We start from the raw sequence: 144,179 nt of genomic DNA, 5'->3' as shown, positions 1-144,179 counted from the left end.
GTTGGTGAGAGCTTTTTAGACTCTGATCCGGACTACAGTCCTGAGCAAAGCACCTCATCAGGTCAGAGGGGACAGGCCCGAGGACGAGCGAGAGGGGCAGTAAATAGAGTCAGGGGAAGTAGAGGCAGGAGACGGGGACTCGGAGGAGTGAACGCCGGGGAAATGTACGCGCAGGAGGAGGGCAGAACGGCTGGACGGGATTTGATTGGTTTAAAATTTGGGGAGCCAAAAAACGGTGATTGGTTAGTGTTTTCCCAGGTTCTGGCTGTAGATAGCAGTTTTTTTTCACTCTTTTTTAGGAACACATCATGTATTGATCGCCATCAGGACATAAAGATAATTTTAACCAGTATAACAAAAAGTGTATCTAAATCTGACTACCAACCCCAGCTTTAAGTGCGCACTGACTTTATTTCTTAAAAATATTTGCCCATAATTAAGAACTTCACAAATAGTCCACTTTATGTTTGTACATAAAGCCTCCTTTGCCACCTAATATTATGAACAGCACAACCACTCTCAGAAAGTGAAGCCAAAACATGTAGAGCTCCCCTTGGTGACTAGCTGCAGTCATGAACGTGTTCAACGTGCTAATGATAACTATTCATTGGCACAAAATCTCTGTTCATAATGCCTTGATGAAGAATGACAAGACCAAGCACTCATCTCTGTTTTGGCAACCAGTAACATCACTGTTTTCTATTTGAACCAATCATTTATCTGCAACAAGTGTGACGGACATTAGAATTTTTACGGCCTCCATGCTTTTTTTTTATTGTCATTGGATGATTTTGCCAGCTACTGTTGGGAGATTTGATATTACCAGGAGGTTTGGTGTCAGACCTGTATAAGGCCATGAGCTGAAACATTCAGGTATTGTGCAACTGTTATCATCGTGTAACTGTCTGAGAGTTAAATATGGTAGGACTTCCCAGGAGTTCAACTGTAGTACTGGGTCACTTCGACCTGGAACTTGACATGTGTTGGGAGTAGATAGGTAGCCAGGTAGCAGCTGGCATCTTGGAAAATTAGTAGCTTATTACAACCGTAGCCTGTATGGCAGGAAGTACGAAAAGCGATGACCTGTGCACAAATTTTTGTTGTTTTTATACCGAACACAAAAATAAGTGTTTCAATCCTGAGGCTTTGCATTTTGAACCATATGGAGGAGTGGCTTAAAGACCTATACCACAGCCTGTCACCAGGGGGGGGGCTCTAAAACTTTTGGCTGGACTTGAGGCTGATTTATACTTCTGTGTCTAATCGATGGCACAGCCTACGTCGGTGGTCCACATAGCTCCTGTACCTGCGCAGAGGCCTATGCACGTAGTTGACGTGCACTTCCTCCAAAATGTAACTACGCGCTGAATCAATGTGGACCGCATGCCCTGTGATAGGTCCCCTCGGCGGCTCATATTTCCCTGCATTTACAGCACTTCCGGGATCCCCGCTCATCCACCGCACATCTGCCGTGTATTTCATCTCCTCTGTATTCTTCCCTGGAATCATGTCTGAACAATACACAGTAACATGTATCAGCTGTAGATTAACATAACAAGCTCTGGATCGCTGTGAAAAAGTAAAGAGAGTTCGTAGCGGGGCCGGGAGCAGGCAATCGGCTATCAGAGAGACCACACTGCCCTCAAGCGTTTCGGCTGAGAATTGCTGCGTGTCACGGACACATCGATGCACAAGTATGTGGTGTTCATGTCCACGTTAGACCCTGCTGCGTAGGGGAGACGCAGAAGTATAAATCAGCCTTTAGGGGGAGCTGTTGTGGGGTCCATGTTCTTGTACAGGAAGAATGTAGTATTCGTTTTAAGCCTTAAGGGTTTTTTTTTAGTTCTCTAGCTAACATTATGATTTACAGCTCTGGTAGAAAAGGTAATGAACTTCCTTTAACTTTAATTGTATGCTTCAAATCTGCGCAAATATCTCCTTTTTTGGACTACACCAACCTGAGGGATCTTCACCATTTTATTGGTAAGCCATTTTTTTTTTTGGTTAGAAGAAACAGACTAAGGTCAAACCTGTGGCTCCACCAGCCAGATGGTTTCTGCACTTACACTGGATCCATTAAACGCCATTAGCGCAACATGTCTGCAACCACCAATGTGGTATTTTGGCTCCATTTTTTTTTTTTACAATGGGAGTAGATGGAGGCACATTGTCCATATACTGACAGTGGTATTTATAGTACTTTCTAAGCAGTGTTATGCAAGTTCATAAACCGTTTTAGCGCCTCAGTTAAGTGTTAAGAAAACTACTTTACCATTGCCAAAAAAAGCCTCAATTGCATGGTACGTGTCCCTTGGTATATATATTTTAATACATTTTGTTCTATCTCGCGCTCCCACTTTATTTCTCCCTTTCTGTTGGCCTGTTAGCAGGACAGCTGAGGAGAGCGCCTGTGATAACTGCCATTAGCATGCCACTAGTCGGGTGTTAATATGCAGTTTCTCTGGGATGGCATTTTGCACCGTGTTATTACTGCTGTCCAGATGTCAGTGGAAGGGTTGGCCGAGCGTGCGTGCGCGCGTGCGTGTGTGTGTGTACATGACTGGTTTTACTGCCTCACTCTTCAGAGCCACTCTCTCTCCAGTCCACCTCTACCAATCTAGCGTAGCATTTATGTTCCTCATTCAGTGTGGCGAAAATTATTCTTTGAGATTTCCTATAATTTTAGCGAATTTCAGACAATTTCAGACAATTTTGCTGCGTCCGTTCATTTTGCCTCATCTCTACTGCCTATTGTGTGCTCAAACAAGCATTGATTGTGGCTTTCTTTACTTTTAAGGTATCTCTTTATATGCATATCAAAAGGCTTAGCTTTTGAAGTCTCTACCTGAGGGTGTTTATTTGAAATTTTGTGGCCTTATTCCCTTTTAATATACATCTAAAGTTCTTGTTCATGTTCCCTTACTATCATCATTATATGCAGCAGAGATGTTGGTCTATTAACACACACTGTATTGTTCTCTGTGGTCGGGCTAATCTGTTCCCTAATAGCCTGGACAGACAGGGAGAGGTCCAAGCTCCATTTGGCCAGTCCATTTCACACAGGCCCGTTTCCACGTCATTTAGCAGGTGGAGCACATTACACATCTGCTTAAATGAGAGGAGGCTGTGAGATCACACCGTGCCGATAACACTTGTAGCATTATGGCTTTGTCTTCAAAATGACCCTATCATTCACCTTCACAAGGTTGGGAAGCCATGTGACCGCTAGCTCAAAGTTTTGAAAGGGGGGTGGACTTTGTTCAGCAGCTGTTAAGCTTCTTCACAGCTTTCTAAATGCTTTACTAGAGATACATTTGAAGGGTAAAACCAACTATTAACAAGAGCATGGAAGTGACATCACTGTAGTGTTTTGTGCTAGAGGAAATGCTTTTTCTGGGACATACCATAGACCGTAAAAGACATGGACGTAGTTTTATTGATGTCAACCATATGTTTCTGAAGAGGCATTATAAAGCCTAAAGATAGTCGTCATATTGGAGATACTGATTCCAGCTCACTGTTGGTTTATCTAGGAACCAGTCATGAGGTGGAGTTTAGGCCAATGCCTTGCTGCCTCGCATACAGCTGCTAACCAAGCCACATGCAAGTCAAATCAGCCCATCAAATCAGATGTTATAAATTAATGTACCCACCATTCTGTTGTTACAAATAAGGTTTGCCATGTTGGAAATCCGTACTGCAACTAACGTTTGGCTAATGTAGGAACCAGTAAAGAGGTAAAGTTGAGGCCATAGCCTTGCCACCTGGCAACTGGGTAGAATGTGCTTGTTTGTTGAACACATCAGCCAATGATAACAGTTGAGTTCTGAAAAAATTATGCATCATAAAGGTGTTTGAAATAAAGAAAAAGATTCCCTGTGTCGGTAGTCCGACTACAACCTACTTCTGGTTAAGTAATGTAGGAACCAATTGGTGGAGTTGAAGCCATAATCTCCCAACCTGGCAAATGGGTAGAATTCTCCCACCTCTTTAGCCAAATCAGCCAATAAAAATAGATGAAATCTGACCATGTGGGAGTTGTTTACCCCAACGTACTATTGGTGAATGTAGAAATGGCAACAAGGCAGAGTCGAATCCATAGCTTAGCCACCTCAAAACAGATGAGTTATGGAAATGTTCGTCCATTGTACACTTGTTGAACAAACCGCTTTTAAAATCTGTAAACATGTTTATTACTGCTGTAATTCAATATGGGCTCTCATGGAGTTGTGTGTCTATGGAGTCAGCCTCAAGTGGACAATTGAGGAACAATTTTTTTGTGGGACCTCCTAGTTTGCTTTATTTTTTAACAATGTGAGTTGCCACTTGGGGTTTACCAGTAAGAGAGAGGGACTTACATGATCAAATGCAATGGGGGAAGTGTATCAGCCAGTTTTTTTTATCCTTTAACATTAACAACTTTTTTTTTAAAAAGACACTGGGACACAAATATTGACCTTTCTCTTTACCAAACCCACTAAAATAATCTCTTGCATAGTTTTCAAAGCTAAGTTGTTGGTTTTCGACCAATGGTAGTGCTAAGGAGCAATGTCTTGATGAGTTGGCCCATATTTTGATTGCTCTTGAATACAGAGGATTTACATGATGGAGAGAAAAAAACACCTGCTTTTCAAAATTAGTTTTGGAAAAAAGTACATTTAAACATGTTAGTTGGTATCAGATGATATTAATTATTAACAATATTTATGAACAGCAGCTTTGTTTACAAAATAACAAAACACAGCCCCTGTAGAATTCACTAAGTACATAGAATCATTGTTATTTGTTGTTCACTTTATTTATTTTAAAGGACAGTGCATCTTAATAAACATTTCAGCATAGCATCCATGTAAATATGCAAGAATTAGCCAAAAGGCTAATTTTCATTTGTAGTCTTTGGCAGGTAAAAGCAGAATTTAACACCAAAGATAAATTAAAATAACAACAGGTGGAAACAATACATCATGATAGCATGACAATGAAAACCTATATCTTGACACAAGGTTTGAGATTCTTTTTCCAGGGTTTTTGACGTTGCTCATGAAAAAAAAAATCTGAGTTCTGAATTTATTGTTCTTCCATTTGCTACATTTTTTTTTTTCCAGAAATCTGAACTGCATTGAAGTTTTTTGTGGCATGCTCATCTAAAGAGGTTTGTTGGGAAGGAGTATGTAAGAATGAGCAATAGGCCTGTCCTGCTCTCAGACATGGCCCTGGGGCATCAGGGCGTTCAATTCTCTCTCTCTCTCTCTCTCTCTCTCTCTCTCTCTCCCTCTCTTTGAGCATTGATGGAAAAGATGTTGGAGAAGCATGCAGCTGTTGAGTACAGATTCACCCTGAAACTTTTATTTGGCCCGGTACCTGTCTACGATAGCTGAGAGGACCCGGTCCAATAACACTTCCCTGGCACTCAATGCAACAACTGTACTTACTGTCCAAGGACTCATATTGGGGACAAAATGAGGTAGGAAAAGGGCAATGCGGAGGTGTGTGTTTGTGTTACTGCCAGTACGCCACTGATGCCATAAAAAATAACAAAACAAAAAAAAAATGGCACAATGAGATGCCAACTAATCTCACTACCAGGCACACACAGAGCACAAAAGCTCATCTCAACTTTGGTTGCCATCCAGGTCATCTCCCTCCATCTCTTACACTCTCGCAGCATGTCAGGCCTGATGTGAAAGGAAATATCGAGGAGGGCAGAGGCAGCCCAAACAATGAGAGACACACAACCTCCCCTAATTTAATCTTACAGCAGATGGCAAAATGTAACCTATGGCCCTGACAGATTGCTGTTTTGGTAAAGCCTTCCAGCTCGAGCTGCGGAAAAGTGAGAGAGGCAGGCGGAGGAGGCTGGGAAGAATTGAAAAGGCGGATGCAGGGAAACAAAGATTGGAGCGATGGATATCTGAAATGGAGAAACTGAGAAGTTGGGAATTACAGCTAGAGTTTAAAACAAGTAGACAGTTAAACCTGACGGATTTACAAAAGATCAACAATATGAACCCTCTGAGGTCAAACTGTAGCGTGTGAGAACTCAAGAGAGAGATGTCAACAACCATGAAAGGCCAATTAAGAGCAGAAATCAGAATGGCGATGAGAGGCGAAGAAGTGAGATGAGACGAAGAGCACGGAAAACAACTCAAAGCCGCATGATAATTACGAGCGAGATCCTCTGATCACTTGTCATCTGTGATGCAGATGATAGAACAAGTGAATGAGTTTTAATTAGGCATGCTATTTGGAAGGCTAACCTTCCTTAACCCGCATCTGTGCCTTGTTGGGACTTGATTCACTTTTCATTTCACTGCAGAGTAGAAAGAGAAGAAGACAAGAGATGAACAAAAACAAGAAGATAGGCATTCACCAGTGACTGTAGTGTAGATGCAGATTCTGAAATGTGACTTCTGAATGCTTTAATTGGTAACTGTGACCCATAAAAACATTAATACTTAATTAGCTTAGAAATATTCAACGTCTAATGGGCTAGTAAATGATTGTTTTTTAACACAACCAGCATTATAATTTATTTATTGTCATGTTTATTGAATTCTGTTGAATGCTAGCGAGATATTCTTCTAAATTGTAGCTAAATTTTGGTCTCCTCCAGTAGTGAGAGAAAACAAACCTTTAGTTTTATGCAGTAAATCTCTCATGAAAAAGCTAGAATAGTGCTAAATATTAGCTATACAGTGCTTAGAAAGTATAGTTCACATTATTTCCAATGTTTTTTTGCTAAAAGAAATACATGCTAATCAAAGGTAAGTAAATATCCCTAGCCTATTATAAAGAAAAACATCTACCATAAAAAAAGAATTCCATCTTTAGCAGGTGTCAGTTGCGCAGACTGTCAGCTATCTATTGCTGATAAAGCAGCGTCCACTTGGGTTCCAAAGTTATCTTTGCTAAAAATATCTGTCTGCTGTAACAGTGGTGTGGTAAATGAAAAATACAGTCTGTGCTGTAAAAATGAAACCACTGTGCTAATAATCATTTAAATGGTTTATAAGTCATGGAAAATGCAGAGTTAGGTGTTTTTATTTTATACATTTTTTTAACAACAGCAATATTTTTCTCATGACAGTTGGTCCAGTGATTTCTTTAAGTGCCTTTGGAAGCTTTAAGTAATTATTGCCAACCAGTAATAAAGATATAGAGTGTATAATAATAATAATAATAATAATAATAATAATAATAATAATAATAATAATACAATAACAATAATAATACAATAACAATAATAATAATAATAATAATAATAATAATAATAATAATGATATCAATAATAATAATGATAATACTACTACTACTACTACTACTACTAATAATAATAATAATAATAATATGGACTGTTGTTGTCAGTCTATAGCAGCTTTTATGCCACAGTAATAGCAAGCCTGTTTTCATTGGTTAGAACAAGTGCTAGTTTTTGTTTGCTATTTATATAGTGGTAATAAGTTATTGTTGAATTGGTAAGAGACAATAAAAAGTTTGTGTTGTAAAAACCAAAACAATGTTCTAAAAGTCACCACAATGGTTAGGGAAAGTTTGAGACAATAAGGAGTATTATTTAATGGATTTGTTAATATGGGAAACTTTTTATTATTACAGTCAGCCAACTAATTCATTTGAATTTACTTCAAATTATGGTTGTTGCTTGAAATCACATTTTTAATATGTATGTAAAATGTCTCACTTATAGTAAAGATTATAAGTTAATTTTTGTTATAATTTCTGCCCCTTCTTTGAATATCAAATCTAGACAATGCATGTGACGAAACATACACAAAAACATACCAGTGTGTTGCTCAGACAGGTGCAGATTACAGTTAGTGCATTCATCCATTTATTCGTGCATTATTCATCTAGCTTTGTTAGGCAGATCATTTGTATTCAGCATCAAAGGCGTCCCTTTTTCTCTGCCAACTGCTTTATAAAAATTCAACCTGAGGAGCTGCATAATGCTATAATCTACAGCTAGAAGCACTGTGCTTTAGGTCCCCACAAACTATAGACGTAATGGGAGGACTCATCTGAAACAGCCACTGTATGTGTAGTTATCTGAATGCATGCAAATGAAGCTGCACGTACTGAACAGGACTGCCGGTGCTAATGAAGTGGTGGGTTGCTGTGGGAGGACATTAGCACCCCTGGCACTGTTTTGTGTATTGAGAAGGGCTTTAATCTGCTTCTCCAGGGTACAAAAGACCCACCAGAGTGCGTTCAGCAGGTCGGCCCTCACCACCTGCCTCCGTTTTGTTGTGCTTGTTGATTCATGTTGTTATCGCAACATTATGGTATACCGAACAACTCTTGAGGGGTTTCAGAAGGCCTAGGCGGACAGGAAAGGGAGGAAAGCCATTCGGAATGATAACAAACCGGTAATTTCTGTAATAAACTAACACATGTTTGGCACTAATTGAGTTCTAAATAGCTGTAAGCAAGTTTGAAAAGGTTAAATTGGCGTTGCCAAACAGAGATGCGCAGTAACAGTGATACATTCAAGATGTGCTCCTGTGTTTATTCAATTTCAAATAGCTTTATCTTAGACTCACATTTATGTGTTCTCTATAAACCAAATTATCAGTGATGAATACTTCAGACTGCTCCTCATTTAAGATGTTTTAACCACATATTTCTATTTGACTTTGATGAACCAAATAGTGTATCAAAACCAGACATACAGAAATAAAGTAAAGCAATATATGTATATATATATATTCAAATGCAAGAGACAGCCCCAATTAAGGAGCCGTAGATGAAACCTTTCATTTCTAATCTGAGGGCACTGAGGGTTCAGCCGGCAGGGAATAATGTTTTATTTTGCTTTCTTTTTTTCTTTAAATTGCCATCTCTATTTAGATTTAATTGGTTTTTAAAGATCAAATTGACCGTGGATGTCAGCTCCTCTAATGTGACTATTGATATAGTCATCAAGAAAAAGGCTGGAACATCTACTTACACCTTAAAGGTCCCTTATAATGGTATTTTAAGCTGTTTACAACATTAGTTGTTGCCTCTAAAGAAAGGTTTTTAATACAGTTTCAAAATGCAGCCTTTGTGGAGGATGTGCAGCCTCTCAGTTTCTAACCTCATCATCCATGCAGTGGTGGAGGTGCAATGATGTTGTGGGATAAGGCTCTATGCTGACTGACTGGATGCATAATTGTTGTCTGAGAGGGGAGGGTGCAGACGGGTGCAGATGGATGCAGGGGCAAAAAAACACCAAATCTGGCGAGTGCTCCAGAAGAACCTGTGCCAGTGCAAAGCCAAATGTTTCCTGTAATAACCTTTACTATTATGAAAAAGTATCAACACTTACTAGCAGCAGTTTTGCTGTTAGTGGGCCACAAACTGTTGTTTAAAGATCCTCTTATAGGGGTCAGTGCTGAAGCAAACCGAGCTTTGTATGGACTCTCGTTGAAGGAGTCTGAGATGAAGTGATCAGCACAAACAAACAAATTACGTTTGGCACCAGATGTAGCAAGGACTTTGTTACACAGCCTCAGAAAAGTGCCTAGTGCTTCCAGCACATAAGGCCTCAAAATCACTAGCTCGACTCTTTTCTCTGTTGTCCCTAAATGGTGGAATGAATGATCTGCAGAGTCCCTCTCTACTTTCAAAAGACAGCTAAAGACCCAGCTCCTTAGGAAGCACTATGCATTTAGCTAGACTATTCTTCACTGTTGTCCCCACTAAATTACATTGTTATATTGTAACTTTGTATCATTATACATAAAAAGCAACCACTGTTTTCTTTGGTACTGTGGTGCCGGGATAGAATATTTGTGTTGGCTTTTGCAGCCAAATACAGAGCAGTAGGCAAGTCTGGCTTGGACCTTTGACCTCCTGACTCTGCAACACTAAAGCAAAACCACAATAGTGTAGGAGGAAGCGGAATAAGAGTTGGAGGGGTTTTGCATGCCAGTGTAAATCACTCCTATTGTTACATCACCACAGGAGAAAAGTCTAATCGCCTTATAGAAGTTATGTTTTCCCATTAGGTGGGCTTATTAGCTTCCACATTCTCAGGGTTCCCAGGCTGGAGGATCACTAAAGTATACATGTAAGGAAGAGTGTGTTTTTTATGATACAAGACCTTAAATCAAGGAATTGCATGTCTTTTTGATCAAGAAGCTATGCTAACCCCAAAAACTTGAGTTTGACGGTGCATTATTTCTTATGAAAGTCAGAATCTATTCAGAGCTTTGGGAATGACTAATTTATTCCCTCTTGTTAAAGTAAGAATACACAAGGTCCAGAGCAAACAGCACATAACATTGTTATCGCAGAAATCTGTCAGGTATTTCTGTCTGAGGCAAAAAAAAAAAAAAAAAAGATTAATTCAGAATAAGAAATATTAGAAATTCAGCAAACACAACTCTGACCTTACCCAGAAACATTCCCAGGAAATAGCTTTTTCTTTCTTGGAATATTGATCACCAGTCATGAGCAGGTGCAGGGGGGCTGACCATGTGTTAATACACTGGATCATTCAAGGGATGTGTATGAGTGATTGCTGTACTCCTGATCAATATGGCAGCCACACATTCCATTAGGCTAGCGATTAGCTGTACCACTGCTAAAGTAATGTATTATATTTTGAGGTTGGTTTAGAAAATTCAGCAACATAAATCACTTTTTGGAGGGGGGCTCAATTTCAATCTTGTACCGTGTACATTTGATCAATTCAGCAGCATTAAAAAACAAACCCAAGTGCACATAAACACACTGTAAAGCTTGGAGGAGTTAGCGTTAAGGGTTGTTGTCATGAGCTGAACATAATGGAACTGATGTGAAAAGGTCAGAAAACAGGCAGGTTGAGCAGAGAGAGGTAGAACATGGGTGAAAGAAGTGGTGAGGCACACTGAGACGTCCTCCATGTTTCATGAAGCCTTCAGCTGTTTCAAGTTCAGCCTCAAGGCTTGACCTCCACACATTGGCAGCAAGCTCAGAAGATCCGTGATAAAACTTTTAGTAGGAGCTTCGAAATTTTCACACACCCCTTGGCTTTTTGATATAACTCCCTCTCACCATTGTCCATCACCCAGACCAGGTGTGAGATGGCTGAGTACACCTGCCTGAGTCACAGTTCTTTCATCTAACTCTTCTGTTTTTATCCATGGGATGAGAAATGACTGAAGCTAGCTGGAGAATGTGATACTTTTTAAAGCAGGAACCACTCTGAGAAGGTTTGACACCATAAACCCAAGAAGAACAGCACCTGAGAGGTTCTGGTTCAAATGAGTCTATCTTAGGAGGTGGAGTGAAAGTTGAATATCAACCAGCTCTTCTTCTCTTTCCTCTAGCAACTAGTTTTGAGCGTAGCGTACTATTTTACGCAAATATGAATGCAACTTAACTGGAAGTATTTTCTTTGTATTTTCAAATTTTAAAACATTTTTTAAGTTAAGAAGAACCTTTGACAGGATTATGAAACATTGATGTCATGAGTCTAATCCACCCTCAAATTCGAAGGTGGAATGTTTTTCTAAATCATTTGAATCAACCACCTTTTCCAAAAGTTTGTAATGAAGAAAACTGAACATTTAAAATCTGTTCTTTCTTCTCCCAGGTGACTTCTTGTATGAAGAGCAGATAACACTTGTTAATCGGGGCACTGGTGGCCTAGCAGTCTAGGCACCCCACGTGCGGAGGCTGCAGTCCTCGTCACATGTGGGGCGCTGGTTCGATTCGGCTGGTCCACCATTTCCTGCATGTCTTCCCCGCTCTCTGCTACCCGCGTTTCCTGTCTCTCTTCAGCTGTCCTATCAAATAAAGGCAAACAGGCCAAATATATATATTTAGGCCCAGTCCTTTAAAGCTGCTGTGAGGAACTTCTGTTTTGTATCGGCTCTGGTGCCCCCTTGTGGACAAAGTGATACCTCTTATCTCTTGTCCTATACATACAAAAGTAGTGTTTTCAACAAAAACCTCATCCTGTTGTCTTTTAACAGTCAACTTTATCAGGTAATGTGTTTATTTTCCATGAAAACAGTCAAATAAAGACTGTTTCTGAAGCAAGATATCTATCATCTGGTCTCACACCTACCCCCTCAGGGCGGTTTCAGGCATTAAAAATGACAACAGAGAAGGTGTCAGTGTTGTCGCTGATGGTCTTGTTTGCTATTGAAGGTCATAAAGAGGCATCAGTATAATTTTCAGTCTGTTTCTCAGCCAGTTCAAAACTCCTCACAGGGCCTTTAAATCCACACTGTATGTGCCAGTGGTTGGAAATGTCACAAGAAACCAAAACAAAGTTTTATCGCCAAGCCGATGACACCCAACTATTCGTTACTCTATCCAAATGTGACTAAAGTCCCATGGATAATTCAATGCAGTTCTTAAAAAGACACAAGTTGGTCAAAAAATAAGAAACTCACACTTCCAGAAAAGTGTAACTTATTCTATTATCTTACAAATTTGCAAAATCATGACCCTCGCAGTCCAAAATGTAAATACTGACGCAAGGTTTTGAAACTTCAAGACCTGACTATTGCAGTGTTTACTTATTTATTTATTATTTAGTGAACCTTAAAAAACTTTTGTGGAAACTATTTTATTGACCAAAACCAGAAGACAGCAAATTTAACTCCTGGAGCCATTTGACTGTTGTAGCATCAGCGAAAGGGTGGTTTCACAAAGCTAGCAAAAATGAACATTTTCCCCCAAAAAAGTTGAGGCCCTTTTTAACTTGTTTTCCAGAATTCTACTTAAAAACTGATCATTGCAAGATTGTTAGGTTGTGAATGTGTGTGTGAGTTTATGTGCGTGCGTGTGTATGCAACATTGAATTTCATGGGCATGGTGTAGCATCACTGAAATTTTGGGCACTATTTAGATCCACTACAGCCACTTCTACTTTCAGCTGAGTTGATAGACACTCATTTAGTGACAGTCAGTCCTTAACCCTGCATCTAAATTATAATTATTTCATAAGGGCATTTCTTGAAGAGCTGTGAAATGTATGGTACCATGGTTGGCTTTTTATTTGTATGAGTGGCAGCAAGCATAGTTATCTAAGCCTGTTCTGAGATTAGGATCAAAATTGAAATATTCTCCTTTTGTAGAAAATGTTGGAATTCTGACTGCAATCCTAACATTATTCCATGTTAGCAAGCATCAGTGACAAAATCAGCTCAACTGCATTGTTTTCCATTATTTCCTAACTTCCTCTTAGCGATGGCACAATGTAACTTGATGCATCGCGCCATTTTGACATGGACAATGGGCAGTTAGTTCAGATGAGGAGTACCTGTAGGACACCTCCTCATTGCACCAAAGGAACCTTCATTATATAGCGGCTGACTGGAGGTATATCACCAGGGCAATGAGGGTATTCAATAAGACAACATTGATTGATTTTAGAGCTGTCAGCTTGATTAACACAGTTGAAATCATGGTGCATCAATAGTATCCATACCTGTGATTGAATTGTTGTGACTAAACTTGTGTTAACATTAGGGGCCTTTGTTCTGCCCAAAAATTGCAAACATAGGAAGTTAGAAAACACTTCCATACCAGACATCCATAGCTGAAAGCATTATGGTTTGTTTACATGACATAACAGAAGTGTACATGTCACGAATGCAGTGTGGTGCAACTTAATGCAACGCCATATCTGATGCTCCCAAGCTGTTAGACACGCTACTTCTATTCCATAGCTTTCAGACATGCTCAGAACTAGAAATGGTATAATCAGTCAAGTACTGTTGGTCCATTACCTTTAGAAGCAGAGAAATGAGCTTTGCACAGACAAAGTCAGTAGGAAAACAGATTGGATGTACACGGAATGTATTCAACAACCTCTTCAGTTCCCGGAGACTGACAGTGTATGAAAACTAATCTTCATGTAAGATTTAGCATTTAGCAAATTAATAACTCTCGGCTCATGACCTTAATACTGTATATTGAATCACGACCCAGCATTGTATACAGTGATGGAAAAACATCCCTTAGTTGCTCTGTAGTATTACCTGCTGCATCCAATATATCCCCGCTATTCACTCAGCTGGTGAAAATTCAATCTTCCTACCACAGTTTGCTTTATTTGCTTTATGTCATTGCTGCTGTTTTTCAAGGCAGAGGAATACCTCAGCCGGGGTTAAAGCCACATCGAAGCGCCTACACGGCTGCCACGACACGGCAGCCTTCCTGATGCCCCTCTTTTCTTCTTGCCTGCTAATATCCTGTGAAATCCAGCAAACTTAATTTGAGCGAAAGGAGCTGAACCTGAACTAAGCGGATTGAATTAATAAATGTATTTTCTATTTAACGGTTTGATTTCTCCAAAGCCTGTTTACAGCCGCCGAATGATCTGCCTTTAAGTAAGGCGCACGCCCAAATCTGCTTACAGTCGCCTAAATCTATTATCTGCGCTCCACCTTATGGCAAGTCACTGACTCTGTGACTAATGTGTGTGTGTGTGTGAGTGAAGGCGTACCGCCGTGTTTGCGTGGTACCATGATGCACCAGTTTTGATATGCACATCCGAGGTTAGCAGTACAAAATAAAAAGGATGTTCAGCCAAGATGTGCTTCTGCATACGAGACTGAGAGATAGAGGTTCTATGTAAACAAGCAGTGTTCAAACACAAAGGCCGCAAACAGACAACATAATGGGTCCTTTCATTCAGCAGATGAAGTGTAGCGGGGATAACCGTCAAGTCGTGTTGTTTTAACTTTAATAAAAACAAAGTTGTGTTCGAATATGTGCTTAGATGGGAATAAAACCCTCTGAACTTCAGTTTAGGTGTTTTTCTTTCTCAGCCTGTGAAAAAAAAATGTTAAAACCAAAAGGGCATATGTACATGGTAGTTGAATTTTAGTTATGTTTCCAAAAATGTCTTTTTGATGTAAAAGTAAGGGACCCCACACATGATGATACATGTTTTAACCATAGACTGTAAATAAAAATGGACAGTGTTGCTCCGCCTCTTCACATTGTACGGTTCTGAAGCCAAAAAATCCCTCTCCTGGGCGCAGCCATTGTGCAGCCAGAGCCTGTGAAGCCTTTGTAATAAGCTCCGCCCTACAGCGTCACGTCACAAGACGCTGTGTGCCCTCTGAAGTTTCGTTCTACGGCGGCTGTGAATCAAAGGAAACCCGGAAGTAAAACCCTGTTTTTTAAACTCTAATAACTAACGAAAAAGAAACTTTTCAGAAAAAAGAGGCCTTGGACACAAAACAGTCAAATACTAACTACATATAACCACAGCATACGGATGTGAGAAACATTCGTACGACGTGTATTTATTTTTTAAAGTTTTACTGCTCCCCCATTCAAATGAATGGGGGAGACGGATTTTTTTACCTATACTGCAGCCAGCCACCAGGGGGCAGTCACACTGCTGAAAGCCTCACCACTAGGGCCGTATCCGGCACGCTTGGTTTTAACAGCATGTAGAGTGTACAAGCGGCAACCTCCCGTCTAAAAAATATGAGTCCAATGCAGAAGTTCTAAAAACTGCAGTTCATCGAGGAACTGCTTGAGGCTGGCTCTGGAAGTACCGGAAACCACATACACATCAATTCAAAAAAGCTGATCTTTACAGCAGAAATAAACATGTTTACAGCCTGGTACAAAAGACGAGTGTAGTCTGGATAGCTCATTTCTTGATCGGCACACACTGTACAGGGGGGTGAATATTTTTCTAACGTGGCAATTTCGAAGATATTGAGATTACAAGTCTTCCAATGAGAGGCACAGCTGACTTGATTGACAGGCGGGAACACTGTAGCTGTTGGCTAGGAGGCTCAAAGCCCGCCTCTTTACGTCACAATCGCTCAACAACAGCAATATGGCTGCCGCCGTTGATTGTCCCAAAACAGCGCTTCAGAAACAGATGGGTGACGTCAAGGATCCTACGTCCATATTTTATACAGTCTATGGGAGTGTATCAAGATTGCCAACACAGCACACCACATACTAACAGATTATTTTCACCAACACCAGTGTCCTGAAACTGGAAATCTTGCGAAATCTCTTGTGGTCAAACATGACCTCAGAGCAAACAAACATGATTGGTTCTTCTGTTCATGTCCTCTCCGTGTCAGTTCACTTGTGGTACGTTGTACAGGACACAAATCAACAAGATGGTCCTCATATTCTAACTTCACACTTTGTGTATATTATTGCTGCCATGGATGCATTTGTTGAGCTAGCTTCCTCGGTGGCTAACATTTCTTACCACATGAAAATCCAAATAGTGCGTACCTGGCTGTCTTAATGGTTCCTCCAACAAAACAGGATGTGTAATCGTAAATACTGATATAACATCAGACAAGGGGAATGGAATCACTCATAACATACCTGAAAATCTGGAAAGATCATTTTTAGAATTATCACAAATTTGGGATTTGGCCAACTTTCGAGGCAAGAGGAGTGTCATGCCAGAAAGCCAATCCTCTCTTAGTGTGTTTAAGGGGTGTGCATGTTAAGTTGACAAAACGAAATCCAGTTGTCACTCGACAAAAAAAACAAAACAAACAGAAACAGTTTTGATGTTGCGCTAAGGATCTGGATATATGAAAGCAAGAAAAATCGCACTTGAAAAATGAATTCAATATTTATATTTAATTAATAACCCCTTGGAAACTACTAGAGGCATATTGTTGAAATTAAATAAACAAAGAATTATGTTATTAATCTTGTTTATTTATCCCACCAAATTAATTATATCCACGCAACCTTTATTACACTGAGCATTCTTAACGAATAAATTCAAGCAGTCATAGATAAAATGGTTCTTAAATTAATTTAGGGGGATAAACAGTGATTATTGTGTTGAGCTATGAGCTGTCTTCTCTTTTATTGATTTGATCGACACTGACAATAGTAAGTTAAGATTTTGAAGTCTGCTTGATGCTACCTATAGCCTCAGTTATCTTCCTCTTTATGATCCATGCCCCTATAGAACACCTCTGTCCCCCTTAAAGGGCCATACCCCCAGTTTTAGAACCACTATGATTTCTTTCTATGGTTCTGTGCTAATCTGTTTCTTATCATCTCTTTGAAGTTGTTTTATGTCTCTTTGTTGTTGTTCCTCTCTCTTTGTAGTTCTTTCTCTTCTCTTTGTAGTTACTTGTGTGTTTTTGTTTCCCTTGTTTGTGGAATCTTTAAGTCAGTTTGAGTCTTTTTGTAGTTTTTCCATCTCTTTGCTGTTGTTTGTGATTGTTTTGTGTTGTTTCATTGACTGCAAAGAAATGTTAACTGTCAATTGAAGCATTGGGTAAGGCTGACACCTTGACCATAGTATGCCCTTCCAGTAATCTTCCCATGACCGGAGCTATGCATATTATGTGCTTAGCTCAGAGTGGTTAAGAGGGAAGTAGTCTGGATGTCATTTCACATGGCTTATAAAGATTGACAAGCACTATATTTCACTGAGATGTCAACATGAACTCTAACCGCACATGAATATTTGATACATAATCATTTTTGGTTATTATTTGTCTTGACATTTCTTAACAAGCAATAAAATCTTACTCAGGGGGTTCTGGAAAAAAAAACTCTCCTCATACCAGTAGCCTTTATCATTTATGTTCCTAAAAACAAAGCAATAACTACTTAATACCCATGTTACAATTTGCATTTACTCAGTGTCAACTTTTTGAGGGATGCTTGTTTCTTCTGATGATATCCCATTTAAAACCTAAGCATAAATATATTGTCTATCTAATGATGATTCCTCCATATATTGACGGGGAAAACATCTATTATACCCTTTTTTTGGTTAAATTTTATTGTGTGGGGCGCTTGTGGCCTAGCGGTCTAAACGCCTCACATACAGAGGCTACAGTACTCGTAGCAGGGGTCGCCGGTTCGATTCCTCCATGTCTTCCCCCGCTCTCTACTCCCCACATTTCCTGTCTCTCTTCAGCTGTCCTATCAGATCAGAAGGCAAAAGGGCCAAAAATATAACTTTACTTTTTTTTTTAATGTGAACTTGTACTGCTGCATCCTATAAACCGTTGCAAACCATATACCAGTATTTTACTATGTTACAGTACTAAGAAGCTAGAGTGAAAAACAAGTAAGCAACCGCTTTGCTGCCACAATACACTGGATATATAGAGAGGAAGGCAAGTCTAGTCTAGTTGAATCTATTCTTTCCTTTATCATTAGCTTGTATTCACTGATTTGAATAAAATTGTGGTTCACTGTGAAGTAAATACATATTGTGGAGTGCTGGTTCAAATGGAAACACTTCTCAATTTGAGACAACAAATTTCCAGTGGAGGGGGATGGGGCTACTCCCAGGAAATTGGACTCAGGCACCGGGTACGACCCTTAGCTAATGCTAATAGCTGCTCATGCTAGTTAAAGCTTATGTACGTCTTCAGTCTGTCCTTGCATCAAAACTACAAATGCTACCTCTACTTAGCTCAACCACTGTATCGGGATGGTACTAGAAAGAACTTCATAGTTGCATAGAAACTGCAGGTTGTGGACTTTGCTAAAAGCAGTGGAAGTCTTCATGTAGGACAGTTTTAAGCTTTTTTTCTCTTTGGGACATCCCCAAAAATTGAATGCAGATTACATGGTGGTGCAACCTCTTTTTCAATTCAAATTAAATTAACACCTCTATGGCTCTCTCAAAATTAAATTAAAGGTATCAGAAAATGTATTATACGATTAAAATTTTGGTAAGTGTAAGACTAAGTCCAATTAAATTGTTGGTCATTTGTTCAGGGGTTGTACAAAATATGAGGAGAAAAAAAAGGAGGGTTTTTTTTCAATTAAACTTGATAAATGGCTTCCATAGTGACCCATTAAGATCAGATAATGACCTCTTCATGGGGGTTGAGAACCACTAATTAATATACATGCACTGGGTTAATTTAGTGCATATTGCCTGACAGCAACAATTGAAATGTAAATATCATGTGCCACATGTTAATGTTAAATCATAAGCTTCTTACAAAAGCAGCCCTAGCTCTATTCAGATTGCTTTTAAGATGCTAATCAAAATTCACTACAAATATAATCAAATTTTAAAGTGAAACATTAGAACCATTTGTATGTTGAGTGTAAGCCTTTGGAGATCTCCAGCTCTATTTGACTTTTGAAGCAGGCGGCTCTATGAGAGAAAATCAATTTGAGGCCTTTTCAGTGTTTTTGATTCTCTTAGGTAATTGAAACTGCATGGTCCAGAGCCTTTTTTAATATTAATCGAAGGTGCCCCGGATGCTTTAACTTTTTACAACAAAAAAAAAAAAACTAATTTGGCTCAGTGCTTCAATCCGACTTCATTAATTTCTCCTAGGTAAAAGGGGGACGAGATGGAGGCCGAGTACATCAAATCATACTCCTTGGTTGTATCTATTATGTCTCATCATGAGCGTAATTACCTTGGTGCCCCTCCCATTATTCAGTCAGAGGACGGGACACAAAGATTATGGTGTGCATGAGGAGGCAGATAGCTTGCCGGTAGATCTGACACCAGAGACAAAAAAATATATAGAGTATGGTGTTTTTTTCTATGAAATAGTCAAAAATAGGTGTGAACTGATGATGCTGGTGCTAGTATATCCACTGGTGCCCTCATGTCCGAAAGAAACTGCGCTAAGGTGACCTCTTGGTTTCTGCTGTAGTAGATAAAACATTGAAAACTGCCTTCTTTGGTGCCCTTTCAGTGGAAATGCATGAAAAAGGGCCCTATGTATGCCCCTCCAATGTATTTAATGTAAAAAAAAATTGCTCTCTGGATTCCCCTTCAATGTACAAAATGTAGAAAAGTGCCCTCTGGATGCACCTCTATTGAACTTAATGTGGAAAAAAACCCTCTGGGTGCCTACTGTCAATACATTGATAAAAAGTGAAATCAACTATTGAGAAAAATCTCAATACTTATGTGTTTTCCTCTTATAATTCAATTTCAACAACAATTTGTAACACAAATATTCTCCATGGTGCACCCATTGGCTGTGTAAGTTCTATTTTCCTGTCATCACTATTAGTCAATTTCTGTTTTGAGGCACCAATTAAAATGTGTAAAACTGACTCACATTTGAATGAAAGCCTCCGATTGGTGGATGTTTTAGAACACAGTCTGTGATTGGTCAATAGATTCAACACTCAGCATTAGGAAGTGGCTAAATAGACAGCTTACTGTTCAAAACGGACATCGCGTATTACATGTATTATCATGGATTCACTGTTAAGAGTCTCCATAAATATATCATAGTTTAAAGAATAGGAAGTTCCAGAGCTCTACGATGGGACAGCTATCAGCTTCATAGCCAGACCGTATTCAAGACACAGTGAACTATACTCTCTGATGGTAATGTAACATTAAAGGAGTAAGGGGTTAATGTTTCTATGTTATCTGAGACATTATATTGGTGGTGTTTGTGATGATGGGGCAGGAGAAACAAGATAATTGGTCACTTTTGCAGAAAAGTTACGAGAATTGTGGTTTTAGCACAAAGGTATTGGTTGAATTAAAAATCAATTGCGACACAGCAACTTTTGGAAGCCACTGATAAACGACTGAAAGTGAAAGTAAATAGGTGTTTGCGAGCTTCTAAGTTATACTGCAATAATTCTCAGGCAGCTCATCATAAGTCACACAAACTGCTACCCCAAAAAAAAATCTGCTTTTATGATGAAGCTGCGCAGCAGAATGAGCAACATTTAACCGCTGACAGTTCAATCCACCAGGAAGCTGTCAATGAAAAAAATGCAGCACAATCCATCCAGGGTTCAATTCTGACCTATACCTGACATTTTCACACACAGGCATTAAGGCTGTGTGTTTGTAGACGCTTACTTCATGTAGGTTATTTGCCAGGGGAAAAAAAAGGCTTGCTTTGAGCTCATAAGACGTGAAAAAATAATTAGTGATGTCTTTGATTTGTCTTGAACAAATGTTTTTGATCCCCTTTTGACCATTAAATGCCAACAATGAATTGTCTTACTGGGTTTGCATGTCAACCTGACAGGTACCTAGATATTTACAGTATGAGGATGCTCTATATATTTTTTTTTCTGCTGAAGATAATTTAATGTGGGGGTTTTTTCACACTGATAAGCAGCATATCACACATTAATGTCAAGGTGTGAAAAAGATATCTATATGAAAACACCAGATGTCTCATACAAAGATGCTTCCATAATGCCAGCACTGTTTCTCATAGTGAGCTTGAATGGCGCTGTCCATGGTGCTGAAACGCAGTTAAAAAGAACTGTCCATATAAACGACACACAAAAAAATATATTAAACTCACAATTCTTAATACTTTAAACAATGATGCAGATAGCCAAACTTTTATTTAAACACCTGGGCAGCTAAGGAGTGTGCTGTACATTTAAGTACAGTGTATAAAACAGATGTGGTCTGCACTACATATATTGGATAAATGACAAATCGGTTTTTAAATCTTCGTATTGGAAAAGAAAGTGAAAACATCAGAGCTGCTAAATAACACATTTCTTAATATGTTATTAATTTCAGAATTTAATTGCAATTGATCACATGATTGAAATGCCTCTATTTGAAAAAATAAATGTTTTTTTTTTATCCTGTCTGTCTTATGTCTTATGTATGTGTGCAGTTGTACTTAGGGTTAAAAAATCTAAATAAAAAATGGCTTTATTTGACATTTACAAACAGTTTTCCATATTAACAATGTAGAGTCACTTCAATTTTCATTTTTTTATTGTTTATTTCCAATTCATGTGCAAACTTCTTTCTTCATGATTCTTACAGGATGCATACTCTTGTTGGCTCTGTCCATGAGCCTGCTTCTCTTCAGCCCTACCCGGCATAATGTTTTGTCTGTTTTTGAAGTTGTTGAATCAAAACTGATTTTGGTTGTTACATTGTTTTTGTTCGTTACAACCATTTCTGCCTCTAAATGTGAAGCAGCTCTCATTTATATGTGTGTGAATGTGAGATGGATATTTTGATAACTTGTATTTCCCTTTTTAATCCTTTCCATGCAAAGTCATGTATCAACATCTTCAAATAGTTTTAAACTCTTTTAAACGATTGCGAAGGATGTCTTTCCTTTAATAGAAAACTGCCCATTGAGATCCCTACTAGGGATATGTCAAAAAACAACTAATATCCTCGTAGTTAAAATGGAAATAAAAATTCTGACAAGCTGGCTTGTCTAAAGTTAAGAAATCACAAGAAACTGTCAAAATATCATATAGGAAATGTCAAACTGGTTTAAGATAAGATAAGATAAGATAAGATACTCCTTTATTCGCCCCACAACGGGGAAATTCATGGAGTTACAGCAGCAAACAAGAAGGTGTACAGAATATATATATATATACATATATAAACATATATATCAGAGACGACAGCTTGACCATAATTCTCCTGTCAGCCACCACCTCCACAGGGTCAAGGACTGAGTTGGCCTTCTTCACCATTGTGTTCAGTCTTGCTCTCCTGTATCCTGTCCGCACACAGCAGGTTTAATCCTTCCAATGTGGTGTTCGTGTCTAGTGATGCTACTCTGCCAGTATTCCCTCTGGTGCTGGGTTAGCTCGTCCACCTTATCGTAGATATATCTTACAATCCCCATAACGGTGGGTGGAAGGACAGGTTGATGTCATCTTTTCTTATCTTGCACCTCATTACCAGCACATCATCCTTGCCTCCTTCTCCTCAGCTCACGGGGAACATCGGGCCTAGCATCGTTTAGCATCAACATGCTACGGCTATTCTCGTATGTAAACAATGTTATCATGGTTACACAGGATCCTCGGACACACAGGAACAAAAATAGTAAAAACACCACTGCAAACGTAGCCAGTTTGGTGTCCATTGCCAACCATGCGTGGCTACCATTAAAAGAGCTAGCACCACCAAACTTCAGTCCTCCTTACAGGTTAACAACCACATCCACAGTGGTACTACTTAATTTTCACTTCTAGGTCAAAATACATTTGAATACATTTCGGGTCTGCAGTTATGGAAACATTAATATTTTGTTAAACCGACACGTAGTTCTGGTGCCAACTAGTGAGGGTGACAACATTTATTCTACTAAGCGTGAACATCATGATCCTTACTAAACAGAACTCTAATCTTTCTATTGTTCATGTTAAGTTACAGTACTGTCTTGTTGTGTGAAATATGGCATCAGTTCAACCTTACATTATTGTGCTGCTAATGTTTATACTTCTATAACAGACAAAACTTCAGTCGTTCACCTGGAAAAACTGACAGTGATGGGAATGAACTAACCCTTCACTGAGCTTTTACAGGACCTGCTGTGCAATAAAGAGGTGCCGGTTAGACAGTTTGCCAATAAAGGATTAAGAGCTCTCTGTTTTAACAAAAAGGGGAATTAAGTGTAGAATTTATTTTGGGGGAAAAAGTTGAGGTGGTACAAAGTGTGGGGGATTTTTTTTATCTAAGAAGGGAAACAGAACTGTTCCACTGGTAAAACAGGGAAGGATATTAGAGTGGTGTTTTTGCCTAGTAACATGTGTGGGTCTTACATGTTCTATACGGTGACATGATAGCAGTCTGGCACTGTGTGGTAGATATTACTTTGATTCAGTTAACTGCATACACCCAATGTGGTGCATACATTTGTGTTAACTCACACTGATAATGGTGTTTGAATCTACCTCAGGGAGTCTGAAAATCTGGTCTTTTATCATCAAAGGAAAGCTCTAGGATTAAAAAGCAATGGCAACAAACAGAAGCAACACATCAAAAAAAAAAAAGTCAAAGGTTCTGTCTTCAAAAAGCTTCATAGTGTTCATTACGCATACATTTTAGCTAATGATAAGACTAAAGCCTTATGAAACAAAGAATGACTATGGCCAAGCTAATGCTACTTTAAAACAGTTTTTATTACAAGGTGCTATCAACTCTATTTGTCAAGGAATGGTTTTAAATCTTTGGAGCTCTGCTTATTCAATTTCTGGTGGTGAGTTTTGCATATCTGTCTAAGAAATAGAAAGCAGTGTACTGTCAGCTTGGCAAGCACAAGGAATTCACTCTGGAATGACCTGCCGGAGGAGATCAGGCAAGTCACATTTTGCTTCTCTTTTAAATCCCTTTAAAAAACACACTTTTTAAAATGCCTTTACTTCTTAACTCATCACTGACTTTTTTATTTCTTCATGGTTTTTATCATTGTTTTTACTTAACTCATTTTAACTCTCCTTACCTTTGTCATGTGCTTTTGTGATTTATCTCCCTGTCTTGCACTCTGTAAACATGTTTTTAAAAGGTGCTATATAGATAAAATGTAATATTATTATTATTATGAATACATTTGAGTAATAACAAAACCAAAATGATAAGATATTTTGGCAATCTCAGCCCGGTGAAACTAGCTAGATTATTATTATTATTATTATTATTATTATTATTATTATTATTATTATGATCTGTTAGCAGTTTCCAGCTAGCTAAAAACAGCCTAACTGCAACTCTAAACTAACTTATTAGCATGCTAAGGATAATCTTTTTAAACCTCACAAAGCTGAATTGATACCTGGACAGTAGTTGAATTCAAGTGAGGTTCAATGTAAATGTTCTGTTAGCAGTTTCCAAGTAGCTAGCAGTGACAGAAACCATATTGTTCTGGCCAAGAAATGTTTTGCCCATAGACTGTATAAAATATGGACATAGTATCTGTGACGTCACCCATCTGTTTCTGAGGCGCTGTTTTGGGACAATCGGCGGCGGCAGCCATATTGCTGTTGTTGAGCGATTGTGACGTAAAGAGGCGGGCTTTGAGCCTCCTAGCCAACGGCTACAGTGTTCCCGCCTGTCAATCAAGTCAGCTGTGCCTCTCATTGGAAGACTCGTAATCTCAATATCTTCGAAATTGCCGCGTTAGAATAAAATTCACCCCTGTACAGTGTGTGGCGATCAAGAAATGAGCTATCCAGACTACACTCCTCTTTTGTACCAGGCTGTAAACATGTTTATTTCTGCTGTAAAGATCGTCTTTTTTGAATTGGTGTGTATGTGGTTTCCGGTACTTCCAGAGCCAGCCTCAAGCGGATTCTCGATGAACTGCAGTTTTTAGCACTTCCACATTGGACTCATATTTTTAAACAGGAGGTTGCCGCTTGGTTTTGCACAATAACTCCCATTTGCATACTGTCCTACTTCAGCAGTTAGTGTAATATGTACATTTATGAACTTATGATATGTCAGTTTTTGTTCTTTTCAGGCAGCTGCTTTCGCCTTCAGTCTAGTCTTTATGTTATCTAAGCAAAGCTAACTGCCTGACTGTAACTTCATTTTTAATGGACAGATATATGAGCATTTTGTCTCATTTAAGTCTCCACTAAGTGGAAACAGTAGTTAGAAAACATATTCAGACTGACAGCGCTGCTAAAAAATATAACAAGGCCAGTCAGGGCCTTATTATTCAAAACACTGCAATAGAAATGTAGTTTAGGATTAAATCAACACTCAGAGGGCTTCCTGTTTCTCTCAACAGGACTGCGTATGGTCTAGAATACCCTGATGCTTCTTGGTGTCATGGTTGACAGTTCATTAATCACCCACACCTGTCATTCATTGTATATATCACTTCTTATTAGCACTGCTGAACCTCTACCAAGCCTTCACAAGAAACTGTAATTATATTGTATTTTTGCCAAACAACAAGCCGCTCCTTTTATTTTAATCTGCTGCACAGACTCGGTCACCTGACATGTTTTGATGGAAATGTCTTGACTTCTACATTATTAATGGGAGAGATAGTGTTCCTCTTGTCTTTTCAGCTTACAGAGTTACAAAAAAAGATGTTTACAACGATTATTTATTCCACGCTGAATATTGCATATTTCTGTAGAGATGTCCTTGTGAGTTTTCCATTAGTTCTTAAGTGTGTTTCTTTAAAAGCGGCACGCTTTTTATGTCACTAATTGAAATTCCACAAGGTCACCAGCCAGATTTGAAATGATTTGTTTACAAGAGCTCCTGGCGAAGAAAAAAAAAACGGACTAACTACACTTTGGCTCGAGCTTCGCTGGGAGAGACACTGAAATGGTTTAAATGGAAAATGAACAAAAGGGGACACGGCAGTTTAGCTGCTTAAAGTCAAAATTTATTGTAGTGCTCATTCATACCACACATCTCTTGTAGTCAGACTTTGAGGAATGTGTGTTGTGTGTGTGTGTGTGTGTGTGTGTGTGTGTGTGTGTGTGTGTGTGTGTGTGTGTGTGTGTGTGTGTGGGGCTTACCTCCTTTGTTCTTCATCTATAAATAGGTGAGACATGACATCAAACCATTCATCAAAAAATATTTATCTTACAATTTAACTAATTCATCATCCACACAGCCTATTCACTTTGATTCCGATGCGTTTAGCTGGAGGGTATTTGGTAATGCAGAGCACGAGATTAATTAATAAGATATCACACCCTTGCCATTTTAGACAATTTACAAAAAAGCTTCTATCTTGCTGTGAATCCAACATCAACATGTTCACATATTTAATGAGTCTGCTAATTAACAGAGATGATAGCGTACACCACATTGAGGCTGCACTGTGTTTTGCCCAGCAGTGCAAACTTATTTGTCTCGGCTCTTATTTATTTATTTAGCTGTGCACATATTTTCTCCCAGGAGGAGACATGTGAAACCTTCTCTGGATCACTATCTCAGCCTCTCCCACAGGATACGGCAGGCGTCTAATGTTTTGAAGTTTTATCTGATTAAGAAAATGAATTTCAGCCTGTGTTTCTTCACACTGTCGGAAATTGGCTGTCATGGCTTTTCGCTCTAATTGCAGGTAGGCAGTTATAAAAATGGATTAGTAATTAAAGGAAGTTTATTTTTTCTATTATTTGGTGCATTGATTTAGGAGCCTCTTATCCAGGCGACAACAACAAAAATCGAATCAAAGAAATAATAATGATGATGTGAAGAATACAGTTTTAGTGCTTTTGTAAAGAAACCCTGGGGAAGTCAAAACTCTGCAACTTAAGAAAAACATTAAAAGAGAAAATATTATAAAAAGTGTATTCATCAATTTGACAACACATGAGTAACACTTAGAAAACATCCTGCAACAACATGTTAAGGTAACAGACGTATTGTACCAACTGTGTCCTCATGGAGTTATTGTAGTAATCTCTGAATATCATCTGGTTATATCACATACAGGGGCAGCAAACGATTGCTAATGGAAAGGGGAAGGTACCTGCATATACTCAGGTTGTACAGATGTGTAGTTGCCACTTCTGAATTCTCTTTCTGGTAATGGAATTGAAGTGAAAGAAACTTGGCAAAAATTGGGCCAGCTACCACATTTTTTAAGGACATCAGATAGACTTGGGTAAGCTAGGACAGAGCACATTACATTCATACACTCATGGTACACTCTATTATGTATGTAAAGTGCCCATCAGTTTTAACCGAGCATCCAACCTGAGTCAGCCAAGAATTTAAGCTAATGCGAAAGTGCAAAAAACAGCAATACCTCAAGTGACCAATTGAGGCTGGTTTCAAAAGCCAAGGAATCCCCATCAATACCCATGTTAAAATGCCGGTTTTACATCAAAGTTGAACAGCCTGGTACAAAAAATATAAACAGAAGAGCTCTGCATAGGTCATTTTGTAAACACCTCGTGGGGTTTATTTTTTCATAACTCATCCCTTTTGAGGATATTAAAGCTGGGGTTGGTAATCAGATTTAGATACACTTTCTGTCATACTTGTTAAAATGATCTTTATGTCCTGATGGCAATCATTACATGATGTGTTCCTAAAAAAGAGTGAAAAAAACCTGCTATCTACAGCCGGAGAAAACCTGGGAAAACACTAACCAATCACCGTTTTTTGGCTCCCCAAATTTTAAACCAATCAAATCCCGTCCAGCCGTTCTGCCCTCCTCCTGCGCGTACATTTCCCAAGCGTGCACTCCTCCGAGTCCCCGTCTCCTGCCTCTACTTCCCCTGACTCTATTTACTGCCCCTCTCGCTCGTCCTCGGGCCTGTCCCCTCTGACCTGATGAGGTGCTTTGCTCAGGACTGTAGTCCGGCTCAGAGTCTAAAAAGCTCTCACCAACAAGCAGAATAATTAATGACGTTCAGTAAGTCCTACAGAAAATATATATTTATTGTAGCGTCCGTCCGGACGCTGTAGGGATGATGAGCCGATTCGTGAACACGTTGAGTTTTAATAACCGGTCACTGTCGGCCGTGATCACGACAACCAACAAAACAACAATCAATGTTTGAATGAATGAAAAACTTCTCCTCTCCTCTCTCCCACTCGCACACTCTACACCTCTCCTGATGCCTTCACTGACCGTCAACACTGTAGGAATTAAGAACATCTACACTGAACACGTTTAACAAACAGCAGAGTTGTTACAGTATTATATATGTGTTATAACTTTTCTCCTGATATCGTGTCACCGGTACAACTGGATAATGCTAGCATGACAGTTGTGAGTACTAACAGCAGCCATGTTTGTTTGTGTTTTTAACTTTCACTATGATAATGTTTTGGTGAGGACCGGTTTTGAATCAGTCACGATCATATGGTCGAGAATCAGCGGCGCTCGTGCATGTGAGCGGGGGGGGGGGGCGTCGTTTTGGAGGAGCTCCGAGGGAGGAGGGGAGGGGTTAGACGGAGTCATGAGGAAAAGCTACATTCAAATTCATGCCTGCAATTTTCAGTCCTGTATATATGTTCAACTTGTAATCTATAAGAAATAGGTGTTAAAAATGTTCAAATTATTCACTTAAACAGATGAGATATCCCCCTTAATATTTCGTATTAGTTGGTGTTACTATAGATGTAAATTTGAAATATACCTGCACTGAAAATGCGGGAAAAAAATGTTAAAATATTAACAAGCCTGAACGATATTGAGATTAATTTGACTCTTTATGCTTGGTTACTTTATGTTCCTCAAACAAACATAACAACTGTGTTTGATATCAAAGAAAGAAGATTTATCCACTTGCCCTGAACCCCAAATTAATTTTTCATTCTAGTTTCAAGTGGCTGCTTCAGCACACATCGCATTTTTATATTGTCACATTGACCTCCATCCAATTACTTACATTTCATAAGACACCACAGAGGTTGTAAATGTCATCAAATTTCCATACCTGAAATGTCACCCATAGTGTGTGTGTGTGTGTGTGTGTGTGTGTGTGTGTGTGTGTGTGTGTGTGTGTGTGTGTGTGTGTGTGTGTGTGTGTGTGGTGTGTGTGTGTGTGTGTCGGGTGGTCTCAGTATGGGTGCTTAGCATGAAAATAAAAATGTAGCCAGAGGGACTTTTACTAGGTGCCCAGGTTTTACAGTGCAGTGTTATACTGACATTTAATACAGCATCAAACAGCATCAGTAATGAAAGATGAGTAATGGCTTCATGTGCTCTGAGATCATACAAAGTGACATGTGGCTTTGGTTGTAAGGTTGAGTGTTTTCATCTTGAATGGACGGTTGTCACTCAGACGGATGGAGCTGGCCTTGTAAACACAGATATGGACTTGAAGAGAGTGGGGATAAAATGTCTTCTTATAAAATGTCTTTTTATTCCAAAAGAGGAACAGTGAGGAAAGGAGGCAGAGAAGAAGAAAAGGGTACTAGTGACAGGGATACAATGTCAAGAGTCAATCTTTATGGCAGAAGCTGCAGCTCTCCACAAGCAGACAGCAACCATTTAGGGTTGTTTACTTATGTCACTGCTTTCCGAATTAGAAATGATAGCACAATGAAATGATAAAAAAACACTTTGCAGCTAACGTAGCTTAGGAGAAAAACAATCGTTGGCATTGTTTCAGACCCACTTGCTAATGCTATCTGCTGTTGTTGATAACTTTGAAACAGTTTGTTGTTGTTCAACCTGAAAACTATTTCACTTAGAGACACCAAGTCAACCAAAGAGATATATTAGCCTTGCTAGCAAGATGACAGTGCCGCTTGAGTGGCTGCTTGTTGCAGCAGCTCTCTCTTCATTGTTCTTTTTTCGACTCTTTTTCATATCTGTTTTGTTGTCTTCGTATTTGGAGCCTGTCATGACTTTTAATGACTCATTTGTTGGCCATGGACACCAGACTGGCTACGTTTACAGTGGTGTTTTTACTATTTTTTTTCCTGTGTGTGTCCAGAGAGCCTACGTGTAACTATGGTCACATTGTTTACATACGAGATCAGCTGTTAGCAGCCCGTAGCATGTTGATGCTAAACGATGCTGGGCCCGGTGTTCCCTGCGAGCTGAGGAGAAGGAGGCAAGGACGACATGCTGGTATTGAGATGCAAGCTAAGAAAAGATGGCATCGACCTGTCCTTCCACCAACCCTTATGGGGAATGTAAGATATGGAGTGACGCCTGCAAGCTTGTTCAGGCAGACAACTTGAGCTGCAATGCTATACACGTCACATGTCTCACTCTCATAACCATCATCCAATCCTGCCCTCTGCCTCTCAAATTGGCGGTCTATTTAAACTGGGAAAATCTCCCATTTCTCCCTCTGCCTGTCAACGCCTCTGCTGCCTGCATGCCTATTGCTGAATTTTCTTTCATCCCCACCGCCACCCCAGCATCCACCTGCAGGCTCCGGGGGGGGGGGGGGGGGGGGGGGGGGTTCAGTATGTTTTACTCATCACTCCTCAATGTCTGCATGTAAACTTATCTGCAGGGAGTGATGAGGCCGGAGCCTGGGCGCCAAACTTGAATATGTATTGCTGCTACAATGAACAATTTAAACGTGAGTTGTCTGACTGATCTATCTACGATAAGGTGGACAAGCAAACCCAGCACCAGAGGGAATACTGGCAGAGTAGCAACATGCTAACAGAGCTAACACCAGACACGAACGCCACATTGGAAGGATTTCACCTGCTGTGGGCGGACAGGATACAGGAGAGCAAGACTGAACTAACTGGTGAAGAAGGCCAGCTCAGTCCTGGACCCTGTGGAGGTGGTGGCTGACAGGAGAATTATGGCCAAGCTGTTGTCTCTGATGGACTTTTTTTTATATATATATATTCTTGTTGAAATTCTTGTACTGTACACCTTCTTGTTTGCTGCTGTAACTCCATGAATTTCCCCATTGTGGGACAAATAAAGGAGTATCTTATCTTATCAAGTACTGAGCTTCTTTTTGCTGGATTTTGGAGCAAAAACACAAAAGCCATTACATTTACGTAAAGATGATTAAAAATCTGAAAATTGACTGATATAAATGATAAATTTAACATTTCATATTTCAGCATCTGTTAGCCTAGTGCTTAAATTAGACTATTCATGTAATATTAGGCTATTTTAAGCTAGTGAAACTACTTATCTCAGTGTTGTTGTTTTTTAAGCCGCCATAATTGTTGTTATCTTTGACTTATCCTTTTTTTATTTTTCTAATAAAAATTCCTCTTGTTTTGTAATAAAGTTAGACAAATTTCACACATTAACCAATTCAACAAGGCAGATTTTCAGGCTCATTAATAATGCTGAAAAGCTCAAATAGTGACAGCAAGACATGGAAGTAAATTTGACTTTTTAAGCCTACATGCCAATAAATGTGTTCAGTTCATACCTGCATGTAAACATTCATGATTAATACAAAGTTTACTCTGCATAATAAGGACCAAGAGTTTTGTTAAAGGTGGTTTTGACAGGTACATGATTGTTTTCCTTCCCTGTAACCCCAGGAAAGACAGAGTCAGTCTCCAAACTGACTAGTCCAAATATTAGTCAAAAGAGGAGCTATGACTGCTGTCATTTCTCTGAGGCACTGTGGGTAAATATAACACACAGAGCAGGGCTAAAGAAAAGAGGATGGATGTGAAGATGGAAGTGAAGTGAGGTGGGGTTAAAAGGATTAAGGTCAGAGGGGTAGATTAAGCTCAAATTGATGGCTTGAATAAAAGGGTTAATGAGGGAACTGGTTCAGTGGGTAAATTGCCAGGAGTGAGCTCATGAGTAAGTGCAGCTATAATTAATTAATATATTAATTGAAGGCCTTATATGGAGTGTTATTATTTGATCTACACTGAATACTAGAAACGTGTTTGGACTGTTGTTATCCAAGGTTTGTGGGGTCATTTGGGTTGATTTGTTGTTCAAAAATTTGTATTTAATTCAAAAGCCTAAGTCTGAAAATGGGAGGCTTACACTCAGAACATAGACGTGACCGCTTCAAGATAAAGCGCAAAAGGTCAGTGGAAGGGTAGGAGCAGGCCAATGGGAGGGGCAAAGGGCTCTCTCGCTCAGTGGGTGAATTGCCTTTTGCTTCTGAGGTCTATTAAATCTCGCTATCATCTCCAAACCCGTAATCCTGCCAAGCGTCTGGAACCCTTCAATCACTCTCTATCTGCAAGATCTCTCCACAACAGCCTGATGATAGGGAGTCGGCTTGGAGGGATTTCTGTTTTGCAGGGAGCTTGTTGTTTGTGTGCAGCCAAAGAGATTTTCAGTCCAGTGCCTATTTATAAAGAAGAAGTTATAACTGCTAATTCCACTCATAAGAAAGTACAAAACTGCAGCAAAATTAAGGATTTAAGAGTTGTTATGATATTCAAAAGCCAAAAAACTTAAACAAAGATAGGATATCCTTGTTTGGTACCACTTTTTTCTTATGCATTACGTCTTCCATCACACCTTTAGGAGTTTTTAAGACCTAAGATCATCTATAAGCAAAATTGATGCAAGTATCCCAAACAGCGCAACTTATTGCTTTCACAAGACTTCAAGCTCAGAGTGGAGGACTTGGTGGGAAGTCCCATGAGATCAACTCCTAGTATCTCCCAAGGTTTATGCATCATAGTTTGTTGGAGTTTCCCAGGAGGTTTGTAGAGCATACAAACATGGCTACACCGTAGACTCTCTTGGGCCAATAAACACAGGCTGGAAACCTACTGTATGTCTTGTATCCCCAAGATGGCCAGATAAGGGGTTGTCTAGCAAATAGTGAAGGAGCTGTTGGCAACCGAACAACCAGTTGCACCACACTACACACTTTATCTTCCAATACAGGGATCTTGGTGTTATCATTTTCAGTCACTTCTCCTGTTTCCAGGATTTCCTCTTACATGGTCTGGATGGCAGAATCATCTTACAATGCTAGGAGCTCAATTGGGCTGCTGTAAGGGAACAGCTAAAACTAAATGCTAAGACCAGATCAATGAAAGTTTGAAATTGTGAAAAGACTAACATTGCTTTTATTGATGTAGCATAGAGCATAATATGGTGTAAATATTTGGTAGATACAGAATAAAGCCCTTTTACCATCTTGTTTTAGCACACCAGCATGGTTAGCAAGCCAATATGTGAGTTTAGTGTTTTTCAGGTACTTTGACATCAGATAAAGTACAGTTTGATCCCCAAATTGGACTAAATGGAAAGTTTGGAGTCAATTTTTGGGGGGAATTCCTAACTATCTAAACAATGAGGTACAAAATTTCATCAACTGATGCTAACTGTCCAATTACTAAGATAAAATCCAAAATCTAGGGAATGCCAAACTCAGAAGGATGTATTCAGTGTGTCTGCTAAAATTCATGGTAACCAATCAAAATCTGAGATATATAATGTGGATCAAGGAGATGGACCAATCAACAGCCAGTTAAGCCAGGGGTTCCCAAACTTTTCAGCCCACGACCCCCGAAATATAGATGCCAAAGCCTCGAGACCCCCACTGTCCCTCAAAGTGATTTAATGTGGCTTCATTTAGCTGGTCTGCAGAAAATGCGCCTACCTATATGAGCATGTGTCTGGGTTTCCTGTTCCGTTATGAATTAACCTGCTGCTACTGATGCTTTTGATAATTACCTGTTCACTAACCCTAAACTTAGGAGTCATCTGACAACAAAGAGAGGCGGAAAACTCATGACATTTTCTATTTTCAAGGCTTTATTTAAAGGCAAGCTACTATTTTTGTCAATATTTTTTACTATAATGGGCAAAATGTGCTATTTTAAGATTAACTTAAAAAAATTAAAACATTCTGGAAGACATCTGATCCCGCACCATTTGTGACTCATAACCTCCCAGGGGTCCCAACCCACACTTTGGGAACCCCAGAGTTAAGCTAACATAGCTACTGACGATGCCCTCCCTAGCACCATGTTCCTAAAATGGTTTAAAAGCAGAAATCTGTCTGAGTTTAGTCTATAGACAGTGTATTTAGAGCTCCACAGCCTTTCTTTTCTTAAGTGGAAAGAAATGAAAGAAAATTATATTATACTATTAGTCTATCTTGTAGCATTTCATAGATGTAAGAGACCTATGCTAAGACACAGCCAGTGAAGTGATCACCATTCCTTGTTTAATTGTCCATACATGATCCATGTGGCTCCCACTGTTGTATGAGAAGGACCCCATATAACGTCCCTCTGATACCATCCCTGACAATAATTACTGGCCATTTCTTGGGCCGTGGGGGAGAGGGAGCACTATGTGGAGTGTGCGCTGCCACAAGGTACAGGGCTAATTGCTGCCTCCCTTTAGTGGAGAGCTCATCTTGGAAATGTAGTGCAGCAGGCAGGCAGATGGAATTACTGTAAATGGTACATTTAGAGAGTTTACGAGTGTGGCCATGAACAGCCTTAACTGACACTGATGAATGCTCGGCTGTACCTTCTTTAATGAAAATGACAGTTGCAGCGCAGAGTGGTCATTTTTGCTGACAAATTATCTGATTTATCCACAGCTACAGCCCATCCAGTTTAGCAATTTGCTACCTTAAATGCAAATCAGCCCGTGTTTGGAGCATCTTTCAGCAAAAGTGCTGGAATGATTCTTATGGCTCGAGAGTTGAGGGTATTTATGTGTTCAATCGGCCATATAGCAGGGATTTGCTGGCAGCAAATTGACCATTAAAGTATGTGCACTGGTTTGGCAGGGCATCAGCTCCTTATGCTGCAGAGACCATGGGAAACATTGTGTTTTAGAACAAAGGCAAATGGGGCCATTATATAAGTGGAACTACTTATTGTGCCACCACCAAAAGAAAGGTTAAGGAACAGCACTGGGCTGCACCAGCTATGCCAAAGATCAAACAAAGCTTAGTTTATACTTAACTTTTAACTTAGGGGGAGTTTACGCCCTACCATATTCGGGGTTGCATCAGCTAAGATAGTTTAAACATAAGTACAAGTTATATCTTAAACGGTACACTTGTCTTGACTTGTTCTTTCTCTTACATTTTTTGTACAATAATGGTTAAAGACTCTCTCTTCACCTCTCTATGCTGGTGTTCAGAGGATGTAGAGTTCAAGATTCATTTAACTGATTCATTTATTCCCAAGATTTCAATTAATATCGCAATACTACTGCGATATAATTGAAACTTGGGAAAACCGTGAATTAATATCGCGATAGTATCATGGTATAATTGAAAACTTGACAAACTTAATAAAGATTACAATAAAAATGAAAACTTGGGAAAACCATTGATAAATATTGCAATAGTGTCACGATATAATTGAAAATTTGGTTTTGGAGTCCCACCTTCTGGAGTGCCCAACCTCTCAGCGGCCACACGGCATGTTTTAGCCTTTACGACTCTGCTAGCTAGACGCCTCGTCCTGTTCAGGTGGAAGCACACGCTCACTCCTTCCCATAACAGCTGGCTCAGGGAGATCCTTAGTCATATTCGACTTGAGAAGATCCGATTCTCACTTGCGGGATCAAGAAATTCTTTTGACAAGACCTGGAAGCCCTTCACCGAATACTTAGACAAGCTTAAGGCTGATTTATACTTCTGCGTCTCCCCTACGCAGCAGGGTCTGACGTGGACATGAGCCCCACATACTTGTGCGTCGGTGTGTCTGTGTCGCGCAGCAATTCTCCGCCGAAACGCCTGAGGGCAGTGCGGTCTCTCTGATAGCCGGCCGCCTGCTTCCGGTCCCGCTACGATCTCTGTTTACTTTTCCACAGAGATTCAGAGCGTGTTATGTTAATCTACAGCTGATACATGTTGCTGTTTATCATACAGACATGATTACCTGAAGAATAGAGAGGAGGAGATGAAATACATGGCCGATGTGCGGCCGATGTCCGGGATCCCGGAAGTGTTGTAAATGCGGGAACAACAATGCCGCTGAGCGGACCAATCACAGAGCTTGAGGTCCGCGTCGGCTCTACGGGGAGTTACATTTTGGAGGAGGTGCACGTCAGCTACGTGCGTAGGCCTCGGCGTAGGTACGGGAGCTACGTGGACCCCCGGCGTAGGGTACACCGTTGATTCAACGCAGAAGTATAAATCAGCCTTTAGTTCCCCCCGCTCCCCTCTCTCTTTCCCCTTCTCTCCCCCTCTTCCTTCTATCTATCTTTAATGCCTTAATTTTTGTTTAACTTTTTATTTTTAGTCTTTTATTTATTTATTTTACCTAATTTGGTCTGTCTGTCTGTTTTTTTTTTTTTTTGTTGTTGTTTGTTTTTGTCTTATGTAAGCAATGTGAGGTTTGGGTGGGAGGGGCTTGGGGTCTTGGTCATGAAAAGGCCAGTAAAATTGTTGTATTGTGTTGTATTGAAGTACTGCCATTGGTGCACACACTCTTTATATCTACTTTTCTACACTGCCAATGCTTACACACATTGTAATTACAACATCAATAAAAATAATTGGGAAAGAAAGAAAGAAAATTTGGGAAATCTGTTAATTAATATCGTGATAGTTTCACGATATAATGGAAAACTTGATAAATATTGCGATAGTATCAATTTTGCTTGTGTTAAGTTCACTGAGTTATTCTAAATGGAAATCAAACGAATACCCTTGGTAAGATTTGAGTTTTTACAGTTTAAACTTGTCCAATAAGGCTTGGGCCACAATGTTGGGATACTGCTGTCTTTAGCTTACAAATATAGGCTCATTGGTTCAAGAAACATGGAGTAATAGTTATGGATTGCTCCCAGTTTGGTCAGCTGACCACGCCTAAAGCAAATTCATTGACAGGCAGAGCCTTTCCAGACGGTTGAAATTAGAAGTCTCTTTTGATAGATCATTTTGAAAAGAACACTTAAACCAAGTTATTTAGTTCAAAGATAGACTCCAGCTCTCCTGGCATGAAGCATTCATCACATGAAAATACAGCCAAAGGAATATGATGTTCTAATAATAAATCTGAGAAAGAAACTAATCTGAAAATTGCTAATTAAATGTTGGAAAGCAAATATAACTCTGTGCTCTCCATAGTATCTCTCCTGAACACACAAATACAGATGCTCAGGAGCAGTTTTGCCTGGAGTGCAGAACACCATACAGAGATTATTCTTAATTATAATTCCTGTCTCATAACCATCTTGTTTCCAGCCTTTAGTTTTTGATGTTTCATGCTCAAATTCTTACTCTCGTCACGAAACATTAATAATCTACCGTGAAAGATATTAACATTGTAACAAGCACAAACATCTGCTCTTAACAATAACATTGTTTTATTGACAACACAGAAATCATTAGGGGGGTTGAGGATGCAAAGGCAGGGGCTCGCCCAGGATTTTTGACTGTGGTGGCCTGGTTGGGGAGTTATGCTAGGTTGACACAAGCGGCTACCTTCAGTCTCGAGGTATAGAGTCCATGCCGAAGTGTTATAAACTGCAATTCATCGAGAATCTGCTTGAGGCTGGCTGCAGAAACACCGGAAACCACATAGACACCTATTCAAAAAGACGATCTTTGCAGCATTAATAAACATGTTTACAGCCTGGTTCAAAAAACGGCTTGGCTCTATGTAGCTAATTTCTCTATCAGCACAAACTGTATGGGGGTGAATTTTTTTCTAACGCGATGGTTCAGAAGAAATTAAGATTACGAGTTTTTGCCCAAATAAGGACATGACTGACTTGACTCCCAGATGGGAACACAAAGCTGTTGGCTAGGAGGCTCAAACTCCGCCCCTTTACATCACACTATGCTTGGTTGAGTTCCGTATTCCCAATATGGCTCCCGCCGTCAGTTGGCTTCAAAACAGCGCTCAGGAACAGATTGGTGACGTCACGGATACTACGTCCATTATTTATACAGTCTATGGTTTGACATCAAGTGCCGTACATATATACACACATATAGGTTTGTTTATTTGTTCATAAAAATAGCCCAAGATGAATCAGTCATGGTTGATTCAAAATAATTGTTTCTCCAAAATTCACAATTACCAAGAAAACATAATAGTTTAATAAAATTCACCAAATACAGAAAAACAAATCCCAATAAAATGGCACCAACTTAAGCCCCGCCTCTGCCTGGGAAGATAGCCAATTACAGTTATTTCACTTTTGTATTCCCCAGTTTTATTTAAGCGTGTCATCACCCCCACTCTCATTCACCTCCACTGGCTCCCTGTTAAGTACCGTATCTCCTATAAACTCCTCCTCCTCACCTACAAATCCCTGCATGCCCTTGCCCCCCAATACCTGGCTGACCTCCTCCACCAACACACTCCATTCTGTAACCTATGGTCTTCAGACCTGGGTCTCCTCTTCATCCCCCGGACTAAGCTGCAGACTTTTGGAGACAGAGCCTTCAGTGTGGCAGCCCCCACTCTGTGGAACTTCTCCCTCTTGACATTCGTAGCGCCCCAACCCTGGACAGTTTTAAAAAAGCAGTCAAAATGCACCTATTCCTCAAGGCCTCTCCCCGTTAGATATCCCCACCTACCGCCGAGACCCCATACCTGACCCTGTGAAGCCACCTTGGGTTTCTTGAAAGGCGCTATATAAATACCAGCTATTATTATTATTAGTAGTAGTAGCAGTAGTATAAGTATTAGTATTAGTATAAGTATTATTATTATGGTGGCAGCAACTTGATCAGTCTGATTTTCCTTTTTTATTTTGGTATATTTTTTTCTGAAGGGGGGGTAAAGGGGCTGTGGCACCCTCGACTTCCACTTAGGAACACCCCTGCACACCCTCTGTAAGTTCGTTTTAACGCTCCTGCACTTGTGAGTGATGGATTCAAGAGGGTTTTTTTCATAAATTAAGTCACCTTTAGTTTGCTCTTCCACAACTTAATTCCCATTTTGGACTCCGTCAGCTCATTACAAATGCACAGCCATTCAGTTACCTAATTAGTTCGCTAAGTTCCTTCATAAAGAGCTATCGATCCTCATCCCTGCTGAGAATGAATCAAGGGATTTAAATATCGCTCAGTTTCCTCATGAGCTACACACACACACACACACACACACACACACACGCGCACACACACACACACACACACACACACACACACACACACACACACACACACACACACACACACACACACACAGTTTAATTGCAGTGTCCTGTTGTCACTCTTTTACTTCTACTCTCCTTGCATACAAACCAAGATGAGATATGAATTTTCGTTCCTCTGCTGCACGCCCCGCAATCTGATTACCCAGCTTGCTTACAATAGAAAGTGCATGTGTGTGTTGGAGGTTGCTCTTCATTATTTTCTCTACCTGTGTGATCCCATTGGTTGTGAGCGTGATCAAAGGCAGACAGGCTCATCTCTGTGCAGAAGAGAGAAAATGGTGGAGAGCCTGATCAGTGAGCCTGCACTGTAATCTTCTGTGAATGCCGCCTCAGCACTATCCCTCTTTTCTAAGTCTCCCCCTCTGTCTTTTTCGCTCCATCTCCCCACCGGGGAGGCTCGCTAACCAATAGTCGAGAGCGGAGGAGGAGAAGCACGATAAGTGGAAAAAAGAGGGGATGTGTGAAGAGGCAGGATGGGGAGACATCTTCTGCTACCACCAATTCCTCCTTCTTTTCTCTTTGCGGTGTCCGTCTGTCATCTCTTTATTGTTTGTTTATGGGCTTTCCTTGGTTGTTAGTGCTCCTTCTTTGTTGAAATACTCCTCTCTCCAGCATATGTCTCACTCTATCTCATCTTCAGACCTGACTCCCCTCTGCCCACCCCCCTCCTTTTCTCCCCTCCCACTGATTGCAGATTCCCGGCATACAGGAAGAGACTGGGGTGGAATCAAACAACAAAAAGGCCCGCACTCAGTACCTAATCTCTCTATCCAACCCCTACTTGGGCTAACTCCCTCTCTCCCCTGCGTCCTTTCATTTCCACCCCAAACAGAATTATTTGTGGCTCTTGAAAATGAACGAGTAGATTCAGGATTTTGCCTTTCCACAGTAATGTCACGTTTAGCAAAGCAATGCAAGTTTATTTATAAAGCACCATTCATACAAATGAAATCATTGATGCACCCATGGACTGCTTTTGCACCCTTAATCGTTTAGATTTTGGTGAAATTGCACCATCAAAAACATGCTGGATTGTCTGTCAGCAATTCCTGTTTTCAATCTACACATGGATGCATAAACAACTATACTGGAACACAATAATTCTCAAGGAACCCCCCAAAATAATGATAATAGTAATGACGATAACTATTTTTAATGCACCTTTCAAAACTAGAATTATAAGGTGCCATGCACCAACATGTAAACACATGGACTGTTCTGAGATCCTTGGGCAGGGAATTCCAAATCCAAAACAGTATCTGTCATGTCTTTAAGACTTAATTTGACTGAGTTATGATGGAGGAATGAGGTGCAATTTGTGGCGCAATTCGTTGTGCAATTTGTTTCACTTGCGAGTAGAAGGTTTTAAATGATCTTCAATGCTCATTTTGAATTTGTAACAAGGCTAAGGACTGCCTGCCAACTTTTTAACTGAAGATCACTTCCAACATTTAAACTTACTGTGACTGAAGTCTGATATTTAAAGGTAGGCTCAAACTTACTTCTTTTTTTACACGTATTGTTTGATATTAATTGTTAGTCCAACAGCCACCAAATGTGATAGCTAATATTAGTGTTGATCATAGGCTGATCTGAGATCCTCTGGAAAGGAGTTCCAAATCAGAACCATTATGTATCATGTCTTTAAGACTTAATTTGACTGAGTTATGATCGAGAAAAGAGGTGCAATTTGCGGTGCAATTTCTGGCGCAATTCGTATCAATTGTTAGTTGAAGGTTTTAAATTACTTTTAATGCCCTTTAAGCGAAGTGTCACACCAGTGCTATTAAATCAGTGGTTACATTAATACAACTTCAAAAAATCAAGGCCACAATTATGTCAGTATAACGCTCAAAAAAGCATGCCGCATCAGCGTATTATTTTAATATGTGTGATCTAACGATGAAATTCCATAAAGGACACCATCAAAAGACCTCACTTTAAAGGTGACATATCACGCTTTTTTCATCAATATATATTGGTCTAAGAGGTCCCCAAAACACGTCTTTAAAGTTTATGCTCAAAAAAACACTTTGAAATCAGATTTTGGTCTGCCTGAAAACCCCTCTTCTTCAGTCCTCCTCAGAACACTCTGTTTTCCCTCTGACCACGCCCCCTCAGGAAGTGGATGTGCCTCGGCTCTCCAGCACGTTGATCTAATGTTTACATGTTGGCTGAATATACACGGCTGCTCAGAGATCACGTTACTTCAACCCTCTGAATCTGATCCAGAATCTGATCCTGACGGAGAGGCGCCTGTAGCAGGACCTTTCTGAAGGATTGGTCACAGATTTAGTGTTTCTTATTGTTTTATTTATCAGTATGTAGACGTGTGTCTTGGTACACAGCTACGAACATGTAGCTATGTGGCTATGCTAACTAGTGCTAGCACTTATCTATGATAAATAAAAATCATCCACTAGATCTTCAAATCTGCAGGCCTGGGAAGTAAAACCGACCTCTGCCAGAAAGGCAGCAGGACCTTTTCTGAAGGATTGGTCACAGATTCTGTGTTTCTTGTTGTTTTATTTATCAGTATGTCGACGTGTGTCTTGGTACACAGCGACAGCTATGAACATGTAGCTATGTAGCTATGCTAACTAGCACTAGCACTTATCCATGATAAATAAAAATCATCCACTAGATTTTCAAATCTGCAGACATGGGGAGTAAAACCGACCTTTGATTTTTTTCATTCTCGGGGGGTTTGTAGACATGCCAGGGAAACATATTTCAGGTAGAGAACCATTAAAATGTCAATTTTGCACGATATGTCACCTTTGTTGTGTTACTTACAAACAGGGTTCCTAAAATGACTTTAAGTTTTAAGCTAACTTCTTTATGTACAGCATAATAACTTTTTATTGTACTCAGACCACCAGAGTGCACCTGTCCCTTTTACCCCACTCAGTATTTTTGTCTCATATTTCCTCCCAATCCTCCAATGCCCCCCTCACAGTTGGAAAACCTTCTCTCTTAAAACAACATTTCCTGGCACCATGAGAGATGTATACAGAAATAGACACATGGTTGAGATCTCCAATGAGATAAAAAAAAAAAAACCACCCCACTAGAGAGCAACATAAACAAAAATAATGTGAATGCAGAGGCACTAGAGATGTGGAGTGCCGACTCAGCGCAGTTTAATTACTGTTCACCTGGGCCAAAGGCCTAATGGAAGACTTGGCAGTGGGCCCAGACAAACAACGTTCCACTTGGCCTCAACGGCTAGAAAATCTTCAGGTCTGACTCATGTGAGCTTGTCGGTGTCGTCGGTGCCGCACACTGCAAAGACAAACTGCAAAGACAGGCGACGACAAGAGAATTCTCACTGGCGATGTATGAGCACAGATCCAAGAGCGACCACAATGGTGAAATTAAAAAACGCAGAGCCAAAGATAAATCCGCTGGTGAAATGATGAATATGCGCTGCTGAAATTAGATTTCCTTTGCTTTGTATTTACTTTCCCATGAGTTGGTCCTATCTGTATGTGAACAGCATTAAAATACAGGTGCATTAACAATAATTCAAACATTTGTCTTTGTTTTCTGGGAGTGTGTGTGTGTTAAAATCAATTCTACTAATGTGCTCAATACCATATTTAGTCTCTCTATATATCAAGCTGTTGACAATGCCTGTTTCTATCCGCCTGTTTGAGCATATGGGTGATCAGACGGATTCCAAGAGCAGAGTGTAATACATCTGCCACGTGACAGATATGGAACAGAGTCAGCATTATAGTCCGTCATTTAGACTCTGTCCTATTGATTTGTCCCACTAAAGTCTTGATTGAAATTACAGGGAAGACGGCTGGAGTAAAATACTCAATAGCCGGGCTCCCATCAATTACACAGAATAGAGATTGTGGAGGGAAAAGGGTGCTTGAGAGAGGACTGATAATTTCGCAGAGCAGATTGACTGTAACTTGTCTGTTAGGATGAGAGGTATTAATCTGTAATGTTCACAGCATGATCACATTCAATAAGGCGGAAGTGAACCCCCAACTTTTAAGTAATTAATGTTAAGAGTACTGAGACAGTCATAATGTTTGTATCAATGTTTTTGTCAGTGGGTAGCTTCTGAATTCAAGAGCTATTACAAACTCAAAGCAAATGCTGTTAGCTTTTCAACCGTGATTGTGTTTTTTTTTTACTTTGCTTGCTGTCTTTAACAGTCATATAAGTAGATAGAAGTATAATTAACACATACAATAGATTATATAAGTGCCATCTATTCAAAAGCATGTCTTGAAATGGTCAACCTTTTGGAAGCTACTGAAAAACCAGCTGTTTCAATGTATAGACAGTCCAGTTACATTTAAAAAAAAAAATCTATTTAGCCCAAATAGTTGAAGAACTTTGGCTATTTTTTATCTGTAAGTGAGAGGGACAATACACTGTCACTGGAGAATGCATATCCATGTAGCCAGTTAGTCTGAGAAAGAAACAATGTGTGTGGTAATTGTTGCCAAAAAGATAGTGTTGGCAAGTGTGCAACTTTCCACCGACTTAAAAGATGAGGCAATTAACTTGGAAGTGAACCCAAACTTGGTTCCAAATTTCACTGAAATCTAAAATGCCAAGTAATAAGTCCCTCAAACTCCACAACCATTTATTATTGGAGTCAAAGTCTACAAATTTGTGAACTTCCTGCTGGGACCTGTGTCTGAGTCTGTTTGTTTACATGTGAACTAGCATGAAATCCTAAACCCAGAAAAACCCAACCATGGTCAAAAGTATTGCTTCTCTTTCACAAAGAAAATGACAACCATGCGTTGTTCAATGTATGATTAAAGCTAATTAGATGCAAGTCAGGTTGGACATTGAATCTGAACAAAAACTTATGTATAGCATCCATTAAGACAAGGCTGAAATAGCTCAGCAACCTTTTCTTGGGTTTCATTCAAAACGTAGATCAGTCAGTAATGCATTAATAATCTTTATGTCATCAAGCATCAACAAAGAGGTCATATTTTTGGGCATTTTTGTCTTTAATGATAGGACAGCTGAAGAGAGACAGGATATGTTGGGAGTAGAGAGTGGGGGAAGACATGCAGGAAATGGTCGACCAACTGGGAGTCGAACCGGCAACCTCTGTGACGAGGACTGTTGCCTCTATCCGTGGGGCGCTTAGACCGCTAGGCCACCAGCGCCCCGAAGAGGTCATATTATAATTTTGTTGTTGATTTATACAACTTAGCATTAACTTACCTTAGCAGAATTATTCAAAAATTGCTTGAGAAATTGCATCAGAAATATTTGTTGGAGTAGGACTAAATATCTGATGAAACCAGTGACTTTTAGTGGTAAGCAGAAATCCAAATGCTAACATGCTAAACCAAGATAGTTTACTTGTTGGACCTTGCAGAGAGCTGGCGAAACATCAGTGTGCTACCCTTGAGTATGCTAGTGCACAAGCATTAGCATTTAGCTTAAAGCGTTGCCTCACTGAGCCGTTACCGTGACTGTTCTAGGGGGCCTGTCTCCACTAACAGCAAGTTTCACATGCACAGCACCTATTTTTGATACGAAACCAATACAGTTTAACATTTTCAGTGCTCAGAGACTGAAGCACAAAATTGGCCTCACTCTCAGTTGGCTTTTGTAGCAGTGCAGTGCTCATTGTTGTCATGTATCCAGAACCTACAATTTAAAGCAAAGAAGGAGTTTGGGCTTACTGGATCAACATTGTCAAAAACAACTGTTATGCATGGTTTCTCAAATCCAGACTTCTTTTGTAAGAGAAAAATGTTAAATTTGAAGCTGCTGCAAATACCTGGGCATAACCCCTTTACATTATGTTTAGATTTTCTTTTTCAAATTCCTTGACTAAAAGCAGAAAGCGCAGATAGTTACCTTACAACAATTAGAAGTGCTCTGAATTTGAGACTGTGGGCGTTGCCATCTCAAAAATGCTGTTAGTGGCCACAGGCCCTCATTGTTCTTATTTTTCCTGTAACAACATGATTTCCATAACAGAAGAGGCTGAAATTCACAAAACAGAGTCGTCCCTTGAATACACATTGCAACCAATAATTTAACAAGTAATTTTGGAAACAGACATAGTAAGTATGAATCACAGAGATGGGAGGCTTGACCTATAAATGTGTCTGGTGGGCAGAAATTTGTAATGGAATTGTAATCACTTCTTTTCACACAGAGAGAAAAAGGTCTCAAATTGGTGTCTTTTGCCAAAGGAGGAGAAAAAAATCAAACATTTTCTTTTACGTTGTCTCTTTCTTATCTCTTTTTCCCTATTAATTTCCCTCCACCTTCTTCCTCTGCCTCACATCCCTCTATTTCTTCATCCACACCCACCATTTCCATCGCTCAAATGTCCAAATTTGCTGACTCACCTTCCACCTGTCAGCCCAGTGAAATGCACTGCAGCTGCCAAAATTTAGTCAGAAAACACTCCTGTTATTTATATATTTCTTTTACTGCTCTTCTCCTGCCAGTAGTTTAAGTGACAAGTTTGCTGAATTGAATTGACTCATCATAACAGTATCCGATCCAACGGAGGTACATTTTAAGCATTCGCAGTGATGCTTTTATTCACAACTATTTGCAAACAGTAGGTGAGAAAGAATTGGCTGACTTTTTCGGGACACTGATTTTGTGGAAATGGATAATTGGAAATTGTTTTCTCGGAAAAACAGTGACAAATCATTTTCAAGATTTTTATTGAAAGCTGTTTTTAGTGCCTGGAGCAGCAGGACCGTATGTTCACAGCATCTGAATAACACAAAATTGAGGATGTGATTGGAAAGAAAATGTCAAAACTCTGCAACAGAAAAAACACTGCAAAAGAAAGTTTGCTGGAAATATCAACATTGATTTTACATGAGATGAAAAATGATGTACCATTTATTTCACTCAAACAAATAATGCATTTAAAAAAAGCAACTTAACATTAAAAAGCAGGTGTTTCATAAGACATAGAAAAACACTGGCATACACTGGAAAAAATGCCCCTCAAAAACCAAGAAAGAAACGTATTTCAAGTTACTTTTACCTTGAAATAAGCAAAAGAAATCTGCCAATAGAACAAGGGAAAATTTGCTTGGTAAGACTTCTTATAATAAGACATAATATTTAGAATACTGTGATCTTAAAATTAGCAGGGAAAACTTATTTTAAGCAATTTATTACCAATATTTTAAAGCTGTCTCAGAATAAGCCAGGAATGCTAACAATTAGTATTTTTTCCAATCAAAAAATATTTTTGCACTAATAAATTTCATATCAACTTCTTCATTTGAGATATATTCACCTTAATTTGAGTTGTATTATAGCGGCACTTCTCTAGGTTTAAGACCATCTTGTGCTTGAAATAAGATTACAAAGTTTAATTTGAGCATTTTGAGATATAATGTCTTCTCATAGTGAGCTGGATATACTAATATTCAGTCATGTTGTTTTTTAGGATAAGCCAGCTTTGCTCAAAAGTAGGTGTTTCATTGTCTGCATGTAATTTGAGGATGTATATTTTTATCTGATTTAGAAGAAACAGTGCCTGAACCCTTAAAAAAAACCTTTTCTTTCTTTCTTTCTTTCTTTCTTTCTTTCTTTCTTTCTTTCTTTCTTTCTTTCTTTCTTTTATCAATGGAGCGGTTTTCTGATAGATTCTACAATAAAATGCATTTACTTAAATCAAGTAAAGTGTTTGTCTTAAATCAAGATTATCCGTCTTCTTCAAATAGCATCTCAGCTTGAAAAAAGTATGAAATGTAAAATAAACCTTGTTTCTTCTAAATTACAACTCAAAACAAGATCATTTCAAGATTGTTTGACTTAAAGCTAGGGTTGGTAGTCTCAGAAAACCAGCATGAATTTGAATGTAGCTTTTCCTCATGACTCCGTCTAACCCCTCCCCTCCTCCCTCGGAGCTCCTCCAAAACAACGCCCCCCCGCTCACATGCACGAGCGCCGCTGATTCTCGACCATATGATCGTGACTGATTCAAAACCGGTCCTCACCAAAACATTATCATAGTGAAAGTTAAAAACACAAACAAACATGGCTGCTGTTAGTACTCAACTATCATGCTAGCATTATCCAGTTGTACCAGTGACACGATATCAGGAGAAAAGTTATAACACATGTAATACTGTTACAGCTCTACTGTTTGTTAAACGTGTTCAGTGTAGATGTTCTTAATTCCTACAGTGTTGATGGTCAGTGAAGGCATCAGGAGAGGTGTAGAGTGTGCGAGTGGGAGAGAGGAGAGACAAGAGGAGAAGTTCTTCATTCATTCAAACTTTGATTGTTGTTTTGTTGGTTGGCGTGATCACGGCCGACAGTGACCAGTTATTAAAACTCTACGTGTTCACGAATCGGCTCGTCATCACTACAGCGTCCGGACGGACGCTACAATAAATATATATTTTCTGTAGGACTTACTGAATGTCATTAATTATTCTGCTTGTTGGTGAGAGCTTTTTAGACTCTGATCCGGACTACAGTCCTGAGCAAAGCACCTCATCGGGTCAGAGGGGACAGGCCCGAGGACGAGCGAGAGGGGCAGTAAATAGAGTCAGGGGAAGCAGAGGCAGGAGACGGGGACTCGGAGGAGTGCACGCCGGGGAAATGTACGCGCAGGAGGAGGGCAGAACGGCTGGACGGGATTTGATTGGTTTAAAATTTGGGGAGCCAAAAAACGGTGATTGGTTAGTGTTTTCCCAGGTTTACTCCGGCTGTAGATAGCAGGTTTTTTTCACTCTTTTTTAGGAACACATCATGTAATGATTGCCATCAGGACATAAAGATCATTTTAACCAGTATGACAAAAAGTGTATCTAAATCTGATTACCAACCCCAGCTTTAACAAGATATTTCAGCTGCATTGTCTTAAAACAAGTCCCTCTATCTTGCTCTAATGTTACTTATTAAGGAAATTTATCTAAAATCAAGTGGGATAAGACATAAAATTAGACACTTTCACTTGGTAAGATTTTGAGTTTTTGCAGTGTATTCGATGTATAAACTAAATCCTTGTGGGAATGTAGACAAAATTCTCTCTCTTGGACCCATTGTTGTCCATTATCCACAAATACATTCAGTGTGATGTAGAATCCATTAATACCCAATATAACATAAACATTTGGATGTCACTTTGCCACCGACTCATTCAACTTATCAGTGCTGCAAACACAATCTATTTCAGCCCTTTTTTTCCAATTGCTTTTGGCATGGGGCGACACAGAATACCAGATTATCAAGTTCACAACACACTTTGCCTGATACAATATGCAGTGAAAATCAAGTCCATCTCCAGAGTAAAAATTCAGCGCCACTGCTTGGCTTTCTGCAGTTTGTAGGTCACTTGATGGAGTGATGTAAATATTCTCTGACACTGTGTTAACAACAGAAAGAATGCATACAGATAAGGCTATTACATATGAACAGAATATAAAACACTCAGAAAGAATGAGTCCTGGAAATGTGTGATTTGATACAATTATACAATTACAATTTGGATTGCAGTATGAGACTACAATGTGTTCTGGTCTCTGTTTGAAGTAAGCTTGTAGTCCAAGTAGTATTTATCAATTTATGTAGGGTTTAACAATTGTATTACTTTAATGTTTTACATTGATTTTAATGTTGTTTTACTATTCTATTAATTTTAATTGTTTTTTAATTATTTTTCTACTCAATTGTTTTGATATTTTCAGCCTTTATTTTATCTTCAACTCCTATCCTACCCTTTTTTATTTATTTATTTTAACTATTTGTCTTCTTAATGCTAATGTGATCCTATTTTATTGTTGTTGGCGTGCATTAGTCTCTATTTTAAAATCCATTTTAGTTTTTTTTTGTTTGTTTGTTTAAATTTTGGCCTTTTTGTCTTTAATGGACAGGACTGAAGAGAGACAGGAAATGTGGGGAGTAGAGAGTGGGGGAGGACATGCAGGAAAGGGTTGACCGGCTGGGAATCGAACCAGCGACTCCTGCGACGAGGACTGTAGCCTCTGGACTGCTAGGCCACCAGTGCCCCCATTTTAGTTTTTAATATGTCTTTCCATTACTTTATTACTGCTTCTTTCTTGTTTTCAATGGCTGTATAGCACTTTGAATTGCATTTGATTTGTATGAAGGTGCTTTATAAATTAAGCTTGATTGGTTGATTGAATCACGTAACCGCAGGCTTTGTTGTTCGCAGGAAAACGGTGGAACAAATTCCATGATAACGGCATCCCAGTTGGGGTAACCTGTTGATTATTAGTCTATCTCTGTAATGCAAGTTTGAGTTAGTGTTTGGATTACCCAACGTCCTGGAATGCATCAGAAATTATCAATCTAACATCCATTAAAAAAAACTAGCATTGCTTTCTACAACTCTTGATCTGAGCTTATGTTTACTTTTTGGAAATCTGAATCCAACTATTTGAAGACCCTTTTAATGTTAGTAAATCACAAACATATACAGTTGTGCTCATAAGTTTACATAACCTGGCAGAATTTGTTATTTTTTGGGCAATTTTTCAGAGAATATTAATGATCACTCATGGTTAGTTGTTGGGTGAAGTCATTTATTGTCAAACAACTGTGTTTACATTTCTTTTTTAATCATAATGACAACAGACACTACTCAAGAAATCATAAATCCTGCCAAGGTATGTAAACTTATGAGCACAACTGTATATACTTTGTAAATCCTGCCACTAGTAATAGCATTTTCATATCATACCACTGAATTAAGTTAGAGTGAAGCCTCTGTATAATTTACTATCTATTGTTGAACTGGGACTCACCAGAAACAGATGAATGGGCGTTTCTCCAAGGGGTGTAATGGACCAAGAAATGACAGCGTTTATGTTGGGGACATGATCACCACATGGGAAGAGAAGTCTTCGCTGGGAGTAGTTGAATGCCAACCGCTGGCTTCACCAATTACCATATAACTGGCACCCTTTCCTCAAGGCTTATAGCCTATCACCATTAGGTGAGGGTAGAAAATGATTGCCAGTTGGGTTCCAGATGCTATAAACGTAGCTATTTATGATAATGCAAATATTTTTTCTGCTGCTGCTTTCCGTTGTGTTTAAAAGGCCAAACAAAGGGTTTTATTGGTAACCAGACAGAGTTTGAAATGTTTTACTTTTTTCAGGGAATCTTTTCTGTAAGATGTCAATCTGGAACCACCATCCTGCATGTCTTCATTTTTGGAAGCACGTCTTTTCATTCCTAGAGACTCTCTTTGTTCTGGTCTAAGTTTGCAGAATTCTCACAGTCTAATAAAAAACGGAACCATTGTGAGAGGCTCCCATTGACTTCCATCCTGCTGGAACAAAGGGTTAAGTGTACTACTGCAGTGTAGTAGGTTGGCAGGAAAGTGAGAGATGTGATGGGTGCTATAAGTGCACGAGCTGCCAGATGGTGCTCACAGAAGCGTGATCATTTGACATTTTTTTTCCACCAAAGGGCTCCAGGGGGGTGGGGGGTTCGGTGAGTGACAACAGAATGGGTGCACAGATACCCTTTATTTAATTTGTTTTTTTTACCTGCTTACCTTTTCTTTCACGACTGGATCAATCTTGTATTTAGTGAAGATTTTTCCTTTAGTGGCAGCAACATTTTAAGCCTTAATGTTGGAACTCATAACAACAATAAGCATCCATCCTGTCTGATATCTGGCCGGTTGTCTCATGTCTGAATCAAAGCTAATTAGCTTGGCTGGCATGGTTTACATGTTGTTCTCAAGCTGTGCCAACAGTGCAAGTGAATCTCATCTGGTACAGAATCGGTAAACACTTTGAGGCTAAAGCCATGACTGCCATGTTCTGCATGTGTGTGTGTGTGTGTGTGTGTGTGTGTGTATGCATGCGTGTGCACATTTGCTAAGAGCATAGCTTTGAGTAAGCACCTGAGTGGGAAATTCTACCACAGAGCTGTCGTATCGGTGTTATCATTTGAGCTTTGAGACTAAGGGCCCACCTGCTTGGGAGACTCATCGCTCTGAGCAATAACTTTCCCGGCCATGTTTACCCTTGAGTGACGCATTACCTTCTTGGGTGGCATTTTCCACTAAGATGTCCACTTTCAGACAGCAAAGTACCCAATTATCCAGTAAATAGAGGAGATAATTCATTAGTTTGTCAAAACAAAGACTCTTATGCCTGCCAGTCAAAACTGTACATTTAGATAATCTTTTTATGACCAAATATTTGGTCATAAAATTCAATATATATAATGTTTTTCCAATTCTGTGACTTTCAGAAGTATGTACATACTTTTAAAAACCTTAAAAGGGTCCACATTATGGCTTTTTTTTTTTTAAAGATATATTTTTGGGCTTTTTTCCCCTTTATTGGATAAGACAGCGGAGGAGAGACAGGAAATGCAGGGAGTAGAAAGTGGGGGAAGACATGCAGTAAATGGTCAACCGGTGACCACTGTGATGAGGACTACAGCCTCCATACATGGGACGCTTAGACTGCTAGGCCACCAGCGCCCCCATAATGGCATTTTTTAGTGAGTTACAACATGTCCCAGTTGTTTTTTTAGGTTACACAATGGTTTGAATTCAGCTGCAAAATCAGCACAAATTCATCATTTGTGGAAGATCTGCAGCCTCTCATATTCAAACATCATCCATGCTGTGATCTGGTAGGGCAGGGATACTATGATAATGAGGCGCTGCAACTACTGGATGGCCTGAAAGGGGAGGTTGCAGACCAGGTCTGGCTGCTGTATATCACTATTGTCACGGACTTCCCCGAGTAGAGGTATGAATGCCACCTAAAAGCTCTAACATGAACAGTAATCAAACGAGAACGAAGGGTAGGACTGGTTCTCAGTACGGGAAAACTGAAAAGGGGTCCGCTCACCTGCGCCGGTCTGCCGGGGAATATACTGGTCGGCATGGGTGGCGAGAGGCGAGCCCAAGTGTCTTCTTATGAGTTTAACAGTTGTTTTGTTTGGTTGGGATAGGTCTTTTAAAAAGTGCTGTTGGTTCTCCGAAGCTTTGTGGTCATCTCTGGTTGAGTCCCGTCTTGATGAGTTGGCGTCCTCTTCGCTTCCCAGCTGTGGCTCATCACTTCAATCAGGTGACATCAAACAAACAAGACCAAGCCCCTTTCTTGGGTGCATTTAAAAGTGTCGGACAAACCAGTGAGAACCGAGCCCAATCCCAATTTCCCACATGAGAACCAGTCAAACAAAATAAAGAAAAGAAAAGAAGAGGAGGCTTAAGGTATCCCTTTGTCCTGACACTATCATCATCATCATCTCTCTGTCTCTTAATCTCCTCTATCCCTCTTTCCAACCCTAACTTGGTCGAGGCAGATGGCTGTCTAACATGAGTCTGGTTCTGCTCAAGGTTTCTGCCTGTTACAAGGAAGCTTTTCCTTGCCGCTGTAACTAGCTAAATAATGCGAGGTGCAATGCTCATGGTGCATTAAGATAAGATCAGACTCCTCAGAGTCCTGCATGTAAGAGGGGACTGGATCCTATCCTGTCTAGTCGTGGGGTCTTTGTTAATAATTTAACATTGGAGTACAGTCTAGACCTGCTATGTTTGTAAAAGCATCTTGTGATAACATTTGTTGTGATTTGGCGCTTTATAAATAAAGATTGATTGATTGATTGACCTGTGCAGATTGATGCAGCGGTGGAAAAAACACCAAAACAAATATGGCAAGCGCTCCAGGAGAACCCACCCCAGGAAAAGGCCAAAACACATGCACAGTCGTCGTTAGTAAACACACTGTAAACACTTAAAGGATGCTGAGTAAAAAGAAAAACACACATTAAGCCAGACAACAAATGCAACTGAAAATCTAATGAATGAATTTGGGGACCATGTAGCCCTTTTAGCCAATGTACAAACATAATCAATTATTTCTAGTGCCTAAACATAACCGAGCTGCAACTGCTTCACATCCTTTAAATACAAGCTCATGACACATTACATATTATTGCTAATTTTGATGCTTTAGCTTGGAAGTCTTACCAGATGTTGGATAAGTATCATAGCTAACCTAACCATGGAGGCTTTTTTAACATGCATAAAGATGAGTGGCTCCTTACTCACCACGTGTTGAGGCCAGACCGAGCTGCCGTATTTGATGGGTTGGGAGTGAGTTGGAATACCACATATGAGGAGATTGAAGCACACATTCATTTTCATTCTGTTCAGAGAGCCTCATAATGGATGCCCACTGTTACCTAAAGAAAATACAATTTGCATTTAGCAGGATATGCAGATAAAAATGACCTAGACGCTTTAAAAAGCAATGTTTGATGTAATTACAGATCTGGGCCGGCATTACACAGTGGGACACAATGCAGCCTTTCTGTGTTGCCCCCCCTAAGGTAGTCACATCCTCCACCCGGACTAGATGGCACTCTTTGTTGGCTCTTCTTAATTCTTCAGAGGAAGGGAGAGAGAGAGAGAAAAAGAGCAGCAATGAAGAGAGTCTTGAGTGTACTGCAGAAAAAAGAAGGAGTGCATTTGTTGCTCACGGCTCCACTCACATCCTCTCATCCAATTATCATTAATGTATGCCTTATGGTTAATAAGCTACAAAGCTGGCTATACTCTCCTTTTAGCTATTTCATTCATTTTTCATCCTGCTTTTTTATCCTCTGCGTGGCCTTAAGTAGAAGGAAGAGGTCAGGGTCCAGAAAAGCAATTCTCCTCCAGCTATAATTAGTGCCATGTAATAAGCAGCAACAAAGGCCAGGAAAATAACTTGACAACAACCATGGGAGAGATGGTGATGATGGTCAAACACAATTAGCAGCTATTAAAAACAACACGCAATAATGCCGTCATTACCACGAAACCACTCTCCGCGCATCCATTCGCCATTAAAAAAGTGGAACAATAAGGGGATATATCCTTTGAAAAGTGATTACAAATTGACTCGAGGGAGGGGAGAGCGGCAAAAAATGGGAAGGAGAGACGTTGTAGCACACCCTTGTGTTCTATAATTCTTTGCCGAGGAGATTGCAGCAAGCTCGCAAGTAATTCCACTTGACGGAACAAGGGCCTCTTTTTGGAAGCAATTGGGAAGAGAACCAAAGTCTTATTCAGGGAAGTTAATCCCCGTTAATGGGTTTGTTTAAATTCAATAAAAAAGGGGAGAATATGCACGGAATGAATTATAAAAAAACGATTAATGAATGCTCCAGCAAGTAATCATTTTCCGGATAAATATGCACATACATATTCATATTCTCCCCCACTCCCCTATCACATCCCCCCCATTCCTTTCCCCGCCATGAAATCTGGCTTTTTTTTTTAAGCAGATCCAAATCCATGACTTCTAAGTGGATAAAAACAACCCCTTTACCCCTCTTTCTGTTTTTTTTCATGCGCTAAAAGAGATTCAGCGTACCCTGGGAGGTGATATCAATGTGTTTGATCGCTGGCCGAGCAGGTTTTCAGGGGGCTTCTTGTCATAGAAGAGGCCCCCTGATAGCGCCAATGACCAAAGCGAGAGGACATGGTGGCAGAAGTGACAGGTGTGCAGACAGGGGGGACACCGTCTGCCATACCAGGTGACACCTCCAAAGTCTGGCAAGGCGAGCCCTGAGGCTCATGGAGGGAGGAGGGAGGGATGACTTTGCCTAAAAGAGGGCCTGGAGGGTACGTAAGCTCTTACAAGACAACTTCCAGTTGTAAATTTTGAAAGGGTTAGCAGATGCTGTGGAGGTACCCCAAGTTTGTTTGATTTTGGCCTTTCTCCAAAAAGACTAACAGCTATTAGAAGTACTATATCTCATTATTTATCACCACCGTATGCTTAAGTTTGGCTGCCAGTTGTGAAATGTCCGTAAACGCTTGAGAATTCACTCTAAAATCCCTAATTGCCTGCTCAAAATGTGAACATTTTTGATCTAAAATTCAAGCTCTGTGGTAATTGGTATGCATTGCACAGCCTGTTGAAAAATAACCCACCACCCACACGAGTTTCCAACCATTTCATTAGCTTGTCTTCATTTATAAGCAGTTTTTTTTTTTTCTCCAGGTAAATGTTTCCTGTGGAGTGTTTATCCAATTCAGCGTTCTATCTTCAGTGTTTACTGTATATGAGGCTCGGCTTCGGCACCCGAAGGTCATCGAAAGGGGCGACAAGTGGGGAGTCATCACAGCATCTGCTTGAACAGCGGTCACTAATAAAAAAAACACCCACATGGACACAAACAGAACACAAGCGCTAAGCCGCACAAAAATGCACTTGGGTATATAAACAGACGCACACAACAGCAGCAGCAGCAGCAACCGAGAGACATTTACAAATTGGCTTCTTGGCTTGAACATTGCTTCCGTTCATAATTATTTCTCCCTGTCATTGGGGCCTCTGCACACTGCCGGTCCCCTGCTAATGCTGTAAGCACGCCAAGCAACTCCAGAGCTGTCTCTGTGTTCAGGCAGCCAAAGAAATCTCTCTCTCTCTGCAGCAAAAAGCCAATTATTTCCTCGTAGATCGGCAGGACTATTTGCCCCAATAATTATTCCTATATAACCTCTTTACAGGAGGAAATTGAAATAACACGGAGGAATTAATGGAAGTGGGTAATTTCGCCCATGTGCATTTGTTGTGCCTCCTCATTTCGCTCAGCCAAGTGGGCCAGCTTGTTGGCGTTCCAACAGAAACACCTGCAGAGGTGCAGGGAGGAAATGAAGAGGTAAAACCTTTGCTGTGTACATCCTCCACGGGTGGCTGAGATAACATCCGATGGCCTGCTTTGATTTCCTTGATTAAAATGACACGAGTAAACATGAGCAGTTTGATGGGGAGGCAGTAGGATGCCTGGCCGTGTGTTTAAGCTAACTTGGCTTGGTAGAGGAAGAGGGCCGCCAGCCAGGCGTATGCTCAAAACAAAGTAGAAGTAGTCAATCATATTTGACAGCAAAGTCTGTAGAACGCTTATACTACTACTGCATTTAAAAGAGTGGTTAAAAAGCCGCCATGATAAAAATTCAATCTGGCCTGACAACCAATCAAAACACTTCAGACCTCATTCATTTCACTCAATTCACACAAACTCTGACAGCTTGACTTATCGGTACATTATTATTCTATTTGAGGTTTAATATCTTGCCTGAGCCAGTTAGTGTATACAAAGATGGACAATGCATCTCCACCTCCTCTCCTCTTAGAAAGTGAAGCCAAAAATACAGCTGCCATATTGTGCTACTGATGTGATCCTGGCACAGGGGAGACTGCTAACCAAACACTTGGAAATAAATTAGCAGAAGAAGAACTTACTTGAATGACAAGTTTCATGCAGGGGCTGACCAGGGTGGTCAGGGTATGTGTGCACAGACACAAAAATGTCTGGCATTTACCTTCTCTTTCTGAACAGGGACATGTCTAGAGGGGAGGGGTTGTCAGGGGTGCCACTGCTCCCGCCGGAAATCTGATTGTCCACCCTGGTGACATCCCAGAATTCCAGATAATGACAGGCTCTTTCCTTATTAGAGGTGGGACTTGTGGTAAAGCCAGCTATTTTGGCTGTTACAACAGGCTGCATGTTGCTTGCTTTGCAATGCAATGTAGCACATTTTATATTGTTAGTGCCTAAAACTGTAAATATGGACTTAACATCTTCCTCTTGAGTCCTCAAATAATTGTTACTTTATAAAGTGAAAAAAGTACACACTGGAATATACAAACTGTATGATACTTAAGAGTTAGTCATTAAAATAGATAGTGAAAACACTGCTGCCATTACCTATGTCTGTCAATAGCATGTCTGTAGAGCCACAGTGACAGTTACAGTTACGGTTATGGTTATGGTTATGTTACGTACTAAGAATGCAATTAGACACTAAAAATGTAGTCTTTGGCTACCACTAGGTGTCACTCTTGCAAACATCAATGGTCTTGAAAATGTGGTCCCAGAAGCTCAGTCCTGAATCTGCAGCCTCATGCTTCTCATGCCAGTGCTCCAGCTGGGCCACCCCAGTCAAAGAAATGTGGACACGCCCCTTTTGTTTGGAGGAAGTGCAGTTTTTTTGCACCCCCACAATGACTTTATTTTATAACTAATCAACGTCTTGCTTATATACACTTCTAATATCTAAAGTTGTAAAGACCAAGCAAAGACTTAGTCATAGTTTTGGCAGGCCAAAAAAAAAAGACTTTTTTAGTTGTTATTTTCATGGTTTTGGAAATCAATGAAAAATGTGGTCACCCTGCCAATAGGGAGTTCTACCAGAAATCTTGTGTGTTTCTATCCAATTTGTAGGGCCTCTTTCAAAAATGCTGCCTTTTGACATTTCATATGCGTTTATAGTGGAAAATCTGACAATAACAACCTTATGAGTTGGAGTAAGATTGAGCCAGGTCACAAGTTTAAATTTCCCTATTGTGGGACGAATAAAGGACTATCTAATCTTATCTTACCTTAAAGTAGTTGTACTGTACTTCTGACTTCGTAACTGTTAAAGGTTTTGAAGGTCAATGTCAAAATGTGTTCCCCTGATAATAGAGGCGATGTATCAAAAAAGCTTTGGAGAGCCTACAAATGAAAATAATAATTTCTTATCCAATTTCGTAAGTTTAAAAAAGCTGCCTTTTGAATATTTGACATTGGTGAGGTCCACCGAGTTGACATTGCGATGAAGCAGGTCCACTTTGGAAATGGCTTTAATTAGGCCTCAGACTTAAACTAATACACCCATATGTTTTTGATATTTCTAACATGGCGCTAGCTTGTGTAGTCTTTAATGAATACGGGCGAGTCAATGCTTGAAAAAAGAGTTACAATCTCAACTTGAAAGCCTTGGAAAGTCTCTAATACAAACAGTTATCATGTAGAATATCTCAGGGGTACACAGCCTGACCTGAAATCATGCCTAAGAAAGTTTCTAATACAAACAGTTATCATGGAGAATATCTCAGTGGTACACAGCCTGACCTGAAATCTTTCAAATATGCAGCTGCAAGTTGAAAGAAAAGATACACCAATCAAGGTCGACACCCCCAACGTGATAAAGCCATGTAAACTCCCAGTTGTGCTACGTATAAACTGAAGCTGAATAGGAATGAGAAGTAAAAAGGTTGGGCATATTTGACTAATACTGCCTTTGACCTTTAGACCTTGAACCAAGGCGAGAGAACGATGTGAATAATAGTATGGGAATGAAATAACTGTTATACATCCACATGTCTGTGAAAGCTGATTTCCACTCTGTGGTATTTTTGAGCTTAAGCTCTGCCAGGGCTACACACAGAAGCTGCTTCTTTTGTCCTTAAATGGCTTGAACGTATCCCAGACAATAGCTACCCTGAGAAACACAAAAGGTTAGGGATGAACAGGGGAGATAGAAAGGAACATTATCAGTGGCTCAAAATCCCTTTAGTTCTCAAGTGCACGATGGAAATAGACCAAGATTAGTATGCCAAGTTTTATCAGCTGGAGATTTATTATATGTTCCAGGAAGTACAAAGAGAAATAAAAGACAAATGCTTTTTTTAAAGTTCAGGCTATCTATAATATATGAGCGCCTGGGACTATTACAATTGAATTTGGAACTTTGGAACAATGTCACAGACCTTAAAAATATTCTCATATGCGAGGGGAATCAAATTTCTTATAAGAGAGAGAAGAGAACAAGACAACGTCCCTATGGTTGTGTGTGGACATGAAAAATAAGTGTTTCGATGCCAAAATATTGGCTGCGGGATGATTTTTTGTTGGCTTTTCAGGTCCAGGTTGGGCTCCGGTAGAGATTTCAAGTCAGTGCAATACTCCAGAGTAAATATATTATTTACTGAAATGATGAAACAAGGCCACGCTGGCATTGACAAGAAGATAGGTTGAGCCAGACAAACTCCTAGACTGAGTGTGAAGCATCTCAAACCAGAATGCTTCTCTTTTAAATCCCTTTTCTATGTAATCCCTCTTTTTCTTCGTAGTCTCTGTAAGCCAAGCGCTGTCTTCGCCAAGTGCTGGAGTTCCAAAACGGGTTAAGAAAATTAATTATTTTGACATTGGCTGAAAAAAGTCAAAAACAAAAACACTTGTTTTCATTAATATTCAAATGTAAGAACCCACTCTTTAACCACATGGATAGATTAATTTGACCCCAAGAGCAAAATTCCCACCACTCCAGCAATGAAGACAAATGATCATTCTTACCCCCTCTGTATGTTCGTGGACTAGTTTGGTAATTACTCTCACAACAGCACGGCAGCAACAGCGTGGGTGCATTTAGCCCAGCATTTCAATTAAGTATTGGCAAAGTCTAATTTGTCATTTACCAATTAGGATAAAGGCTGATTTGGCTCACTTTTTCACTGCTAAATGGGAGCTGTTTTAAGATGCAAATCAGGATCTCTGTTTTCATTTTCTCTGTTTTCTTTCCCTTCTGTTATTACTTGAGGAGAGAGGGAACATCTTAAAATTAGTTTTTGGACTTTGTGAAAGCATTTTTTTAAATCCTTATCCTCTATTTAAGGTACCAGTATTGGTGGACATCTATATGAAACATTCAATGCATGTGAAAAAAAGACAAAGTTTATAGATTGCAGCCGAGTGAAGAGGTTATGATGCCACACATTTCATGTCATGACTTATAAATCACAAAGCAGGCAGTGCATTATCTTGAACTCTGTAACCATTTTAACATTTGAAGCTCCTGTGAGGAGTTTGTAGCTGGGTGTGCAACAGACTGAAATTGAAACTGATGCCTCTTTATGACCTGAAAAAGCAAACAGAAGAGTAACTGTTTAAATATAGTAATTAACAATGACTGAAACCACTGGCGTGTCAGGTGTTACACCAAGTGAGTGACTTGCGGTCATTCAGCCTTTTTCACGTGTTCAACGACAACGATTCTCAATGAGTGATACATGTGAATGTTAAAAAAGAGCAGGATGAGATTTTCTGAAACACTTAATACTGGGGCAGCAGTTCGGCCCAGTGGTTAAATCGTAAGCTCTGTGTACAGAGGCTGCAGGCTTTAATGGAGGCGGCTCATGCTCGATTCCAACCTGTGACCCTTTGCTGCAAGTCATTCCCCACACTCTCTCCAAGTTACCTACTCTATCCACTTTCCTGTACTCTCAATAGATGCATAAAAGACCAAAAATTAATTTTCAAAAAAGGAACACTAATTAACAGTGTTGAGAGTAACGTGTCACTGAAGGTGCTTTTCAACTGAAGAAATGTCCCCCCCAGGAACTAGGGAATTTCTGAGGAACTATGTGTCTTTCGACACATAGTACCAGGGTCTAAAATTAGTTCTGGGGTAGTGAATCTTCCCCTGAAAAGACCCTGCTTAGAGGGTAGTACTTTGCAGAGGTCCAGGAACTATGGGTGGTGGGGCCTGCAATGCTGAATGTTTCTGATTGTTTGACTGACCAAAGAGTTTTTATTCCACTGAATGTGTCACTTTCAGCTCAGGTGTTACGGTATTATGAGTGACCCTGTAAATTGGAGACCTCAGTGAACATGTCAGTGGTTGTCGAGATTACTACAGCTGTTGTACACGGAAGGAGTCCTGGGGAACTAAAAGTTCCTGGAACTTCTTGTCGTAAAGCACCTTAAGTGGCAAATCCTATAACTCAACTCCTTCTTAGGGTGACTAGTAGTGTATCTAGTTACTTTTCAGATCCAGTATAGATGCCAATGAATGTTAGATATATGTGAACTAGAAACTGAATACATGTTGTGATTCACCAAAACTTTAAATCTTGTAAATTCTATCAGGTAAGAACATTTCCAACTTTGAAAGCAATTCTAAAGCGTTATTTATTCCCTCTCACTCGTCCCAGCAGTGCAACACCACCGCTGCTATTTGCATTAATATCATTCCATCTTACCTGAGGAAATCATAAAGTCATATCTGGGTTTAATAAAGATTTTTGGGAGCATCAACTCAGTGTGTGGCCGCCTTTCTCAAGAGTCGTTTGTGCCCCTTCATAAATTGCCAGACACCTACATCAGCAAAATACATAGTCATAAACCGTGGGAAGTATAACAGATTACCACTAAAAGTCATCATCAGCATCATAAATATAAAACAAGTTTAGATGAGAGAGAGGGGGCAAGACGGAGGCGGAGAAAGACCTAAATGGTAATAGATGTTGTGTAAGGAAAGCTCTCATAGTCATATAGGTGGGTACATATTGCCTTGTGTGGATTACTATGCATTATTAATCATGATGAATATTCTGTCATAGAGACATAAATGTTGCCAAATACTTAATACTCATAAAGAAGTGCTCCCAGAATTACTAATCTGATGTGCTTTAGAGTTCTGTATGTGTTTACTGTGTGAGTGCTTGGCATACAAATGATCTGCACGACACTGTAGTTTCCAATGAAGAGGAGTTTCGCACAGTGCTGCATTTGCTCTGAGCTACGCTATCGTCAAAGAGCTTTGTTGCCAAGTTGTATCTGAATACTCTACCCAAGTTGTGTCTGAAAACTCAACCCAAGTTGTATCTGAATACTCTACCCAAGTTGTATCTGAATACTCTACCCAAGTTGTATCTGAATACTCAACCCAAGTTGTATCTGAATACTCTACCCAAGTTGTATCTGAATAATCTACCCAAGTTGTATCTGAGTACTCTACCCAAGTTGTATCTGAATACTCTACCCAAGTTGTGTCTGAATAATATACCCAAGTTGTATCTGAATACTCTACCCAAGTTGTATCTGAATACTCTACCCAAGTTGTATCTGAATACTCTACCCAAGTTGTATCTGCATAATCTACCCAAGTTGTATCTGAATACTTTACCCAAGTTGTATCTGAATAATATACCCAAGTTGTATCTGAATACTCTACCCAAGTTGTATCTGAATAATCTACCCAAGTTGTGTCTGAATACTCTCCCCAAGTTGTATCTGAATAATCTACCCAAGTTGTATCTGAATACTCTACCCAAGTTGTATCTGAATACTCTACCCAAGTTGTATCTGAATAATCTACCCAAGTTGTATCTGAATACTCTACCCAAGTTGTATCTGAATACTATACCCAAGTTATATCTGAATAATCTTCCCAAGTTGTATCTGAATACTCTACCCAAGCTGTATCTGAATAATCTACCCAAGTTGTATCTGAATACTCTACCCAAGTTGTATCTGAATACTCTACCCAAGTTGTGTCTGAATACTCTACCCAAGTTGTATCTGAATACTCTACCCAAGTTGCATCTGACTATTCTACCCAAGTTAGGACTCAATGCTTCCCCAATTTGAGACCGAATGCTCTTAACATAATGGAACACAACTCAATTTGTGACTGAATACTTTACCGAGTTCTAGACTGGGTACTCTACCCAAGTATGACAAGTGAATACTTGGACCTGTTCAGAGAAAGTCAGATTGTATAGAGGACTCTTTATTTGCATTGAGCCAGTCTCCTAGTCAAGCTGCAAACTCAGTTTGTAACCACTGAATAACTTCAGATCCAACACTATGAAAAGAGGGCCAAAAGTTAAGTAAATGTGTGGAAATGACTGGAATTGATACAAATAATTGCATGCCTATACATTTTAGATACTGGGATATTTAGCATTAGAGTAATATTGCATGGGCGGTCAGGGAACATCATTAGTTCTTCTTTTCAGGAATCATGTGTACCTGCTAATGCCAATCTACCCAGTAATTCTAGAGATACAGTCTGATATTGCTGCACCATGAGCCATGCAGTTAGTTTGGGATATTAAAAAGGCTCTCAAACTGCATGCAGAAAGTCATTAAATCAATACTTGTAATAGACTTTCTCCTCATGCACTCCTAGTATTTACACCCATGCTCTGTGTACAGCTTTGAAGCTCTCATCTTAACCTATAATCCAGGCTTGATCCTCACAACCCAAAATGTGCAGCCACCGAGGGCCTATTTGGCTTGTCAAATGGTTACTGAGTGAGATGCTAAACCCCTACCTGCACACTAACTGCACAAAAGCAGTGTCAGCTAAATGCCAAGTGTAAATGTAAATGTGTTTATGGCTGATATAGGGCCACAATTAGGCACAAGGGTGCATACACAAATTTTAGACGGCTAATGGAAAAGCAATGTGGGACTTTTACTGCTGAAAATGCAAAAAAAAATAGGATATTTAGTTGTGGTTTCATCTCCCAGCAGTGCCGTCTGACATAAACAACATGTATGGAGATGAGGATTTTTGCCTCAATCTGTCCCTTTTAGCCCTAACTCTCCTGCAGAATATCGGCTGCAGCTTGATGGATGGCTTAATTAGAGCCCTGCATCCCATAGTTGAATCACTTTCTAGAAATGAGCAAGCTGTCAACACTTCGGAGCAGATCAATCCTCCCGGTCGACCCTAGTCCAACATCAGGCGCTCCATTCCAGTCCAATTGTTTTATGGAGTCCCGGCATGGATGTAGGGAGGTGTTTAGGGAGGGATTTTTAATCACAACAGAATGATGAAATATCCAAATGGATTCGTATCAAGATCTCATCAAGCTGCTCCTGTGCTCGAGTGACTCCATTTCAAGTTTACAGCCCCTGTCTTTTGTCATAAACATGATTCCTAACAGATGTACACATCAGACACGGCTTGCATTGTTTACACATCAATCATGAGAATGGTCAGGTGAGGTAAGTGGTAAAAGCAATGTTTGAGTTGCTTTGGGGCGGGGGCAACAGTGCCAGAAGACGGTCTGCTTTTGGGTCCAGGTTTGGACAGGCGTTACTGTGTGCGGCGGTGGCAGGGATTCAAGCTGGCCTCACCCTCAGGGGGTACGGACAGGGGGAGGCGGAGGTTCAGGGTTGGGAGCGGGCATTGTAGCAGATGCTGCCTGTCCATCTGACAGGGGAATGTTTGATGACAGAGACGAGCGCAACGGTGACCTCTTCCCCCCTCTATCTCACACCTCCCTCTCCCGACATGTGTCAGTCAGTGCCAGGTCAATATGGTGGCCCAGTGCGCCTGCCGTTGCGCCATGTGCTTCCAAGGAAGAGGCTGGCAGCGCTGCACCAGCCCGAGTCATTTCCATCCCGTCCACCTGCCAAGTGTGTCAGGACCATGGGAATAAATAAAGCCTTGTGGGTAAATAAACACAGTTGATGAGCGCTTCAGGTACCTCAGAGACCAGATCCTGTCTAGGTAGGGTTATTGTAACCAGTGTTCCCCCTGCGGTCATATAGTCAAAGCTGTCAAATGGCTACTCATACAAGCCAAACCAAAGTGCATATACTCACTGACAGGCTACCACACACACAATTGTACCCACTTTTCTCTCACACCCACAACCCCAAACCTGACTCCCCCCACCCCTTCTCCTTCCCCAGCCCTGGCTGCCGGCTGCCATGGCTACCCACTCTCATCCACCCACACGCACATCACCCAACCGCTGCAGTTTATCCCATTTGTAACACATGGCTGGCCATCGTACAGCAATGACCAAAGGGAAGGCGACGGAGCCAGGCAGAGAGAAAGGGGTGTCGGGGGTTGCGGCGGCCGGATGGAAGGGCGGCTGGTGGACTGAAGCGGTGTTTGGCTCGCTCTGGTTGGCTGTAATTGGTGTCCACTCTTCCAGAAGCCCTGCAGTGATGGCGGACAGGATGACTCTGTCCGCATTTTCCCTGCCATCCATGATGTGTGTGTGTGAGAGTGAATGGAGGCACACATGTTTAGGGGGCATACAACTGGTGACAGAGACACTGACAGTGTCCATAGGGGCTGTGTGAGTGGGCAGCCAAGGGGTAAGTGTTACAATAAGTGGATGTAGCATCTCATTTGATCACATTATAACATTTATGCTTCTCGTACATTATCTTATGCTTTGGTGTATCCATGAAACCTTTGCCCTCGATTTGAAGAGAGGTGAAGGTTTATTTTAGGGGTGGAGAGGTTGATTTGACATGGCATTAAAAAACAAAATTAAAAGCCTGCGTTTCAAAAGTAACAAAATCAAACTTGATCCTTCATTTCCCTGGTTTCTGGTCTTTGTATTAGTTTGCATAAATTAACATCCTGATCATGTCATAACTATGTTTTGACCTATTTAAAGCTAAATAAAAGCAGTATAGGAAATGAAATCTGTGGGCACGAAGCCTTTCCTGCAGGGCTTGAGTTTGGCTACTTTGGGATATTGTAGTATTGGCATTTTCCACTGAGATAGGACTAAATCAGATCCAGTTTGAATGAGTGGGCATAACTATATTGTCAGAAAGGACAGCATTACTTTTAGTACATTGACCAGACAGCTGATGGTGTGGATCTGCAGAAAGTGAAAGGGTTAAAAGGGTTAAAAGGGTTCAAAGACAACAAATTTAGACCCTGGCTTAGTGGGAAAAGACAAATTAAGACCATATACATATCTGCATTAACACCATTGACTGTACAAAATATGGACCTAGGATCCGTGAAGTCACCCATCTGTTTCTGAAGAGCTGTTTTAAGGCCAATCTGCGACGGCAGCCATATTGCTGCTGTCGAGCGATTGTGACGTATAGAGGCGGAGTTTGAGCCTCCTAGCCAACAGCTACAGTGTTCCCGCAGTCAGCTGTGCCTCTCATTGGAAGACTTGTAATCTCAATATCTTCGAAATCCCACATTAGAAAAAAATTCAATCCCGTCACAGTGTGAGCCGATCTGGAAATGACCTATCCACACTACACTCGTCTTTTGTACCAGGGCGTAAACATGTTTATTTCTGCTGTAAAGATCGTCTTTTTTGATTTGGTGTGTATGTGGTTTCCAGATACTTCCGGAGCCAGCCTCTAGCGGATCCTCGATGAACTGCAGTTTTTAACACTTCCGCAGTGGACTCATACTTTTAGACCAGATGTTGCCGCTTCAATAACACTCCCCCCCATCTGGGTTTTGCAATAGGTAATGGTTTGTATTTCCTTCAGATCATTGTAAATGTTATATGGCATGCCCATAACAACAGGACTGTATTTGTACAATTTGATTATATATATGGGCTCAATTGATTTCCCCCACTCAGTAATGGCGGTCTTTGTTAGGGCCTGTCTCCATTAAAGCCTTTATTTGGCAACCCCAATTTTTTACAAAACCAATACAGTGAAGTTTTTTTTTCTACCACTCAGGGTCTTCAGTGCAAAAACACCATCACCATCAGCTCACAGTGCTTCCAGTTGAAAATAGTGCAACTTTTGGAGCACTGCAACTCCTGTCAACACCACTTCTGCGTCAGCGCCCAATCACCATCAAGAAGGGGTGGGACTTCTGACATTAATAGCAGAGGTCTGCACAGAAGAGAAACTAATCACACTTGTTTTCTCGGGGTACAGTACTCAGGCTTTGGAGCTGCTTCTAATGCTGCAATATAATTTCTACCAATCGCCTTTATGTTTTCTTTGTAAAATATTGAAATGAAAGTAAATATGAAGCATACAGAGCATTTTAAAACAGACTTAATGCTTACAACTGAGGGAAGCTGAAGTGCTGTGGCAATATTGGGGGCAAGAAATGCTTTGCAATTGAGGTCGTGGGCACTGCCAGCACAAAAAAACAGCTTCAGTGGACACAGGCCCTAAAGCCTGCATCTGTTTCTTCATAATATTGTCGTATTAGAATGGACTGAGACAGCCAACAGAACGTGGCGTCTCCCATCTCCAGATGGAGAGCATACCCTTCAATTTAAAGACCTTTGATAATGAGATTTCAGAACAGCCGTCATCTCGAAAGTTAAACTGGCAGCCCTCCTTCTGAAGGAATGGGGAGAAATCTCTGAAAAATCTGTTATTAAGTAAATTGACGCTTCAGTGTGCTTTCTCTTTATCCTAGCAGCCGTCTCAGTGTCTCGCACACTCCCATCCATTCTCTCTCTCTCTCTCTCTCTTCACTGAGAGGTGTTATCCTTGTCTGACAACTCCCCTATGAGTGAGAGAAAGAGAGCGAGAGTTAGGAGCAAAGAGTTGAGACTAAGTGGAATGAATGCCAAGAGGAATTAGGTGAACCCTTTTGGCCTGACATATCAGGGGAGGGCTCGGGAGGGATCTAATCATCACCTGTTATGAGCGAGATGTGACTTGAATAATAAAAGAAGCTCAGATATGCCCAGCAATAAAGAGAAAGAAAACAAATTTTTGAGCGTAATTAAGTATCATATTCCATTAAATTTAACATTTTTCAAATAAGCTCATACGGTATGCAAAATGTGAATTATTTCACCACATTATTGTATCCAAAATCAGATAATAACTGCATTAAACCTCAAACATTTATGAAGATAAAATTCAACTTTGACCAAAATGAGAGTGATAGTTTATCTGGCACTGTGTTACGATTTGTGGCTTGATAATTACATGATGGCACACAAAACAATCTGATTGGTGCAAACCTCATAAAAATAATGATTAATTCTCAACAGCAAAAGCGACGACAATATGATCCAAAATCTTAAATCAAATCAATCTACAGAAATGAGTCTGGCTAATTTCACATCTGCCTGTTGACACTGTGGCAAAACATTTTAGCTTTGCATTCGCATCCTGCTCACCCTCATGCAGAGGTGTCAGAAGTATTCACATTCATTACTCAAGTAGAAGTATAGATACTAGGGTTTAAAAATACTTCTGTAGAAGTTGAAGTATCAACTCAAGCTTTTTACTCAAGTGGAAGTGTAAAAGTTCTGGTTTCAAAACTACTTAAAGTATAAAAGTTACAATAATGTAAGGGGGAAAAAATACCATTGAGGACAAAAGCTTAGGGGGCCTATGGTGCACTACCCCACGTCCCCAAAAAAAAGACATTTCTCTGAAGGCCATAATGAATATAATGTTACATTGATATGTTAATGTTGAAATATTTGGGTTGCACCTGTTTTAGACGCATTTATGTCCATTGAAAATGAATCCATTTTCATACAATGCAGATACATTAAAGAACCATACATGTGTACTACTAAGCATTAACGTGTTTCATGGAGCGGAAGATATGATGACTAGTTGCCTATAAGTATTGTCATGGTGCAAAAAGTGAAAACTTCACAGGCATGTTGCCTTTATTGAAATGTAAATGTACATCCAAGCATCAAACTCCCACACACATTCAAGACCTGGAACAGCTGCTATTGGTCAATAAGAGTAACAAGGCTATTTTTAAAATGTAAGGAGCAGAAAGTACAGATAATTGCGTGAAAATGTAAGGAGTAGAAGTAGAAGTAAAAAGTCGGCTGAAAAAGAATTATTCCATTAAAGTATTTTGGAGGAGCTCCGAGGGAGGAGGGGAGGGGTTAGACGGAGTCATGAGGAAAAGCTACATTCAAATTCATGCTGGTTTTCCGAGACTACCAACCCTAGCTTTATGCGATCTAGCAAAACTTAAATACTGCCAGTTCTACTTTTTTTTCCAATATATCATACAGTTTCTTATAATATGACGAATTTAGTTCAAATTTGTGCTCAACCTAAAACCAAACACAGCTGCTAGCAAGAAGCTAATATTTGCTTCAATGTCTAACAAAGGAATTGATTTGACCAAGCTTGTCTGTCAGGAGGAGCACAGAGAACCCTTCAACTTTAAATAATTGAAATTATTAAGTGGGAACATGACCTGCTGGTCTCTGTTGGTATGCATTGTGGAAGTGTAATGGCATGTGAGCACATGCACACACGTGATTTCTTTCAAAACCCCTGTTAAGATTTTTTCCAATTAATTACTAGTCTTGATCACGCTTTTTCTCCCATTCTCAGCTCTCTTTCTTGAGATTTAACCTCCAGGCAAGCTATTAGAGTGGCAACTGAAAAGAAATTCCAATTATTTCCTACATCTGAGGAAATGAAAATGGCACATTAAACATAACAATCAATGTACCTTGTGATTAGTGTTTGCACATTTCTGTGTCACACATGGCAACGCTGTACAGTCCAGATATGACGCCACAAGTCTATTACCCCAATTTAATGTTTTGTGACAACCTCCCAGGCGAACGCAACATTGTTTGAGGTGAAAGCCTGAGATAGAGCTCGTCATTTCCTTCAAGAATCTTTCTTTAGCTTTAACTGTCTGTAATAATGATGGTAATTCAATTCTATGGGGTGTTATTATATGATTAATCAGGCCTTTATAGACTCCACAGTAAAGCAGGAAATTTGAGATACCACAGTCATGGCAGTCTGTCTCCCTGTGGCTTTTGTTTCCTGTGTTCAGTCACCTGTTTATGGCTGAATTTAAAGCATGGCTGGTCATAAATAACCCATCTATTACAGATAGATAACATCTCATACATCCAGTGGGAAGATATCTTAATAGCAGGAAGTTAGATCAATTCAATTCAAGTGATAAACCCAAGGGCAATTGCCTTAGTGTTTCTTGAAAGTGTGGAAAGAATGCCATGAATGCCAATAAGGGTGATAACATGTTGTCCCTATTACAAATTCTGGAACTCCAGGTGACAGGTAACCATTTGACTGTCACTTTATGTGTTCACAGCACCAGTATTGTATGATATGTCTTTAAAATACTACCCTTGTGTCTGTGTGAGTCCAATGTATCATTATAAAAGACTAATGTATGATTAAGGGGAAAGGTTTTTGCTTGTTAAGGTTAACCTGAGAGTTATCACCCAGCTCTGCAGCTGTACAGACAATTTTAGCCTTGTTTAGCTCATTGTTTGGTTTTATTGGCCCCACATTTACTATAAGGTTCTGCCTCACTGCTCTTAACAAGCCTATTTTAGCAGCAGGAAGCCATTTTCAGCAAATAATGTCTGATAAATACACTGCATGCTACCTGCCCAACACCACACAGCAGAGAGACAGAGATAGCAATTAGCTGCCAGAGAAATTCCAGCATGGATGCTTAAGAGCAGGTTGTTTTTCTTGTTAAGTGACAGAAACTCAACCGAAGGAGAGTGAATACTGGTCTCAGGCATACAGGGCTTAAATCCACCGACTGTGAAAAGTCTACCATAGCTTTAAAGAAAAAGGATTTGAAAAGTTTCACCCAGATGTGTAGCTTTTAAAAGAATTTCAGCCTCATTTAGCTTGTATCTAGCTTTCCATGGGTAAGAGTTTGTAGTGTGTAACTACGATTTGCAGCCTCATTTAGGTTGAAGCTAGCTAGTAGCGTGAAAAGTCTACCATGGGCGGCTATAAAAAAGCCAAATGAGCTACTATAGGGCTAGCTTTTTGTCTTGTATGTTGATAAATAGTAAAAAGACATACATTGCTTAATTCCCAGTTATGTCACTGTCAAATATGTTCAGTAAGTTAAGTGGGAAAGGGCTTTGCTTGTTGAAGACCCAACTTTGTATCGTTCAAACAATTTTAGCCTCTTTTAGCTAATTGTTTGATTTTATTGCCACCAAACTGTCAATAAAGCCCCGTTTCCACTAAGCGGTTCAGTTTGGTTCATCTTGGTACGGCACGCATTTTGTGGCGTTTCCATTGACTAAAACAAGGACAGGTCCCCAAATTACCGAGCGGTACTATCCCACGTTTTGGTACCCTTCTGTTGGGGTGCCAGACATACTGATCCGACCCCAGAAGGTGGAGCGAGAAACACTGCAGTCCATTGATTGGTCAAAAGAATCGTCACTTCCCGTGCAACAGCTATATTTCTCCTTGTGGCACACAGCCTTCTCTGAAACAAAGCTTGATTGCGTTTTGTAACAAAGAGCCACATGCCGATCACAAAGAAGAAGAATTGCTGGATGTCTTCCTTCATGGCTCTTTGTTTACAGTGTCGCGTTTTTCTTCTTTGTTACATTTATTAGCAGGGTACACTGTGTCGCACTGCCATGACATCACGCTATTACGTAGGTGACGTGGCTATCGGTATACGGCTTACACACTGCCCACCAAGTAGGGCACGGTTGGCTGTGGAAACGCAAACAGGATCAGGCGTTACCGATCCGTCCCGTACCAAACTGTACTGATCCATACCAGACCGCTTGGAGGAAACAAGGCTTAAATCTAAGTCTCACTTCTCTATCAAGCCTTTTTTAGTAGCAGGAAGCAACTTCAAGGACATATTGTTTTCTAAGAACACTGCATGCTACCTGTTCATCACAAAACAGCACAGACCAAGTTAGCGATTAGCAGCTAAAGTAGCCGTTAACCACTGGTTATTTTTCTTGTTAGCAGAGACTCAACTATTGGTCAAAGAACAAAGACAACTGAGCATACATTTAAATCCCATACTTTATTAATGTTTGCTTGATCACTGGTGAGGTTTATAAAGATGAACTTGAGAATTAGAGCATCTATCTTTAGCGTAATTTAGCTAATGTTTGAGTTTTGGTCCCCCTAGTTTTGCCTAAAGGCTAAGTTCCCTTGCTCCTAGGCAGCAGCAGGCTTTTTACAGTGAACAAACTTGTTCCTACATGCCTAAAGCTAGACAGCAGAGGGAGAGGTTAGCAATTAGCCACTACAGAAAGCTGAATGAAGCCAAAGAAACTGCTACATATCTTGTTAGTTGGAAAGTCTCAAACAGAGATCAAAGAAGACTGAATGTTAGACTTACACATGGGGTCAAAAAACACAGCTTCAATGGACATACAAAGCACATGTTGCTCCATGTTGGATGGATGTGAGAATTGTTCTCTAGCATGCTAGCTTTAACGATTTCTGACAGCTTGTTCTCGATTTATTCTGCCCTCTTGTGGCCAAAAATCAATTATTATACAGCTTTAAACAAGAACACCGTATGTCTCATGTGTAACTTTGCTTTGGCTGCAGGAGACGTGTCAGGAGGGAAGAAAATGAAAGCACATGGTTCACTTTTTTACCCTCCGTGTCCTCCATACCCTGAAGCAAAATGCCAGCTTGATAGGAAATCCATACCAATTCTCATAAATCTAACACAGACTACCAATATCAACCCTTGCAGTGTCATGTCTCTTTATCTTTCTTTTCTTTTACCAAAGACGGTGCATACCAACACCTCAAGGCCCCACTCGAGACTAGAACCGAGCCTGTGGAATCAAGATTAGCTGGACCCAATAGTGCTGACCAGGGATTAGCAAGGAGAAACTCCAGTGAGTACACAGTGAACAAATTAGATGTTTTTTCCCCCCCTTGGCTCTTGTTAAATCTTTAGAGAGGAGACATTTGGTGCTTATGGGACTCAGCAGGTAATCCTGCATGGGGGCACAAAAGGTCCTGTTTGGATGGAACTGGCCGGATCTAGCCACTGGTTAAGGGATCTCTGGAGCTTTTGCTTTCCTAAGAGGGGATTGAAAGGGAGACTCAGTGGCCACAAAGCCTCTCCCCAGCTGGCCTTGCACAGCCTCTTTCTGGAGATTACAGGGCTAGTGAAAGTGTCTTAATGGAAAATGCTTTGGATGGGGTTTTTTTTTAGGGAAGCTAAGTGGAACAGCAGGAAATCATGACGTATATGGGAGTGCCCCAAACTGGACTTTTCTCTGCTTGCGTGTGAATGCACTCATATATATTACACCCCTGCCTGTGTGCCTAACTGCATGTCCGCATGCACTGACATCAACTTGTCATGTCTCGTCTGTCTAGCTGTGTGACAGGCGAGTGAGCAGGAGGCCGCGCCCTTGCCTGAAATAGAAGAAAATAATCTCATTCTTGACTATCTTCCCCTTGCTGCTGTGTGCCCGAGCTGCCCTGTGAGATTTGGGTCAGTTTAGATCTATTGACCCTACTGGCTCAGTCAGAGTAAGCCTGAGGGCCGCTATGACAGATGTTGTCTAGTGGCACACTGAGATGAATGTTTTTTTTTCTTTTTTTTCCCCTTTTTTTTTTTTTTTTTACAGGAAGAGAGTATTATAAAACAAAATATTTGATTGACATAGAAGTTTTTTTTCCTGAAAATGATGAGTGGAGTAATCCTTCCCCCTTGGTACAATCTGAACCCATCTCTGAGCTTAAATGGCTTTGCATCTCAAACTGCTAATTATTAGAAAAAATATATAGCTGGTCATATCAAAAACAGAATGCATTCAACAAATTCTATTCATCTGAATGATATTTGATGGACCATCACCGATAAATGTGTGCCTTCACAAACAGCAAGCACTCTGGCTAGTTCTGATCTTCAGCTTTGGGATAGTATTCATTAGCTTTGTTCAACAATTGTATCTTATGTAAACTTCATTTTCCAAGTCGTTACTGCTAAAAAATCACAGAAAGATCTCACAGCTAATTAATTGTCTCCTTATTGGCTTAACTAAGCTAAGCTTACCTAGTGAAAACTTGGTAACTTTTAGAGCTTTATCTTCCTCTGGTAGCTTTTTAAATGGATCAAAATAGTGTGAAATGAAGTATTCAGCTATAAAAATATATATAAAGAGAGAACCTACAGCCCATTTAGTGATAAGCTAACTAGCAGCAAGCTAACAAGAAGAAAGGAAGAAAGAAAGAAATGTACTTTATTAATCTCCATGGGGGAAATTACATTTTTCCACTTGTGTTATTTCTTGGTCATGCAACATGCACAGTTTGGTATATACATACGATTTTATGCACAAACATGCAGTGGACATGCACTTTAGGGAGAGATGTCAGAGTGAGGATGCTGCCAACAACCAGTGCGCCCCGAGCAGTTGGGGGTTTGGTGCCTTGCACAAGGGCACCTCGGCAGTGCCCAGGCAAGTGAGCCAGCACCTCTCCAGCCACCAGTCCACTTGCCAAACTTCGTCCATACTTGGACTCGAATCGGCGACCCTCCGGTTCCCAAGCCAAGTCCCTAAGGACTGAGCTACTGCAACAATCCTTGGACAGATGAGAAACTGGAAATAGATACATGTTTTCATTGAATTGTGAATTTATCCTTCCTTTGTAATGTCTTAGCCATACACAAGAGTTAACAAGTTTGCTAACTAGTGAGAAAAAAAGGGATAATTTACATTCCAGTTGCCTCTAAGCTAGCTATCTATAACCCTACCAAGCAGGAAGTTACACTATCTGAACTTAGCCAAATAACTTTTATATTTGTTAACTAACTGAGGATATCTTAATTGCTTTGATTGTTTCATTCAACCTCTGATAGCTTTTTTTTATTGTTTAAATCATCAATTAGTTCAAGAAATTACAAGAATAATATAACAATAAAAAAAGAAGAAGAAAGTAAGAGTCTATAGCCATGTTTGCACCAAGCTAGCTTACAAACTACGAACAGTAATTCCAAGACAGGAAACAGGAGAATACTCTCAAATTATTGTCAATGTTGAATATTTTGTCTGAGGCAATCTTAAGAGTTAACATGTTCACTATCTTAGCTAGATACATCTGAATAGCTTTAAGATCTTATTATGATTCTTATTTTTTTTTTTCTTAATGAGTGACTTGTTCATGGATCAAAATTGTGTAGATTGAGGGAGAAAAATAAAATTAAAGAAGATATTAAACTAGAGAAAGAAATACAAAATCTACAGTCCACTTAGTGCTTATCTGGCTTGCTTCCAGCTAACAGGCTGTAAAAACAGATCTGGTTATATAATACAATACCTGACACATGCCTATGGAAAGCAAGTGGGAGTAGTGTTGGGAACATTACCATTTCCTTTTTTTTTGTATATTTCATAGATGCAAGCAGAGTGTGAATCATTTTATCATCTTTTTGGATGAGAAAAATCTGAATAGGAGAGCAAGAAGTAATCAAATTTTACCAGGTAAAGCTGCAAGGTCAAAGGTGGCACTCCAAAAGGGAAGTGAAAATATTTATTCATGCTTTAAAATGTTTAGTTCACAATGTTACAGTTTTTGTCAGTAAAAGGGTAAGACATTTTTATACATCTGAATGCAAAACTAAATTACTATTTTGTCAACAACACCATACACCTTGACCACGGTGTGAAGTCAAAAGATTGGGCCATTATACTGGATTTAAGGCCATACAAGAGTTCACACTTAAATATTTGAATGGACTGTTACGTTCTTCTGTCAAAATGGATCTATAGTGCTTTGCATATTCACTTACCTTGAACTTTTCTACATTTGACTGAATTAAACCTGGCTGTTTCAGACCGTTCTATAAAGCAGAGATTGGTTGGGTGTACAAGCTAACCTGAAGCTAATGGGTGCATCTGAAACCTTTTCATATTTTTCAATTGGGAAAAATTATATAACAGTGTAAAACCCCAATCCCTTGACACTTAAACGTTATATTCCTTATAGTTAGATCAATCATTTCAAGTCTTGGCTCTATCACCAGTGTGGGTATGTAAATGTTAAATCAAAAACTTTGTTTCAGAAGCTTTGAGGCAGACAACACTGGCTATCATGCATCATTCATAACGTGACTAAAACAGTGCACTTTATTCATCTCTCTTAACAGGCATTTACATACAAGTGCAATCTGGTTTTTGATGTCTTTCGAATCCATCTCCATTCTTGCATTTCAAGTTGCTAGTCAGACTATATAAACTGGCAACATCTGGCCACATTTGTTAAAAAGGGATTTGCTGCCAGAGGCTACATCATTTCTAGATAATAGCCTATTTGCTTCCAAATTCTATACTACCCAAATAAACTCTGTTTTAAATTGCAGTTGTAATTTACGTATGGGAAACTTTAGAGGGGTGTGGTGTAAGAAGTTATACAAACGCACTGAAGAGTAATACAGGAATTGTCAGTCTAGGTAAAGGAAAAAAATATAGTTAGCAGGTTGTTATGTCAGGAATAATGTTTTGTGATTAGGTGATTATGCAAACTAGAATCCCCTCTCAACTTCAAGATGCACTCACCAGCTCAGCTGCCATTGCCAGGATTGCAGTTTAGGTTCTTGCCCACTTTATCAGAGGTGGTCGCTCCTCAGGCTGCACCCAGTCACTGTCATTATTTCCTGACTCTCAAGACCAGTGTCGTGTCTTAACAGCCCGTGATGTGCAGATGTAGAATGAACCTCGTGACACTGGCCAGCTTGAATAGTAATTTGATTTATTACAATCAAACAGCATCAGCATCAGTAACAAGCATCGCGACTGCTTGGAGGACGACCGGGCCAGATGAAGTCGCCTCTCTTCTGTCTCCACGTTCTGGCTTAAATACTATGAAGGTGCACTCAAATTAGAATGAGGGTGTCCTTCAAACATACACATATATGGACTCTTCAACACAAGTTTCAAGTTTGCTGCTATTTGACTCCATTTATGGACGCCTTGTTCTAAGTATTGACAGAGACGTCAGCTGTCACTGTCAACCATATATTTGCCTATGTCAAAGGTGATCTTTTTTAGGCCCTTCCTAGAGACTTCTGGAGCCTACTATTGTAACTCATTCTTGTGGGTCCCTGGACTTATTTTAAACAACACAGACTAGCAACATACTTAATCTTATGTGGTAATATCAGATACTTCACCAGCTTGAGATGGAATTTAACATTTTTGCCACAGTGTCAACAGGCTGAGAGAATGTTCCAGACTTTCTTTACTTGGATTGATTTAATATAGTGTAAGTGATCAGGTTCTCCCTGGCGTAACGTCATGTAATGAGGATAAAACTGTTCTTATTGGGTTTTGACCAATCAGAATCAAGTATTCAACACAGGTGGGTAATAAAGCAGAATGGAACTGGTTGAGTTGGACCCAAATGCCGAGCTTATTACATTATCTCACTTAATACATGGCTATTTACATAAGAAATCATTACATTTGGAAATTATATTATTATTGTATTAACTGAACGTTTACTTCTTAAGCTAATAAATAACCCATTAGACTTACAGTAAGATCTGGTTTTATTGTAAAGCTTGACACTTAGGTATTTTTAAAATTAGCTAACTTGGCTGTTATTCCTCACATTATACTAGTTATTGCTACTGATGGTGAAGAAAAACAAAGTGAACCTGACAGCAGGAATTGGCTAAGTACTTGATTGAGATTTTATGCATTCTCAAAGTCAATCTGTCTTCCTGACATGTCATATCATGTTTTATTCAGTGTGACAACATCATATCTATCAGACTTCCTTCAGCTGTTTGATGTAGTTGTGTCGCCAATACCTTTATAGCGAAGGCTTGCTATGCGTGGGAGCAATCCATCCAGATATTTTAGCCTTAAAGTGAAGCCCCGCCCCTTTTTGGGAGTAAGCAGTCTATCTAAAATGACTAGCAGCGAATGGAAATTCCAGGATCTTTGGCCATTTGATAGCTTTAAGTAAGAAAAATAAAGAAATGAATGGCTAACAAGAGCCCAAATATAATGGCCAGGCATTTCAATAAAAATAAATGTTTAAGCTATACTAGCTTGCAAAGGACAAATGTACTTATATGAAAGAAAAAGAAAAACTTTGCAGTGTATTCATCTTATTCTTTTTTTTTAAAGTTATATTTTTTGGCCTTTTTGCCTTTATTTTATAGGACAGCTGAAGAGAGACAGGAAATGTGGTGAGTAGACAGAGGGGAAGACATGCAGGAAATGCATGCAAAGGACTGCAGCCTCTGTACGTGGGGCGCTTAGACCGCTAGGCCACCAGCGCCCAGTATTCATCTTATTCTAAAGTGCATAACAAGGTTGAGTTGGTTTGAGTCACACTCATTTGAGGCTGATTAATATTGAAAAATAGGAAAAATAGAAGCCAAAGTTGTTGTTAGCATATTGCTTAATGATGTAATTTATGCTGAGTCATGTTGCTTCCTGTTCTCACTCTTCTTCTGCATTGCTAAAAATGGTTTTGGTAACAAGGTTACATCCATGTTGCTGGAACCACATGTACCACAACTATCTTGACATTTCGTCTCAGGATGTGGTCACTTTTTGGATGCAGGAAGTGACGTTCTACTGCTCTCATTTGGGGAATAATGAATAATATTAGACCTTGGAATGATGATTGACCAATCAGAATCCAGTTCTCAACACAGTCTTGTAATCATTTGCTTTAGTTTGCCAGTTTTTCTCAACCGTCCTCAGTGGTGGCGAGTAAGTCTGTTGGCTATTTGTGCACTTTCCTGTGTGTGTGGTTTCTTGACATCAAACTGTAAATGCCCAGCTCAGTCAGTCTCCTGCTGGCTGATATCCTGTCATGGTCAATGCTTCAGGGAAGAAGTGCGGCATTTATTTGTCTGTCTGTAATGAGGACGGGTAGGCTCCGGGTGTTGTCGAGCGTGTCCTGATTCGCACCTTTCCAATACATGAAACCCACCAACAATGGACGCCACCAACCCAAGCAAAGCTGCCATTCATTGCAGCGAGAGTAAAACTTCAATAAGGCTAGACGGGGGAGAAAAGATGCAGACACACTCGACTGGGTGTGAGATGTGACAAACAGTCTGAGATTGTTCCCAGACATTCAGATGTAAAAGTAGCTCATGCACACTGCGAGCGATACTTTCTCTGTTTATCTTGTATTAAAAGTTTCAGCATCATTGTGCTTTTGCCTTCACACACAAATGCTTTCAAATCCCATTGTTGTTATTGCTTGGTCGAGTAAGATAGTACTGTAAGCGAGGACACTGAATGAAGCGAGCGAACGCATGCCTGGTGGGTCTCTGCACTGTTAATTCAGTTATATGGCTGCTCTGCAAAAGCAATGGGACTTAATTAAATGTCTCACCTAGAGCAGTGGAGGATCATGTTGCCACTAAATCCGGTTTGAGGTAATGCCGCACTTTATTGTGACGATCAGTGCCTCCCCAGGGGTTCAATTACAGCTAAATCTAATTGAAGGGGAACCATGCAACAATGCTGCCCCCCCACCTGTCCCTTTCCCTTTTTGTTCTTCATAATCAAAGTCCCCAGCATTTTAACTAAGTCGGATTACCTTGGGAAGTCTTACGAAACTCTTTTGTAGACGGCAGACGAGCAGCTGGTGGCAGAGGTCCACAAACTCATTACCTGAGTTTAAAGCAGAATTGCCTTCACAAAAGAGTGTAATATCCTCCTTTAATTGCCTGTGTATGAAGTTAATTAATTAACTAATGCTGTAATGGACTGGAATCTTCTTCTCCTGATCACTCAAACAAGGCGTGCACATGTGAAATCTGAGTTATTGAGCTGTTGTAATATAATTGAGATATTTACCAAGTGGTAGACATGCTTTCCGAATAGCAAGCAGTTTCCATAGTAACTCAGCTGAAGTGTATCAGCTGAAATTATCATGAAAGATAAGATGTGGGGAAAGAAAAAGTACACTCCTGGCTAAGGATTAATTTTTTTTTGGAACTCCATACGACACCCATGAAATAATCCCCAAGGGGAGAATAAACAAAGGCTGTGGAAAAAAAAAAGAAAGAAGGGAAAGCTCAGTGTAGGTGGAATGATATGCAACTGGGCACTGATCACCATCTCACAGTTCATTAACCATGAGTATGAGACATTATCAAACATGCTGCCAGTCATAACACTGTCCCCACGGGGCTTCATTTAGTCCGAGAGAAATTAGCCTTGATTGTCGGCCAAGTGTTATTAATGAATCACATACGTAGAATTGGACTGAAGAATAGAAGTGTACCTCTATCAATGCTAAAAAATGTTTGAGTCATTATCAGTTAAAATGTTGAAACCTTAAAGTGTTAGGTTTGTGAAATACATTAATAATAATAATAATAATAATACATTTTATTTATAACGCACTTTTCATTTCCAGAAATCTCAAAGTGCTACAGGCACACAGTAAAAACAAACTTTTAAAAGCAGTACTTAAAATCAGTTAAAAGCCTCTTTAAAGAGGAAGGTCTTTAAATGTTTTTTTAAAAGCATCCACAGTCTGTGGGGTTCTGAGGTGGCTGGGCAGGGAATTCCACAGACGTGGTGCAGCAGCACAAAAGGCCCGATCTCCCATGGTCCGGAGCTTGGTTCTGGGAGGGTGGAGGAGGTTCTGATGTGGAGTGCGTGAGTTCCGGGTTGGGGTTTGCTGGGTGAGGAGTTCTTTTAGGTAGAGTGGGGCGTTTCCATAGATGCACTGATGGGTGATGAGTGCGATTTTGTAGTTGATTCTTGCGGTGACGGGAAGCCAGTGAAGTGTGCGGAGTACTGGGGTGATGTGTTCGTGTTTTCTGACTCTGAGTAGGATCCTGGCTGCGGTGTTCTGAATTAGTTGGAGTTTGTGGAGATTTTTGATGGGGGTCCCGATGAGGAGGGCATTGCAGTAATCGAGCCTGGAGGAGATGAAGGCGTGGACGAGCTTTTCAGCGTCCAATGTCTTCACGGAGACCTCATTACTGAGGTACTTAGAGGTAACCTGACTTTGTATGTTTTAGGACTATGTTCAGTTTCATCAGCTTCCTTTTTTTCAATGTGCAAGGAAAGTAGTTAATGTGACATCGAATATATAACCTGACATGGTAATACAAGAATAAAAAGACTGTTGACAACAACAAAAACAAAACATACAATTAAACATACAAAGAAATGAGGTGTCAAATAGCAAAGGTAGGTGAACAACAGTACACACCTGTGTGGTACAGACTGGGATACATAATTATTATTATCATAGTATTTATTAACAATATTAGTGTTTCACAATCATAAATTACAAGCAAAAGTAAAAAAAAAACATTAAAATGTTAAATTTGAAATTTGATAAATTGTAGAAAATAGTCATTCCTTAAAGTATTGCAAGATATAATAATAATAATGGAAATACGTGCTATAAAAATAGATAATTAATGATGGATTAGAAACATAAAATGAAGGATTAGGGCCCTATAATGAAATGGCTTTGAAAGATTTTCAAGAATTAAGAAGTAATGTTATGAGAATAAAGTCATGAGATTAAAGTAAAAAATAAACATATCATACATTTAGAGGAATTACACATAAATGAATCTTAATTGAAGTTATGAGTCCATCAGAGAAAGTCATAAATGAACACGATTAAAGCTTTCCATTTATGACAAAGTCTTAAATAACCAGATTTTGGTCGTTAATTCATCATTCAGTAAGTTGTTGACAATCTGTGAGAAAACAAGTTGTAAATTAACCAGAGTGAAGTTGCTCATTTTTGAGAGAAAGTCAAGAATTGAAGAGGTCAAAGTTGTAAACTTATGACAAAAAGTCTTAAATTAACCAGATTGTAGTCCCTAGACCATCATTCATTAAGTTATTGTGAATTTGTGAGAAAAAGTTGTAAATGGACCAGATGAAAGTTGTTAAAGGTGACATATCACGCTTTTTTCATCAATATATATAGGTCTAAGAGGTCCCCAAAACATGTCTTTAAAGTTTATGCTCAAAAAAACACTTTGAAATCAGATTTTGGCATGCCTGAAAAGACCTCTTCTTCAGTCCTCCTCAGAACACTCTGTTTTCTTTCTGACCACGCCCCCTCAGGAAGTGGATGTGGCCTCGGCTCTCCAGCACGTTGATCTAATGTTTACATGTTGGCTGAATATACACGGCTGCTCAGAGATCACGTTACTTCAACCCTCTGAATCTGATCCACAATCTGATCCTGACGGAGAGGCACCTGTAGCAGGACCTTTCTGAATGATTGGTCACAGATTTAGTGTTTCTTGTTGTTTTATTTATCAGTATGTTGACGTGTGTCTTGGTACACAGCTACGAACATGTAGCTATGTGGCTATGCTAACTAGCGCTAGCACGTATCCATGATAAATAAAAATCATCCACTAGATCTTCAAATCTGCAGATGTGGGGAGTAAAACCGACCTCTACCAGAAAGGCAGCAGGACCTTTATGAAGGATTGATCACAGATTTAGTGTTTCTTGTTGTTTTATTTGTCAGTATGTAGACGTGTGTCTTGGTACACAGCTACAGCTACAGCTATGAACATGTAGCTATGTGGCTATGCTAATTAGCTCTAGCACTTATCCATGACAAATAAAAATCATCCACTAGATCTTCAAATCTGCAGACGTGGGGAGTAAAACCGACCTCTGCCAGAAAGGCAGCGGGGCCTTTCTGAAGGATTGGTCACAGATTCTGTGTTTCTTGTTGTTTTATTTGTCAGTATGTAGACATGTGTCTTGGTACACAGCTACAGCTATGAACATGTAGCGATGTAGCTATGCTAACTAGCGCTAGCACTTATCCATGACAAATAAAAATCATCCACTAGATCTTCAAATCTGCAGACGTGGGGAGTAAAACCGACCTTTGTGTTTATTAAGACAGCCTACAACTAGCATGCCTCCTTCCTAAGCTCCTTGTTACCACACATTTGTGCAGGTAATGAAAATCGGAGGGGGGATTCAGTATTATTTTATACAGTCTATGGGCTGAACAAGCTCCGAGCTCTGACTCCGTGACAGACCGGATATTGTTGTTACGTAACAAAAACATGGAAGTCTGAAACGGCTCGTTTTAGACACATTTACAGAAAGGTGAAGAAATCAGAACAGGGGCAGAATGGATTTTTCTCATTCTTGGGGGGTTTGTAGACATGCCAGGGACACATATTTCAGGTAGAGAACCATTAAAAAGTCCATTTTGCATGATATGTCACCTTTAATTAATAAGAGAAAAGTTGTGAACTAACCAAAGTTAAGTTGCACATTTTTGAGTCAAAAATTAAACAGATCAAAGTTCTAAACTTGTGAGAAATAGTCTTAAAGTTACTAGATTAAGGTGTTAAATGTACAAGGAAAAGTGATTAAAAAAAAAAGAATAAACTTGTAAATTAATGAGATTAAAGGTGAAAACAACAACAGTAAATGTAATGTAATTTACGAGACAGAAGTTGTTATAACAGGCTCCAATTAATGTGAAATCAAGTTTAGGGGAACATCAGGAGGTCAGGATGATCCATGTTAATTATCTTACTGCAGGCAGCGCTGACTGCCCTTCTAATTGTAGCCCTTAAATAAAACATAGGCTTAATATAGCCTATACCATTACATATAAGGCATGCAAATTTAATTAAGCACACAACCTTTACCATCAACATTGTATATACAAACCCTGGAAGGAGCAGGCCTGATCAACCGATGAGAAAACCAAGGGCAAATGTACTGTGTGAGCCCTTGATAAAATCCCCACCTCCCATGATAGTCGTAATAATTTGATTAGATACTGAATTAAGGTATTTAAAAATATGCGCCACATCAGCAAAGAGTGTAAAAAATAATGAGATTATTACAAAGTGTACTTGAACCCACACAGATCAATTGGTAGACCTTGCTTAGAGTTTGGAGTATTTTGCTCTAAGCCTAGCAAAGACATGAAAATGCTACTGAAACAGCTTTATGGATCAAAGTGTGATTTTAGTGCCTTGTTGAATCTAGGGTATATTTATTGGTTTGTTGAAAACTTAAACCAGATTTGCCTACAAGTTTTCTTCAGTCATCCAGGGAACAACTACCTCCCTTTCACAGCCTCCATCCACATCACAGTGTACAGTATATAGCAAAAACCTAGTGCAAAACATAAGGTTACTAATCCGTCTTTCCAAAAAAAGTCCCCTCAATTCCTGAACTTGTCAATAAATCCTGAACCCATTGTGTTGTCCCTTGGAGAGAGGCTTATTTATATGTTCACTGCTGGGATTCCAGTCATTTCACATCCAATTCATCAAGCTTAATGGGTATACTTGAAGGTGCTCAGGATCTGGCCGCATTAGTCCCGACCATTTCTTCTTCTAAGTTACCTAGCTTGCAGTGAAAGTGTGCAATACATTTTCCACATAATTGCTTCTTTGTACCAAAAAAAATACTCCAAGGTTATTAGGAACCGCAACAGAAATTGTTGCAGGGAGGAAATGAGGACATTTGTTTGTCACTGCAGGGCTTTCTTTTGGTTCTGTACACAGCCATCAAAAACAGACACTCCTATTGGCCCTGCTGGTTTTAGGTGAGCATTTCTAGCTATTTAATGAGATTTTAAAGGTGTATACACCATGACGAATTTAATCTGACATGAATTGGTTTGCACAAAAGTCAGAAATAAAGAAATACATACTGCATGCTTTAAAGAACTTCTTAAAAAGGGGGTTGAAGAAACTAGAGAAACAAGGAGTCCCCTGAGTTTTCAACCTCTTTGTCTGTGTGCGCCTGCACCTCCATTGCGCTAATCAAAATTGACAGGTCCTGCTTTGCAAATCCCTCCACTCAAGCATGCATTCTCATCTTCAAATTACCTCCATTGTAGACCATATCAAGTGAAATAAATAAACATTATCCACTGTGCTGGGTAGATAGGAGAGAAACATTACGAGACAAAACATAGGGATCGTAACATCTCTCTCCCTTGAGACTGATAGAAAATTGAACACGATTAATAGAAGGCTTTCAATTAATCAGCGCCTTATTTTTTCAGCTTGGCTTTGAAACTTAGGCTGATGCGATTTAAAAGGAAACAAAAGGCATAGAAGAAAAAGTGAACTACAGCAGCACTTTCAATTTGATTTAGAGACGAGGTGTTATCTCATCAATATACTGTATATGCAAGACAAGTGAGTTTAATCAGTCACATTCAGATGTGCTATTTTCTTTTAACTCAGCCTTGGTTTTCGGTTTATTTCTTTACAGCAAAGAAAATGTGGTAGATTCAGCCAATAGTGCTCAGATACATCTAGATAAGTTATTTGCACTGGTAGAGTTTGGTAGCCACATCTTCCATACCCTTGGGGTTCCATACTGGAAGTACAATGTTGAGTTAGCATCTCCCAGTATTATTTTTACTTTGAACCATTGAAGTCATACAGAATTGGGCATCAGTACCATGTGTTTCCACTGAAACCATTAATTCATCAGCAATAAAGATAGGCACTCTGTGGTAACCAGGGTTGTAGCCAGTTGGTTTGCAAAGGGTGGCACAGCCCCCCCTTTTAAATTGTATTGACCACCCCATGTACAAGGCCAAAATACTACACTATGATTGGATGTTTGCCTTATCTATCAATCAATCATTCATTCAATCATTCATTCAATCAATCAATCAATCAATCAATCAATCCATCCATCCATCCATCCATCCATCCATCCATCCATCCATCCATCCATCCATCCATCCATCCATCCATCCATCCATCCATCCATCCATCCATCCATCCATCCATCCATCCATCCATCCATCCATCCAACAATAACATAAGATCCAGTCCCATCTTACAGACAGAACTCAGTTTTATATCATCTTAATCCACCACTTGCAGAGCTCTTTGCAGCATTTAGCAAGTTACAGCGGCAAGGACAATCTTCCTTTAACAGGCAGAAACCTTGAGCAGAACCAGAGTCATGTCAGAAAGCCACCTGTCGTAACTTAATATTTAAAACAACTATAAGGACAATGCCCAATGCCACAGTGTCAACAGGAAGAGATTAAATGTACTGGACTTCTTTCTGTTGAATGTCTATGACGTCTGGTTGTCCCTAGGACCACTTTTTGCTGTCCACTAAGTTACCATTGATATGGGCTTTGGACCAATCAGATTCAAGTATTTAACGAGGCATTTATGCTTCATATTTACGATACGATGTACTTTATTGTCCCCGTAGGGAAATTCGTCTTTAAAATCAGTGCCGCACATGTTACCTGCTCCTTCAAAAATCACCACAATGACACAAGAACACATAAATAAATAAGAAGAAAAGTCTAGAAAATAAAAACAGACTGCAGGCTATAGTTAAGATATGCAGCAGGGTTGCGGGCACACCCCTGCCTGACATGTCAAGCCTTCATCGAGCCAGGACCCTCAGCAAGGCCTGGTCCATCGTGGCTGAGCCGTGCCATCCTCTTTTTCTTGATTCCGCCCTCTTCACTCAGGCCGCAGATTCGCAATGCCAAAAAGCAGGACAAATAGAAAAAGGAACTCATGTTGTTACTGTTTTGAATGATGTCGGTGTGACTTGTTGTACTGTTTTGTTTGTGTCACCGCTGACTGAAAGACAAATTGCCCCCCGGGTATAATAAAGAAACCTTGAACCTTGAAATACAATAAATAGTACACATTCATACAACACACAGCATAGTCTTAAAGAGAGAACACCATAATACTGTCCCAACCCGAACAGGCTATTTACTATTTAAAATTCTAATAGAGATCGGCACAAAGAAGTTTTTAAAACATTTCAATTTACACTTGGGGACTCTGTACCTTCTTCCAGACTGTAAAAGTTCAGGTATATTTGCTTCTTATTTGCTCAAATTTGTAATTTCATTTAACTAACTGTCTTTATACAGCTCTTAATGTCATGTTTGTTTCATGTTGTTTGCTGTCAAGCGTATGCATTCTTAAAATGGTGATAACTTTTCATATTTTTGTCCTGCTCAAGTAATATTGTCATCAGTATTAGTATCACTATCACTATTAGTTTAACTGCTTCAAAAAGTATAGGTATTTAATTTACATTGTTTGCCATCACCCATCTTTACTGAACATCTATCATTGGACAAATTGAAGAAGTGACCATTTTCAAGCCAAATCAAAGGTTTCAATAATTAATTGTTTGTTTATGCGATGGAAAATACTTCTCTCTGCTGTAATGCCTCAGTGTTCTGAGATAACCGAAAAGAAAGAGTTACCCTGTTGTATACTTCATCTATCAGGTGCATTAAATTAGATTGCTTGTCTGAGGCAGTCTATATGTTTCATTTTCTCAATGTCTTTGTCGAGTACAGCCTTTATTTTCTTCTTTTTCCAGACACCAGTGAACTAATACCAAACACTCGGCTTGAGAAATGCAGCTTCGGCTCATCAGAAGCCCAGTCACATAACTTCTGGTTATCTCCCCCAAGGCTCCTCTACCAGACACAAGAGAGTAAACTGTGTGCTGAATAACAATTCATAAAGAGTTAATGGTGTTCAGATGCTGGTCTTCCCTTGTTTCTCGCCACCTCTCACCTCACACTTGGATGGATGACGTCTGGCAGTTTCAAGGGTACGAATGATTCACCATGTTGGGCTGGAACAGATGACTCAATGGAAAAGAAGACTACAACTGTCAACATTTGACAAATATAATATTTTGGGATGTTTTCCCACATCATCAGCGAAACAAATAACTTCATGAATAATTTGTCAGTAATAAATTGTTGCATCAGTGTAGAACAAACGCCAGAACTTCATTCATCCACACTTGCATATCTACAGAACAGCAGGGCATCCAATAACACTTCTCTTCAGCCAAATCACGTAGTAACTCCAGTTAGGCTTACACCATTTTTTAAACTAAGGAAGTCCATCTGTCCAACACAAGATGTGTTCCATTTGGTTTGCACTCTAGATGAACTTGTGCCATAGTAAGAGGTCCTTGTGTGGGTTGGGATGGCATACTCACAGACACTTAGCAGATGGACCCCACTTCAGCTCAGCGACGGGGTGACTGGTGGGGGGAAATGGTAGGTCCAGAAGGCTCGAAGACCCCACAAGTCACTGGCATTGGTGGCCATCGCACGTACGCAACCCGCACACACTCACAATCCCTTGTCTCGGTGACAAAAGTGAGAAACTTCACACTTGATCTCAGCGGATGCGGGACAGGTGGTGAGGAGGATGGAAGAAGGTGAGAAGAGAGAGGAAGAAAAAAGAGGCAAGAGCAGCTGAAGGGAAGGAGAGTCTTGCATACAAAATTGTCTTGGCTGTGACTTAAAGTTGGCTGTGCGTAACTGTTCTCTGGCTTAACCACAGCGTGGCTGAGAGACGCAGTGGCTGAGGCTCAAATCGGTCCCCAAAAGGTGGCAGCAGGCGTTCAAGCCAGGTGGAGCAGTGACACTGGTGTCAGACATCCCACTTGGGATTGAAGTAAGGAGGGGAATTCTTATCATTGTTTTGCTGGCTAAAAAACAACTTCAACACCCAGTTCTTTATTCCTCAGTGACTGTCACCTGTTGGCTTTTACTGTTTTGATTGTTGAGCCACAAGTTAATAATAGAGCCTTACATTTTTTTCATTATACACACCTGGGGATACTTTGGAACCATTATGGCCGAGTGAGACAGGATGCTATGGCAGATTTAAAAGTAACCATGCATTCATTTCCATTCCATTGAGTCGCCAACTACAATAGCACCCACTTCAAGAATGATACACTCACACCCGTACGTAGTGGTCTTGCTAAATCAGCAGCTGTTCAGGCATTGTGACATTATACTTGCCTGAGGTTTCTGCCTGTTAAAAGGAAGTTTTTCCTCACCACTGTAACTAGCTAAATACTGCGATGTGCAATGCTCATGATGGATTAAGGTGGGGTCAGACTGAGTCTTACCCTGTCTTGAAGTTGGGTCTCTGTTCATAATTTGACATAGTGTGGTCTAGACCTCCTATGTTTGTAAAAGTGTCTTGAGATAACGTTTGTTGTGATTTGGCACTATACAAATAAATATTGATTGATTGATTGATTGATTGATTGATTGATTGATTGATTGATTGATTGATTGATTGATTGATTGATTGATTGATTGATTGACTTGTTATCTTATGCTGTTATCCAGATCTAGTGAGTGGTCGAGGGGGCGCAAGTATTGTTATAAAAACAACTATTTACAGAAGTTTCTATAGGTTCCAATCTGGCCCCTGGGATGTCTTAGCAAAGTGAAAATTTAGCAATTTTTCAATAAAAGTAACTGTTATTTCAGATTTGTCCTCCGGGGGTTGCTTACAATCATAGTGCTGATGAAAGAATATTTGCAGTTTGCATAATCCGGTGGAAATTCATAGACTTTTTAGAGCACTTCATGATCCAATTTTTCATGAATCAAATTTTTGCACTAAAACAAAGGTTATTATTATGTTATGATGTACTGGTCCGGCCCACTTGAGATCAACTATGGCTGTACGTGGCCCCTGAACTGAAATTAGTTTGACACCGCTGCCATAGACTGTCTATGGGCCATTTGACAACAATGGACATAGGTACTGTAAATGCTAAATGCTAAGTTTAGCATGGTAAAGCATTATCCAGCCTCTGCTAAAAGGCTAATTAATTTCCTGGCTAGTAAGCTAGTCAACATTGTTTTTAAAAGGATACAATCATTATAATATCACAGTTGTTGAAAGGCAGAGGGAGTTCCTGGGAATGCATACTAGTTTAGTTTTTTATTAAGATTTCAAAATATTATCTAATATCATTTTTTTTTCTCCCTACATCACTGGCCTGATTTGCACAATCTACCCGGGACATCAGCCCGCGGTTGAAACGAAGACAACAATGGGGGCACAGGGACCTTTTAGTTCCGGGGAAAGTAGTTCTGGGGGCTAAAAGACCCCAGAACTCTTGGTTGAAATGCACCTTAACAGTCCAAGTAGAGATAGTTACCTTAAAGCAAAAGAAAAAAAACAGTCAAAATAACAGCTAAAATTCCTGGACGAAAAGACAGCTTGTTACCTTAAAGCTACTGTGAATTTTTTTTTGGGTTTGTGTAGATTCTGATGCCCCCTGTTAATAAAGCAGCACTACTTAAGCATGTAAGTAGTGTGATTTGACTTCTCACTCTGCTTTATTTAACTGTCAAATCTCAGTATGGATTAAAGAGCAAAATGTAAAAAAGGGTCAAAATCAATTACATTGTCTGACACCTACTCCTTGTTAACTGTTTTAGATTTTGAAAATAACCATATAGAAGTAAGAAATATTTGTCCTGATGATCTTGTTTTCTATTGTAGCTCATCTAGAAGGCGTCAATATTAATTTCAGTCTTTTTCATACATAGATAAAATCTCCTTATAGGAGCTTTAATGGAAAAATGGTTGTTAGGTCAAAATAGATAAATGATTGGATCACATGGGTAAATGTTATTGATACGGTTAAAATAATAAGCTGCTGTATGAATAACACAAAAGCATGGAACTATATGTTCTTTGAAATTGCATAATGAATATAAAATGTCTGCGAGTTCTTACCTTAATATGAATGTGCTTTAGAATGAGTATCTTCCTGATTATCTGAAGTAATCTGCGGCACCTTGAGTGATGTAAGAATATACATATTTCACAGAGCCTGCAGGCATTTAAACATTCCAGCGATTAATCTGCAGTACGGATTTGCTTTCCTTCCTTCAATCAAAAGAGTTGTATTTCACACTTGCTTTCTCATCTATGGTAAGAGATGACACAACAGGGTAACTCACCTTATCTCTGGCCAGGTTTCTCCTATCCAATAACACGGTTTCTCATTGCCTTTTGAAGACTGGATTCCTTGTTGAGCACAGCCAGGAATTGGCTTTGTGTGGCGTGGAAATGCCGAACAATGGCACACACAATGGAGGTGTAATTGACGAATTTAGAGGCCGGTAGAACCGTGGGTTTCAAAAGCTAAGCGTCTTCTGATCATACCCCTAACTAACAACACTTTTTACATATTCCCTCCCTTAAAGTGCTTTCATTTGCTGTCTGAGTTATGTGTTAGCGCTGCTGTTTCCTGTTAGGAGACATTTTTAAAAGGAACATTATAAAGAATGTAGTTCACTTCAGTAACAGGTGCTCCTGTCGTTGCCCCCGTCTCCCTTCCCCTCCACTTCCACCCACAATCAGGACCATTAGCACCACCAGCCCAAGGTGAAACCCCGATAATTGGTCATATGGGATGGGGGCTGATATTGCTCTGGCAAAGCCACTTGGTGTGTCACTGAACAGACCAATGATGAAGTCACTGCCATCTGCCCCGCTTTTCCACTGTTAAGCACATTTCGATGAAGATTATCATCACCTCTAATTTGTGACACACTATTTTAGTGTGTGTGTAGTGTCAGGGTTGAAGTTGTAAGTGAACTAATCACTCACTGATTGCACCAGGCTTTCAGCACTACAATTTGCTTCTTTCATCAGAAATGAGCGGGGGATGAAGGATGTGTCTTTCATTTACAACGGGGTAATCGTACGGCTTCAGTTTATGATTTTTTTGTATCCCTGTTAGTGTTCCTCTCAGGTTCCTGCCTGCCATGCTTTGTTCTGTGAGTTATGGGGTTCAACAGGCTACCATATGGACAGTAAATGTGCTTCCTGTCACCACAAAACTCTCCTACACTTTACTAGCGCCGTGCTTTCTTAATCATGAGCGCCATTATCATTATCGTTGATGTAGCATTTTGTTTTGGTCGTTAGACTCAGGGCTTTGCATGATTAAAAATAAAATATATGGCACGGTGCAATCTGCGGCGTCTGTTGTGCCTGCCGAAGCAGCAGTTCTGCCGGCATTGTTATTGCTCTCATCAAACCCTACAAATGTATATTTCAGACATAATGCCTCCACTGCAAGATCGCAGTCACATGGCAGGTTTTATCATCCGGTTGGTAAAGCTGCATATGAATATTTTATAAAGTCAATAGTATTTTGTTGCACCTTCGAAGAACCTTGTGTAAAGCCTGTTTTACAGCACCAATGATCTTGTTGATGATGTCACCTGCCGAGTGATACCTATCAATCACTTCCAAGCGCCTCAGGTGATTTGCTGATACGATGAGGGGGGAAATGTGCTTGCTTCAACGCTGCACTGCAGTCATGTCCGCCCTCCCCTTGCACCATCCACTTTCCTTGGGTATTTTTCATCCTGCTTTAAACCCTTTTCCACTCTTCTTTTCCCACATTTCATCAGAGGGGGGTTCTTTGTGCTGGTTCTTCGAGCTCCATAAAGCCAGGGGACGAGAAAATTAAAATATCAAACTCAAACAGAGCGGCCAAAGTGACAGGATTATGGCAAGGAAAAGTCCACTCTCGGATGAAGGAAGTGAAAACTGAAAATAGGACAGAGGGGGGAAAGCCACAATTCTCTCAGCAGAAGCGGCTTACTGCATGAAAAAGCAGGTGCTAATAAAAATAGCAGCTTCTCTTGCGGTGCCTCACTGTCTTCAATCTTGCATCACCGCCCCACACATCCAAGTGGAAACATTTAATATATAGACACATGTTGTTTATAATGCTATATGTTTAATTGTGATAGGATGTAAAGAGTGATCGCCAAGTAATTGCCTCCTTAAATATCGCTGCATTCCACGTTCAATGGCTACAGCTGACGTCAAAACAAGATGAGCTAAAGCTATAATGAGGTGTCATTGCCAACTGAGTCAACATGGAATCAACGGAAAGAGTGACAGTGAGACACAAGCCTCGACATGCTCTCCAATATCTCTCACTCTTCATTCAACTGGGTTATGACTCAAGAGTAGAACCCAAATGAAGAAAAAAATTGAGACTGGTCGGATACATTCATGACAATCTGCGTTTCATTAACATGCAGCACTAAATCAATGTGGAAACAACTGCAGCCACAACAGGGGGGACACAAGCCTCAGCTTGTACCCTAATATCTCACATTTCATGAAACAACTTTACTGTTAAAGTGCAGAACCCAAACTGTAGTAACAACAGTGAGACACGAGCCTTGACATGCAATTTAGTATCTTTCAGTCGTCATGAAACTAGTTTACGGTTCAAGTGTTGAACCCAAATGTGGAAAAAGACTGAAACACTCTGCTTTTCGTTAGCATGCAGCACTAAGTCCATGTAGAAACAATTGGCTTTATCTTTTTGATAAAGATTCCTAATAAAGTTACATTTTCATGATTTCTCTGATTAGTAAAGTCATTTTGACTTAGTCAAAGCTACCCACCCTCAGTTGATTGATCATACCATAAACTAGTATTAGAAAAAAAATATGGTTTTGAAACATTTTTTTAATTTTTCAAAAGTGAGTTAACTGTTTCTGCAAATGAACTCTTGTATTGCAGCCACAACTGTGAGCCACAAGCCTTAACATGCACTTGAGTGATGTGTCATGATCAAAAGCTGCGGCTCTGAGAGACGATGCTTTATAGTGAATCAGAGGAGCCGAACATTAATAATGTTTGCTCCAGTTTGGTTCTGGTTCTGTTTGCTTGAGTTTAGTTCTGGTTCTGTTTGCTTGAGTTGGTTCTGGTTCTGTTTGCTTGAGTTTGCTACTGGTTCTGTTTGCTTGAGTTGGTTCTGGCTCTGTTTGCTTGAGTTTGGTTCTGGTTCTGTTTGCTTGAGTTTGGTTCTGGTTCTGTTTGCTTGAGTTGGTTCTGGTTATGTTTGCTTGAGTTGGTTCTGGTTCTGTTTGCTTGACTTGGTTCTGTTTCTGTTTGCTTGAGTTGGTTCTGGTTCTTGTTCTGTTTGCTTGAGTTTGGTTCTGGTTCTGGTTCTGTTCGCTTGAGTTTGGTTCTGGTTCATTTTGCTTGAGTTGGTTCTGGTTCTGTTTGCTTGAGTTGGTTCTGGTTCTGTTTGCTTGAGTTGGTTCTGGCTCTGTTTGCTTGAGTTTGGTTCTGGTTCTGATTGCTTGAGTTGGTTCTGGTTCATTTTGCATGAGTTGGTTCTGGTTCTGTTTGCTTGAGTTTGCTACTGGTTCTGTTTGCTTGAGTTGGTTCTGGTTCATTTTGCATGAGTTGGTTTTGGTTCTGTTTGCTTGAGTTTGCTACTGGTTCTGTTTGCTTGAGTTGGTTTTGGTTCTGTTTGCTTGAGTTGGTTCTGGTTCTTGTTCTGTTTACTTGAGTTTGGTTCTGGTTCTGGTTCTGTTCGCTTGAGTTTGGTTCTGGTTCATTTTGCTTGAGTTTGGTTCTGGTTCTGTTTGCTTGTGTTTGGTTCTGGTTCTGGTTCTGTTTGCTTGAGTTTGGTTCTGGTTCTGTTTGCTTAAGTTTAGTTCTGGTTCTGTTCTGTGTTATATGTTTGAAGTTTTTTGTTAATTTGTACAATAAAAAAGTTTGATTAAACTATAAACAAAGGTCTGAATGGTTTTGTAACAGAATAAATGCACAAAACTAGGCAATCATAAGGCTTCCCATAAAAACAGTGCACGTAAAAGTGATTTCAACACAAACCATTAGTTTTTGCAAAGTCAAGGGAACATTGACGGCTACAAAAGATCCTAAATCAAGAGCCGTTTGGCAGTCGAAGTTCTTCTTTGGGAGCTGAGTCAAAAGAGCCGGCTCTATGAAAAGATCCAAACTTCCCATCACTAATGCGCTTCAGTATCCCTGTCTTTGTGAAACTAGTTTACTGCTCAAGTGCAGAACCCAAATGCAGAAAAACACAGATGCACTCTGCTTTTCGTTAGCATGCAGCACCAAGTCCATGTAGAAACAACTGTAGCCACAACAGTGAGACACAAACCTTGACGTGCACTTCAGTATCTCTATCTTCGTGAAACTAGTTTACTGCTCATGTGTAAAACCCCATTGCAGAGAAAGACAAAGAGAAACAAGTGCTCAGCCAAGTTCACAGCACTCTGCTTTTCCGTTAGCATGCAGCACACGCCCCTCATATTCTTGCATTTATCAATGGAGACCGCTCTCCCAAGAAAGACAAGAGGATATGCAAACGACCCTTGACAGAAGGTATTTGATATGCTAAAGGGTCCTAATAAATGGTATTAGCCTGGCCAGGTGCTTTCCAGAATATGAATAAAAAAGGATCTCAGAGAACAACAATATTCCATAACAGAGGAAAAAAAGGGTGAAAGGAGCCAAGTAGCGCATGGGAATTGCATGAAGCCAAACACAACTACGAAAAACATCTTCAAAAACCCAGAAATCAGCATTTCATCTTGCTGTCGTCTGCGCGCTGGAGTCGGGAGCTGCACCACCACAGCCTGCATACAAATGTAGAATTACATTTCCCCAGACAATGGCAACCAGAGCCAGTAGAGCATGTTCTTAACACACTTACAAGTTCCTACAAATGCCCTTTGGATTCTAATATTTATGCCCTAACCAGGTGTTGGGGGAGTTAATGAAATCAAAGCAGGATCTAAGAAAGACCACCTTTTCTTGGACGTAACACAATAGGGTTACACATTGAGACGTTTTTCTGGTAAGTGAAATTACAATGAAGCCTAGCAGAGGGCACCACTTGGTCACCTTTTGTCCACACCAGAAATTGGTTGCCCTTTCTTATCTCAAATGTTTCGTACCTTCTTGCCCCCACCACTCCACCCTGAGTCCCTGTCAATAGAAAATTACCATGTAACACTTGCTTCTTTTGTCTGATTTAAGCAGAGGTTGGAAAGCCGGGGCGATTGATCAGGAGGATATATCAATAGCACAACAATGGGACACTCAGCACTTTTCGGAAAAGGGAGGCTGCATTTCCGTTTTACCAGGTGGGCTTGAAAGCTGAGATGGTGCATTTGGATTCCTGCAATGGTGCATTCAGACTCTATTTAGCCATGCGAGAAAACATGTATCAGTTTTACATCCATGCCTTCGGATACAATGCACTTTGCTGTGTGTGCAATAGAAGGACATTTTGATCTAGAGATCAATTGCTTACTACTTGCTGATCAAGGTGATTGGTGAAAGGGAGATGAAGGACCACACATTGACTATATTGCCTTTTGTAATGCAGTCTGAACATGTGTTAACATCATGAGCTGGCCAAGCACTGACCAATCAAACAAATTGTAGATTCCCACTAGAATCATATGAGATTAGATTTTACAAATAAGTTCTCCAGTGTACTCAGTTTATTCCACTTTCATATTGGGTCTGTGACCTCTAAGTAGTTAAACTGATGCCTACTTAAGAAGCTAAACTCTGATTCAACAGTTTGACAGAGGAGGAATTCTGCAGTCAGCTCAGTCTAGCCTGTAGGACTTCGAATAAAATATGAGAGGATATGAGAGGCCTGATGTAACACTACCAGCCGGAGACAACATTCTTTTTGTATACGCTCTTGGAGGACTTGACTCAAGCATTTGACCCACAATCTTTGAACATTCATTGCAGTCTAGCCACTTTAGAGTCTGTACTTTTTCTCTAAATGAACAAAGTCTCCAGAGAGTCCGTTATTGCACATAATCTTTATATGCACTTATACATAAAGTAGCAGAGCCAGCATATCCGCCTAAATATTTATGAGCGGGAACTTGTACAATTTGCCTGTTATGGACAAAAACAAGGCTAGTATAAGAGCCAATTGTAACATTCTGTGAAACTTGTATAATCCAAAACATTTATGTAAATGTACACTACCAGTCAAAAGTTTGGAAACACCCTCTCATTCAAGGGTTTGTATTTATTTTAATTATTTGAAACAGAGTAGATTAATACCAAAGACATCAAAACTATGAAAGAACATGTATGGAATTATTCAATTAATTATATCCTTATATTTTAATTAACAAAAAAGTGTTTAACAAAGCAGAATATGTTTTATATTTTAGATTCTGTAAAGTAGCCCCCTTTTTCCTTCATGACAGCTTTGCACACTCTTGGTATTCTCTCAGTCTGCTTCATGAAGTGGTCTCCTGGAATGGTTTCTCATTAACACGAGCCTTGTCAAGAGTTCAGAATCATTTGTAGAATGACTTGCCTTCTTAATGTGTTTGAGACCATCAGTTGTGTTGTTCAGAGGTAGGGTTAGTACACAATGGATAGCCCTATTTGACTACTGTTGTAATCCATATTATGGCAAAACCAGATTATTTCATAGTTTTGATGTCTTCAGTATTAATCTACAATGTCGAACATAATTAAAATAAATAAAAACCATTGAATGAGAAGGTGTGTCCAAACTTTTGACTGATATAAGTCTAAGTCTCACACAGGATTTCAGCTTCTGGGACTTATTTTCCAAACATTGTGTTTTATGAGGCACTGAGTGTTTTTACTGGGATGGCAGTACATGTTGCTATAAAACCTGTATATATTGTTCAGCATTCATTTTGCCTTAAGCTACCCATGCCACAGCAACTTATGCATCCCCATACCATCACAGATGCTAACGCTGATAACAAGCCAGATGGTCCCTTTTCTCGTTGGAGCTGGTGACGCGGCGTCCATGATTTTCCAACAGTTTCAACTCAGTCCATTTTAGAAAGGCTTGGGCCTGTGGAAGTCACTGGCGTGTCTGGATCATATTTATATATGGTTCCCTGTTAGCATGATACAGTTCTAATCTGCATTTGTGGAAATGTGTTCACAGACAGTGTTTTTTTTGGAAAGATTTTGAGCCCATGCAGTGGTTTCCACTACAGAGTCAAGGCCCAAAGATCATCTGGTCTTTTCCTTATTTTACAGGGATTTTTTCCAGATGCTCTTAATCTTTCTATCTTATTATGTTCTGTAGATGGTGAAATTTCAAGATACTTAATATTTGTACGCAGGCGAACATTATTTGGTATTTGGAGAACTATTTGCTCATGTAGTCTCTCACAGAATGGTGAAACTCCTCCCATCTTTGCTCCTGAGACTCAGCCTCTCTGGAAACCCAGTCATGTTGCTAACATATTGCAATTTGTTGGGCGATGCTCTTCAAGGTGTATTTTTAAGCATTGCACACATTTTTCAAGTTTTGTTGTCCCAGTTTTAGCTTTTTTTTTAACATGTTTGCTGGCATCAAATAAAAAATTGGCGTCAATTTTGTCCTTGTATTGTGGAATTGGGGATGTTCTGTATTATTGAGAGCTGAATTGTACGGTGGCCCTGAAGGACAAGACAAATTTACAAAAGGTTAAGCACTATTACAAAGTTGGAGACAAATTTACATTTTGGAAAACATTTTAACATTTTATAAAACAAAATTACATGAGCAAAACACTTTTACCAAGGCCAAAACAAATTTACATTCAAGAAAACAAAATTACGAAATTTGAAACACTTTTACAAAGCTGGAGACAATTTAGTAAATTTGTTTTCTTACATGTAAATTTGTTTTGGCCTTGGAAAAAAGTGTTTTGCTCATGTAATTTTGTTTTATAAAATGTAAAAATGTTTTCCAAAATGTAAATTTGTCTCCAACTTTGTAATAGTGTTTAACCTTTTGTAAATTTGTCTTGCCCTTCAGGGCCACCGTACAATTCAGCTCTCAATAATACAGAACATCCCCAGTTCCAGAATACAAGGACAAAATTGACGCCAATTTTTTATTTGATGCCAGCAAACATGTTAAAAAAAAAGTTAAAACTGGGACAACAAAACTTGAAAAAGGTGTGCAATGCTTAAAAATACACCTTGAAGAGCATCGCCCAACAAATTGCAATATGTTAGTAACATGACTGGGTTTCCAGAGAGGCTGAGTCTCAGGAGCAAAGATGGGAGGAGTTTCACCATTCTGTGAGAGACTGCATGAGCAAATAGTTCTCCAAATACCAAATAATGTTCGCCTGCATACAAATATTAAGTATCTTCCAAAATGTAAATTTTTTCTCCAAATTTGTAAAAGTGTTTCATCCTTTGTAAATTTGTTTTGTCCTTCAGGGCCACCGTAGAACTGTACCAATGAATCTGTAGAACATTAACTTCCATTTTTGACATCTATAAACAAAACTTGCTGAATTCTAATGCCTCTAAACTATACAGGGAATTGACCCCATTTATATAAGCTTGTCTAATTGCATCAATAAGTGAGTATGCATCTTCTGTAATTTGAGTTTGTGACCAGCGGATTTTAAGAGCTGCTAAACCAAAGTTAGGACAAACTTTTTAGAACGACGCTTGTCCGAGGCCAACTTTCCAAAATAAATGCACTGTTATCTTGTTGACATCCTCTGATTTAAATATTTAAAAGTTCTCATCAACGGCTTAATAGAAGAATCAATTCTTTCTAACTGCATTGTTGCAGCTAAATTAGCTATGTTAATTTTTAATGTTATGATGTACTCCTAATGTGATTGGCTTTTTGTTTCTGTCTGAATTATAGCTCCAAAGAACATTAGACTGCAAATGTTCATTTTTCATTAAAAATACAATTAAATATAAAAATGGCCCTCTGTTACCACTGGTATACCATGCTGTGCAGAGAACCCTCTGCTGCACACCTTAAGTCTATGTCTGTGAAGTAAAGGCAGTGTAGTTATCCATGAGCATCATAAAGCTGGAGGGCCCCAGCTGTGCCCAATGAACCCCAGCTGATTTTGTCTTCAACAGGGGTAAGAGCAGTCACCTGTATACCTGCCTGGAACCTCAGGCAAGGGGTCCACTTCAGTGATCTGATGCACCATTGGGGGTCACGGATCACAGAATCCATGTTTTCTTTTCCGCCCTGCTGGTGGTTAAGATAGTATGGCGAGGCCGGCCCTGGCAGGAGCTCAGTAGGCATGAGGGGTTGTCCCCCTGTGTGCTTTAGGAGCCAGTAGCCTCATTAATTCCACTACCCACTGGGCGAGTCTGTACCATCACAGCGAGGGGTATAGGTCCCTTTCAAATCTTGTATCTTTATTTAGACCTTCTGATTTTAAATCCACATATCACAAAGGTGAACAGCTTATCTTGTGTTAAAAAATTGGAACATCATTGTTGGGTGGTACAAGTGAGCATCCATGTTTCTAAAATGGGAGATGTATGCTGTTTGAAAAACATATTCCCAGGGCATGTTGGGGAATCTGACTCAAAACTTTTGCTCTTTACTTTTTGCAAGATGCGAAATACTTGACACTGAAAGTTGAACTACAAAAAATACCCATATAAGGCACAGAGCTAAAGGAAATTAACAAAAAATATATGGTCAAAATGAGAAAATTCAGTGTGAAATTCAAAAAATCACATAATAGTTAACAGTTAGATGCCAGCAAAACATTTACACCCTATTAATTGTATCATAGCTGTTGTTTACAGGTCATTGATGCTAGGGGAAATTAAAAAAGTGGAATCCATTATATTGACCGCTTCTCCCGTTAGGGGTCACGGGGGGTTAGAGCCTATCCCAGCTGGCTTCGGCGGAAGGCAGGGTACACCCCGGACAGGTCTCCAGTCTTTCACAGGGCTAACGCATAGAGACAGACAACCACTCCTGACACACTCACACCTACGGGCAATTAAGAGTGATCAATCAACCTGGTGAGCATGTTTTTGGACTGTGGGAGGAAGCCGGATTACCCGGAGAGAACCCACGCATGCACGGGGAGAACATCCAAACTGCACACAGAAAGGCACCTGCTCGGCCTGGAACCTACTAGCTGTGAGGCAACAGCGCTACCCACTGCACCACCATGCAGCCGAGGCTGGTCAATGGGTACTCAAAAATATTGTGCAAACACTGACGAAACAAAGGTACAAAATCACTCTTTTGTGGCCTTTGATGTTCAAATGGTCGACTCCTCTGTTATTTGGGGTCTCATTTGTAGTTTTGGTGTTACAGTATACAAACAACAACTTAAGCGCAATATACTTGGATCCATGTACAAAACAGGATGTCTGTAAAGGTTCCCAGTCAACCTAGCCATGGGCCTAGGTCAAAGGCAGTCCCAACGACTCACCTACAAAAGCAGATCTTAACGACTCCAGAAGACACTTGGTCAACAGCAATGTTAACGTCTATCATACAACCCCTTGATCATTTGTATACTTAAAAGTTTTAAAGTCTATTTTCGATGTACAAACTTGAATGTAGAGGTTTCCAGTCATCTAGGTCAATGGCCCTGGTAACAACAAACTAAAAGACTCACCTACAACAGAGGATGATAACGACTCTAAGAGAAACTTGGTCAACATCCAAGTTAACAACTTCCATTCGACTCCTCAATTATTTGAATACTTACAATCCATAGGTGCTAATACTTCTAGCACTTGGGGCGCTGGTGGCCTAGCGGTCTGGGCGCCCCACATGCAGAGGCTACAGCTCTCGTTGCAGGGGTCGCCGGTTCGATTCCCGGCCGGTCGACCGTTTCCTGCATGTCCTCCCCGCTCTCTGCTCCCCACGTTTCCTGTCTCTCTTCAGCTTTCCTATCAAATAAAGGCCAAAATGAAAAAATAATAAATCAAATAAATACTTCTAGCACTGTCTGCCCGTGAGTTTAGAAAGGAGGAAGCCTTACAGACGAGAACCTCAACTTGGATCAAGCTTTGGAATACAACCCATAGACATTTGCAGGTATTCTGTTGGTTTCCCAGGTGATATGTGATAAGAAAAATCAATCACTTCAACGTTATCTCAAGACACTTTTACAAACATAGCAGGTCTAGCACATACTCTGTTAAATTATTTACAAATAGCCAACATCAAGACAGGGTAAGATCCAGTCTTATCTCATCTTAATCCACCATAAGTAGAGCACTTTGCAGTATTTAGCAAGTTACAGCAGCAAGGACGAACTTCCTTTTGACAGACAGAAACCTCGAGCAAAACCAGACTCATGTAAGACGGCCATCTGCCTCAACCAAGTTGGGGTTGGAAAGAGGGATAGAGGAGATTGAGAGAGAGAAAATTAATCTATTACAGAAATGATGACTTAGTTTTGTATAAACTTGATTTTAATTTTCAGTGACTGACAATAATCATACTAAATGCCCAAATCAAATACCGCTCATCTTGTGTTCCATCAGTTGAGCTTACTTCAGAATAAAATGACCACCCAGTCAGAACTCAGATCAGTCAGGGAGACCTTCTTATATGTTTTGTAGGTTTAAATTAGAAACTTGTCCAAAAAAAAAAACAATTAGAGAGACAAATTTGGAATCCATTTATTGATTCTCAAGAAGTTTTAAGTTCATCAGTCTTTGTGAGCTGTAAATAGCTAAAGATAACTGCTGTAATGATGAAAGACATCCCCAATGGGATCTATAAATTAAGAAAAAGACATCATCATACTTTATTTAGCTAATTTGGCTCATGTCCATTAAAAAAAGGATGTGTGTAAATTAACACCCAGTTTCCTTAAGCAATTCAGCAGCATTCAACATTGGCATCAGCACAAGTGCACACACACACACTTACCTTCCTCAAGGGCACGAACAATAGCACACAGGAGAGTGGGGTGTGTGGAGCGGTGTGGCATATTGCTGGGACTAATTTACCAGTGGCAAGGGGAAGTGCTGAGTGGACACAGCTCGGTGGCTGATTCGGGGCCAGGGCTGGGGCCCCTCGGCGACAGACAGACACCGCCAAGGAGCTGAGGCAGCGGAAAAGTCCACCACACACAAACATTAAAACACACGTTTGCACATACTCCTTTTTTATTCTTTTTCACACTCTCGTCTTTCGCTCCTTAATCAAGGGAAGGCGGGTGCATGTCAAGGATATGCCACCCTCAGGTGCCAGCTGCAGCTCCCGTCGATCCATGTACTTTCTTTTGTTGTTTTTCTCGTACTTTTTTCTTCTTTGGCATCTGTCGCCTTGCTTCTTGTGCATGTCCATGCTGTGTCCCCGCCAATGACAAGGGCATCCCATGGCGCCAGATGGACCTCCCACCTCGCCAACATACACTTCATAAAAGTGAATACTGTCACAGTTTTGAAAAACAAATAGTATTTTTCACCCCTCACAACTTTACACAGACACATTCTGCTCATGCTGGGAATTTTCAGGAACATATCTTTTCCAGTTCAGGTAACTGGGGACATTATTAAAACCCTCTAAAATCAAAGCATAGACTTGAAACAGCAGATCCTCAAACACTTTTGTTATACAAGCATATATTTTTGTGCACCATGGATTTTTTTTCAGCGTTGGGTGCCATTAGCTAAAGTTATTTAAGGATTGTTATGAGGAGTACATATTCAACTTTAACATGAAGTAAAGCCCCTTATTTTCTGCACTAAAGGCTCAGCTGCACCACAATTAGAGATTCAGCACCATGGACAGCAACAATTGCTTGACAGCCAGGCCTGCAAGAAATAACTTTCTATTTACTTTTCTTTATAGAACATTGTATTTACTTCTTCCACTTTACTTGGGTGTACAAGCACTTTCTGGATTTTATAAGCCAAAGAATATAATGCCCCAAAAACCTTACAATCCAATAAAGAAAAGTCTCACAGTCATTACAGAGCATTGTAGAGACTTAAGTGGATCACATTACATAAAATGGCACTGTGGAACAGACAACTGAAGTCATCACTTAAAGTTTAAGGGATAATTTGTATTTGAGTATAGTATATGAAATCATCTGTATAGATCTACCCATCTAGCTACAAATCTGAACATTCATCCAACCAAGAGCTATTTGTCTATCAATCTATCTAGTTATCTAACCATCAATTCATGTGCTCTACCATCATACAGTTATCCATCGTCCATCCGTGGCTTCGCAGGCTCTGGCTGCACAATGGCGGCGCACCTGGAGCAGGGTTTTTTGGCTTCAGAACCGTACAACAGAAAGAGGCAGCAACGCTGTCCATTTGTATTTACAGTCTATGGTTATAGCTACAAAAGGGGGACCAACTCCATATGACAGTACCAGTTGGTGTAATGATCTGTCATCCATCCATCCATCTTCTTCCGCTTATCCGGGTCCGGGTCGCAGGGGCAGCAGCCTCAGCAGGGAAGCCCAGACACTCCTCTCCCCGGCCACTTCCACCAGCTCTTCTGGGAGGATACCGAGGCGCTCCCTGGCCAGCTGAGAGACGTCTCATCTGTTGTGGGAATAGTTAAGAAATTCCAAGAGACACCAGGTTGTGATACGTTTAGGGGTGTTGAATACAACTTGTGAAATGTGTTGATCGATGTCCAGCCCTTTCCTTGTTTTGTTCTTTTAATCAGCATTTGGAAAACACATAGGAGAATAAGTACGTCTTGTAAAACTGGTATCAGTTTAATTTATGAGAAAAAAATGGGAACCCATGAGAATTTCCATGAATAATCCCCCCTTTACACTTGACAAATACATCAAAGAGATAACTCCACCAGACATGATATCAGTCTGTATGACTGACAGATAGACATCTTTCTTATAAAGCGACATGACACAATGATTGCAGATACTTGTAGTTAATTCAAAGGCTACCTCACCTACTCCCATCCCACAAAAGGCAACTTCTGCATTTGATTCTGCAGCTGATGTAGGGACTTGGCTCTACTTTTCACTGTTTGTCACTCATCAAACAAAAGACGAGGCACAATGAGATCTTTGCTGAAGGCAAATAGTCAGAATTACACTCCGAGCTGACAATAGCATATCTACTGGGCTAATTTACAAAAATTCATCACTGAGCCTATTTTGCATTCATTTGTCACAACGCAACAGTGACTCAGCAAGATGACAAAATCTCCTTTGTGAATGTGTAATACCGCCTTAGAACTGTGCATTCCTGACACACTTAATGCCATTATGATACCACATCATGATAAGCATAACAGGAGGCATTGCTTAATAGAAAAAGTGTTTATGATCATGTCATTTAATCTCTTTAACTGTCTGCTCCTCCTTTGATACAAACAGTGATGCAACCCTGCTTTGGCATCATGTCGCTTGGTTGTCTTTATCTTCCCTGCGTGTCGTTGTGTTCCATGCTGAGCCTGTAATCGCGGCCAATCCTTGACCAAATAGACCTTGCATACCAATCAGCTCTTTAAACCATGATGGCGCATGTTGCTTTTTTGCATTTTAAGTTATATATCTCTAAATTGTTGAAAGTTCCTCCCTGGCATGCGCTGTTGCTCTCTGAACAGGAGGAGGACGATCCCCTGCTGTCACTGTGATGATAAAGCACCATAAGAAAAATGTAAAAGAGGCTCTGCAGGTAGATTAGGCCTAAACACAGCGCTAATTAGTTATGAAACAGATAGTTTCAGGTCAGGATGTTCTGTATGGCTTGCCAGCAGGGGTCTGGGGGATTTCAACTCAGCGAGGTGTACGGTATAGATCCTAGAAACATGAGGAACACGGAAATAGGCACCAAGGGCCTGCCTCAAGCATCATTGGTCTAGAGGCAGCCAGCAGCCCTTCCCTGTTTAAGCTCAGGGGAGAGTTCTGATTTCTGCCTCCCACCTTAAAGCCTCAGCTTATACAAACCTGTATGTGCTCTCTGGGGCCGGGAGGTATAAAAGACATGAGCAGAGATTTTTTTTTCCTCCATGTAACACCTTGGCCTTCTTACTTCTCCAACATGCTCTTGATCATATAATTCCTATAAGTTAATAGACTTAAAATTAAACTTATTACTACGTTTCTATGGTGCCGTTTCCACTCCTTAAAGCCAATTTAAAAATGCACAAAAGGTAACCCCTTTTTTTTTTCTCATGTAGTGCAAACATTTTGCAAAGAAAAGATATACTGTACTTTGTCCTCATTTTAAAATTAAACTATATATCATACAACAATACGTTTTAACTAAGAATCTCAACTCAGCTCAACTCTCTCCACTCAACTTTATTTATAAAGCACTTTAAAACGACCACAGCCGGAACAAAGTGCTGTACATAAATAGACAAACAACGCAGGCATAAAACAATTAAAACACATGATAATAAAACAATAAAAACAATACAAACAAACAAGCCATAAAACACTAAAACAGGAGCAGAGTCTCATGCAGGGTTGAAAGCCAAGGAATAAAAATGAGTCTTAAGACGAGTTTTAAAAATGGACAGTGAGGAGGCTTGTTTAATGTGGAGGGGAAGCTCATTCCATAAGTTAGGAGCAGCAACAGACAAAGCTCTATCCCCTCTGAGCTTTCGTTTTGACGTTGGAACCTCCAGGAGCAGCAGATCAGCTGACCTGAGGCACCGATCTGATTGGACATTTGGCACTGAACAAGTTCTGAAACAGTGTATAACAGCACTGTGTCTTTTTTATTGCTAACGGCACAATTCCACCGGTTGTGATAGGTTTCTATTCCAGTGATTGTGTTAACTTCCACTGGATCCACTCCGTTGGGTTCCGGCTCTGTCTAATATCTAATAACATTGCGTGATACAAAGGCAGAGATTTCGTCTCAAATTACTCCACTTACCAATGAATACTGATGGGCATTATGACCTTTTCTCCAAACCCAGCAGAAAGAAAGTAACGTTTTTTACACCATTCCTACCAACAGCAGCTTTAAAGCTGGGGTTGGTAATCAGATTTAGATACACATTTTGTCATACTGGTTAAAATGATCTTTATGTCCTGATGGCGATCAATACATGATGTGTACCTAAAAAAGAGTGAAAAAAAGCTGCTATCTACAGCCGGAGTAAACCTGGGAAAACACCAACCAATCACTGTTTTTTGGCTCCCCAAATTTTAAACCAATCAAATCCCGTCCAGCCGTTCTGCCCTCCTCCTGCGCGTACATTTCCCCGGCGTGCACTCCTCCGAGTCCCCGTCTCCTGCCTCTGCTTCCCCTGACTCTATTTACTGCCCCTCTCGCTCGTCCTCGGGCCTGTCCCCTCTGACCCGATGAGGTGCTTTGCTCAGGACTGTAGTCCGGATCAGAGTCTAAAAAGCTCTCACCAACAAGCAGAATAATTAATGACGTTCAGTAAGTCCTACAGAAAATATATATTTATTGTAGCGTCCGTCCGGACGCTGTAGTGATGACGAGCCGATTCGTGAACACGTTGAGCTTTAATAACCGGTCACTGTCGGCCGTGATCACGCCAACCAACAAAACAACAATCAATGTTTGAATGAATGAAAAACTTCTCCTCTTGTCTCTCCTCTCTCCCACTCGCACACTCTACACCTCTCCTGATGCCTTCACTGACCGTCAACACTGTAGGAATTAAGAACATCTACACTGAACAGGTTTAACAAACAGTAGAGCTGTTACAGTATTATATATGTGTTATAACTTTTCTCCTGATATCGTGTCACTGGTACAACTGGATAATGCTAGCATGATAGTTGTGAGTACTAACAGCAGCCATGTTTGTTTGTGTTTTTAACTTTCACTATGATAATGTTTTGGTGAGGACCGGTTTTGAATCAGTCACGATCATATGGTCGAGAATCAGCGGCGCTCGTGCATGTGAGCGGGGGGGCGTCGTTTTGGAGGAGCTCCGAGGGAGGAGGGGAGGGGTTAGACGGAGTCATGAGGAAAAGCTACATTCAAATTCATGCTGGTTTACCGAGACTACCAACCCTAGCTTTAAGTGAGCATTCATAGCTTGAAAGTTATTATCTAGCTTCTTTGCTCAATGCTTTTAACAAATGATAATTAACAGGGATGATTTCACAAAAGCAGAGACATGAAATCAACACAAATTTATTGTTTTTGGTGGAGTCACTGAAGAAAAGGAAACAGCAAAATGAGTTTTGGTTAAGCCAGAAGATAGTTCTACTAAATGAAAGTGTTTTTTGTGTTTCTTACTGACTTCACAGAGGTGGAAAACGTGGCATCTTCCACTATTAAATCTAACAAAAAGAAGCATGAATTATTCATGTCTTTTTGCCTTCGGTAAACTAAAACAAATTCACTGTTTGTAGATCTGTTTGCGACACATAGAACTTCTTCTGTTCCTGTACATGCGCAGTCCCGCTTTCTGATTAAAAGACATTCCCCTACTGTATTTATGTCTTTGCCTTTTTAGATTTTTCTGAAAAGATTAGAAAAGAAGAGAGCGGGCTGCCGTGAATATAGCCAAGTGGCCTTGTGGGAAATCCCTCACCGCCCTTTGGATGTTAAACTTTTAAAAAATCACAGGATAATTTCACAACAGACCAGCAGTTAGTTTGATAAATAGACACAGAGTCTGTCTCTTGCTGGTCATTCGAGGCGAATTCACATCATTATCCGGCACAATCATTGCTTAACAGTCCATAGACTTCACATTGATCAAACAGCACAAAGCAGCAGCTCCACTTGTTAGTCACAAACTGCCACCCAGGGGATCTACCTTTGGGAGTCCACAGCCCTCAGGGCAAAATGCTCAGCAACATTTGGCACAGCACATTTTTGTCCTGACACAAAACGCATATTGTGGTAGTTTGTATGAGCCGCTGCTGTCTAAAATGAAGATCAGTAGACTTGTTTGCTTGCATCTAAAATTAATTGGTTCACATTTACACGGTGACCTACTGGCAAAGTGGCCTCGTCAGCTAGTTTCAGCTGCGGCCCCCCTCGTGGGACTTTACTGTGGTGGAAGCATGGGAGGCATCCTGGCCAAAACCCTCAAACATAGAGTCTTAACCTTTTCCTTTGGGGAACAGGCTGCTGCTGAATGCACAAAAGTGGCTTGACATTAAGGAGACTGAAACTGCTGGCATCAGAGGAGGAGGAAGAAGGGGGGGCTAGGCAACGCAGTATGAGGACCTTTAGCCGAGGAGTGTGTCAGCAGAAGTTCTTAAGTGTATAGCCTAGACCTTAGAGGTCGGGATAATTCCACAGCCCATACACTGTCTTTTTCAAACCAGATAAAAAAGGTTGGATACAAGCTGTGAGAGTGCAGGTGGCTGAGACCAATACAAATCTGTATCATTTCAGCACCACATTCTGCTGCTGTACAGAGAGATATCAGATTATTTGGATAAAAGAGTTTAAAAAATGAATCAAATTCTCATCTTTTCTAACTGATCCTAACAATAAAAATGACTCACACAGCTGTTGTCAAATTTGCTCAGTTAGACTTGAAGTGAAGGTCAGAGTCACTTTTTTTAGCTTCAATAAAATGAACTAGTAACAATAACATTATTTTACTCTTACACTGTTTTCAAAATAGGGTTTATGCTGGTGTAAGAGTTATATATTTCAAGGGGAGGAAATGTCTAGAATATATTTAGCAGAGCACTGAGGAAGTATCTTGACTCTGGAATGAGCGAAAGTGGTTCAGAAGCTAAAGGGAGTAAAATTCAAGATGAACATGATACAGAATATTAAAAGTGGCAAACTGGTTCTGACATATTAAAGTGAGACTTTGCTTTTCTGTGAAAATAGAGCTTTGGTAGATAATAATAATAATAATATTTCAGTCAGACAACTCACGTTTACTTAATAAGTTTATTGCAGCATACAGTATTGTGTTTGGCGTGTGAGCTCCGAACTTCATTACTCCTCGTAGATTATTTAAATGCAGACATTAGGAGCAATGAGATAGGACTAACCCCCTCGGAGCCCGCAGGTGGAAGCCGGGGAGGAGGTGGGGACGAACTTCACACAGCACTGAGCAGAACAGCAGGAGCACTGCAAGGCAGAGACAGGGAGACTTGCCGTTTAAATAGACCGCCGAATGAGGATGTTGAGATCAGCTGATGGAGAGGTGGTGACGTGTCAGTATGATGAGCGCGGCTCGAGTTGTCTGCCTGAACTAGCTTGCTGGCGGCGCTCCATTACATTTTATTTATATAGCACCTTTTAAAAACATGTTTACAAAGTGCTTTACAGAGTGCAAGACATAGCGAGATAAATCACAAAAGCACATGACAAAGGTAAGGAGAGCTAAAATGAGTTAAGTAAAAACAATGATAAAAACCATGCAGAAATTAAAAAGTCAGTGATGAGTTAAGGAGTAAAGCACATTTTAAAAAGTGTGTTTTTAAAAGAGATTTAAAAGAGGATATGGGTGTGGCTTGCCTGATCTCCTCCGGCAGGTCATTCCAGAGTGATGGGGCCCTGACTGCAAAGGCCCAGTCACCTCTGGCTTTTAACTTCGCCCTTGGAAGTTCCAAGAGGGGACCTGCCGGAGGATCTCAGGCAGCAGTTGGGGACATACATTTTAAGGCATTCACTTTGGTACTTAGGGGCCAGTCCATTTATTGCTTTAAAAGTGAGTGTTAAAATCTTAAAATCAATTCTAAAAACCCACAGACAACCAGTGAAGGGAGGCTAAAATTGGTGTGATGTGTTCACTTTTCTTGGTGTGTGTGAGGAGTCTGGCAGCGGTGTTTCGGACTAACTGGAGTTTTAAAAGGTTGTGTTTGCTCAGGCAGGTGTAGAGTGAGTTACAATAATCTAATCGGGAAGTGATGAATGCATGGATGACAATATCTAGGTTATGGTGTGAAAGAAAGGGCCTGATCTGAGATATTTTGCGTAGCTGATAGAAACAAGACTGGACTGTGGTTTTGATATGGTGGTTGAAGTTAAGGTCTTTATCAAAGGTGATGCCAAGATTCTTGATAAGAGGACAAAGCTGCTTCTTTGTTTACAGTGACTACACAAAAGTGCTCTTAAGTCACCATTTGGTAATTGTAGTCGTGAATGGTTACTAATATTGAGTGTTGACTCTTCTACAGGGCTTGAATGTTGAGTACTTTGGTAGTTTGTAGAATACAACTGTGCACCATCCTCTGAGGCAGACAGACCGCGTCTTTTAACCTGCGGTCAGTCTGCATTGCGCATGTGCATCCTTTTCTTTGGAACGTAATGTTGTTGCGTTGTTCTACCCGGATACAGTGATGCTATTTTTTGATTGGCTGTTGGGTAGCTATATTTCTTTCTTTCTTTTTGATTAGCTGGTGCGTGGCAAGCTCATTCTGAACTCTACGGGAAACCCACTTAATTCCTACCTGTCCCACAGTTTAAGGAATAGCGGCGCAACTTGGTTGGCGTTGTCCTAGTAATTACTCTGCGTGAGAAATCCAAAGTGTGGCGTGTGAGCGTGTGAACAGGTTGAAATGTGTGGGTCTCATGCCCAATGCATGAGACTTGAGAGCCCTGACTTCCTTCTTGCAGTACATTTTTACTTGTACTGGAAGAAAGCTATTCTTGCTAAACAAGGCTGTCGTCTTTGTGGCAGTTAGCTGCTTGTTAGCCTGGGATGAACCTACTTTGTTGTCCTTTCTTTTTAATTCAAATCCAATTCAAGCTAGTTAAACATGATACATTGCAACAAATAAAACAGCAGGAGATCCAAACTCTTGTACTCTGATACTACTGTACTCTAATTAAACCAGAAATTTGGACTGCATGAGTTTACCTCTGTGTATTTTGCCTTTTTAACACAGTTCCTTGAAGATTTGAGTTATCTTGTTTCCACTGGATAATTTATTCCTCTCCCATCCACAAAGGGAGCTGGAAGTCTCAAGCTGCAACTGCACTGGCTGATTTATGTGTTTGCAAAATAAATGCTAACAAATTATTTTTTTGTTACAGCTACAAAGAGCTAGCAAAGCACTTTTCTTTTTTTTTTTTTTAGGAAGCAGATATGGAACTCTGGAGAATGCTAACGTAACATTTTTGCAAACAGGTTGCTGGCATATGTTCTTTTTCTTAATAGAGGTGCAGTACTGTAGAGGTAAGCCCCTTTTTTTAGTGTTACATGAGGTGAATTCTGTAATTATTCCATGCTGTCATGATTCTAGCAACAGTTGGATTCATAGCTTGGTGCCAAGGGACTGAGCAGCATCTGGGCTTCCTCATTTGTATCTTGGTCAGCTCCTCCTTCAATGCCGGTCAGCTATTTCAGTAGCCTTGGAAGCTAATTTTAACTAATTAGTGCTTAATCCATGTTGTGCCTTAAAAACTGAATCTGTAAGGCTTGTTGTGTTACTTTTTAGTCAATAGCAGACGAGTGGAAATCACCCACACATGCATAGGCACTCAAATACACACAGAGACAGACATACACTCATACAACAGTATATTGGCTATCCTGCTCAAACAGGAGTGTGCTCAGTGGAACACTTTGAACCAGTACAGCATCATTAGCGCGCTAGGTTGCCAGAGGCTATGGGAAAGGGCTACCGCACACAGCTCAGGCAGCTCGCAGTGTCTTCTCCAAAGCCCATGAGGTTCATTACTGAAACACAGGCTCCAGTAGCCAGCACAATGTGAACCAGAAGAAAGTTATCATGACAATGATTCAACTGCCTGTATCTTTCACTCAAAAGGGATTTCCTCGCCTTGGCTCGCTTTCCTTTGGCTCATTTCAGAAACAGCAGGGGAGAATCTGGAGGCTTTTTGTCATTATTTTAAAAGGCAAGCAACCACTGGATATAAGCAAAATCGACATTTTGTTTCAAATTGGTATGTACCCCCAAGCAAAATGTATTTGTAGGCAAATTTATACACAGAAAGAGCCACAGAGGTTGATATTAGCACATATAAGTGCACATACCTGCTCCTCAAGACACTGTTTGTTCAGAGCTACACAGTGTTCTTGGAGTCCTCAGCTACCAACGCTGATAGCTGGTAAAATTACACTGGAATATCATTATCCGAAGGCATTTGCTGACCTTGACAGCGCCTGAAGTACAGCTCCTCTCGTCTCCTTCCTCGAACAGGAGAACAGAGCAGTGAGAACAAACACGATGCCTAATCCATGCTGAAGTCAGCGCTCTCAAGAGATGAAATGCAAAAGCAGAGTTTCACCACCAAGAATCTGTTCACTCCCCACAACCCCCTGTCTCCCTCTTCCCTCTCTCCCTCTTTATCACCTTCTTTATTTTCTCTCCTTTCTCGCCGCCCTCCCATCTCAAGAATGGTGTCATTTCACTCATGGAAAAGTGCTGTCAGCGCTTGTCTCAAAGTGCTGTGAAATTTCAGAAAGTCTATCCAAGTTACCCTACACTTGTCAACTCTAAGTGGTACATATCCGGTACACTGCAGACTGAGAAAGTCTAAAAACTACCGCTAATGGGGCTTCAGCGGATTTGCAGTGTCCAATGTCCAAAAACTCAAACTGTAAAATGAGACTTGGTGCAACTTTATAGCTTTGAATAGACTGAATTCCTTAGCTAAATCTTCTGAGGTAAAGTTGACATTTTTTTGAATATTTTTGTGTGCAGTGGTTTAAAAGAAAAGTTTTATCTTATATATAATATGGAAACTAATAGGTGACGTTACTGAGACTGCATCCATGTTTTATAGAGTCTGTGGATTACACATTCACTAGCAAGGACCACGCCACACAAGGATATAAGTTTGAACATTTAATGAATTATATGTGCGTAGTGTGGCCCAGCAGAAGGAGACTCAGGATGGGGGTTCCGTTTCAGGGTTATCCTGCCCAGCTGATCTTGACCCAGGTTGTACCTGGAAGTAGACAAGGGCAATAGAAGAAGCCAGCACAAGTTGAGTGGAAGGGGATAAGGAAAAAGGTTAAAGGGATATTTCAGTTTTTTTGAAGTGGGGTCGTAACAAGCACGTAGCAGGATTAAGTACTCCCTAAAAAGTCCATCAGACGGCTGCAACTCATACAGAATGCTGCTGCTCGAGTCCTAACAAGGACCAAAAAAGTAGACCACATCACTCCAGTTCTTAGATCTCTACACTGGCTTCCTGTCGGTCAGAGAATAGACTTTAAAATCCTGCTGATGGTTTATAAAGCACTGAATGGTTTAGGCCCAAAATACATTGCTGATCTGCTGCTACTTTATGAACCACCTCGACCTCTGAGGTCATCAGGTACTGGTCTGCTTTCAGTCCCTAGAGTCAGAACGAAACATGGTGAAGCAGCGTTTAGTCATTATGCACCACATATCTTGAACACACTCCCTGAAAGCTGTAGGTCTGCTCCAACTCTCATCTCTTTTAAATCAAAGACTAAGACTTTCTTATTTGCCACTGCCTTCCTATCTTAGATTATTTTAACCCACTTTAAATTAAAATTTTAATTCCATTTTTAATATATTTCTAATTTTCCTTTTCTTTTCTGTTTTATCATATTTGTCATTTTAACTGTGCTCTTTTATGCCTGTCTGAATGTCTCCAATGCTTTTAATGTTTTAATGTAAAGCACATTGAGTTGCCCTCAAGTATGAAATGCGCTATACAAATAAAGCTGCCTTGCCTTGCCTTGCCTTGCCTTGCCTTGCCTTGCCTTGCCTTGCCTTGCCTTGCCTTGCCTTGCCTTGCCTTGCCTTGCCTTGCCTTGCCTTGCCTTGCCTTAAGTAGCGGTATTGGTGCTGGCCGGTCCTCTAGGAATTTTCTCATTAAAGGGGAAGAGCTCACCAGCATGCATTGTGGCTAGCAGGTGCGATAGTGTACTGTAACTCATATGACCCCACTTAAAAAAAACTGAAATATCCCTTTAAGTGGAGTAGAGAAAGGTGAGGGTGGGTGGAAGAATCACAGACAAATGTTTGGAGTAGGCTGGCTATCTTTAAGTAGGTTTGTGAGGTGATTGAGGGCATGGTTAAGGCGTGGTCCTGCTCCTGAATTTAAGTTAACACCTTAACTTCATTTATAAAAAAGGGGAGGTGGGGTTAAATGGGCACAATATTATCTTATTGCCCGTTGGGTACAATGCACAGAGTAAAAAAGAGGCAACTCAGAACATCAACTACCAATGTCTTTGTCGCCATTGGAATTCAAGAGGAACATGCAAACAAATTATGACACCATTTAGACCCAAAAACTTGTCTATGCTATTATTCCAGGAAAATGCATCAACTTTTCATTATGATAATCACGGTTTTCTGAATAAGCACATTTGGATTTTCTAACCTGAGGCATTCATTAACTTTTTAGCAAAAACAAATTTAATTTCCATCTGACTCAAAAAAAAAAGAAAAAAAATGGCATTTTGGATTGTAATTTCTAAAAGATTTATAACTTGTTGTCACTGTGCTCATTTGGGGATAAAAATGTTCTGGGGAACAGCCCACCTGAAAAATGTATGTGTCACCCCGCTTTTGGAAAACTTCCTGTACACGCCAGCAACGGTCACCCCTGATGAGTGAAAGATGACTGTCTGAACCCCTCCTTTTATAAATCTGCTCCTTTTTTTGGCTGGGTTTCCCCCCCTAATTTATTCTCATCTCTGAAGGAAATTAAATGGGTTTTAGCACTCCTACACCATCTATATACTTTTCATTACCCTACAGTGTGCTGTAATCATTAATTAGCTTGAGTGTTTTATGTATTTACTGTGATTTTGAAGAAATGCCAGTGAGCAAATAAGTGGAGATACAGGGGGAGGGAGAATGTGTCTGTTTGTGTGTCAATTATGCACTAGCATGGTATCTCGAGCAGAAGATGCCAAGCTTGTATATTATTTATCGAAGCTAACAGACGTAGCTCTAATGCAGCGTCGACATGAATAATCACGGCTCTGGGCATCTGCTGTACAGCAGATCCTAGACGTGCCAGGGTGCCATTCATGCCATAGTAAAAATTTCTTCTGTCTTTTGATATTAATCATTTCTTGCATTACTAAAGCAGATTCCCCTCTGTTTTCCTCCCATCCCTCTGCTATCAGTTCTGCCTCTCACTTTCTTCTCGCAGTCTGTCTGGATTTTTTATGCTTCGCTCTCTTTCACTGGCGCCTCAAAATGTGTAGACAGACAGTCGCAAGGCTGTCAAAACTAAATGTTACAACAGAGAGGGAGTAAATAAAGTGGAAGAACATCAAGCACATGCTTTATTTTTTATCCTTTATTCAACTGTAAATCTGCTTCTATTTTCATCTTTGCAGAAATACTAATTAAAAGCGAGATGGAAAGGTCAGTGTAGCACTACCTCAGGCAAATGTCAGGGTAAACAGCAGTAAGCCACAATCCCACATTCTTCTCTTTCCCCCTGTTTCTTGCTTAAAGCACACACATGATTTTTTTCCTCCTAACCTGTTCCCACTTCTATAAATGACCCACCGCCCACCCCTTTTTTGTATACAACACACACATCTCCACACACACTGCTGCAGTTTTCCCATGCGATGGTGTGTTCCACTCCCTGAGCACCTTTTCCCTACAATGGCCCACTGAATGATGTGACGGAGCCTCTTGAGCTTCTGTAATACCACTTCTTTAGCTCCCAGCCACAGAGAAGGAAGAGAGGGAGAGGCGGGGGGGGGGGGGAATCTTTAAAGACCCGCAGCTTCAGGGAGAGGAAGGTCTGAATGGCATATACCCCACGGATGGCCACTTTCATATGCTGGAGGTTTCCATATCCCCCCATCCCCAACCAGCTGATTTCCATGCTCTGATATTTCACTGTTGCCAGACGCTACATTCGACAAGCACAGTTGCTCGCCCTGCTGCAGTGGCACCATGCACCTTAGTCTCAGGGAGATGCAAGCAGGCGGGAGTGAGGGAGAAGATGAGAGAGGAGTCAAATGATCCATAACATATTATTCTGTCATTTGAAAATAGCGTTATGAGGCGGTCAGCCTCACCCGCACCTAATGCTTTGCCTTCCCTGAGGCCCATAGGTGGCATTTTCTGCACATTGTGTCCTCTGATGATTCATTAATAAATAAGAAACACAAAATGCTGTTCATTACTGGTTGCAGATGATCGCTTTCAAACGATGAGTCTGGTTCTGTTTGAGGTTTCTTCCTGTTAAAAAAAAAAAAAGGGTTTTCTCCTTTGCTACCAAATAATCGTTCATGGATTCAGAGTATTAAAGGTGACATATCACTCTTTTTTCATCAATATATATTGGTCTAAGAGGTTCCAAAAACATGTCTTTAAAGTTTATGCTCAAAAAAACACTTTGAAATCAGATTTTGGCATGCCTGAAGAACCCTCTTCTTCAGTCCTCCTCAGAACACTCTGTTTTCGCTCTGACCACACCCCCTCAGGAAGTGGATGTGCCTCGGCTGTCCAGCACGTTGATCTAATGTTTACATGTTGGCTGAATATACACGGCTGCTCACAGACCCGCGTTACTTCAACCCTCTGAATCTGATCCTGACGGAGAGGCGCCTGTAGCAGGACCTTTCTGAAGGATTGGTCACAGATTTAGTGTTTCTTGTTGTTTTATTTATCAGTATGTCGACGTGTGTCTTGATACACAGCTACGAACATGTAGGTATGTGGCTATGCTAACTAGCGCTAGCACTTATCCATGATAAATAAAAATCATCCACTAGATCTTCAAATCTGCTGACGTGGGGAGTAAAACCGACCTCTACAGCAGGACCTTTCTGAAGGATTGGTCACAGATTTAGTGTTTCTTGTTGTTTTATTTGTCAGTATGTCGACGTGTGTCTTGGTACACAGCTACAGCTACAGCTATGAACATGTAGCTATGTGGCTATGCTAATTAGCGCTAGCACTTATCCATGACAAATAAAAATCATCCACTAGATCTTCAAATCTGCAGACGTGTGGAGTAAAACCGACCTCTGCCAGAAAGGCAGCGGGACCTTTTCTGAAGGATTGGTCACAGATTCTGTGTTTCTTGTTGTTTTATTTGTCAGTATGTAGATGTGTGTCTTGGTACACAGCTACAGCTACGACATGTAGCTATGTAGCTATGCTAACTAGCGCTAGCATTTATCCATGATAAATAAAAATCATCCACTAGATCTTCAAATCTGCAGACGTGGGGAGTAAAACCGACCTTTGTGTTTATTAAGACAGCCTACAACTAGCATGCCTCCCTCCTAAGCTCCTTGTTAGCACACATTTGTGCAGGTAATGAAAAACGGAGGAGGGATTCAGTATTATTTTATACAGTCTATGGGCTGAACAAGCTCCGAGCTCTGACTCCGTGACAGACCGGATATTGTTGTTACGTAACAAAAACACGGAAGTCTGAAACGGCTCGTTTCACACACATTTACAGAAAGGTGGAGAAATCAGAACAGGGGCAGAATGGTTTTTTTTCATTCTCGGGGGGTTTGTAGACATGCCAGGGACACATATTTCAGGTAGAGAACCATTAAAAAGTCAATTTTGCATGATATGTCACCTTTAAAGTTAGGTTGATTTGTTTGATGAAAGAAAAAAGGTAATAATTAATGAACAGTGAGTCTGATTCTGCTCAAAGTTTCGGCCTGTTAAAAGGACACAAACGAGTGCAGACCTGCTCTTGCACTTTGATTAAGTGATTTATTTGGTTGGTGGAAGTAAAAGTTTTGAATTCATATTTGTATATAATTCACATAATTTTATAATTCATAATTCTGCTCGTAAAAAAGCTAATTCTAGCAACCTTTGTATCTGTAATTGACTATGGTGGTGTTCTTTATTTATATGCATGCTTCCTCAGCCTCTCTGAAAATGTTGGACTCGGTGTACCATGCTGCATTGCGGTTTGTTTCTGGTTTAGGTTTCTGCACACATCACTGTATCTTGTATGAAAAGGTAGGTTTGTCTTCCTTATACAACAGAAGAATGGAGCATTGGTATGCCTTTCTTTATAAGGCCGCACTCCAGGTGCTGCCGTCTTATTTATGCTCTTTTTTGACTCCTAAAGTTGTCAGTGGCTGAAATTTTCGGTCCCATGGACAATTTCATTTTGTCATTCCTCAGACTCGCTCTGTCCTTGGTAAAAGTGCTTTTAATGTCTTTGCTCCCTCTTCTTGGTTTGAGCTTCAAGGTCACCTGAAACTGGATTCTTTAATTCGATTGGAGGATTTTAAAACTAGGATAAAGGATCATCTGATCAGCTTGTGCACATGTTTTAGAGCTTAACACTGCTAATTTATAAATCAATGTAATAGTTACTTGTCACTATATGTTTTGTCCTGTTTTATTTTGTGAAACTTTTTATGCTGCTGTCTTGACCAGGACTCCCTTGTAAAAGAGACTTTGCATCTCAATGAGACTATTCCTGGTAAAATACAGATTGAATAAAAATAATAATAATTTAAGCTAAATAGTTGCCCACCAATGAGTCTAGCTTTGTTTGAGGTTTCTGTCTGTTAAAGGGAAGTCTTCCCTGGCCACTGTTACCAAGTGATGATTCTTGGCAGTCTGGATTTGTGTCTCTGTAAAATATTACAAAGATTATACCAATCTTCTTTTCTGAAGAGTTAGTCGAGTACTTTTATTGACAATTGTTTGTTTGATAAAAAAAAAAAAGAGCCATTTTTCTCGGTTAGGTCAAATAGCTTCCCAACAATGAGTCTGGTTCTTCTCAAGCTTTCTGTCTGTCAATCAGAAATAAGAGTCTAAACCATAGAGTGAATAAAATATGGACGTAGGATCCGTGACGTCACTCATCTGTTTCTGAAGAGCTGTTTTGAGACCAATCGGCGGCGGCAGCCATATTGCTGCTGTCGAGCCAGTGTGACGTATAGAGGAGGGCTTTGAGCCTCCTAGCCAACAGCTCCAGTGTTCCCGCAGTCAGCTGTGCCTCTCATTGGAAGACTCATAATCTTAATATCTTCGCAGATCCTCGATGAACTGCAGTTTGTAGCACTTCCGCATTAGACTCATATGTTTAGACCGGAGGTTGCCGCTTGGTCTAAACCTACTCTTCTTATAAATCGCTTTTAATGAAATTGATTTGATTATTGGAAAAAAAAAAGACTCTAAATTTCTGTGAAACGCAGATGGTTGCCCACCAATGACTCCAGTCTTGTTTGAGGTTTCTACCTGTGAAAGAGACAACTTCCCCAGCCACTGTTACTGAGTTGTTACTCGGTAGGGAATTCATACTGGGTCTCTATGAATCTGTCTAAACCTGCTCCAAATATGAAGTGTGATGAGATAACTTTTACTTTGATTGATTTGTTTGTTTGTCCGATGAAATTACAAGCTATTAATAAATGGTTGCAGCAGGTGCCTGTCCACCTATGAGTCTGGTTCGCAGAAAGTGTCTGCCTCGCCCTTTACACTGTAAAAGTTGATTGATAAACGCTTCCTACTTGAAAGACAAAGCATAAAGTTCTATGAAATACATGTATTTGTACTTTTTGTACCATTGTGCCTCTCCTGCAGCACATATAGGTGTCTTACTCAAGGACACTCACTTTCTTCCCATCGATTGACTGACCTTTTGGTTAAGGGAAAAAGCTCCCTTTCCAATGGCTTGTTCTTTTTTCACACATCCCTAAACAGCAGAGGAGGTGAACTTAGATGACATCTAATACCTTTAATAAAGTCCTATTACTTCACCGTAATGCTGAGTTCTACATGTGTGTGTGTGTGTGTGTGTGTGTGTGTGTGTGTGTGTGTGTGTGTGTGTGTGTGTGTGTGTGTGTGTGTGTGTGTGTGTGTGTGTGTGTATGTGCGTGTGTGTGTGTGTGTGAACTGTAGTTCCAGTGATCCCATTTGCGCCAGGAATATGTTGAAATCTTTAATCCTATCAAGGCTATCCTCTCCATGGGGCAGAAACTGCATCGCCTGATCTCTCTGTCTTCCAGCCAATCAATCTGTGTTTTCCCGCCCAGTCCTTCAAAATAAAAGCTTTGAATGTACTCCTATTGATTACACGATAGAGTTCAAAAGTAAAACTTCAGAGCTCTGACAGATTCCTTTGTGGGTTTTTCTGGTACTCTCAGCTCAAACAGATCTTTCCATCTCAACAGGCTGTATCAAATCATTTGTATGCGCTGGTCGGGTTTTTTTCGCCGAGCTTCATCCGACACTGATCGATGGAAACGGGTTGCGAGCAAGCCAGGATTTCTTGTCACTCTGCAAATTAGATCTTCCGTCAGCACTTCGCCTGTTTCATCTCCAAGCTTATGTTTGGAGAAAGCAAGGCAAAGGCACTCAGGAGGGGGGGAGTTGGTAACACATACCATTTCCAGGCGAACAGGTCCCCCATTGAAGTTTTCCACCTACACATTGGGTATAGACGGTGGAAGTAGATGAGCGGTATTCGGTAGACAAGAGGAAAGCCTTTGAAAATAGAGAGGAAAGTGTTTACAGTTGCCTGGAGGAAAGGCTTGAATATTAATGCGAGTCAGGGTCATCAATTTATTTATCTATCCTGTTAGGCAGGTGGATGAGGAGTCAGGGTGGGTTTTTGCATGGTTAATTATTCTCAGTTGTCCCAGTTAATCCTTGAGCACTGAGGTACAGGCAGATGCAGCGAAGAGTGCTGCTGCCAAAAATGCACATCTGTGCTTCAGGAGGGGAAAAAAAGTACTCACAAAAAAGAAAAAAAAAATAGAGGGAAAAGGAGGATATTCGTTGCTGTGCACACACTTTTCTTAGGTAGACATTTCTTGGCACTGGCAGGTGTAATTTAGAGGGGATTGCATATTGCAGAGTCTTGGATTTGCATTGAATTGTGGGAAGTAAGCAGAAAAAAGTCTAGAGGTGTAACTTATTAACCATTGAATAAGACATACATGTTTCATCTCATATAAGCTCTGTTGTGAGTTTCAACTTTGAAGTAATAAGTGAAGAATAAGGGTGATGCTTGTAAGGGCTCAGAATGAGAATATAACTTTTATTATTTTTCTGATTTCTCAAGAGAAAACCTGAAACAAGTTAACAATTTCTTATGTATTGTTCAATTAAGGTACAAAAATCTGCTCTAATCTCGCCTCTCCTCCGCTACAGCAATTTTTCTTCATTAGTGCGGTTTTCAGTTTTGAAGTTTATGACTTCTCCTTACTTACAAATAATTGCAATACACCCAGCTGGGGATTGCACACATTTTAATCAGTGCAAACCACAAGCTTTGACACGGAAAACTCATCTTGCTGCTTTATTCCTTCAGAGATGTATGCATATTCAATAGTCATTTGCGTTATTGTCTTTACCCCCAAGATGAATAGCAAACAGCGCTGTCGGAAGGGAGCCGAGGAGCGGAGACATATGCATACAGTGGTTTATTCATTAGTCAACACTGAGTGTTGTTCCTTTATGTACTGCTGTGCTGTCACTCATGGCATTTGAGGTCAGAGTCAAAGTTGTGTAATGGACTTCATTTCAAGTCTGGCGTGCATGAGGACCTGTTTTCACACAGTGCTGACATGCTAATACAGCTGCAAATGCAACTACTTCTAAAATTGCAATTTAACCAACAATCACAAATACTTATAAAGACAGCTTATTTGAAAACCACATTAGGGCCTCTGAAAAAATATGGCGAAGGATCCGTGACGTCACTCATCTGTTTCTGAAGAGCTGTTGGCAGCCATATTGCTGCTGTCGATTGTTGATTGTGACGTAAAGAGTCAGGCTTTGAGCCTCCTAGCCAACAGCTACAGTGTTCCCGCAGGCAGCTGTGCCTCTCATTGGAAGACTCGTAATCACAATATCTTCTAAATTGCTGCGTTAGAAAAAAATTCAACCCCCCCTACAGTGTGTGCCGATCGAGAAATGAGCTATCCAGACTACACTCCTCTTTTGTACCAGGCTGTAAACATGTTTATTTCTGCTGTAAAGATCGCCTTTTTTGAATTGGTGTGTATGTGGTTTACGGTACTTCCGGAGCCAGCCTCAAGTGGATCCTTGATGAACTGCAGTTTTTAGCACTTCCGCATTGGACTCATATTTTTAGACGGGAGGTTGCCGCTTGGTGCTGACTGTATAAAAACTGCTGTTAGTGGACACAGGCCCTTAAGGCACCGTTGGCAAAGGACACAGTTAGTTGTGTAAAATGTAATAAAAATTGTTACATTTATTTGAGAGACAAAAAAAATCTTTAGAAAATTGGACTATGCTAAAATAAAACTAATAGAGGACATAAAAACATCACTTGTAGATTTTTTTGTATGAGGCAATGTAATAGAATTAATTGCTCTTCTGATATATATTCAATTATTCAAGAAAAGTTAACTTTTCTGTGTACCTCCATCACTGTCTGGTTTGGCTCTGCAACCAAACTAGACAAACACAGACTGCAACCGACTATAAGGACTGCAGAAAAAAATCCTCGGTGTCAACCTGCCCCCCATCCAGGACTTGTACCGGTCCCGGGCCAGGAAACGGGCAGGTAGCATCACCGCTGACCCCTCACACCCTGGACACAAATTCTTCAAACTCCTCCCCTCCGGCAGGCGCTACAGATCACTGAGCGCCAAAACAACCCGCCATAAGAACAGTTTCTTCCCCCAGGCTGTCACTCTGATGAACACTAAACCATAACAGTGTCACACCTGTCAGATAAATACTCTCTGTAAATATACATGTAGATACACAATGCAACAATTCTCAAAGCAGAATTCCATATTTCTATTTTTTGTACTATTTAACTACTATTTTATAATGTAAAACTACCTCTGCAACTCACCCACTGCACTTTATCATATTATTTTAGCCTGTACATATTAGTCAAGCCTATTTGTTGTTTCTTTGTATTTATAGCTAAGGTTATTGTTATTATATTTTTATTTTATTTTTTATTGTAGTTCTTATTCTTATTCCTATTCTGCCTTGTACAAAGAGAGCACAGTTTACTGAAGTCAAATTCCTTGTGTGTTCAAGCATACTTGGCGAATAAAGCTGATTCTGATTCTGATTCTGATTCTTTTCATCAAAGTTTTCTGTCTAAATGGGCAGAAATTCAGAGCTGGTGTGCCTGGAAGTTGCAAAGTGCAACCAAGACATAATAAAAATAATAAAATGATCGTGCAGTTCCTTTATTACTGCTGAAATTGTTGATTTAGGGCATGCTTTATGGGAAAGGCGATTGTTTATCTGTATACAAGCTCACAAAAACCAAAACTTGATGCTTCATACAGAAAAGAGGTCTTTCTAAAATTGCCATAAACCGAGCCTTTAACTCAGCTCACTGTTGATGTATAGATGAAGAACACCGGCGCCTCTTATGTGCAGCTACTAGAGCAGCAAATAGCAGGCCCTCATATTATTTTCAATCTGTTTGCTCAGCTTCAGTGGCGAAGCTGTTGACTGAAAAAAAAAAAAAGTATTGCAATATGCTGAAATGATGTGCTGTCCAAGGGAAAACTCGGTCCACGGTAGGCCCTCTCACCCCAGCTGTGTGAGCACATGTGCATTTCCGCATAGACTCACATACACACAGATTCACAAATATTCACACAGGTGGAAAAACGTAGTCCCCCGTGTCCCTTCAACGCTGTGAGATTTGCCCATCCGTGCCTAATGCCATCAGTGTACGCTAGAGAGAGCTGATAGCATTTTGTCCCGTACTCTGCTCGCTGAAACTCTCCCCAGGTGCAGCCCAATGACCCGTCCCTTTTGCTCTGTCACCTGGAGAGAGAGGGGGCCCCTCTGATGTGACATCACTCTGCCCCATCCACTCAAACACCATGCTGCCCATTGATAAGAGAGGACAAACCAACAAAGGACAACAGTGTTCAGAAAGCGCTAACTCAGGCATACAAAATCACAATAATTATCGTGTATGCACTGAGTTTGACTCTGACTCTAAGCGTCAGACATTTAATATAGTCACCACTTTTTCCATATAAAATAGAAGGGAAACAAAAGCTTTGTTAATAATATTTACATTTATTTCCTTTGACAAAATTAAGTCATTTACAAAAAGTAACTGCAAGTGTTTTGTTCATTTGAAAGGAGAGCTAATTTGCTCCATTTTAGCTCTATGACTCATACATTTCATGCATGAATTTACATTTAACCTCTACTTTTGGTTAAAAAAAAAAGCACCTCAGTATGACTTTAACAGTTTTAAAGGTGACATATCATGCAAAATTGACTTTTTAATGGTTCTCTACCTGAAATATGTGTCCCTAGCATGTCTACAAACCCCCCGAGAATGAAAAAAATCCATTCTGCCCCTGTTTTGATTTCTCCACCTTTCTGTAAATGTGTGTGAAACGAGCCGTTTCAGACTTCCGTGTTTTTGTTACGTCACAACAATATCCGGTCTGTCACGGAGTCAGAGCTCGGAGCTTGTTCAGCCCATAGACTGTATAAAATAATACTAAATCCCCCCTCCGTTTTTCATTACCTGCACAAATGTGTGGTAACAAGGAGCTAAGGAGGGAGGCATGCTAGTTGTAGGCTGTCTTAATAAACACAAAGGTCGTTTTTTGAAGATCTAGTGGATGATTTATATTTATCATGGATAATTACTAGCGCTAGTTAGCATAGCTACATGTCGTAGCTGTAGCTGTGTACCAAGACACACGTCGACATACTGACAAATAAAACAACAAGAAACACTAAATCTGTGACCAATCCTTCAGAAAGGTCCTGCTGCCTTTCTGGTAGAGGTCGGTTTAACTCCCCACGTCTGCAGATTTGAAGATCTAGTGGATCTTTTCTATTTATCATGGATAAGTGCTAGCGCTAGTTAGCATAGCCACATAGCTACATGTATGTAGCTGTGTACCAAGACACACGTCGACATACTGATAAATAAAACAACAAGAAACACTAAATCTGTGACCAATCCTTCAGAAAGGTCCTGCTACAGGCGCCTCTCCGTCAGGATCAGATTCAGAGGGTTGAAGTAACGTGATCTCTGAGCAGCTGTGTACATTCAGCCAACATGTAAACATTAGATCAACGTGCTGGACAGCCGAGGAACATCCACTTCCTGAGGGGGCGTGGTCAGAGAGAAAACAGAGTGTTCTGAGGAGGACTGAAGAAAAGGACTTTTCAGGCATGCCAAAATCTGATTTCAAAGTGTTTTTTTGAGCATAAACTTTAAAGACATGTTTTGGGGACCTCTTAGACCAATATGTATTGATGAAAAAAGCGTGATATGTCACCTTTAAATTAACAAAAGAAAACTCTACTATCAATAATGGGGTGTCTTCTTCAGTAAAATCTAATAATTTCAATGGCACTGGTACCCCTTGAAATCCAATTGGCCACCCCAAAATCCTAAACTATGATTGGCTGTTTGTCTTGTCAGAGGTGAGGTTTCAATAAAAATCTATAATTTGGCATGAGTTAAAACACTTACAGTAGATTTCTTTATTAGTGCCCTCAAATGTGACTTTGAAAAAACATCTTTTGTAAGTCCTTATAGAATTAAACTTAGAAGATTGATGCCACTTTGTCATGTTTTTTTTTTCTAGGTCTAAATGAATATAACAACTGTTTAATACTTTAATGAAAGATGGTTGTGAAGACAGAAAGGGTAAATGTTATTTATTTGTAAATGCACTGGCCTCCCCTGCCTATGTGAGAGCCTCAGTTGGGCCACCCCGGTCAAAAAGTTCTGGACACGCCCCTGCTTGTCAGATCATTGTAAGTCTACCCAGCCACATGTGCTTGTGTCCTCGAGTTTCTGTGTTTCCAGTGTTTTTGTTCTAAAGTAAGTTTTGTTATTAAATTTGTTGGGGTTTTTTCTGCATTTTTGGGTCCTCTTCTTTCTACTCTTCTCCTGTCTTCAAAAATGACCCTGTGTCCTCAAATGCCGACGACCTCAGTTTCAGAGCACTTCTCGCTGGTGCTTACTGTTGTAAGGTTATGAAACATGTCCTGTAGCACTTCTGCTCCCTTCAGTTGTAACTATAAGTCTGTGAAAAAGGTTTGAAGGTGAAAGCTTTAAAAAAAAATGGGTAGAAATCATGCAGTAGCATTAGCAACAGCTCTTTATCTGGACATGTGGCTAGTTTCACCTCCATTTGGACCTCTGCCGTTGTTTATGAAGTTGGTATCAGTAGTCCCGCCCTTTCTTGATATTGATTGGTTGGTAGATGGAGAAGTGACATTATCAAGCCCAGCAGTGTTTTAAAGTTTGAACAACTCTCAACTGAGTGCCGGTAGTGCTGCGACAAACTAAGCTAACACAGAGTGTTTTTTGCTGTAGGGACACGGAATGCTGAAAGCTCATTGATTGTTTTTGTATCGGAAATAAAGTCTGCCCACGTAAGAAGAAATTATGGTGTTAATGGACACAAGCTCTGATATCTGTAACACATTATGTCTGAAGCTATTTGCCTCTTACATCTGGAGTCCTCCAACATGGTTTTTCAAGCTTTACCATTTTGTTATTTCGCCGATCAACCTCACTTCCCCTGCTTCTCCCTGCTCTGCTCTTCTCTCCCTTCCTTCTCCACTCCATTTCCCACATCTCCTTTCCTCCCCTCTGTTCTCCTCCTTCGTTCTCTCTCTCTTTCTCCCCTCCTGGCTGCGGCAGCACACTGACCTGGCCTGTCAGCGGTGTCAGCTGTAACTCTCAAATTCGAAAAGCGCTCGTCTAGCTGCACACAGTGACGGGATGATTACCCTTTTCATCATAACTGTGAGGTCTTAACATGAGCTGATTCCTCTCCCCTGAAAGAGCTGCATGGAGCCGGGGCCGGTGAGAGACGGGGGAGAGAGAGACGGAGAGATGGGGAAGAGAAGAAGCAACGTGACAAAAGAGATGCTAACGCCAGGATGCACAAAGACTGAGCACTATAAATAAGAACAAACGTTTTAGTATATTGACCTGTGTGCTGGCTGATTATTCATATTTCTTAGAGGAAACGATTGGGCCGTTAGGTTAATACATCAATCATCATTTCTTTGAAGCACCTTGTTTTCAGAAACTAGAAAAGCTGTGCAGGTTTGTTTTCTGCCGTAGCACCAGAGAACAGATTTATACCTTCAGCAAGGTAATGATTACAGCCGTCGAACAACATCATTTTCAGCCAGAAGGTGTAAGCCAATGAAAAAACATCATGATAATGAAGTGTTAAATATTTAACACCCGCAGTTATAACTCACAAGTGGAAAACACAATGTATCACAGGCTGTAGGAGAGGCAAATAGTTATTAACAACATTGAATCTCATATTTGTTTACCAGTGTTTTGAGGTGCTAATGAGTCTGTAGTGCATTACTACACTTAATTAATCGGCACAGGTTGTACTGGTTGCTGATTAGCTAGCATGTGGATGTGTAGCATGCTAACATTTAATTAGCGCTATTTCATTAGGCTGATGTGCTTTCATTTAGTATTCATCCATTTGCAGTTCTACCTTTCTAGGTGTTCAATAAAGACAAGACCTACCATCAAATCTGGAACATAGGTCGCACCAGTATATAAGACGCACGCTAGAAACTGCCCTCTGCTCGGTGCAGTCTGCGTTTCATGCTAGCATATTGGTCGCACTGGTATATATATGATGCAGCTCTCTTTTTAGATGACGGAAACTGTATTAACCCTCCTGTTATGTTCCTTTCTTAGGGACAGCAATAATGTTCCTAGGTCAATTTGACCCGGTTCATATTCAATTATCCGAAAGTGTCAGAACCCCCAAAAATATATTTTTCAAATCTAATTTTTAACTCCATTACTAACCATTTTAATCAAGATTTAGACCATTGGTGTTCTTTAGTTCTCACAGATCATAGTTCAATGAGGATAACTCACTCGTTTTTCATTTAAATTCATGTTAAAACTTTTTTAATGTACATTGGAAAGCCCTAAACATAAATACAATAGTTTTACATGACATAGATTTTTGTTCATTCTATTTTAAATTGTGATGTTGATAAATTAACACGACACCTCTTCTGTCACATGCTGCCCAGATTTGTATGCTGCATTCAGCTAGTTTGGAAGGCATATATTGCCTATAATAGACTTTAAAAAGGGTCAATTTGACCCGCAACACAACAGGAGGGTTAAACAAAAAGTCATCATCACTGTGCTCATTAGAAAGTGTCCTCAGGGAACCCTGCATTTCCAAACCAAATTCCATGAAAATTCCCATATAGTTGTTGGGATAAGTCCCTCTAAACCACAAATATCAACCTCATGGTCGCCCAACTGAGGCTAGTTTTTGGGGACTGAAGTACTTGGAGTTCATCATCTGGGGACCATGAATGTTCTGATATTTGATTTTCACCATATGTCTTTACAATTCATCCGTTAGCTTTCTAGGTTTTTATTACAGACAAGTATTGTTCGGTTGTTGAGTAAATGCCACAACAAAGGCTGCATAAAGAGATTGGGATTCATCCTCTCTAGAGGTCATGACTGTGCTGTTGTTTTATTTTCACCTAGTATCTTTGCAGTTCGTCCAGTCGCTTTCAAGGTTTTAAGACAAGAACTGTATATTTGTTGAGTTAAGGGCAAAAATAATTGTCAGATAATCACTTTACTCATCATGGTGTATTCACTGGGGACCAATAATCGTATTGGAAATTCCATTAAAATCTACATAAGTGCCACAAATGTAAACCTCAAGATGGCCCAGCTGTGGGAATTTAGGGAAATCACCTCTGGGAAACATTTGGCAATCATTTGATAGTTGTGGAAATAAGTGTAGAAAAAAGTGGTGGACAAGCAAGGACATCAAATCTTCAGACTTTTACCTCAGAACTTTGGGCCTTGGTATCAAGCTACTCTATATTTCAAAGAACACAACCTAGGGCTGTGAAAACTTGTAAAGACCCAGTTCAAACACCAAGAGTAACACAGTGTAAGTACTGAATTTAGCATGTTGACACTTCTACTTAGATAAAGTGTAAGCATATAGTCCCCCCCGCCCTCTCCTCTTGGTCCTCTTGCTCTGCGGATTGGGAGCATCATTAGCCGAGATTCCATCAGTGTCACTAGATTTTGTCGGCTGCCATCTGCTTCACTCAGTTACAGTGGGGATTAATGGCCAGGGGTGAGATGCAACCAAAACCCTCCCTCGCCACCCATCTACAGCTGCTAATCTACCCCGTCCTCCTAATCCTAAACCACCACCTCGTATCCTGTCAATCTGATAAGTGCGGGTTAAGGCATGGGTGCCCTTGTGTGCTCTAAACATTATAATTCAAGAAGATGCAAAGTTGACAGCAGTCCATTTGGTGGATTAAACTTTCCAGCAGCAAAGTGAGTAAAAAAAATGGAATTCCAGGATGACTGCTTGCTTACATGTTATAATCTCTGTTTTACATTCAGATAGCACTGAGTCACATGAAAACCTATCAAGCTCAGGACAAAAAATAGAGGGTTTTTTTTTCTTCTAATGAAGAGATTGTGAAAAAAATAGGGCTAAAATATTTGCAATTCCCCCCTTTGTCGACCCAAAGTTCCAAAGATTACTCCTGTAACTGCTTATATTTGGAAACGAATGGCTTCCAGCTCTGAAAAACCCATTTCCGGTCCGTAATGAATACACTTGAATGTACATTGTAATATCTGGTCGGTAGAGTCGGTGTAATAGATCTAGTGCCTGTAGCAGCTGACACTGAACCCAATAGCGCGCTTTAGCCACACTGATAATTAAAAGACGCATTGATCTCTTTTCCCATTGCGTGGACCCTCCCCTCCAAGATCCAGTTCCCCATTTCCTGCAGGATTTATTTATCACCCATAATGCCACGGGGGTGCTATCATTCACGGCGTAAAGAGGGGAGAGAGCTCTGGAAACAAGTCGAGAGAACAGGGAAAATGGTGCTCTTTGTGCTCCTGCGTCAGCAAACAGATGGATGGGCCATTAGTGGACATGGGAGCACGGTTCAAACCTTGTTATTAACACAGGTGAGAGAGAGTGCATTGTGCCTATTCCAGATAAGGTCTAATTTTTTCGAGGGAAACTTGCTCCCTAAATGGAGTTTTGCACTTTATTTCCAGTATGGTAAAATATTTATAGCATAATATCACATATTTATACAGCCATTCAGATTCTTTGGAATAAACAGGACTACTCACATATGACTCATAACATGGTTTTGGGGGAAGAGCTCTTTTACTTTTAGCTAATGCTTAATTACTTTCTGCTGATGTTGAAAACACAATTAGCATGTGCTGCATGGAGGGAACCCAACTGACAGATTGGTTTGCAGTGTATGTGCAGAGTTTCAGTGTTGAATACAGCCTCAACATCCTAACTGCTCATCAAGTCATGTTGGTTTGTTTTGTAGCAAGTTGATCAGTTGACATCCTATCAATACATCTTGTTTTAGTGCAGTTCAGCTATCTAAGATCTATTGGGCTGTAGTAGAGGTAGACCGCCTGTTTGTTACAAGCTTGGGCAGCTTCTTAATTCCTCTAACACTAACTACACTTCATTCATTCAAACATTGATTGTTGCTTTTTTGGTTGGCGTGTTCACGGCCGACAGTGACCGGTTAGTAAAGCTCAACGTGTTCGCGAATCGGCTCGTCATCCCTACAGCGTCGGGACGGATGCTTCAATGCATATACATTTTCTGTAGGACTTACTAAATGTCATTAATTCTTTTGCTTGTCAGAGCCCCCGAGGTGAGAGCTTTTTAGACTCTGATCCGGACTACAGTCCTGAGCAAAACTCCTCATCGGGTCAGAGGGAACAGGCCCGAGGTCGAGCAAGGGGGCAGTGAATAGAGTCAGGGTAAGCAGAGGCAGGGGACGGGGAGTGCACGCCGGGGAAATGTACGCGCAGGTGGCGTGCAGAACGGCAGGACGGGATTTGATTGGTTTAATAAATTGGACCTAAAGGCGGTGATTGATTGGTGTTTTCCCAGGTTTACTCCGACTGTAGATAGCAGCTTTTCTTCGCTCTTTTTTAAGAACACATTATGTATTGATTGCCATCAGGACATAAAGATCATTTTAACCAGTATAACAAAAAGTGTATCTAAATCTGATTACCAACCCCAGCTTTAATGTGAGATTAGTCATATTTTGCAACTAGCTCAGGGTATATTTATTTTCTGTTTTAGAAATGTTTTAATTTTTGTATAAATCCAAATATATCAGGTATCAAAAACAAACTCACACTCTTCTCCTCATGTTTTCCGAGGGTATGAGAGAAAACCAGGCCAAGGGCAGCTCCCTATTTCACATGTTTTTCATATTTGATCCGCTCACCTTTTTATTTCGTCGCGTTGAGATCAATGGTGCAGGGGGATAAATTGGCAATCTGGCCTTGGGAAATTAATTGAATGAAGCCATAATACAATAAGGTTCAGAACATTGCAGTTGGTTGACAATTTACAAATCTGATGTCCTTTTGCAAATGAATTTGTTAAGACAGCTGCATCACAATGTGAAGGTTTGCTTATTCATTAGCTCATTACCCTGTGGAAGGCAACAACTTCAAGCTTGTTATGAGCAGAGTGAAGCGTGCACATTTGAACCATGTCAAGGTATAAAAGAAATTGGATGGTTTTCACTCTACTTCAGAAAAAATGGCTTTGGCTTTGAGAAATGGAAAAACCAGACGATATAAACAGGCATTTTGGATTTATCATAATTATGTGTTGTATAAGGTAATGATGAAACTGTTACATGTATTTACATCACATAAGCTGCATCTTGGTTTGTGTAATGACTCATTTATACTCACAATGGAGGAAATCTATTTTCTTTTTCTAAGCACCACATGCTGACCCATAAATTTAAATGTGTAGCACATACAGTAAAGCGAGTGAATCACAGTAAAATGAATAAAGTGTGTCAAACATTGAATAAATAAAGTGAAAATACAAGAACACACGCATGGATGCACAGCGGTCAAGTGCACATGCAATTGCACACAAGATGCGATTATGTTAATGCAATGGTAATCAGTAGTTAATTGATACTGCTTCAGTGCTCCTACAGTAACTCAATACGCTTAACCTGCAAGGAGCTTCTTTACTGATATGTCCTGGTGGGGTGATTTGTTACACATTAAAATTTCAAAAAATGTCAACTCACAGCACAGTTCAGACCTCATGGTTCTCAATAGGTGGGTCGGGTCCCAAAAGTGGGACACTAAGCCACTTTCAGTGGACGGTAGATGTGTGCCTGATAAGTTCTGTCGAAACGTCTTGGCTGCAATTTATTTGAAGGGTAGTGTAACACAGTAGGTGGTAGTAATGCACCTTTTTGCTGGTTATTACAATATATTAAATGGCGGATTGCAGGTGTTTTGGTTGAAATACTCAGTAAGGAGCAGGTGGTGGGTCCGGAGGTTAGACCCAAGCGGCAACCTCCGGTCTGAAAATATGAGTCAATGCGGAAGTGTTAAAAGCTGCAGTTCATCGAGGATCCACTTGAGGCTGGCTCCGGAAGTACCGGAAGTCACATACACATGAATGGGAAAAAGACGATCTCTGCAGCATTAATAAACATGTTTACAGCCTGGTACAAAAGACGAGTGTAGTCTGAATAGCTAATTTCTCGATGTCCTCTCGCTGTGAGGGGGGTGAATTTTTTTCTAATTCGGCAATTTCGAAGATATTGAGATTACTAGTCCTCCAATCAGAGGCACAGCTGCCTGCAGGAACACTGCAGCTGTTGGCTAGGAGGCTCAAAGCCCGCCTCTTTACGTCACACTGGCTCGACAGAAGCAATATGGCTGCCGCAGCCGATTGGCTTCAAAACAGCGTTCAGAAACAGATGGGTGACGTCACGGATACTACGTCCATATTTTTTACAGTCTATGGTTAGACCAGTTGAGAACCACTGGTTCAGACAACCAGAACTTTGACAAAAATTAAGCTCTGTAAGTTATTTGCCCTATATGGTCTCCAAAGTGAAACGATAGGTTAAATGCTGATGCTGCAAAGCAGCGTGGGATCATGGGAGATGATGTCTTTATCGTAAAGTAACTACCATCGTGGGGATATTCTGTTTGGCCTGACTCGCAGCCTATATCTTTTTTACAAAGTTCCACTGTATAACATTTATTTCTCCAAAGCTTGATCTGTAAGGCAACTGGTAGAAATTCTTGAAGACGTTTCACCTCTCCTCCGAAAGCCTTCTTGAGTTCTGACCAAACTGGGGAGGAGCTCGAAGATATAAGCCACTAACAGTCGTGGGTGTGTCCAGGAGTCACAAAGGGTAATCGAACGTGGTTCCTGTAGTCTGCTAATTTCTTGGCTGTCTTTTCGTGCTCTCGCACCCGCTGGAGGGTATCTTTCCCAAAATGCGAAGCAATATGTCTGTGAAGGTTCTCAGTCATCCAGGTCATGGTAATCCAAAGCTTGATCCGTTCGAAGGAGAGGTGAAATGTCTTCAAGAATTTCTACCAGTCCAGTTGCCTTACAGATCAAGCTTTGGATTACCATGACCTGGATGACTGAGAACCTTCACATACAACATTCATTTCTATTTCAATCAGGAGAGACACAATTTGAATAGTAAAGATTATTTATTCCAACTGAATGAATGATGAAACTTGACAGAAATCTTTGGCGTAAGGACTCTATGGGGTTAATGTTGTGAGTGTAGGATGCATGAATTTGGCAGCTGAAGAAATCCCCCTAGAGTCCAGACACTGGTGGTGGTGGTTGATGATCCTAGGAATTGAAGACTTGCAGAGACCAGGTGGAGATGGGGAGGTGGAGGGGTGCGCACCATCAATGCAAGAGGAACTAGCTGGAGAGAGAGACGCATTTAAAAAGACAGCAGAAAGTTGATAGGCTGACGATAAGGGCGTGCCACTGAGCTATTGGATGACGCAGCTGCTGATTAACCAATGACAGCTCTGGAGCATGCAGCTGGAAGCGGGTGAGCTATTGAACGAGGGAGAGGAGAGTTAAACAACTGCTGTGATTGCTTTATCGTCTTCCTGTCTGAACTTTCACTAGAGCTACATTAAAATGAATAACATTCTGGAATAGCCACAAATTATATTAGTCAGCATAAAAAAAAAAACACACCCCTTTTATCTTTTTTGCTTTCAGATGTACTGTCATGACCAGATTTTAAGACAGAAATTTCTTAACCCTCCTGTTATGTTGCGGGTCAAATTGACCCTTTTAAAAGTCTATTATAGGCAATATATGACTTCCAAACCAGCTAAATACAGCATAAAAATCTGGCCAGCAAGTGACAGAAGAGGTGTCGTGTTAATTTATCAACATCACTTCATAAAAATAATATTCGAAATGTAAAAGTCTGTCATGTAAAACTATTGTATTTATATTTAGGACTTTCCAATGTACATTTAAAAAAAGTTTTAACATGAATTTGAATGAAAAACGAGTGAGTTATCCTCATTGAACCATGATCTGTGAGAATTAAAGAACACCAATGGACTAAATATTGATTTAAATGGTTAGTAATGGAGTTAAAAAATAGATTTAAAAAAATTCTTAGGGACAGCAATAATGTTCCTAGGTCAATTTGACCCGGTGCATATTCAATTATCCGAAAGTGTCAGAACCCCAAAAAATATATTTTTTAAATCTAATTTATAACTGCATTACTAACCATTTTAATCAAGATTTAGACCATTGGTGTTCTTTAATTCTCACAGATCATGGTTCAATGAGGATAACTCACTCGTTTTTCCTTAAAATGAATGTTAAAACTTTTTTAATGTACATTGGAAAGCCCTAAACATAAATACAATAGTTTTACATGACATACATTTTTGTTCATTCTATTTTAAATTTTGAACCTTTTTTTTTGATGAAGTGATGTTGATAAAATAACATGAGACACCTCTTTTGTCACATGCTGCCCAGATTTGTATGCTGCATTCAGCTGGTTTGGAAGGCATATATTGCCTATAATAGACTTTAAAAAGGGTCAATTTGACCCGCAACACAACAGTAGGGTTAAACAAAAAGTCATCATCACTGTGCTCATTAGAAAGTATCCTCAGGGAACCCTGCATTTCCAAACCAAATTCCATGAAAATTCCCATTTAACCATTTAAATGGTTAGTAATGGAGTTAAAAAATAGATTTAAAAAAATGTGTATTGGGAATTTTTGGGGTTCTGACACTTTTGGATAATTGAATATGCCCCGGGTCAAATTGACCCAGGAACATTATTGCTGTTCCAGAGAAACGAACATAACAGAAGGGTTAAATAACAATAACTGTTAAGCAGATGATAAAGTGAGTACACCTTCATGACTGAGGCCAGTCATCACTCACCGCTACAAAGTAATGGAGGACGAAGATGGGGTGACATGTTGAACAAAGTTACACAAAAGTAGGAGTTACAGTTAATCACCGAGCCGGGGTCATGATGCAGCAGAGATATTAAACAAATGTGAAACAGACTCATCATCCATTAGACAGACTGTTGGTTATTTTAATTATCATGGTATTAAAAGCCTGTTATGATAAGTGCTTCATTTACATATGATCCATTATATTCCATTTGAACGCGACAATTTCATTCAGAAAGTTTGTTTTATCATTATTGAAAATGCAGATTGTTTTCTTGGTTCTCAAAATGGGTGGATTGTCTTAAATTTGGGCCAATATGGAAACATGTATTTTCCATTTTCCTTTGTTCCCAAAGCATTGATATGAAATGTACCGTTACTTCATGAAATTAGACAGCTGTCAGGACCATTCAGGTATGCAACTCAACAACATCTGCTCAAAAATAAGGCATGAATTTTACATATTTTGTTAATTTTATGCAGATATTTGACAAATTGTCCTTAAAGATCCCCCTGTATGCTTTGAATCAAACACAGCCCTGGAAGTGAACATCAATTAACCTTCAATAGGCAGAAGTAACCCTTGCTGCCATTCATTGCTGGTGGTATTTATGACTTCTTTCATGCCACATCAGCTAGCTTATTCTTAAAAAGAATATCCATCCAGATCCATGCTGAGTACCCCAGTGCATTTCAGCATGATGGGCATCAGCTACAATGGCTGAGCACACACACACACACACTCACACACACACCATTCAGGGCTGATGAGCACTGGCTCTCTTGAGACAGCTTGGTGAGAACAGCGAGGTGGAATATTCATGCCACTGAGCAAGGGCTGGGAATCACTTGAAATGCACTGAGTGGTGTTGTCGAGTCGTAATGGTAACAATTACCAAACTGAGGAGGCTCTCTTTTTGAAAGAAGGCCCGCTTCGCCATCCAATTAACGCTAGGATGCTCCCACCGAATTCCCAGTGTTAGCACGGCTGAAAGGTTATCCGTGCAGTTAGGCCCGATGCCCGTGCAATATCTAACACTACTGCCACATTCAGAGCCCCCGCTCATTGGCCTGACACTGAGATGGAACCTCAATGCAAGCCAGATGAAATGGGCGTTATGCAGAGAGAGCCGTTTCTGAATGGGAGATTGAATTACCCGGGAGCCTTTTATAGGAGGTTCATTACAGTCAGGCTATCCGAGATCTCCTGATTCATAGCTCTCTCGCTCTCTTTTTCCCTGCGTGTTTTTGCATGAGTGTGTGCACCAGTGATGGTAACATTTGCAGACTGATGTGGTAAACAATCCTGATGGGCAGCACTGAGGGTAATCAGGGGTAGACGTCCTCATGAGCCAAGCTGCATCTAATTAGATTATTTCAGGTTAAAGCACATAAAGGTATGACTAAAGCTCAGCCTTAAAGCAGATATACGGCTCATAATGCTATATGGATCAGCGTTAACATCCCTGTTCTCTCTTGTGTGTGAAGTGGAGTAGCTTAAATGTATGACTCAATGTTATGACTCCTTTTGGGAATCTCACTTTGATAATATATACGCATTTTAAAACCAATGCAACACAGTTATATAGCCATGTTTGGCAAAGGGGGGGGCTTTATGCCCTGCTTTATAAAAAGTGACTCATGCACAGTCCTGCTAGTTTGCATGGGGTTGTATCGACAGTTTTCCTTGGACGAACTGGTGAACTAAGAACCCCAAATGCCAAGATTCAGCCGTTATTATTAAATGTGTAGGACATTATTAATTGAGAAGGACGGATGTGGATCAGAACCTGGTCCTGCATTTTTCAAACCTAAAAAACAGAAGGGACACTCCTTTGAGGACAGCAAGGTTCAGATTATGGAAAAGGAGACGATTGGTATGAATGAGGTTTCAAGGAAGCTATCTATATTAAGCTTGAACAACCTTCCCTTAACAGAGGTGGTGGCCTAAGATACCACTTGTCTCCAACATACAATGCGGTCTTGAATTTTCTGGCAAAACAAGTAAGGCCGCACTCACGTCAGAGATCATGTGACCCCAGTGACCCCCATACGACGGATGACCTGTGCAACTGTCAGGAGCTAGGCTAACGACTGTCAGGAACTTAAGGCTGATTTATACTTCTGCATTGAATCAACGGCATACCCTACGCCGGGGGTCCGCGTAGCTCCCGTACCTACGCCGAGGCCTACACACGTAGCTGACGTGCACCTCCTCCAAAATGTAACTCCCCGTAGAGCCGACGCGGACTGCAAGCTCTGTGATTGGTCCGCTCGGCGGCTTTGTCTTTCCCGCATTTACAACACTTCCGGGATCCCGGACATCGGCCGCACATCGGCCGTGTATTTCATCTCCTCCTCTCTATTCTTCATGTAATCATGTCTGTATGATAAACAGCAACATGTATCAGCTGTAGATTAACATAACACGCTCTGAAACTCTGTGGAAAAGTAAACAGAGATCGTAGCGGGACCGGAAGCAGGCGGCCGGCTATCAGAGAGACCACACTGCCCTCAGGCGTTTGGGCGGAGAATTGCTGCGCGACACAGACACACCGACGCACAAGTATGTGGGGCTCATGTCCGCGTCAGCCCCTGCTGCGTAGGGGAGACGCAGAATTATAAATCAGCCTTTAGTCACTGACTGTACTAACGACCCTATGTGACTGCCATTAGCACACCAATGACTGTTAGAGGCTTATGTTGTCTAGCTCCGTCCCCAGTTTGGTCAGAACAGAAGAAGCCTTTCAGAGGAGAGGTGAAACGTCTTCAAGACGGGTTGCCTTTTCATATCAAGCTTGGAAAAACCAAAATGTTTGAGCTTATTGAAACTGCTATCAAGTCTAATAGGTCCTGTGACTTGTCTAAATTTGACCAAAGTAAAAGACAAGGAGTGTAGTTTACGTTGCAACTTCCATGGCCAACCAAATAAGCATCGTGCTTCGAGTTAAAAAAATGCAGTACCTTTGACTGGTCAACAAAACTCCATTAACTCTTAAAACAGCAGTGGTAATCCGACCCATTCTTGAAAGTTGAAAGTCCTATTAGGTAGAATAGTAATCCAGTGTTGCAATCAGCTGGATAAAAGCTAGTTAGCTAACAAAACATAGCAGCAAATGGGTAGGTTATGATGTGTTTAAGGTCAAGTCAGTGAAACAATTATCAGGCAAAGGTAAATATGGTAATCGTTGGTAGTAACAATAGCGGAAAAGCTGACACCAATATTACGTCATTTAGACCAGGAGTCCCAAATTGTGGGTTGGAACCCCCTGGGGAGTCACAAGACATAAATGGGTGGTCGTGAGATGTCTTCCAGAATGTATTTATTTTTAGTTATCTAAAAATAGTACATTTTGCCCATTATACACCTACTCAACCCGACTACTCATCCATTATGAGGGACTCAACGCATCCCGGTCATTCCATGTTCACCACCTTACCCTCAGGCAGACTCAGAACAATCTGCACGCGGACGAACAGATTTAAGAACAGCTTCTTCCCCAAAGCGGTGGACATACTGCAGAACACGTGACCCAGCCCTACACCCAAAAAACAGTTTTTATTGACCGTAGCCACTTTGCTGACAGCGCACTGAACATAGCTGTCAGTCACTTACTTAAAGCGATGAATGCACATATTTATATAGGTCAATATTTATTTGTAGCACCATTTTAAATTGTATTTATTGATTGATACATTGAAAACTGCTGTATGGAAATGCTGCCATACAAAGTTTCGTGTATCTCAATAAAGTGCCTATCCTATCCTTATAGTAAAAAATATCAACAAAAATTGTAGCTAACCTTGAAATAAAACCTTGAAAATAGAAAATTTAATGAGTTTTCTGCCTTTCTTTTTGCCAGATGACTCCTAAGTTTAGGGTTAGTGAACAGTTAATTATCAAAAGCATCAGTAGCAGTAGATTAATTCATAACAGCACAGGAAACACAGACACATGCTCATATAGGTAGGGTCATTTTCTGCAGACCAGCTAAATGAAGCCACATTAAATCACTTTGAGGGACAGTTGGGGGCGCAAGTCTTTGGCACCTATATTTTGGGGGTTGCAGGCTGAAAAGTTTGGGAACCTCTGATTTAGATGGACTGAGTTTTTCTTAAATCAATAAACCACACTCAGATTAAGGATCTGGCATTTGGAAATCGTTGGATAATATATATTTTAGTGGGCCTTTGATTTTAGGCCAAACGATGATATATCCTAAAACAAACCTGGTAGTTTTTGTAGGCTTACCCACATAAAGTACTTGGTTATGTCTGGAACAGATCATTGTTTGGGTGGATTTTTACATAACTGTGTAGTTTGAAGATCAGGGATCTCTGGAAAGCTTGTCCTGCTACAAGCCAGGTTAAATACCCTTTAAAAAGGAGTCAAATTGTTACGGCTTGAGCAAAGGACTAGGACCCAAATGCAGAGTACAGGGAAAAAGTATTTATTAAGGCAAAAACCAAGGTTCAACAAAAAGCGCCTTGCGGGTAAAAACAACTGAGAAAAAGTACAAAACTAGGAGTAACACAAAATCACCCAAAAGGGGAAAAAGGTTCTATCAAAAACTCACAAACAAAAACTAGGAATCAATCCTCTGGAAACAACTCGAGATAAGTAAACAGAAAAGCGTGGCTTGAATCTCCTCAGGAGCAAGGCTACAACGGGACATGGAGCATGCGGCTAGAGGAATAATCTGGCACTGGAGGAGTGTTTGGTGGTGGCTTAAGAAGCCAGTGCTGATGAGCAGATCAGGGACAGGTGTGCCTGATGAGCCTCACTGCTGAGGAGACCGGCCCCGCCCCTACCCATGCAACCTGCAGGCAGAGAGAGAGAGGGTTAGGGCAAATCACACAACAAATCAGGACCATAACACAAATGTTCATTTAAAGGCAAGAGTTTTTTCTTAATTGTACTTGACTCACCAAACCTTATCAGACATTGTTTGGTTTGGTTTATTATATTCATGTGTACACGCATTTTAAATCCCTGTTCTTATTACATATAAATACATATGCAGTAGGTGTTATTTCCACTGTCACTCCCATGTGTGCAGTTCAGTTGGCAGCACTCGTCAGTTCTGGCACAAGCATCATGTTGGAGGACTCAAAGCTGTCAAAAACAGAATCTCTGACTTCTAAGTTATGGGATGCATCTCTTTCTGTCTACTGCCACAGCTCACAAAGTTTCAGAAACATTTATGCAAGATATTCCTCACAAACTGCGAAAATAAAATAAAAAATCCCAGCATGAAGATAGGCCGAATATAAAGAACGCCAGCAGGTAACGCCCCGACGTATGGGAGGTAAAAGGTGACAAGCAATTGCAAGTCCAAACTCTTGACAGGGCTGAGTGCAGAGCGGTCGGGGCACTACTCGACTGAACACCACTACAACCCAACATGCTCCTCTTCCAACCATCCCTGCCATTACCACTGGCTCTATCAGTGCTATTTATAGTTGGCTAACCTTTTGTTACTGGGCCGCCATCCAACCACTCTCCCTCTGTCTCTCTCTCTTCGGCTCTGTCACTGAGTGGCCTCTGGATCGCCACATCCCTTCCAGCCTGGGATCGGAAGCGATAATTATGCCGACTCTTCACTTCAGAATACCCATTGTTAACCCTCCGGGGGCTTCATTTCAGGTGGCCAATGAATATGTCTGCCCGAGCCATAGCTTTCGAGAGTGATTCACCTTTCATCATGCTATGTTTCATGCTTTGCTAGGTCTAAGGGACCTTTATGACAGCTCCTGCAGTTATGGAGGGGGGAACCGGTTCATCGCTCTATGGTGCATAAAGGACAAAAAAAGACCTTTTCTAAAGTTTGACCAGAAATTGTCAAACTTTATGCTGTTATCTTTTTTTTTTTTCAGACGGACAGTGCATGGAAACTGTTATAAAGACATATTGTAAAGTTTGCCCACCAAGGATTTTGAGTTATACCTGCCTGCAGCAGAATAGATAATAATTATACAGAAATTAATTTCAGTAGTTACAGCCTGTGTAAATATACACAGCAACAGCACTCTCTCTTGCATGGTATTGTTTTCATACAACAAATACTGTAAAAGTGTCAACAGATCATCATTTCACTCCAGCATCAAAACTACCTCTGCAACTTGACTGTGATTGGGTTGTTGCCAACCAACCTAGGCTACGGCGGCCCTGAAGGTCAACTGTCTGTGTATTTCAAGTCTGCAAAACTCATTTCAGAGACAACATTTCACTAAACCAAAAACATTTTCGTCAAACACAGAGATACTCCATGAAAGTCAAAAACATATATTTAAAAATTGACAAAAATTTGTCATGACAAATATTTGGTGAAATGTTAAAATGATGCCAAAGCTTGATCCGTCAGGCAACTGGACTGGTAGAAATTCTTGAAGACGTTTCACCTCTCTTGCGAAAGGCTTCTTCTGTTCTGACCAGACTGGGGGAGAGCTCGAATATATAAGCCACTAAAGGCTGATTTATACTTCTGCGTCTCCCCATCGCAGCAGGGGCTGACGCAGACATGAGCCCCACATACTTGTGCATCGATGTGTCTGTGTCGCGAAGCAATTCTCCTCCTAAACGCCTGAGGGCAGTGTGGTCTCTCTAATAGCCGGTCTCCTCCTTCCGGTTCGGCTACGATCTCTGTTTACTTTTCCACAGAGTTTCAGAGCGTGTTATATTAATCTACAGCTGATACATGTTGCTGTTTATCATACAGACATGATTACATGAAGAATAGAGAGGAGGAGATGAAATACACGGCCGATGTACGGGATCCCGGAAGTGCTGTAAATGCGGGAAAGACAAAGCCGCCGAGCCGACCAATCACAGAGCTTGCGGTCCGCGTCGGCTCTACGGGGAGTTACATTTTGGAGGAGGTGCATGTCAGCTACGTGTGTAGGCCTCGGCGTAGGTACGGGAGCTACGCGGACCCCCGGCCTAGGGTACGCCATTGATTCAACGCAGAAGTATAAATCAGCCAGGAGTCACAAATGGTCCTAAGTGGGGTCGTTAGTCTAGTTTCTGTTGGTCGTTCTGTACCTCCTGACAATCGTTAACCTAGTTCCTGACAGTCGTTGCGGTGATGGGTCAGCTGTGAGTCGTTAAGAGTCACATGGTTTCTGGTGTGAGTATGGTCTTACTTGTTTTGACAGAGAATTCAAAACAGCATTGTATGTAGGAGAAAAATGGTGTCTTAGTCCACCACCTCTGTTAAGAGAACGGTGTTCAAGCTTAACATAGATGGCTTCCTTCACCCCTCTTTCATACCAACACTCTTCTCTGTCCAGGATCTGAACCTTGCTGTCCTCAATGGAGTGTCCCTTGTCCTTGAGGTGCAGATGTATGGCTGAGTCCTGGCCGTTCCCTCTGTGAAACTAAACAACCTCTCCACAGACACATGGCATGTCATAGAATATGTTTGTGTTTTGTCAAATATTTTTGACTATCATGAAATATTTTTACATTTTGTGAATTTATTTTCACAGTCAAATCTTTTTTTTTTTTTACTTTTTTTTGTGTTTCAATATTCATGAAATATCTTTTTAAACATATTAAGTGCTATTTTTTTTTTTTTTTGTCATTAAAGTTTTTATTAACTTTTCAATGTTTTACAAATAAAACAATAATGAAAAGAAAGAACAAAATGAAACAGAAATACAAAGTACTGGGATACATTGCACAGGCCAGACAGACAATCACAAACATAGGATAAAGGATACATATACAGACAGGACATCCGTTCAAAGAGATAACGAGAAACGGAAAGTGACTGGAATAATACAGTGTTAGAGCAATAGTTATACAGGAGATCAAGATACTATTGGGATCTGCACAGTGTCTTGGTCAGTTTTTATGTGAGCCCAAAAGCAGTCCCAGGAGGTGGTCCCACCTTCTGTATTACCTTTTAATCTGTTCAGCATGGATTCGTAAGATGCCGTCTCTATCATTGCATCTACCCAGTCTTTCAGTCTTGGGCTTGCGTCAGATTTCCAAAGTCTTAAAATAATTCTGGATGCAGTGATCAAACCAACTATAATGATAGAAAAAGCACTCTTTGAAACGTTCTGTATTTGAGCTCTATCACCCAGAAGACATAGATCTGGGGTCAAAGGGATCTTTGAATCGAACCAGCTGCTCAGAACTCGAACAACTTTACTCCAAAAAGGTGCAACCGGAGAACACTCCCAAATACAGTGGAGGAAAGTTCCAACCTCTGTTTTGCATTTCCAACAAAGGTTGTCCTTTAACAGTTTCATTCTGTGAAGTCTCGATGGGGTGTGGTAGTACCTGTGCAAGATCTTATATTGTATGAACTTCCCTCGAGCTTCATTTATATATTTTCCACAGTCCGACAAAATGTTCAGCCATCTATCCCGTGTAAATTCTTGTCTTAAATCTTGCTGCCATATTAGTTTCACATTAGATGACTCACCACCTATTGCACACCCAATCAGTTTATGCTATTTTTTTAATTAATTATTTTTGTTAAAATGTTTTATCACCGTCAGGATTTTTTACATTTGATAAAATACTACATATTTTGGTTTAGTGACATGTTTTTGGCGCTTACTGAAATGTTTTTGGCTTCTGTGAGCAGTTGAACTTCTGGGCCACCTCACTCCTAAGCAGTCTTGTTTAACTGAGACCAAGACCAGTTTATCCCATATTTAATGTATTCAGTACAAATTAAGTGATGTGATGTATGTAGTTAAGAGTTTCAGTAATGTCACATTCTGTATAAGTATTGATGGAATTACTCAAATTACTGAGTTGGAACAAACAGCTATTTAAGATTAACAGCAAACCTATGGTACTTATTTTTTAGCTTCACATGGATCTTGCCTACTCACTTATATTTCCCAGAATCCATTTCTGCTTTACTGAGCAAAAACATTCATGTGAATATTCCTGCTGCAGAGTCCTGGTGATGCAGCAGTTTTCCCTGGCTCGCTTTGGGTCCAGATGCCTTTTTTTTGCTTCGTGACAGCTGCACTTGTGGATGATCCATTTAACTAATAGACCAGTATTTAAATGCATCTGTTCACAGGAGGCGGTTGTGTTCCAAACAGGCACATTGTGAGCCGCTGACATTTTCACTGGGAGGAAAGGCAGACGATGTATAAATAGGCGCTTGACGTTCTTTTAACCACCTAGCTGAGGCAGATGCAGAACTGAGAACGGATGACATTTTAAAAGCTATGTTTCATATGGATCTTTTATCACAGGAGAAACTAATTAAATGTGCTTCACCATGGCACACGAGCACAAGAGTACAGTTGTTGTTGCAGGTAAATATTTCAAGGCTGTTATGTATTGTTGTGTACTTTTTCATTCCTTCCCATTGTGTGTTTTCTGTATTGTGCCTTCCTGTGACTGAAGAGTCCACCATAACAGAAAATATTTCTTATTCTACTTCTAGGAGAACAAGCTGCAACAGCTAATTGGTGTATTTTCAAGTTTTCATGCCTTACTTTTAGAAATGGAAGAGGTCGAACCTCAA

This window comes from Notolabrus celidotus, chromosome 23, assembly GCF_009762535.1.
Source record: "Notolabrus celidotus isolate fNotCel1 chromosome 23, fNotCel1.pri, whole genome shotgun sequence".
Classification (NCBI taxonomy): domain Eukaryota; kingdom Metazoa; phylum Chordata; class Actinopteri; order Labriformes; family Labridae; genus Notolabrus; species Notolabrus celidotus.
Note: the sequence above shows the minus strand (reverse complement) of the source record.